Consider the following 104,348-nt stretch of genomic DNA (forward strand, 5'->3'; position numbering starts at 1 on the left):
GCCCCCTCCTGTCAGGGACTTGTGCAGAGCCACAAAGTCCCCCCTGAGCTCCTTTGCTCCAGCCTGAGCCCCTTTCCAGCTCCCTCAGGAATTCTCCAGCCCCTACCCAGCTCCCTCAGCTGCTCCTGGGGCTCCAGCTCTTTCCCCAGGACACAGACAAGTTAAGCAGCTTAAGAAATTTTAACCCCTAGGATCATATGAAAGCAGACAAAAAGCATTTTTTTGTTCTATTTATTTGGAAACGCTTCTGCTTTTCATTAACAGCTTAGATGCAAACTCACATGCTGAGATCTGATTTTGAACAAACAGCCAAGAAAGTTCAATTAAACAGAATTTTAAAAGCATCAGATCTGCCTGAGGTGTGTAAATGCAACGTGCAGCTCACCTGGCCAATGTGCTCCTGTCCCTCCAAGGCAGGGCTTGGGTGGTCACAGCATCTCCGTCAGGTTGCTGGTTCCTGTTACTCATTTTTGGGAAGAGGAGGCCGGAACTCTCTGCTAGAGGCAGCATCTTCCAGTGCTTTCAGTTTTCCAAGATACCATAAATGGCTGGAGGTGGCACTCGGGGCTCTGGGATCGGTCACAGGTTGGACTCGATGGCCTCGGAGGTCTTTTCCAACCTTAACCATTCTGTGATAAACTTAATTAGCTTCTAATTATCCAGTCCTTAATACCTCCCATCATTGTGCCCCCTTGTTCCTGCCTAGGAACCAATTCTAACCGAGTGGGAGATCCCACAAAGGACCAGCTCCAAACCTCTGAACATTCCCGAGAATCCTTCAAAGGAGCAGTTGGCTGCAAGTATCTCATTCCCTGCTGGATCAGCAGGAATTATCTGTATTTTTGTACTTCTGGGTCGCAGCTATTTAAGAGCAGATCGTTATAAAAATAAACATCATTTATTTCGCAGACCAGATGCAACTCCTTCTTCAGAACCTCATTAAATTTTCCTAGAAATGTAACACGTGAGGCTGCTGCCAAAAACTGTTGGCAAACAACAAAAATGCCACAGGGCTCTGGGTTTCTCCTGACTCTCCCAAGCATTTTCCCAATCTTAGTGCAGGACACAAAGAGACTGGACAGACTTTTAAACGTTTTGTAGTTTTGTTCATTTATTGTAGAAAAGTTATTGTAATGCAGTTCATCTTTGTACATCTAAATTCCATAAAACAAATCCATAGAAATGAGGATAACTATGGGCATGCAGTCTGCATGATCCTGGTCACAAAAATAACACCACTTTATTTTTTTTTCCTTTTTTTTTTTTTTTTTTTTTTTTTTTTTTTTTTTAGTTTTTGTAGTTTTCTTTGAAAGCCACTAAAAGCAGAGGGAGAGCAGAGCATGCACCACTGTACACATTGCATAGTATATGGTACCCACATGCCTGGTCGGGTGCTACACACACAGGGCCTATAGGGCAAAACAAAGGGAAAATCAGCAGAAAACACAATTTTGGGGTGGCTCTGTCCCAGTAAAGGCAGTAATGTCTTCACCAGTGTGGCTCTGAACTGGCTCCCAGTGAGGCAGCACTGCCAGGCTCTCACTGGGAACCAGTTTGGCTGAGAAACAGAGATTTTCCAGGATGTGAGAAGCCCAAGGTCCGGAGTTTGCAGTTGGAATGGCTGATCCCAACATTCTCCCCGCTCTGGTTCCACACAATCTGCATTATTCTTGCCTGACTCTCCCTGTCTGCACCAGAAGGGAATCGATCAGGTGTGTCCCAATCCTAAACACACCTGGGCCCACGCACACATTCCTTAACCTCACCTCCCATCAGGTTTGCAATTCTCGGGAATTTTGGGTGCTGTGATGCTCTGCCCTCCCCCACCTCCAAGCTCCGTGTCCCCACGAACATCTACTGGGAGTGTTTCATTCCCGACCTTGGGCTACTGGTGGGTTCACCAGTCACATCCCAAATCCACACATTGGCCAAAATTAAAGTTATTCACATGATTTCAGCTTCCAGGAGGAAATGAGCAGAAATGAATGCAGTGGGCTTTGCGATTTTAAAAGGCTCTTTTTGTTTGTCATTAATTAATTAATATGGAAGGGAAACAAGTTATTGAGAAATCAATCCCATGTGCAAAATGCCAAAATCAACTGCTGAAGTATCAGGCAGTGAGTAAACAGATCAAAAATGCAATAAATCCACTGATGCTGGATCAGAAATCTCCCCCTTGGTTCCAAAAACACAATGCCAGATGCAGGAGTGGAATTGCTGTAAATTTGTGCTATTACAGATGTGCTTCTTTTCCCTTGCTCTGTTTTTACACCGTTGGCAAAAGAGAGAACTTTGAGCTCTGTGGATTCTCTGCTGCGCCTGCAGAGCAGCTCCAACACGGGGATCTTACAGGTAATTACAGTTTGTTTTCCAGGCAATATTGATAAGGCAGGGGATCACCATTCCTGGGCACACCTTGCTCTTGGACAAGACAGGAGTTGGTGTCCGTAGGATGTCCGGACAGGAACTCACTGCCAAGGAATTTGGTTTCCCAAATTCCCGAGGCAGGTCCATAAAGCATCCTGAGGCCAAGCCAAGGCTGCTCCCAGTTTCAAAGGAATAAAGGAGTGACACTCACATCTGAAATGATTTCTACCTCCTCCCCAAATTCTCTGGATGGATTTAATCACAATATTTCTCCTGACTTCTTGAGTGGATTCCACACACAGTGAAAGAAATCTGAAATTTCACTCCTAAGTAGCATTTTCACCTTTTTCTTTGAGTTAATGCCGTACATACGTTTTACAACTTTATTAAGATTTCCCTTTCTTTTTAAAGACACGCCTTTATTTTTCTATATAAAATAAACTGGGTGTGGTAACAACCTCACCAAGGTTATTCAAACGACACCACATTCTCTTTTAGGATCATTTTAACTCCATTTCCCCAGAGTTAAGCTTGGCTGCATTACAGGGTCCTGCAGCCTTTGTGGGACTCATGTTTGAGGGAATGAGAGGCAACTCCAACAAAATACATGGCAGCAGAATCCCAGGGACCCAAACCTGGACTGGCACCAACAGGGGTAATAGAACTGGATTTTAAAATGTACATTTTTAGGAGTAAACCCAGGTTTGGATAAATGGCATTTTATAAAATATGCATCTGATTTTTTCATTTGTAGTCTCCAATTATTTTGCCTTAAAAAAAATCAGGAGTGTGGGATCAAGGACAAGTTTCAGAAGTACTGAATTTGTGAAAGAAAATACTACAGAGGACATATTTAATGTATTATTAAAGAAAAAAGAGCATCAGAACCTCTGACTTACCCAAATCAGTGTGCTGTGAACAACAGGAATAAAAATATTATTTTGGAATGGTGAAGTCAGTAAAGACAGGAGATTCTGGATGCTCCAGGGAATTCTGTGGTGCTGAGACCAAACTGAATTCAGAAGATCTGGCATCAAACTGAAGTTACAAATATCAGCAGCTGTGAGTTGCACGTCCCATGGGAGAAGTGTTTGGCATCAGGAAAAGAATCTGTACATGTTAAATACAACTCCAGGGAGAAAGTATTTGAAATTCTAAGGTTAACAATTAAATAATTGATTCGCAAACATAAGAACGTGCTGAATTTTCTCTTTAAAGATTGTTATCACCTTGATTGGTTAAATCCTTGTTAATCCCAAAGTGTCTGAATGAGAAACTCAGACAGCAACAAAACTTTAAAAAAAAAATCCCTGTTTTATAAACATTTCTAAACCCTCTGTCTGTGCCAGAGCTTAGAATAGAGCTCTGGTTTTTAGCATTATTTTAATAACAAGAAATGATGTGAGGACTGGAGAATGAGGCTGGATCGATTCAGTCAGGAGCACATGAACTCCACAATTTCAACTGAATCACAACAGAGCAGCTCAGCAGTGCTGGAATCCCACCAGGAACACGGAGTTACCAATGCTGATCCCCAGCACAGCTTGCACTCCTTACTGCGTCCTAAACAGAAATTCCTTTTTCAAACCAAGACTGCCCATAGTACCTGCAATAAATGCTGAGTCTCCCAGCATGGTTGGTGTATTTGTACTTAAAGAAATCTCTTTTCAAAGAATTAAACACCCCGGCAAGGAATGAGACCTGCAGGGCCCCTGGTTCCTTGTGTTAAAATGGAATGGGCTCTGGGAGAAACTCAGGACACCCAGGAGTCAAGGCAGCTTAACCCCATGGAATAAATTATCTCAGGCCCACCCCTGACTTCCCTCACAAGTTTGTTTTTGTCAAACCCGAGTCATTTTGGCACTTGAGATGTTCAGGTGATGGGATTGTGCAGGTGTGTGGTGGGTGGGGATCCTTCCCTCACCTGGTGTGACATGGAAGACTTAAAACAAGGCTCCGAAAGGCTCTAGGAAATCTATGTCGGTGCTTTGCAGCAAATATGCAAATATGCAAATCTCCTCAAGCAGCTAATGAGCTGATCCCTAATCTACTGCAGAATAAAGAGGAGCAGCTGCTGCCCAGGGTTCTACAGCTCCCCTGCAATCAGGACTTCAATGCACGAACAAGGGACTGGGGAAAGCTCAGAGAAGAATGGGTCACCTAACGCCTCCTTTCTCATGCAGGTCTGGGTGCTGTACATGGAAAATGGTCTGGAAAACTTCCTGGACGATGCTCCACTGTGCTGCAGCACAAAATCCTGGCGGAGGCAGCTGCAGCTGCCAGTCCCAGGCCGGGTCCTGCTGTGTTCCCTCAGCCTCAAGAGCTCCTCTGGCATCTGCAGCCGGAGGGAATCGGCTAGGATCAGGTCTGGCAGATCCATCCAGAACTCTGGGACTCCAGTGGATGCAGAGATTTCCATATTTTCCTTGGTAACTGGTCCATTGGGATCACCCAGTGGTACTGGAGCTGCCTGTTAGGCAGTGGGGTCATTAAAATGATTGATTAATTAATCAGGTGTCTGCCACCTTTTAATGCTGCTGGAGATGGGCGTGGGTGTCCCACAAAGGACATGGATTACTTTTCCCAGTAACTTCAAGAGAATAATCAGACTCCAGGATGCTGGAAGCACCAGCCAGCTGGTCCAGGAAGTGGAAGGAACCGGAATATTCCAGAAATTCCTTTAGTGCTACATGCTGTCAAAGCCTGGTGTCAGCAGGCTTTGGGAGGAAAACAAGCAAATAAAAAGGTTAATGATCCTTATTTTTGGGAAAAAAAAAAAAATAGTTGTGACATGAACCTGCATAAACAAATGCATGTTCAGCATAACTGTGTCAATGCCAGGGAATGTGTGCGCTGGGGAATTTCGGGAGGCTCTGCCTGAAGATGTCAGTGGTTGTACAAAACGGGCAACGGGGGTCAGTTTTCAATCCCGTGGGATCTAAGGCTTCACTGATGGTGTAAAACACAAGGTCCAACCACAGGAATTCATCTCTTGGAAGGAACTCAAGACTCAGGAGGTGAAAGAAATGATTGTTAGGAAGTAAGGCAGCAATATCTCCAAGGATTTATCATAGCTCTTGGAATCCAAAGCTTGGAATCAGCTCCACAACTTCCCTGTGAGCAGATTTTTGTCTGATATTCCCTTTTTATTGCAATTCTGACCAAGATGTTGTTTGAAATGTTCATCACTGATGACTGCTTAACCCCAGTCCCTCCCCTCGGATTTCATGGCTGCAATGGATCTTCTGGAGAGTTCTTGTGCGCCACTGGAATTGTCGGACATTCAGAGGTGGATTTGGGAAGATGGAACATGTAGGCAGGTACTCGGGGTACTGGAATGTAGGTACTCTACACACTGGGTCACAGGAAGGGATTGATTCCATTTAAAAAGCAGGATAAAAATGGGAGAAAAATCTGATGTCTCTATACTCCTGTTCCATTTTGGGACTTCTAGCTGTATTCAGGTAAAAAGAGTGGGAAAAAAAGACTATTCCCAACCTCCAAGCACACAAACGATGGAGTTTGTTCCTTTTCCTGTCCCTGTTTCCCGTCTCCTGTCGCAGTTCCTCCCTGCTGGTCCCGACTGTCAGGACTGGCTGAACTCAAGAACCATTTGGCTGCAACATTCATGCCAGGTCTAAAAATAATTTCAAACTGGAAAGTGTTTTGTAACTGCTGCAATAATTTGGGATATTTGGCACTCTCGAGAGTTTACATTTGGTTTGTCTGAAAAAGTCATTCTGGAAAGAAATCGTTAGAATAAATCCTTTTATTCTAACCTGAAATGGAAATTGAGCTCCCAGCAAACAAATACTGGAGCTGACTTTCTGACTTCCAGTGGTTTGTAATTTTCAGATTTTTCTTTGTATTTGGTTTTTTTTTTTTCCCCCAACATGCTCACGTCGACTTTCCAGTCAATTCACCCAAATTCCAACAGGAATTGGTTTATAAATTGGTTCCAACTGGAACTGGTCATTTGGAATTTCCAGCACAGGAAATTATTTTATAAGTGCCTCGATAAGTACCCGAAATTACAAACGGATGTGTCTAATACCGAACGACAAGAAAAAAAAAAGGCTATAAATGCAAATGCTGTATTAAACCCAAAAATAATCCCAAAAACAAACCTCTATGATCGGGCAGAAACGGAAGGGCCGGGCTGGGTTTTGCTGCCCCCTAATTAAACATCAATGACAGCAGAGTGCAACTGCAGTGTCGCTGTCACACCTGCCAAATTAACTTGATCTAATTGTTATTCCTAGCTACGTTATGGCAAGGTGTGAACGGATGAATCCTGTTTTTCCCCAGGTCCCCGCACTCAGAGCCGGTGCCGTGAGTCGTGGCTGTATCCGCCGGGGGAGCCGCGGTTCCGGTGGGGTTTATACGAGTCCTGGTAGGGGTCAGAGTATTCCTCTTCCACGAGGGGATAGTGGTCTCGGCTGTGCTGGGAACTGGAAGACAAGCGGTTCCTGCTCTTCCGAGCCCTCTCGTTGTGGTAATTCTCGTCGGAGGTCATGAGGCTGCGCCGCTCGATGGGCGAGTTCTCCGTGGAGTGGCTGCCGTGCCTCCCGCGCTGGCTCTGCGGGGGCCAAACAACGCCAGCGTTAATTCCCGCACCCTCAGCTCCTGCCGAGCCCCATCCGAGGCCTCCTGGCAGCAGCCACGGCCCGTGGGGCCCGTGGGGCTCGTGGGGCTCGTGTCCCAGCACAGCCTGGCTGCTGCTGCGGGGCCGGGAGCGGCCGGCGCCGGCTCCTGCCGCGGGCAGCGGGAGCGCGGGCTCGCCCTGCTGAGTATCGTCACAGAGAGCATGAAAAGTGAGCTGATGTAGTCAGCATTTATCACTTTTCTCTGATCAGGAACAGAACATTCACGCTGCTACTCTGCTTAGGGAATGTCTAAGCGTCCATTTCTGTAGTTTTGGAACACATCTGAAGATGCTCGTTGGGGTTGTTTTTAGAGGTGCAGCTCTGAGCCTTATTTAAACCCTTCCTATGACCAAACCAAGATGGGCTACTCAGCAGGCAGCCAAGGGGAGACTAAAATGATTAGATAGTAACAAATTCCTTCAACTAAAACATAGTATTTAAAATATGTTGACAGAAAATCCCTTCCTAAGGTCATTTGTTAATTAGAAGCCCTTGCTCTCCTCACATTCCCATAATGACAATGCCCATCATTTGTCACATGAACAAAATGAGTTCAAATTTTTTTGCCAGTTAATGGCACAATGAAGAAGTAGCCTAAAGTAAACCCTTTGTTTGTTTTCAACATACATTAAACCTCTCAGGACTATCAGCACCCATCTCTCAGGACAAACTCCGTGCTGAAACTCCAGCCCCTGCTCCCAGGGATATAAAACCTTCCTCCTGCTGCTACAGCCCCTGCCTGGCGACTGTTTTCCTGAATAATTTATATCCAAGGCGGGTGTGGCGGGGCAGGGATGGAGCAGGGGGTGTGTGGTTACAGCTCCAGGGCGGTGCCGCCAGGGAGGCTCCTGGAGAGGGGCCCTGAACAAGGGGTTCCCTCTGCAACCTCACCCCCACTACTGGGGAGAACTCCGGCCACGGGATCCCCAAGCTCTCCTCAGAGCACCAAGCTCTAGTGGGGATTATGGCAAAGTGCTTCAGGAATTAAAGACAGGCTGGGAGAGCTGGGGGTGTTCACCTGGAGAAGGCTCCAGGGAGAGCTCAGAGCCCCTTGCACGGCCTAAAGGGGCTCCAGGAGAGCTGCAGAGGGACTGGGGCCAAGGCATGGAGGGACAGGAGCCAGGGAATGGCTTCCCACTGCCAGAGGGCAGGGATGGATGGGAGATTGGGAATTGGGAATTGTTCCCTGGGAGGGTGGGCAGGGCCTGGCACAGGGTGCCCAGAGCAGCTGGGGCTGCCCCTGGATCCCTGGCAGTGCCCAAGGCCAGGCTGGACATTGGGGCTGGAGCAGCCTGGGACAGTGGGAGGTGTCCCTGCCCATGGAAGGGGGGGATAGGATGGGCTTTGAGGTCCCTTCCAACCCAAACCAGTCTGGGATTCCATGATGAATTACCCTTGTGTTTGTCTGACACAAATGCAGTTTGGGTGTATAATCCCCTCATCAATTGCAGCTTTATGTCTGTGCTCACCTCTGTGCCTTCCCTGTGGTGATTCACCTCAGGCTGCATCCTGCTGCTTTCCTGAAACCTTCCTGCTTCCCTGGGCTGTGTGCTCATCCCAGTGCTGCTGCTGAGCTCCTGGGGTGTCATCATGGGACACACCTGGGGTGGTTACACATTGATGTCCCAAACAACTTTTGATCCTGCTGTGTCATTGGAATGACAACCTGCAGGAATGGACTTGAAACCCCAATCCCCTGGAGCCTAGGGAACACATCTCCCCAAAACTTGAGCTACAGGATTTGAGTCCATGCACTGAAATTAGGCTAGACTGCATTTAGAGCAAACCAGTCACAGAGGGAAATGACTGGTTAGAGAGTTAGAGAATCCCAGGATGGTTCGGGTTGGAAGTGAAATTAAGGATCACCCAGTCCCACCCCTGCCATGGGTAGGAACACCTTCTACTATCCCAGGTTGCTCCAAGCCCCGTCCAGCCTGGCCTGGGACACTTCAGGGATCCAGGCACAGCCACAACTTCTCAGAGCAATAAATATTTTTTCTAGGAAATGTTGGCAAAGATCAAATTTACTCTTCCCCCTCAGCTCAGCATCGAGCTCTTCCTGTAAGGAAGGCGATTCCAAGGATCAGGTATGACAGACCCAGCAGTGCCACCTGTGCCCTCTCTGACTGCTCTGGATCTGTGCCACACGACGTCACCCTCATGACCTCCCTGAGTCAGGAGTTCAGTTCTCAATAAACCAAAGTCCAGGCCACAGCCAGGTAAAAAACGGAGCTTCCCAAATCTGGCTTTGGCAAAGCAGGGACAGCCTGTCCCAGCACACCTGTATCAGGCTCACTGCTATGTGAGACTTTGGGCTTTTCCTTTTCAGTCCCCCACGTACCAAGGGCATAAGGAATATAAAATCTTCCTGTATCACAAGCACCTTTGCTAGCTTAATTAGCCTGAGTGCTTTCTAATTACCACACACATCATCACAGTGAAAGCTGATGCAAATCCTTCCACAGGTTTGGATGAGTATAAAACCTCCAACATGGGTAACAGGGATGGTGGAAGTCCTTACTGTGAGATAACCATGGCAAACACCAGGGCCTGAACCCTCCTGGCACGGAAAACCTGCAGCCTCTGGTTGGGCATCGATCACTCCAGGAGAAATTTACCCCTCTGCAGAGCACCAGCACCATTGATCCCACCGAAACCCTTTGGAATTCGGGTGAAGTGGGGATTAAGTGATGCATACCTTCAGCCAGCCCACTGCACAGGGGTGATTTTCATCTTCAGTGTGAGTTTTCCCTAAGTAAATGGAGCAACATTTCACAGTTATTGCTGGTGTCCATTGATCAGAGAGAAATAAATGCCTGAAAAAAATTCTGTGGATACACCCAGTTCTCAAAATGAAACTGAAGAGGTGAAAAGTTCTGCAGATGGTATTTTATTGGCATGAAGGGATGGAAAACTGAAATTTTAAGGCAAGTGGGAAATGGAAACAACAGTTTACATGTGCATGTTATTAGTAACAGAACAGTGCTTGTGCATTCAGCCACTCAGGAGACAGTGACTTGCTGGTCCCAATAAAACCAAGCACGGCTTTAGAAAGGTGAGTGCAGGAATTAAGCACCTTCAGGGAAGTGCAGCTCACTCACAGCAAAACCAGCTGGATGTTAACTGAAAACACCAAACAACAGTCATTTCCTCCAAAACTGTTACCTGCTTCCAGACACTCCACAAGCAGAGCAGACGTTACATTTGTCAGGTGAATTATTCATTAAATGTCATTTGTTCAGTTCTATTTCTGACGTACATTAGCAAGTGACACTCCTGGAGTCCCCCACACACTGAAACTTGCAGGATTTAAAGCTCCCTGCAATCCTGAGCCCCTCAAGCATCCCCAGTTATTAACCCCACACATTTCTGGTTTCAAACTTAATAAAGCACGTACTTCTCATTAAGGACTATTTACATGCCACGATTGAAGTGTCAAAGTTCAGCCGAGTCTGAGCTATCCCTGTGGAAAAAAAGGGTCACAATTTTTTTCAATGGGTAAAGAAATAATGTCTTTTATTCACACTCAAAGAACAAGCTTTTCCACCCAAAAGTGAATGTTTGGTGAAGTTATGAGGGTAGAATAAAAGGGATCATTACAGAGCCGATTCCTGGCTAGGAAACTGATGGCTGTTTAACTTCCCACTAAAGGCAGAGCATTCCCAGTCTTCAGCACTGGGCTGAGGAGCTGCTTCCTCCCTGCTTACACCCCTGAGCTGGTCTTGGCAGAGGCCAAACGGGGAGTGGTGCCTCCCAGAGCAGCGTCAGCGATGCTGCACAGACCGTGTCACACTACAGCCCCTGGCAGACTGAACGAACCCACCTGCTCTGCACTGCCTGGCGCTCCGAGGGCTGTTCCTACCTGCAGGCCGGAGATTGCGGCGGGATACGGGGACAGGGCGGTGGATCCCAGGTTCCTGCCCAGCAGGGGGGTCATGGGCGTGGCACTGGACGTGTGGGTGGCTCTCCAGTAGGCCTCCAGGTACTCGGCCAGGTGCTCGCAGGCGTCCTCCAGCTGGTTCTCATCCAGGATCACATCGAACATGTCCTGGGCACAGGGACACAGGGCGGTCACGGCCGTGTGACACGGGGGACACAGAGCTGGCAAACGCTTCTTGTCACACTGGGCCTTGGAATTGTTCAATGAACAGGAATCCGAGCATGGGAGAGCGGGAGGGAGCTGGAAACATGGAGAGGGGCTTACAACAGCATGGAGTGACAAGGGGGATGGATTCACACTGAAACACGGCAGGGAGAGATGGGATATTGGGAAGGAATTCCTGGCTGGGAGGGTGGGCAGGCCCTGGCACAGGGTGTCCAGAGCAGCTGTGGCTGCCCCTGGATCCCTGGCAGTGTCCAAGGCCAGGTTGGACGGGGCTTGGAGCAGCCTGGGACTGTGGGAGGTGTCCCTGCCCATGGCAGGGGTGGGATGGGATGGCCTTTAAGGTCCCTTCCAACCCGAACCATTCTGGGATTCTGTGGCTGGAGAAGAAAACGGTACAGGTGGGTTTAGAAGGTGACCAAGAGCCAAAGGCCTCAGGAGTCGCTGGACACTGTCCCCAGGTGTTGTGTGAGCCCTGCCACGCTGCAAGGCACAAAACCCCTTAATGAATTCATTTCTTTCCAGCGCTGATGCCCCTAAAACCATTCCCACAGCAGTGAAGGCATGAGGCAGTCCTGACAGCAGCAGCATTCCTGCTTCAGGAATTCTTTAGACACCACCTCCATCCCTGCCTGCCCTCCAACTTGCCAAAACCAGCAGAGCCCCTTGAGAGAAACACAACCCTGTTTTCGGCAGTTCCACTTCCTATCTCATCTCTAGTCTTAACTTTGCAAAATGCTGTGAAAATAGCACAGGAAATGGAAAGTAACTGCAGGTGCTGTGGGTGTAAAGGGCAACCAACACCAACCACAGGCTGTTCTCTTCCACTTGTTTTTACAGCTCTTAGAATAAGATTTAAAATAATAAAGCCATTTTATATATTTTTTTTATATTTATTCTCTCTTCTCAGCATGGTAGAGAAAGGTTTCCTCCTCTGCCAGCAAGGAGGAGTTTTCTTCTAATCAGAATATTCCTAACACTGCATCCCTTGGTCCAGTTCAGCGTTTATTGCTCTTCTTTTGCTCCTCTCTTTATTTACTGCTTTTACTCCTTTGCTATTCACCCACATGTTGATGCACCACACATTCCAGCCTACCACTCACTTGTGGAAGAAGTCAGTAATTAAAACACAGTTAAATTAGAAAATAAAAGAGCGTGGTTTGCTTACATATACTTTGCTTTGGAAGAGACTGAAACGAAACACTTGGAGTGTAACATGTTTTCTTAAGCAAGGAATTAAGTTGGATTTAGGACTCTTAACAACTGTCACCCTTTTAATATTTCACTGCACAGCAACACCGGCCTGGGAGCCTCTCAGGCTGTCCCTGGAGGTCACACGGAGGAGCTGCAGCCCTGGCAGGATCCCGACTCCAGTGTCTGACAGGGAGAACAAATGACAGGGGAAACACTCAGGTTTTCTCTTGCATTTAACAGTTCTGCTCATCCCTCAGCTGGGTTTGTTCTGTTTCCATGTATTTGGCAGGAAATCATCTTGTGGGGCAGTCCCTGTTCATGAGGGTCATGGAGTAAAGCAATTCCTCTGCAAAATTTTCTTCCAGCATGCATAAAACAGTTACCACAGGAGCATTCCCAGCTCCTGGTGACTCTCTAGTGATACACAGTGGCCTTTCCTGAAGAGAAAATCAGTGGCCGCTGTCCCCTCCTGTTTCGCTGTAGAATCACTGTGTACCTGAGAGGAGGAGGAATCTCAACTTGTAGATCTATCCCAATTATATTTTAATTAACCAATGCAATTTAATTCTGCTGCAGTATAATTTCAGGTATTTTTTAGGTAGTGTCAAATAGACCAGAGGGGTTTGTACCCTCTCTTAACATGGGCATGAATTCAGAAGTTTTAAAAAATAACAACCATAATGAACTGTTTATGAGCAGTGTATTTAGAGATGTACAGTTTGTGTTTCCTTGAGCCCTGTAATGTTCCTGCAGTGGAGTTCCTGGAGTCCTGCAATATTCCTGGTGCCCTGCAGTGCCCAACGCCGGCTCGAGCAGCGTCAGGGGGAGATTAGCAAGGAATTAATAATGAAAGCAGTTCCTGAGCTCAAATATGCCCAAAGAGACAGCTATTTTTAACATGTCTAGACATGCAGCACCAGCTCATTCCTTATGGCTGGCTCTCAGCAAAGGAACAAAGTGAGGACTGCATCCTTTGCAAGGACCTTCCCTTTAAACAAACTCCAAATCCTCCTCTTGCAGGAACTGGAGCTGCAAAAGGGGTGAAGCAGAAGAGAGGGAGCAGTGCCTTTGCTCTTAGCAATGTACTTTTACTTAATTAAATCATGGACCAACTTTAATTTCGAGCCAAGCCAGACTGTCATCTCCCTGAGAGAGCTCTCAGTCAGCAACCACTTCCTTCCCATCACCAGTGCAAAGTGCTGAGCTGGTTTGTGAGCAGCTCCTGGGCACGGCAGGGCGGAAGCAGCCTCGGAGCAGGGCTGGGGTCATGGCTGAAACCTGGTACTCTGACACTGGGAAAGGCTCTTCTGATCCAGGTGGGGCCTCCCTTGGTTGCCTTCAGCACTGGAATGCAATTCCAGGACTGGGTGTTGAGGCAGAGTTTAGCAGATGCAGGGATGGACAATCCAAGTGCCACCATGCACCCAACAAGCTGCAGCAGAACAAGGATCATTTTATGGAATCTGGGAATTGTACAAGTTTGGGTTGGAAGGGACCTAAAAAACCATCTCATCACACCTTCCACTATCCCAGGCTGCTCCAAGCCCTGTCCAGTCTGGCCTGGGACACTTTCAGAGATCCAGGGGCAGCCACAGCTTCTCTGGTAACTTCTCTCATTTCCGCTGATGTGAGCAAAGTGAAGCTGAGTAAGAGGAAACCACTGCATAAAGAACAAAAAAAAAGGCTGTGAAACTGCCCAGGGTTGTGTGTGCAGGTGCCAGAGGAACCACCTTTCACACAGGACAGTGTGCAGAGAGGTGTTCTGTGTGTAAGCTCAGGGTAAACACCACAAACCATTCAAACAGGGGCAGGTGCAGCTGCAGTTCCTCAGCTCACATCCATCAGGGAATGGATGTGTTTTAGAGGGATCAGTTTGTTCTCCAGGACAGTTACAATTCTGGTTGGGTTAGTGGGACCTGGATGGCTCACAGGAATAACCCATCAGCATTTTAAGTTGTGACAACACAACTCAGTAAAAAATTCCATGTGGGAAATGTAACATAGCTGAGCTCAGCTGAGCTGAAATGTAACAGGCTGCCCAGAGAAGCTGTGGCTGCCCCACATCACTGCCCTGGTACCCAGAGGGGTCTCTGCACTCCCATCCCAATATCTCACATGGATCCTACACAAAGCCACATCCAAGTCCATTTCCACTGCCTCTGTCCCAGAAACCAGGTGTGGTTTTCAGGACCAACAGCAAGTTTGAGCTGCCCTGTCCAAACCCCTGCGGAGCCTCGCCCACAGCCCTGCCCAGGAGCCCTGGCAGGCCTCTGCTCCACCAGCAGCAGGGAATGCCAGGAGAGGGGCAGGATCTTTGATCAGGAGGTGGGAGAGCAGTGCCTGTGCTCTGGTGAGGTGACTGGGATGGCCTTTGGGATCAGGATCAGGGCTCACATGCCTGCACACATCCCTTTCCCTCCTGTGCACCCAGTGGGCCTGGACTCCCTCTGCAGTGAGGGAAGGCCTCTGCAGCCTCCTCTCCCAACTCAGACTTTGTCCCTCTGCGACCTGGTGCTCCCCCAGTGATGTAATTTGCTAATGAACTGATCTGTTGTCCCCTCCACGTCATTCCTGCCCTGTCACCCTGCAAAAGACCAAAACAAACCCGGGGCAGGAGATAACCAGGATGAAAGTCTGCAGTGCTTGGTGTCTCACGAGTGCAGGGCTGTGTGAGCACGAGGGAGTGATAATGGATGGACCCAGCTCAGCACAGGGATCAGCACAGCAGGGATCATCAGAATTCCACAAAGCAGGAGTTCTTCAGCCTCTCCTCTGTACTTACTGGTGGGCATTGTGCAAGTTTATCAGCTGCCACCAACTGGACATTCAAGTGTTTGCTTTGTGACTTCCCTCTGGACTTGATCAATCGCTGCAAAACCTGAAAGGAGGAAAGGGCAAAAGGTGAATTTAAGGATCATTTATCTTCCTAAAGCTCAGCCTGACATCCCCCTGAGGGATTACCGAGGGCAGAAGCTCTCCATAAAATACTGTCCTTGAATATCCCAAACCTTTCTGATAACCCCTCTGAGAGCTGGGCATGTTTCTCTCTGGATCACGTTTGATCCCTTGAAAAATTTCAAATGCGTTTTTGCTTTATCCTACTTTAACTACTAAGTTATTTTTGACAATAGAGGAGCATGAAAATTATACAGCATTATCTGGGTTGCTCGATGGACTGTGGCAGCAGCAGCAGCACATTATGTCACTTTTTCCCCTTTTCAGGTGCAGATTCCACACTGCCCATTCCCACCCTGCCCTCCAGGTCCCTCCTGGACTGTAAGGTGAGAGGCATTACCTTCGGAGAGGACACCTTCACATGGACAATAATTGGTGCTAGAGATGTCTTGATAAGCTGTGCAGGGTGATTTATAGTGTCTGCATCCAGGACAACCAGCTGTAAGGACCTGGCCAGCTCAAAGATTCTTTCAATCTCACTCTGCACTTCAGCTGCAAAGGAAAACAAAGCAGGTGAAAGCACTGAACCCCCCCAGAGCACTGGGATGAAAATATCATCACCCACTTACTGTCACAGACTCCACATGTGAGTTTATGGCATTTCCATAAAATAACCTGTTCCCTGTACCTCCAGTGCCAGCAGTCACTCGGGATGTCAGAGATTTGGAATTTGGGCTCTTTTTTTTACCAAACCCAACTCCTCCTACCTCCTGGGATGGTGTCCCAGAGAGCAGGATATTGGGATGCACGTGCTACACACAGATTTCCACCCTTTTGCAAGACAGAACCACACAATCACAGAATCATGAAGGCTGGAAAAGACCTCCAAGATAATGGAATCCAAATAAAAATTCCTCAGGCCACTGCTACCCACCAGTCATGACACTGAGGAGAGGGGCAGGACCCCAAGTCTCACAGCTGGACAGCAAAATTCAGCTGGAGCTGTTCAACATTAAACTCAAAACTGGTCCCAGGGTCAGGAATGACATTTCCTTGGCTGGACAAGTGAAAACTCTTTGGCCCCTTGTGAAGTGGAATTAAAAGCACAGGGCTGGGAAGAAGGAGGAGCTGTGAGGCCAACTCAGGATTATGCAGTAAAATGCTGTAGACACATTTGAATCTGCAGAACTGCTGTTACCTTAGGAATGGCTGGAGCTGAGCCAGGGGAGGGTTAGGCTGGAGAGCAGGTTCTTCCCCCAGAGGGTGCTGGGCACTGCCCAGGCTCCCCAGGGAATGGGCACGGCCCCGAGGCTGCCAGAGCTCCAGGAGCGTTGGGCAGCGCAGCCAGGGATGCCCAGGGTGGGAATTTGGGGTGTCTGTGCAGGGATGGGAGCTGGATCAGTGATCCTGTGGGTCCCTCTCTGCTCAGATTCTGTGGTCTAGAAGGCTGGAATCGCGTCCCTTCCCTCCTGTGTGTAACCACACCCTGAATTGCACCTGTGGAGTGCCTTACCTAGGCTGGACCTGGTGTTGGAGCGCTCGATTATCGCCCTCTTGCTGGGGTTATTGAGCACAGACCTCTTGGCAAGGGAGATGTCAGCTGTCACTCTGGTTATGGATATCCTGGGAGGAGAGCACAGCACACACAAACACAGGAGTGGGATTTCCAGGCACAGCCCATTCCAAAGGGCAAACACAATAAAACACACTCAGACACGTTTCCAGCTGAGTTATGGCATCATTAAAGAACAACTGAAGAGAAGTGCTGGGTAACTGGGAGGTATTTCCTACTCCCTGAGCTCTGGGATGGAGTTCCTGCTATTCTCCTCAGTGCATTAATCAACTTTTCTCCTCCCAACTCACTCATCTCCTGCGTGAATTTACACAGTGCCATAAATGCTGTGAGTTATGTGAGGCTTGGGGCGCTCAGAACAAGGGAGCTGCAGTGGGACAGCACTTCCTCCTCCCTCAGAGTTACACCAGGAGTAAACCTGGCCCAGCTGACAGTGAGCTCTGCCAGGGGCTGGGAGGAGCAGGAGAAAAGGAACTGGAGCTCTCTGGGCTGCTTTAACCCAAGTTTAACTTCATTGCACCTCTTCAACTTAAGGCAGGTGATTTATTTACTTCATCTGTCAGTGAGCTGACAAGAGGCAAAATGTTATAGAGCAGAGAGCACACAATCCCTTCATGTAAAATCCATTTAGGAGGCCTGGGATGATCCAAGGAGCCAGGAAAAATGGAAAGCAAGCAAGCTGGGAATGACCAGCAACTTTTCCACAGAACCTAGGATTTCTGCAGCTCTAAGTGAAATTATCAGCTGGAGGGTTAAAAACAAGTGCAGGTATTTTTCTGTATAATACATAAATAAATGCATTGCCAGAAAATACAGTAGAGGCCAAAAGTAAAAGTGAGTTTAAAATAGAAATTCATGGACTGTGGGTCTTTGGCTCACTGGCCAGCAGAGGAGGTTGCAGTTGCAGAGGAAGGAGCTGGCAAAGCCAAGGGAATTCAGAGGCAGGCAAGGAGTCAGGTCTCACTGATGCCTTTGGAAAGGCTCTTCCTTGGACACTCAGCTCCTTTCTCAGTAACGTGGACCTCTCACAAAACTGCAGAAGAGATGGAAAGGAAGGAAAAGGGAGAGAGGAGAAAGACCATGAAGCCGTAAAAGTTGGCAGGAGGACCAAGAAGCAGCTTTTTCCTGAGTTACTCAGAGCTAAAATCAATGGTCTCAGGCTGCTGGTGGCACTGAGCTCTCCACTGCTGAAATTTCATACTCCCACCTGATCCAGCTGCCAATACTGCTGATGGAATTAGGATTTCCAGAAAATCACTTGAGCTGAGCAACTCAGAACAGGGCAGAGAGGAGATACTTTGCACAGAAGCTGATCATTAAATGTTCCCTCTGAGCTGTTTATGGATCACTTCAGCACTGCCACCTCCTCACTCCTAAAATCCCTAAATCCTGCTCCAGCTCTTCTACACAACATCATTGTCCTTGCCCCAGTGCCCATGGTTCGGGTGTTTCAAACCTGACTTAGTGTTACGCACTACCAGAACAGCTCCTTCTCCCAGCTGGAATATCCTGAATATCCTGAACTGACTGGGAAGGGCAGAACATCCCAAAGATGCAGCAGACACCTACAAGGACTGAGGAGCTCCAAGGAAAGGAGGTGATGCCATGGACCAAGCCAGTGCTCCTAGCAAGGAAATCCAAATTATCCTCCCACAGCTCACCAAGAAATGCTCCAGCTGAAGGAGGAACCCTCCTTACAGTTCTTTTCCTGTATTTTATTTCAGCATTTCCTCAGCATTTCCTTCTTCAAACCACCTTTTTTTCAGTATTTTTGCCTGCAGTCAAAATATAATCTTATATAGAGAATATTTAAGAGCTGATTGTTCTTAGGTGTTGGGAAGACACGGAGACAGAATTCTTATGTTGAGCTAAGAAATCCTAGCCCAGCCATGGCAGAAATGCAGATGTGTGCACCCCTAGTAACACAGGAGCTGTGTCCCACTCTTCACAAAGCCAGAAGATCAGCTTTGATCATGCAGCAAACCCTCTGGCATTAAAAAAATGGAATAATTCACTGAAATGTTAGTAACACATGGGCAAAGCAGCATGAGAAGGACAGAGTTTCTCACCTCCCATCAAACCTGTGCTTCAGGAAGTCAAAGAGAGCTTTCTGCATCATGTCTGTCACCTTGGCAGAGGGGAGAAGATTGAGCAGGGGGACGGACAGGGAGAGAAAGAAGCCAAAAGGAAGGAAAGAGGTGAGTAGAAGGCAGGGATACAGCCAACAATCAACACCCTTGATGGGCAGCAACCATTCCAGTGCCATGCTCCTGGCACAGCACTCGGCAGTAAGTCCATGGAAGTCTCCTGCCTCACTGCTCCAGTGCAGAGCTGTCACTCTGTGTGCTCCTACTCTGACCTGCACTGAGCATTCCTCACCCCCTTCCACATCCAGCACCATCCCAAAGCCTCAGAGCATGGCACAACCACGTGGGATGTTTGCTGGACACACCACTTGGGCCTTTCCTACAGCAACGTTGTTCCAGTGGGCTTCAGACTTGAGGCGTGAGATTTGTCATGCTGGGGGACTGTTCTCAGAGAGGGATACCAGCAAAAAAATGGGATGTTCCCACTCCTGGACATAGGAACACATCTGAGATGCTCAGCCCCAAGAGCTGTCATCTCTGCCATCTGATTTACTGAGCAGCTCCTTGTCCTTTCCAGGACAACTCAGGCTGACAATTATTATCTGCCAGGCCAGGCAGGAGCTTGATCAAAGCCCCCAAGCCTCTCTGCCAGTTTACTTCTCTCTTCCAAACTGGTTCCTTCAGCATTTAGACAGAAAAGAACAGTCAAAACAATTTCCCCCAAGCAAGATCAAGCATTTTTGTTATGGAAATTAGTATTCTGTGTTACCATTTACACACATTTGTATGTTCAAGGTGTTGTGTTTAGTGTTGTTTTCTTTAAAAAAGAGACAGGGTGGCAGATTTGAAGAGGTTTTTGTTAACAAACAGCCTCTCTCCCCTCCAACCTCGAGAGGTAAATTGATCTGTGGTGCAGCACAGAGGGAATTTACTCCTGTCAAAAAACTTCCCCATCAAATTAAAAGGCAGAGAGCAGAACATGAAGTACCTGCTCTGCTGAGCTGCACCTTCAGTCACTCTTACATAAAAACAATGCCAGAACACTGCATTATGCCAAGGCTGTAACCTCCCAAAAAGAACCACTCCAATATGTTTAATAATATCCTATAAATTACTGACAACATTAATTAAGCTTAATGAAGTGTATGTTTGATTTTATGTTCATTTAGTTCCTGGTTCAGCACTTCCCAGATGGTTGAGCTCCCTAAACTGCCCTGCTACAAGTCTCTGCTCATTTAGCACGTGGTAAATGCTCACTTGAATCTGCAGCAGCCTAAAAAAAGGCTGTCCTGGTTATCTGGGCACGTTATCCTGCCCACTTCCACCTGGGGAACCTTTTAGGAGGGTTAAAGGTTTCTGTACAAATGTATTGGAATTTATTAATACAGTGAAAAAAGGGGAACAACAAGGAAGCTCCTTCAAATGTTTTGCTAATTAAGTTCAAAGCATGGGCTGGTTTGATGAACATTTTTCATGTGTACAGTCCAGCTCATTAATTTGGCTGCTTGTAGCAGACACAAATTCTTTTTCACTTGATTTAATTAGGAATGAGTGCACTGGAAAGAATGGATTTGCACTGTGCTTTAAAACAGTACAAGGTAGAAGTAACTCTTAGCTCTTATAGAACATTTTTGGTAATTATTTAAGCTAAATCACCTGAAATTATCATGAACCAGTTGCACTGAGCCACACACTGAATTACTGAGGATGACTGCAGATAATAAAAGTTGAATTAATTGCAAACAGCTGAGTTCATACCTCGTAGCCTTTGAGTGATGGGCCCACCAACACCACAGGTCTCATGGATGGCACTACATCATAGGGGGGAATGTGTTCTGTCTAGAGGGAAAAAACAACCCTTCAGATCATCAGCCACACAACATCCGTAGGGAAATCCTGGGAATTATGAATTAGAATGAAATAAAATGGAAACAAAAGCATTACTTACCACTTTTTGCTTCTGTTTTGCTAGAAGAACAAATGAGAACTTGGTTAAAACACATCCATGCAACCAGAAATCCCTTTGCCAAAGCACTTTGATTTCTCTCTGCACCTCCCTCTGCTCAGCCCTGACTAAACTGGGCAATCTGTGCATTAAACTGGGCAACCTGTGCATTAAACTGGGCATTCCGGGGCAGCTGCCACTGTTCCCAAGGCTTTTCCCAGCCCTTAGCAACTCCTGCATGGCTAGAAATAGATGTCCTCCTCCCCTGTGCATGCAAGCATTTTGCTGTAAAACATCTCAATAACTCAGCAAAGGGGGAAACCTGCATTTTTCATGTGTGGGTTTTTAAATAGAATTATTACAACACGAGGGTTTCCTTAAATAAATCCTGTTGTACCTGTGGCTGTAGGTGTGGCTCGAAATGTGCCAGAAACCATCTCTCCAAGGCTTGAAGAAGAATTCCCACTAGATTTCCTACAGCAGCAAAAAGAGCCCCGTTAACACCAGGTACCCCAAAATGTGGGAGGTTTTGGGAAGGAATTGCCCCATAAGGAATCTCAAGGTTATACAGATATAAATGACTCTAACTAACAAAGCTGCTCAAAAATGAACTTTTTATCATTATAATTTGGAATTTTATCATGTAAATCCAGGAGCATCTCACTGAGCTCAGTAATTTCTCTGTATATTGAGACCTGTATATCGGCTTCCTCTGAAGTTGTGTCAAAAATTATAAAATAAATTTGGATGCTGTTCAGCCATTCTGAAAGCATTTCCCCAGGTTTATCTCTCAGACCTTTTTCCAGGGATTTGCAATCTCCAGGTCTGGCAGGGTGGAGACTCAGAAACCTCAGGCTGGAAGATGAAGAATAAAGGATGGCAAAGCTGATCTTACAAAGTTTGACAAGTCTGGTTTGGGCCAAAATGGAGAGAAAAGAAAAAAAAAAGGGAAGAAAAAAGCCACAACTATAAGAAAAGCTGGGAAAAAATCTGGGAGACTTTGAGCATCAAGTTGACTTAAGGCCACGGGGACACAAAACCCGCAGAAATTCCTGTCATTATCCCTCACTGCTCTTTCCTAAAGTCAAACACGTTTTTTGTTTCTCATCACCAGCATCCCCCACGCCCGCTCTCCGCAAATCCGTATTTCCACTGGGAATCCCAAATCCAACACTGCAAATGCCCTGCAATAAACCAGCAGCGGGTGACCTTTGGAAATATTGCCCGGTGTGAGGAGGGATTTGAAATGATTTGCAAAGGTCAGGGCACTCTCACCCTCCGTGGAAGCGGCCCCTCTTCTGCTCCTGCTGGATGCGGATGTTCTCCAGGCGCAGCGGGCTCGGGATGAAGCCGATCTCGCAGCCCTCCTTCACCAGCCTCCCTATCCACCAGTCATTGTTGTATTTCTGCAACACAGGCAGCACTGGCATCACCTCTCCAGCTCCCAGATTCTCTCCCTTTGTTATCCACACTCCTGAACTCCACACTGGATAACAAACCTGATGCTGTGATGATTTTTGTCTTTTCTTTTATACCCCTGTTACACTTTTTTACACCTTCTGTATTCTCAGTGCTTTTTGCCTCCATTCTTGGCCTTGTTTGTTCAGCTGGGAGACTCAACATCTCAGAAGCTTTGTAGTTAGGGGTGCTTTCAGGTGCATTCAACCTGGACGTGTGCACCTAAGGATCCTTAGAATAAATACCAAGGTAAAATCCCTTTTCCCCTTCTAACCTTCTAACTCTTGATTTTAAGACCAGGAAAAGGCATCAAACCAGGCTCACACCGATGTGGGAGACCAGAGCACTGAGGCTGTTTCCCCTCGTCCTGTCCCTTGCTGATTTAATTTCAAGGTTGATTTAATGAGCAGAACCATTTCTTTGAGCTGAGGCCACCAAACAACCTCCCAGCAGCCACATGAAGCAGGCAAACATAAAAATAACACCTTCAGCTTCCCATCAAATATTGGTTGTCGTATTTAATGGTCTAGACAAAAGATCACCACTTTCCCTTCCTCCTTTCCAGGTATTTGTATGGACGTTATTAACAGGTTATGACAGATTGAGAAAAATTCACCTTTAGGAAGAAACTTTAATATATAACTAAAGTATAGCATTTTATCACTGACCTTCAGTAACATATATTTTTCTGCTTTATTGAAAGTCTGTCTATCCCTAATGATGGAAAGATGAAAAGCAGTATCCTGGTGGATACTGGAGTGGAAAAGGATTTGTTGTAGCTGCTGCCAGCAGAGCTTTTGAAGGAAAGTATCTGAAAAGCCTCTCCTCTGTTCTGCTTCATTAGGCAGCTCAGTGTTCAAAAGAAACATTGCTTTTCACAACTGACTTTGGAGTCATTAAGAGCAGCACGAGTAAATGGGTTTTGTTTGCCTGCCTCGAGGAAAAAGCTATCACAAAGATCTCATCTCCAAGATCATCACTGCTCCTGGCTCCACATTTGCAAGCACTTCAGCTCTTGCAGGAACACAGAAACACCATGTCCCTGCTGTCAAAGGTACAGCAGTGCCTGGTGATGACTCTGAAACACAGAGCCTCAGCACTGAAAAATAAATGGGTTTTTATCAACCCATACATTTGAACATTAACCCAATCATAAACACAAACATTAACATATAATAAACTAAGGGAATGCAATCCTCATACCCTGAAAAACCTCTTTATCCTCTTTTATATATTTAGGCAAGAGGTTCCATTATTTTATCATTCCAGCTAAGTATTTATTCCTCCTGCTGTTCTGACCTTGGTTCAGACAGTGGCAGTGAGCAAAGCTTAACCTGAAGCATGTTAAATTACAGAACTGCTTCCAGTCTGTGAACCAGACAAATCCTTCAGGATCCTGCATTCTGCTGTTGGAAATCAGTGAACTGAGAGGTTGTGGAGTCCCCATCCCTGGCAGTGCCCAAGGCCAGGTTGGACAGGGCTGGGAGCAGCCTGGGACAGTGGGAGGTGTCCCTGCCATGGCAGGGGTGGCACTGGATGGGCTTTGAGGTCACTCTGACTCTACAAAATGAACCCCCATAGAACCTGAGTTCCATGGGCACTGCCTGCTCCAGTTTGGCTCTAAAGGTACAGCTTGACCATGGGAATTTTTCTTCATCGACCTCTGAGTGATGCATCTAGCCATGGGATCAGAATCAGCCCCTCTGGAGAGGGATTCTGGATAAGGGCTGGAGGGACAGGACACAGGGAATGGCTTCCCAATGCCAGAGGGCAGGGATGGATGGGAGATTGGGGAGGAACTGTTCCCTGGGAGGGGGGTGAGGCCCTGGCACAGGGTGCCCAGAGCAGCTGTGGCTGCCCCTGGATCCCTGGCAGTGTCCACTTCCCAGGTTGGGCTTGGAGCAACCTGGGATAATGGAAGTGTCCCTGCCCATTTTAAGGTCCTTTCCATCCCAAAGCAGTCCAGGGTTATGCTGAGAGCATCTGAACACACAAATGCCAAGGATGCAGTGAGGAACACAGGATTTATCTGCATTAGGTCATTCCCTCCCCTCTGTTCCTCAGTGTGTGGGAGGAGCACGTTCCCTCCCCGTGGTTGCCATGCCCATGATTCCTTCTGCTCTGTCAGGAATTGTTGCCATTTCATCCTTTAAGCAAGCACAGAATGTATAGTTTGGAGGAGACAGATGAGACATACAAGACACGTCCTCAAAATAGCAACTCCTTGCTCACTGCCTCTGTTCCATCCTGCCTGAGGGTGCCTCGACTTTGTACCCAGCTTAGCATCATTCCCAAATCTGGAACCATTGTTCTGGTCCGAGCAGGCCCTGCCAGATCACTGAAAAACAAATCCTGCAAAGCCTTTTTGCAGCATGGGGAACCATTCCCCAAATCCTACTGAGATAGAGCTCCGGGCGGGCCGAGCTGACAAATACCAGTAAGCAGATGGTTTACAGCTTAGTGGCAGTGTGATCCCGGGTTTTCAGACCTTGGAAGACAACTCACGAAATGCCAAGACATGGATTTGGGACACTTGTCTGGAAAAAAGTACAGGGCAGCATGACAAGAGCTTAGAGTGTGCAACTCAATCAGTGCCCTGACAATAAAGGTGGCCACATTTAAGAAAAACCAAGATTAACTGGAAAAAGGGAATTTACAGGCTCTCCCTCTCAGAGAGAGGGGATGTAAAGCAATTCCCTGTTCCAGCACCAGAGGAGGGGCAGAAGCAGGTGTTTTCCTCCTGAATGTGCTCTGTCTAAGGGAGATCAGTGCTCTGGAGTGATGATGAACACGTGTTCAAAGAAAGACACAGATGAATACTGAACACCCCAAAATAAACCCAAAATGCAGAGACGAAAAAGTGCTTTTGCAAGCTGCAAGCCTCTGTACCAATCTACAGCACAACGGGGGGTTATGCAAATGTGGAGGACTCACTTCAGATAAAAAATTGCAGAAAATATGCTCAGCATGCAATAAAATGCAATTTTCTCTACCAAAGCCATACTCAGGGCTCATTTATTCCCATTTTTCCCCTTATTTTTGCATCTGTCCTCTTCAGGATTTTCTTTTCTTGCTGTATTATTCTAAGTGTTACTTCCTCCCTGGAAGGGAGCCTATCTGGTGCTTTCTGAAGATGTGCTGTGACCTGGTGTGACCTGGTGCTGCTCCACTTCCTGCTCAGTGGAATCCCTTTTCACTACACCATCTCTGATCCATCACAAACTTGCTCTGATGAAAAGAATCTCAATGCACCAGGCTGAAGGGTATTATTTCCTTCCTGTGTGATCAAATTCCAACAAGTTGGTAACACCAAGTGTTCCAAAAGGGCAGGATAACCAGCCCAGGGTGCAGGAGCTCCACAAGGGCTGAAGAACCACCTCACCATGCCCTCCTGCCTCCTCCCAGCTCTCGTGGATATGGCTCAGCTGTTCAAATCAAAGCCCTTGGCCTGTAAGAAGATTCCCTTTCCCATCCCCTTTTCCTTGGTTTTACCTCTTTAATGTGGAGGAAGTCCTTGGCATCGAAGGAGATGGCAGTGCTTGGGACAGGAACATCTTCATCCAGAGCTCCACAGTAACTCACGTTGGTCTTGACAGCAAATGCTACTGGTTTGGACTACAAACAGAAAAACACATCACAAGCACTGGAAACTCTTCATCCATAAAAATTCAGCCCTAATAATTTCACCCAGGCCAGCAGAGCTCAGCTCCCTGGAGAATATGCCCATTTAGAGGACAATATTTGCACTGTTATTGCCCAGACATCTCTGTGGTTTATCTGACTCAACTGCCAAACTATTTCAAAAGAGAGTGTGAGTTTTAACAGCAGGCAGAAGGTGAATGGCACATGATGGAGTGAAAAAGAACACACCTTGGCCCTCTCAAGCTGGATGGCTGCTTGCTGCTCCCTTTCCTGGCGGATTGCTTCCCTGTCCTCTTCCAAAGAGACATCAGAGTCTGAGGGTCTGCTCGTGTATGAATCTGCTGAGCCCTGAAAGGCAATTCAGGTCACTAAGAAAACACAGGTAAGGGAACAGAAACACCCACCCCAGTCAAATTTTAAAAGTACTTTTAAAATAATTTGTTTCTTCATTTTTTGAGTGGGTTTTACAAAGACAAAAATCCTGAGAAAACCTCTCTCCTTCACTTTCTTACTGACACAGGGAAATCCAGCTCAGCTGTGGGCACTGTCCAAAAGTCCTTATAATACTCCTATCCTGTTTGACAACCTCAGACTCAGGATTGTCAAGGGTTAGGTCACATCAAATATAATTAAGGAATTAAAAAGCTTGGTTTGAATCATCCCTCCCCATGAATACGCTCCATTGTGTAAGGGCTTTGTTCCCACTCACACAGAGCTTTGTTCTGGGCTTCCAGGGGGAAAAAGTGGCAAAAATTACATTATTAAAGCTGCTCAACAGGCCAACACCACAGCTCTGTATCAATACAACATGAAACCAGCACATCCAGACAGCAGCAGAGAGCATCAGCCTGTGAGGGTGGAAAGAAGGTGCTGCCACAGCTGGATTTTTTTGCCATTTTTTGGACATTTTTCAGGATACCTGGCACCCCCTGAAGTGTGGAGTGGCTCCTCTCTTTGTAGAGACCAGCCTGACTCCAGCATCCCACACCCCTGATCTTTATGCGTGTGTGGAGCCACTGGAGACAGGGCTTTAACCCTGCAAAACAGGGAATGTTTATTCCTGATGAATCTGTGGCTCTGTGTGTTCCAACAGAGCCACTCTACAGCATTATATCCTTAATTTTTTTTTCCTTCCATTGATTTATATCCTGCAGCACAGGGACACATTTGCTGCAGAAGTCAATATTCTTACTGCCCATGTAAACTCACATATCGTTAAACAGTGCTGTGAATACACGGCCATTGCTGTGGATCCCTGTCCATCCCTGTGGATCCCTGTGGATCCCTGTCCATCCCTGTGGATCCACATCCATCAGAAGACTTCTGGCTACGAAGGAGGAGCCTGTGCTCTCTCCTTGTTCCATACCCATAACTTGGCCTGTCACTGGGAAAGGCAGATTTCCTCCTGGGCAAGAACAGGATTTGCCAACAGGAGCTTTACCCACAGCTGTGATTTTAAACACACCAGAAAATTCCTTCCAGGACATCCCACACCCAGGGAGAGCTGGGAAGACACATGAGTTCAGGGTCCTGAGCTGGAACAAGTTGAGCATCCCCAGGCTGAACACTGGCATTAGGAGCTGGCAGCAGCTCAGCTTTTCCCAGCTGGGAAGCCACACATCCTGCTCTTCCTTCTGCTTCCTTCGGGATGTAGCAGAGACCAGGGAACTCAGATGCCACAGCACTTGGCCAGGCCCCACCACAGGCACATCTCAATGCCTGAGCACCCTTTCTATGGGGAAATTCCTGTTGATGTCCACCCTGAGCCTCCCCTGGCCCAGCCTGAGGCCGTTCCCTCTCCTCCTGTCCCTGTTCCCTGGCAGCAGAGCCCGACCCCCCCGGCTGCCTCCTCCTGTCAGGGACTTGTGCAGAGCCACAAGGGCCCCCCTGAGCCTCCTTTGCTCCAGCCTGAGCCCCTTTCCAGCTCCCTCAGGAATTCTCCAGCCCCTTCCCAGCTCCGTTCCCTTCCCTGGACTCCTCCAGCCCCTCAGGATCCCCCTTGTCCCAGAGCTGTCTCCAGCACTGGAGGTGCCCCAGCAGCGCCAGCACAGGGACGGGCACTGCCCTGGGGCTGTGTCACACCAGGGCTGGCACAGCCCAGGGGCCACTGGCCTCTTGCCCACCTGGGCACCCCTGGGGCACTGCTGGCTCTTTATTCATTCAGGTCTGATGTGATCCAGCATAGCTCAGTGAGGGAATTTAACAGGACCAGACCACAGTGCCCATACTGGTTTTTACTGGTGTGTGTTTGAACAGTGACTTATTTACTGCTGTCAGAACAAAACAGCCTCAACCAGAGCAGCTGATGCTGCCAGGCCACCCCCGGCTGCTCTGCCAGGCTGAGCAGTGCCTGTGTGCCAAGTGATAGGGATTGGTACAATCACATCCGCATGATCCCGGCTCTCCCAAGTTGTTCCAAACAGCAAGTGGCTTATCTGGAAGATGCAGCCCCAGGACTGTGACTCACATGATGCTGAGCTGCAGCCTCACACTGAAAATAAGGCACCATTCTGCAAATAGCAGCAAGAGGGGCAGAAAAGGAGCCAAACTTGTACTGAATTTTTGGTTCTGTTTGAAATGTTTGATTGAAGATCAGAATTATTGCCAGAAATATTGTGGAATATTGACAGAATATTGTCCAACAATCCAACACAAACACTGCTGTCTGCTCAGCACCAAGTGCAGTGAGTTCTGCTCTGACAGCTCCTACTTGCTGAAACTGCAACAGGGAAGTGAGAGGAAAAGGAGGAGGAAAGCCATTTCCCATCTTTTTTTTTGTACACCAAAATGTTCCCAAAGGAAGAATTTCTTCATGGAAAGGGTGGTCAGACACTGGAAGGGGCTGCCCAGGGAATGGTGGAGTCTCCATCCCTGGAGGTGTCCAAGAAAGGACTGGATGTGGCACTCAGTGCTCTGGGCTGGTGACAAGGTGGGGGTTTGGGCACAGCTTGATCTTGGAGGGCTTTTCCAAACTTGGTGATTCTGGGATTCTGTAAAAAGATGCTTTGACTTCTTTATTTTCACATTGCTTAGAGCAGCAGGCCAATCATCTGGGGATAACACCCGTGTCCACAGTTTCACACATAGTATTCAAGGACCAATTATCAATCCTACCCCTATCTCACAGCCCTCTGGGAAACAGAGGAACTTTGTCAAGTGGGGCTTCAGTGAGTTCAAGTGACACCAGATTTGGCAATTTGAAAGAAAAAGGCTTTTCTAGATAATTACATTATCCAAGGCAATGAAAGACTTGTTCTTACTTTATACTTTGGGCTCCTGTGAATTCATTTTTTGTGCAATTTATTACTTATTTTCTCCCTCTCTCATCAATTAGTGTAATTCAGCTTTGCTAAAAATGCGGAGGTCTGAAGCAACCCCAAAAATGCCAGGGAGAAGGGTAAAGCAGAAAGAACAGGGGGTCTGTTTGTTTGCATTCTCCTCACTGACTGGTCTTACACTTGAGGCTGCCGTGGTGGAAAGGGTGACACAATATTCCTGGTGAATGGGAATGCCCCAGCATTTCAGGGAGGAAGAGGTGACATGAATCCTTCTCCTGGACACTACAACATCCAGCCAGGTCCAGCCTTTGTGTTCACTGAAGGAAGAGTCAACCTTTAGCTGTTATAGCTAAAAAATAAAGACTTACTGAGCTTGCAAATAATTTTCCCCAAGTGCCATAAATCCACAGCTCCGGACTGCTCTCCCTCCATCCATAAGCAATGCTCTGTCACACTGCTCGTGCAATTAAAGCAGCGATCCATTAGCAGCTCCAATCAGCCAGATGACAGGCAGCCTCTCCTGAAAAGATTGAAGGTGCTGCGGGGTCCATCCCAACGCGGAGAGCCTCTGGGAAAACATCCCTGCTCACCAAGAGCTCCTGCCTTCGGCATTAGGCCAGACAGTGCCTTCTTGCAGCATCCCTCTCCCCAGACAGCCCAGCCACGGGCACTGGGATGCACCCCTGCCTCCTGGATCGGGCACACAGGGAAGCAGCCGTGCCAGGGGGAGGACAAGCCCCGGGCTCTGTGCTCAGACACACGCGTTGTGTTCGGCTGAGAACACGAGGGATGTCAGAGCAGGAGCGCAGGGTTCACTCTGAACCCACAGCGCTGGCAGATCACAAAGGAGCAGAAGTGGCAGCGCTCCTCCAGGCAGCCAATTATTGGGAATGGTTTGCTGGAGTTGGAATGGTATCTGAGCTGGGGACAGCATGGAATGCTTCACGGGAAAAATGAGCCCTCCTGTCCCATCCTCTCCTCCTGTGCTCCTCTTCCTTCCCCCCCAACACCAATCCCACCTGGTGCCTCCCAGCTTCCTGGAAGGTTTTTGGATGCTCAAAGCAGTCTCATCCTGCAAGACACAGGAAGCCAAATTCCCAAAGATCCCAAAGGTCCTGTCCTGATGCCGAACTCAGAGATTATCCAGCAGACCAAAGAGCTGAACCAGAGGTTGCTCCAATGCTTTTAAACTGGTCAGGAGCTCAACTAAACATTTTTCAGCAGACATGGAATGCCAGACTGGTTTGGGTTGGGAGGGACCTCAAAGCTCATCTCATTCCAGGGCAGGGACATCTTTCACTATTCCAGGCTGCTCCAAGCCCCAGCCAGCTTCGCCTTGGGCACTGCCAGGGATCCAGGGGCAGCCCCAGCTGCTCTGGGCACCCCGTGCCAGGGCCTGCCCACCCTCCCAGGGAACAATTCCCAATTCCCAATCTCCCATCCATCCCTGCCCTCTGGCAGTGGGAAGCCATTCCCTGTGTCCTGTCCCTCCAGGCCTTGTCCCCAGTCCCTCTCCAGCTCTCCCGGAGCCCCTTTAGGCCCTGCAAGGGGCTCTAAGCTCTCCCTGTGTCCTTCCCTTCTCCAGGTGAATATTCCCAGCTCTCCATGCCCTTGCACTGGCAGGAAGCTTCCATCAGCCCATCCTCCCTTTCACCCAAAACAAATTCATCAGAAACTGGAGCCTCAACTTGAAAAAAGCCCAAGTGTCCTCAGTCCTCTGCAAGTTCCCGGGAGAATCAAGGCCACATCCCTCCCTCACGAGTTCCCAGAGACCTGACAAAGCTCCTGATGCAGCACAAGGAGAACAAACAGGCACAGGGATGGCTGCAGGGCCATATGCTGCCATATGCCACTGGTGTTCCAGAAATGATCTAAAAAACCTCACAAAACTCACAGGAGAGTTATTCCTTGGGGATGGCAGCTCACTCCAAGCCCCAACATGAAGATCTCCCTGGTCGAAGTGCACAACAGCAGGTTTAACTCATGGGTTACTACTAGAAGTATGTCATGGAGATGAGGGTTACAGAAAATGAGTATTAACTCATTTTTACATGAAAACAAGAACCAGAAGTTGAGGATTTAAGAAAACACCATGTTTTCAATACCAGTGGCCACCGCAGTTGGTGCTCATCTCATCCCAGCACTCAGGGTGGGCAGCTAAATTTAATTACTGGGCGGGTGATGTAATTAATTAAAAGGCAAATCGAAAACAGTGGGGATCTCTTCCTTTGGCGTGAAAACCTTGCTGTGCTGCAACGGAAACCGGGGCCAGGAAAATCTGCGTGTGCCCAGTAAAATACTGCAGAGCCCTATCCCAGACTGGAGGGAGCATTCCATGGGAGCTGCAGGCAGGAGCAGCAACCCTGTGCAGCAGGGAAACCAAAGGAGTTATTCCCATGTGGAAAGGGGTGTAGGGATTACACTGGCAGCACAGCCCCTATTTTGCTTTTAATATCCTTTAGAATTATTAATATCCCCCTCGAATTACAAAATCCTTTCCAGCTACTGCAATGTTAAATAGGGAGGTCCAGCAGCAGAGAGGTTCAGTGGGACTTTTCCACAAATTCCCATGTGAATGTGGCACTGAAGTCCAACCAGGACAAGGTTCAGTTCCCAAGCAAATGATTCTCTTGCTGAATCCCCAACACACCCAAGGCAGCTGCACAACCGCCTGGCATTGAGTTGTGATTTCAGAATCAAATGCTCAGCAATTATTTCCTTCTATATGTTTGGTAAATTTATTTAAGACAACTCATTAGGTGTCTCAGCAATTTGGAAATTACTAGGTAGTCAGAACATGTTTTTTTTCTTTGGGAATACTAATTATTAGAAAATAGGGCAATTCTTCCAACATCTCCTGATCTCTTTTTTTACCCTGGATTTCAAATCTTGCAGTCTATCTCCTTTCTCCAGCTGCCTTCAGTTCAGCACAGATTGTGTTGCTACATTTAAGAAACAGAGTTTAAAAAAAATACTAGTAATATATATCTATATTTACTGCCAAAATACTCCCATCTTTTTTGGTAATGTTCAAATGAACATGCAAGGCACAAGATTTTGCTTAGCAGGCACTGCAGGTACACACGAAGCCTGAGCTAGTGGTTAGAGAATAGATGAGCTGCTCTGAACTTTTCACAGCTTAAAAATTCAGCTCTTCCTACTCAAAGGAGCACCCAAAGCACTTTTCCCGCAGTCTCGGGGCAAAGGGAAAGGTGAGGATCACAGCCAGAGGGATGGCTACAGGCTCAGGTGGTTTTCACCCAACAAAGTGTTCAAAATTTGAACACACAAACCTTTCAAATTCCATGTTTTTGTTCAGCCATAAAGCAGCAAAGATCTGCCTGGGAATGCTCAGATCTGTGCTTTATTCCAAATGCTCCATGTGAGACCTGGGATTGAATCAACACCTGAGCACCTCCAGTCTGAATTCTGCTTCAACCTCTGCAGCTGGTCCCTCTTTTTTAGGAAAGCTATTCAGCAGTCCCAGGAGAGAAAAAAGGTGTTATCTTTCCCTCATAAAAGGCACCAAACTAAAGCTGCAACGGCACAGAGACACTGCTTTATTTTTTCTAATTACTTCAGCTCTTGAAAGCATTGAATGATCTTCCAAGGCTCTGGGGAAGCTGCTGCTGTTGGGTTTGATGAAACCTGGTAATAAAAGTGCACCTGGTATCCTAAATGAGCTCTCCTGTAAGGAGGCTGCTCTGTGTCTGTCCCACATAACACACTGGGAAGTCAAGAATGTTCCATAAGTCTTGGGGAATAAAAACAACTACAAATACTGCCCCCAAACTAAACTTAATCATCCTCCCAACTACACAGGCATCTGTGGCTGCCATATGTGGTCTGCCACAGCATTCCCTCAGACATGCAGTGGCAAGGCTTCAGCCAGGAAGTGCTGGAATAACGTGGTGTATTCCTAAATCACCCTCCCATCACCCTGCTATGCTGGCTGGGATGGAGAGCTCCTGCTGACAGGGGTGGATCACTTTTTTTAAAAAAAAATATCACACCTCCATCTAGTTACTGCAACAGGGACATTTAACTTGGGATCTGCAAGAGGATGAGCTCCCATTTCTCCTCTTACTTAACTCTGTTCCAGTTTGTCTCTACTTCCCTTTTGTTTTCACGTAGCTTAGCTTGGTTTGCTCTCCCTGGGGCACTCCTGTCACCAGGGCACCTTTGGGAAATCCAGGCTGACCTGTGCCAAGCTGGGCCTGCTCATATCCTGTCCTGGGACTGCTCTCAGACATCACAGAATCCCAGAATCCCAGACTGGTCTGGGTTGGAAGGGAGCTTAAACCTCATCCAGTGCCACCCCTGCCATGGGCAGGGACACCTCCCACTGTCCCAGGCTGCTCCAAGCCCCAATGTCCAGCCTGGCCTTGGGCACTGCCAGGGATCCAGGGGCAGCCCCAGCTGCTCTGGGCACCCTGTGCCAGGGCCTGCCCGCCCTCCCAGGGAACAATTCCTTCCCAATATCCCATCCATCCCTGCCCGCTGGCAGTGGGAAGCCATTCCCCAAAGTCCCTCTCCCTCATTTTTATAATCCCCCTTGGGGTTCTGGAAGGCCACAGTGAGGTGTCCCCAAAGCCTTTTCTTCTCCAGGCTGAACAAAGGAAAAATTTTCAGTTTATTTTCCTGGAGAAATAGTCAGCAGCACCCATTCATTGGCTAAAATGATTTTTCAACTTCCCAACAAATAAAACCAATCCATGTGTCCTTGGGTTTCAAACACACATGGAATATTTCAGTCCCCAAAGTGGGGATGTGAAGTACAATAATCTTTGGGGTATTCTACATGTGAGGAATGAAGTGGAATTTTCCTCAGTGTTGAGAAGATCCTTCCCACCTGTCTGCTTTCACTGCATGCTCCTCCTAATTCCAACAGCTAATTTAAAGAATATACATCTTTTTTAAGGATTCTGATGATTACAGTGTCCTGATTTCCTTCTAGCGTGGTGTCACCACTTCCCACACCATCAGGCTTTACACAACCAAAATAACCATGAATATTTATTTTACTTTTTTCAACAGAAGTGGTTGAGAACGTCACCGAATCACAGAACCAGACTGCCATCTTCAACAGAATTATAGGAAAATTACTTTGTTTAAAATGTTCATGCTGGGTAGTGAATGGGAAGGAATTGTGGCATGCTGGGAGGGCATTGTTGAAATGAATTTCACGCTGCTTAATTTAAGCCAAGCAACTGATGGAGTTTGGGCTTAGGCTGGCTATGTTGTGTTATGTTATGGTTTTAATTAGCTCCTTCCTTCCAAAAGCTTCCAAACCAGGAGGTTTAGAAGCTGCTTTAAACACTGATGAATGAGGCTTACAAACAGAGTATTTTTATTTTTTGGTTTTTTTCACATTTTCTACTTTTTTTTTTCTTTTTTTCCAAGGAGCTGCCATGATCTCTGATTACTTTTCTTGCAGCAAATCGTGAAATCACCCAACTGCTGAACCTACAACAAGCTCTTATGGACTGCTAGGAACATCTTAGGAGGAAAAAGCCCTAATTTTCCAAGTGCTGTGCAGGCTGCAAATAGCAACTCCTTCCCCTGAGCCCTTGCAATTGAAAAACTTGACGTGCTGAGAGCAAAATACAAGAGAAAGGACATTTTGCTGTCACCTGCTGAGGTAATATTTGAGCGACACTTTATGGGCCTTAATTGCTGTAATCAACCAGGGAGCCCAAGGACTTTCTAGGACTTTGCTGCCCACTGGGAATTCACATGGACAGGGCTGGGAATTCAGTGGGCCCAATTACAGCAGCTCTGCCCCAAGCCTGCAGCTCTGAGGGCACTCAGAGCTCACCTACTCCCCCAAAACTGGTTGGTTTTTATCATTACTACATAAAATGGGAGAAAATATCCCCCACTGACAATTTTGTTGCTTCCACGTCTTTTCCTACTTGGATATTGATCCACACACTGAAAACACAGTGGTGTTTTGAGAGGGACTTGTTGTTATCAGGTATTCCCCGGTGGTTTGTGAGGACCAACAAAACACAGGACAAACAACCAACCAACAGTTATTTTGGGAAATGAGAAGCAGGAACAAATAAATACCCAAGAGTTTTTAAAAATCTGGGGATGCCACTGGCTAAATAGTCTCTCCATGTATTTCCTACTGGGATAAATGGGAAGGCATTAAGTTATCATAGGCAGATATGCAAACCCAGGAGGAGGGAACAGCCAGAACTCTGTGCTGCATCTCAACTGCAGACATAATAAATCTTTTTTTTTCTAATACACAGGTTGGTGTGAACGTATTTTCCCAAATTCTTATAACTACCTGGTCATAAGAGCCCTCAAATCCAACCCATTCTGGGATTTGATGATTGGCAGTAATTTAGAGAGTTAAAGATTAAAAATTCAAAGACAAAATTTTTCCTTTTTTAATAACTGCCTCCAGTATTATCTCAAAATGGATTCTTAATTAAATATCTTAGGAGAAACAACAGTTTAATATTCCTTCTTGCTAGCAACCAACAAGCATTCCAATCAAGAAAAAATCCTTTAGGAATCACTATCTTACTCAGAACCCTTTTGATTTGGCACAAGCAATAACTGAGAAAGACCCTGATGGTCTCATTCTGTGCAAAAAGCTCCTTCTCCATCAAAATTCTTATATGCACCAGTAAGCAGAAGCAAGCAGGACAACTTTAAACACCTGGATATTGCTTTTTGCTGAAAGAAGGAAAAAGAAAAGCCTTGTCAGGAGTGGAATCTGTCAAGATCTTGACAAGATTTAAAACTTTTATTTTGGTCTAAAAGCTTCGCCTTTATTTTGGGATATTGTAGCAGAGGTACATCTGCTCCAAAAGAAAATGTCAAAGGTTCTGCTGGTGCCCTATAAATCTGCACTGAAATGCAATCAAAAAAGCAGGGAATGGGGATGATGAGTGAAGTCAGAGTCAGGTCAAAGGTACAGAAAAACATCCAGCAGGAGGAAGGAAAACATTCCAAGATGAGCAGCCAGAATAAAAAAGTCACAAGTAAGGAACTCATCCCAAAGTTGGAAGGTGGTGGCTGACATTACCCCAAGTGAGTTCCCCCTGGATATGGAAGTGTCTCACTGACATCGGAGGCAGAGCCATTCCTTCCACTTCCAAAGAAAGAGAAGGATGAAGGGAAGGACGTAAATCAAAAAACCAGGCTGAACTTCAGGAAGTTCCTAAATTCCCTTTCTGCCCCGGGCTGAACACAGCAAAGCCCCCAGTACCAAACTGCTGGTGCTGGCCAGAGAGCCCTCCCCTAGCACTGCAGCTGCTGGAGCAGAGAATTCCATGTGACAAAGGGACATCGATCCAAGCACACGAACACCCCCCACATTCACCCCATCACAGCAGGGATTTGGGATGAACACGGGCACAGGTTATGTGAGTGTCAGTGCATCCCTGGCACTCCTTGCAGGAGACCAGATCGCCAGCAGAGCTCTGTGCTCCAGAACAATTCCCTGCAAGCGCCGGTGCCCTGAGCCGCCGGCAGGAAGGAAAGGCTTCTGTTAAACTCCCGTTTCTCTAGTGCATCTTAGCATTAACTGTTTGTTATTTCCTGCTTGCCGTGAGTTTCCCGTGCCAGGAGCTCTCTCCCAGGAAGCTGTAGCGTTGATGGCTCCTGTCAGGGCTGTGTTCAGCCGCAGTGGCTGCCGTGCATATCCCACTTCCCACAGCACAGACCCGCAGGATGATCCAATTCCTACAGCGCTGCCCCTGCTCCTGCTCTGGAACTCCTCCAGCGTGAGGAGGGCACAGCTCCGTGTGCTCCACTGCCAATCCAGCTCCCTCCTGTGCCCAGCATCGCTCTCCCCGTGCACAGCAGGTGGGAATGCTGCGGACACCGCAGGCAGCAGGGGGAGGAGCGCAGGGGAGGAGGAGGTGCCACACCAGCTCCAGCAGCACCTTCCAGCCCGCAGGGATGATGATCCCCCGGGAGCACGGCCAGCGCTGCCACCAATAGATGAGCCACAGCTTCTCCCGTGCCCCAGTTCTCCCTTGGGCAGAGCCAAACCTTCCTGAGAGAGGGCAAGGGAGGGGACAGTGCACCTGCTCTGTTCCCAGCATGGGCTGTACTTCCATGGATGTACAGACAGTGAGAGGTATGGGCACCCACACTCACCTTCCATCCCCAAAGGAGGATTTTTCCCCAGCTCTACCAATGACACACAGCAGACTGAAAGTACAAAATCCCAGTCTCCCCTCTCCTTGGAGGCACAGCTCATCTACCTCCTCTCCAGGAAGACTGCCCAGAGAAGCTGTGGCTGCCCCATCTCTGGAAGTGTGGCAAGGCCAGGTTTGATAGAGCTTGGAGTGGAAGGTGTCCCTGCCCACGGCAGGGGGTGGACAGAGAAAAGCTTTGAGGTCCCTTCCAACCCAGGCCATTCTATGATTCCTGCATTCCTAGTAAGTTCTTGCCCTCTGTACATCTCCTCCAGCAGGGAAGTGCAGAGTGAGCACAGAGGATCACAGGCACAGCCAGGATTCGAGCTGGCTCCTGTTGACATTTGTGTCTGTATCTCTCCTGAGCTGCCACGGTGCTGCCCTGACACAGCCCCTTCCCCACCTCCATCCTGCAGCTCACCCCAAAACGTGCAAAGAGCTGTGCAAGGCACACTGCTGACATCCCCAAATTAGTTAAGGGACACGAATAAATGAGAGGAAAAACGTGCTGAGCCTGAGGGAGGAAGGGCTGCTCCTCCTCCCCACGTGCAGTGCTGCCCATGCAGCCTGGCCAGCTCCCTTGGATTTGCCGGGAGGAAAGCTGGAGAGGAGCAGGATGTGGCTCATTCCTCCCCTCTGACAGCACCTCTCAGCCAGGCTCTGAGGCAGCAGCACCATTACAATTCTGGGCACAGGCAGAGAGGGACTTGCTCTAAGAGACAGGAGCGAAATAAAATGAACACACAACCCCCCCAGTCCCCCAGCTCTCCAGAGACTGCAGCACACACCCAGGCAGGCAGCAGCCACTTGGGGAAACCACTTTGCTGACTGCCTTCCTGAAATGCTGTGATGGGAGAAAGCTGCTTAAGCTTCCAGCTGCTGGGAAGTGGCTTTTTTCCCTTTTTTTATTTTTGCAAGTAATGCAGCAACTGCACTTGGGTGAAAAGGCAAAGGGAGGAATTATTTAACAGCTGAAAGAAACGTGCAGCAATCAGGATTTTTGGGCTGCCCTCCATTGAAATACATCAGTGTAGCTCCTCTGAAACCTACGTTTGGTTTCATCGCTCTGTTCAGTTCTGGCTCCAAATTTCAGATTCAAAGGCACATGTATTTCTGTTTTAGATTGGTTTGAAAATGTTCAGCAAAACCAGCCTGAAAAGCTGTGATGCCTTTGGAGAGATCTCTTCACTGATCAGTTCTCAGCAAAACAACACTGCAGTGTTTGTATTTATTTACACTGTTGTGGCTGTTACTCTGAGGATACAACTGGGATTTCTTTACCTGTAAGAGATGAGACCATCCAAAAGAAAGGCAGACAAGCTTTATGAATAATTACATGTTGTTGAGGAATGTAAAACATTCAGTTCTGATACCAAACAGATCTCATACATCTTTTATAAATTAAATTCTTGCTTGTGAAGGAAGACACAAAATATCTGTGCAAAGTTACATCCCTTTGAAGGCATCTTCCCCCTCAGCAGGTACCACTTGCACACAGAGAACCTGAGTAAGAAATCACACGACAAAAGCTTCCTCCTGCAGACAACACGGAGTCTATGGAAACCTGATGGGTTTGTGTGTTATATCCAACCATCAGAGGCTGCTGAGAGAGAAACAGTGGCTGTCCTATCTCTGGAAGCGTCCAAGGCCAGGCTGGACGGGGCTTGGAGCAACCTGGGATAGTGGAAGGTGTCCCTGCCCATGGAACTGGATGGGCTTTAAGGTCCCTTCCAACCCAAACCAATCCGGGATTCTAAGAAAGCCAACAAAAAGGGAAGATTCCTGTGTGATATAATCAGAACAGAGTAGTGAAGCTAAACATTTAACAAGGTTCTTAAATTTCTAACAGGCAAAACATCTTCAGCATCAGCACTAAAAGGACATCCAATGGCAAGTCTGAAGGCCTAAGCCAACTTCTCAATTCCACTCAGCAAAGCAAGTTCTATGTATCCACCATCCGTGTATGAATTTTGAATGTGTAATGGGAAATATTCCAGTGTGTGACTCCTTTCCTCCCAGACTCCCACTCACGCTGTATGTTTACATTGATCTATTAAAGGGAAATATCGCTTAATGCACTCCTGAAATGAATCCACTCCAGGCAGAACACAGGAGCTACTCAGCAATGTACTCCTGCACTTACTACCACTCTACTCCTTGGGGCAGCAAGTAAAAATCAACAGACAGCTGTAATTAGCATGGAAAAATGGAGGGAGGCAAAGTACAACTCGTTTGTCTGTTTTTCCATCTGTCAATACCCCATTCATTTTCCAGTAAGAGATCGATAACAAGTGCAGAGCTCCAACATTCCTGGGGTATGGTGTGCAAAAACATCTTGAGAACATTTTATCCAGAACAAGCACCACAGTGGGGATAAAGCTACTTCTCTTACTTGTCAGAAACTTTGGAAAGTATACTTTGGAGTAGTTCTGCCCACTCTTCTTGTTCCAACAGACACTTCAGTGGTACACTTTAGTTCAAGTAATGTTGCTTCAAGAACATGAGCTGGCAGCTTGGCTGTGTCCCACACTGGACACACCTTCCCTGAATCCAGCTGGAGCTCTGTGGGCAGGTGAGTACAGCCACAGCCTGCAGAACCCCAGCCACCTCTTTTCCTACCATGGTATCCCTTGGATACTGATTTCTGTGGGATCTGTCACCCCTGGAGTGTGGCAGGTTTGTTCCTGAGCTTTATCACACAGTTCAGGATGGAGCCCTCGGAGCCAGGAGCTGCTGTGAGGTCTCTCACAGCTGCCAGAGGCAGGGCCAGCTGCCACAGGCTTTTTTTCCTTGGTGAGATTTCTCAGTTATTGGTCATAATTGAAACATCCCTGCCCAAATGCGATGCTGGGGCTTGTTTTGTCAGAACCTGATGAGCTCACCACTAATTGTTCTGGAACATAAAATTTTATCATGGTATCTCATGACCTATATATCACAGATTAACTGATGATTTGTCAGAACACATCCTTTTCCCAGGCAAGAGAGAGGCTTTTTTCAGGGACTATACCAACCACAGTGGGAATGGGGGTTAAAAATATTGCCGAGAAATTGTGCACGGAAAGGAGAAGTTTATAAAGCAGCAGCACAGGGGAGTAACCATTAGAAACATGATTTTATTCTCATTCTAAGATGTTAAAGGCTGTGATAAAGCTGAACTGGTAGGCCAGAGGTATTCAGGTTGTACCTGGCTCTGTGAACAGGAAAAGGGACAGGGAGGATGCCCTGGCCACCTCACCCTAGAGCTTGTCCCATGGGGGCAGAGGGCTTGTTTCTGGCCATAATGGACATTGCTACTAAAAGCTAAATCCTCCAGCCTCCTCCACACCGAGAGCACCCAGCACAGCACCTAGAGCCATGCATTTCCCAAGGAAACAGGACATTTATGCCAATGCCATCACTGACTGTGATGCCACTCTGCCAAGGACACACAGCCCCCGGGAGGAAGCAGAAAGCCCAAATGAGCTGAGCAGAGTCCATTTGCAGGGAAATGTCCCAGCACGGGGAAAAACCAAGGGAGCACTCACAGGGAAAATAGATTTGGTATAAGCAGAATTCTCTCAAAATAGAAAGGCTTGTGAAGTTTTATATGAAGCATTAGCAGCTCGTTCGAACACACACTTCACCACTCCAGTACTCAGCACGATGATAGGGAGTGTTTTTTCCTCATGATTTCTCCCCTGTTGCTGTAATAAATCAAATCCCTGCCAGGCTGCATTCCCCATGCTGGTGAAGCAGCACAACCAAACAGCTCAATTTCTGTAACTTATGGAGCCTTTGTCCTATGTGACTTTTTAGGGAAAAAAACCCAAACAAACCAAATCAGAAGAACAGTCCCTTGTCCTCCTCTCCAGGGGTTTTCTTGGTTTTCTCTGCCCTTGTGAAAATTAAAACCCTCCTGAGGAGCAGAGCAGAGCCTGTAGCCACCACTGCCCTTTCTGAGTCCTTTCCTCAAGACACTTCAAGCCCCTTCTGACAAGGCTTTAGACAGAAACCGAAAAAGCAGATTTACATCTTGTGTTGTACATTCACAAATTCAGGCACTGCTGGATTCCTCCAGCTTTCCACGCTGGTGGAAAAGCTTGGCTGACTCTGGACATTGGAATATCCTCCGAATCAAAAATCCAGTTTACTTGGTCAGCACCGTGGGGCAGACAAAGCTGCTCACTGTGCTCCACATATTGCACCTGAGTGGATATTTATGTTGAGATATGAAAAGAAGGAAGGGACACGGCAAAATAAGACACTCCAGAACTGAAACCAGTTCACAGTTGGCATGAAAACCAGTGACAAAGCACTGTGGAAAAATACAAACCAGGAGCTGAGGGGAGGCTGCAAGCAAATCCTGACACCACCTGCGATCCCCACGGAACTCAGCACTCCGCCAGCTAAATGACATTTTGGAATTAATTACTGGATTCCAAATGACCAGGAACAGTTGTCCTGTTGGTAAAGCAATATGCATTTGGGTGAAGTGCTGATTTGGAAAATCAGGCTCTCCTATCTCTACAAATGCATGCTCCAAGGGAAAACATCCAACAGCTCAGGGTCTCCCAAGCAGAGCATGTTTTTGGGAGATAGGGAAGCAAGCCATGGCATCAACAAATCCTAGGTTAAGCTTCTCCCCTTGTTATTTATTATTTCTATGATGTGCTCCTTCAGCACCAAGAGCCACACTCCCTCTGATGCCCTTGAGCCCAGGGAGAGCTGCTTACACTTCCCAGCAGCAGCATTTCCTTAAGCGCTGGGCAATTTGGAGAGCAATCTGCAATCCAGGAGCAGCACAGTGGTGAGGAGGCCCTGTGGTTTTGGCTGCACTCCACAGTCAGTCAGGAGTTCAGCAGAAGGAATCCAAAAGCAGGATAAAGCCACAGTTAATCACACACCTTAGTGCTCCATATGAGCTCACAGTTTTACCAACCACACCCTGTCCCATCAGCTGAGCTCTGACCTGCCGCTGGAACTGAAAACATAGAATTGCCTATTTCTGTTTTCTATTCCTCATTATGTCTCTTGTTTAGATGACTTGAAGCTTTTTTCTTTTTTTTTTTCCCATTTCAATGTAGTGCTGGTATAAAAAAAGCACCTCTATGGAAACAGCAAGCAGCAATTTATAAAAATGACTTATGATTCCTACTGAGTGTTTTATTTGACCACTATACTATCAAATCACAATGTGGCATTTAACGAACAGAAGCTCTGAGTCAGACAGAAAACCATCTTCACCAGAGCACAAAACAAGGCAAGCACAGCTAATGCTGTAGTAGTAGAACTTTAGATATTTCTGTAGGCAAATCTAAGCAAAAACACCCCAGCAAACCCCCAAACAAACCCCCTTCCAGCCCTCTCAGGCAGCTCTTTCTACACAAGATAAACATCAGGCAGCTGATGATTCATTAGTCAAGGCAGTCTATTAAGGGCTAATAGAAATGAAAACAGATTTGAAACTGTCAAAAACACACAAAAGCTTTGACCATGTAAAAGCCAAATTTCAATGAGAATTCAGGAGACATAATGGGCAGAGGATAATCTCTTTTTGTCAGAAAATATTGATTATTGTCCCAATCAAGGCAGAGTTTAGCATACATTTGAAACTAAAAATCCTACATAAACAAGCAGCAAGTAGATAAGTAGTTAGGCAAAAGATCCTGCATGCCTAGGTCCTGACATCACTCATCTTTTTTGGATTAAACATTAGAAACTGGACTAATTGAAATCGGGAAATTAAGAACAATTATACTCAAAGAGAAGCTGGGTGTCTCCAGCAAACCAATGGCACTGCAAACACTTCTCCCAGTTCGCATTCCCATCCATGGTAAAAATCCTTCCCTGTGAGGGTGGGGAGGCCCTGGCACAGTTTGCTCAGAGAAGCTGTGGCTGCCGCATCCCTAGAAATGTTCAAAGCCAGGCTGGATGGGGCTTGGAGCAGCCTGGGGTAGAGGAAGGTGTCCCTGCCTGCAAAATCCATCAAGACATGTAAAATGACCATCAGATCTCAACGACCAACCTTCAACCTTCAGCCTGACAATCTCAGAAGTGCCCTGTGGACATGATGTACCCAGTAACCACTGAAACCTTTCTAACCCCACTGGAAGTCCCAGATTTTATTTGGCAGCTGGATAAAGCTTCTGCTTGGTCTTGGCTGCCCATTGCACGAAGATTTCTACAGAAGGAACTGGGTGTTGCAAAACCCAGTACATGATCACTGAAGAGACAGGATGAAAAACACTTCTAAATATACATTTTGATTGTTACTCAACCCACAACAACTGAGACTACAGAGCAAGCAAAGCCCACCTTTCCTCCTCTTTAGCTATCAGAGAGGCACCAGACACAAATCCAATGAATATTTGGATACGAACTTCCCTACCAAAGCTTTTTTTCCTGTAATCACGTTTTCTACTTGGGCAGCACATGGAGATCTTCTCATCTCAGGTGCCATGAGAAAAGTGTATACTGGCAGCAGAAGGAATGACAGGTTTAAGGAGTAATGTCACTGAAAAGGCAGTGGAGTATATAGCGTCCTCAAAACACTGGTGCTACCATTCACGTGGTGAATAGAATGTGTTTTCCCACTATTCCCATCACGTTTTTCCTAAAAATTCTCAGCAATGCCCTCTCGAGAATTGTATGGAGTAACTGGAGACAAACCCTAGAATGCAGCATCACACACAGTCCTGCTCATGGCCCTTTTTATGGCAAACTGGGACCATTAGTTACCAGGGTCAGTCTCACTGGTGTTTAGTCCCTATAAACATCAAAGGACTTTCAGAATCTAAAATACTTTTGTGGGCATGAATCCCACCACAAGTGTTTGTCTAACTATTGGTGACAGAGTCTGAACTTGCACAGAAGGGCATCACCCTGGCTTACACAGCAAGTACAGGAAAGTCCTGCTTCCCTGATGAACAGAGAGCCTGCTCTGGCAGTGGCAGCAGGAAGGAGGCTGGGGATGTGGGGATGGGAATTGCCAAAGGAAGACAGGCAGGGTTAGATGCAGGTCAAACAGCTAAAAGAAGTCTAGGAAAGAAGGTGCATCTATGGCTCAGGAGAGGAGGATATGCTGGGGAAAGAGCAAATAGGCAAAAGCAGTTACTAAAAAAATCTGCAACAGGGCAAGCAAAGCCACCTTTCCCTCTCCTTTATGGGTCAGATGCACATGGAAATCGACTCAATATCTAAATACGAGCTAGGTACCGCAGCTGGAAGACGAAAGCGTAAGTGAAATGCCTTTTTAAATGGCTGCGACAGGAGGAGGCAGAGCAGCTCCGCCTGGGAAGCACGGGATGACCGAGGGGAAAGGCACGCGGAGCGCGCCGGGGCTGGCACCGCCTCCTGGGGCTGGGGCTGGGGCTGGGGCTGGCACCGGCACCGGGACCGGCTCCGCGCCGCGCCGACCCAACGCCGGCCCCTCGCTGCCCCCGTGCCAGCCCCTCGCTGACCCCACACTGCCCCTCGCTGCCCCCTCGCTGACCCCGTGCCAGCCCCTTGCTGACCCCACACTGCCCCTCGCTGACCCCACACTGCCCCTCGCTGACCCCACACTGCCCCTCGCTGACCCCGTGCCAGCCCCTCGCTGCCCCCGTGCCAGCCCCTCGCTGACCCCACACTGCCCCTCGCTGCCCCCGTGCCAGCCCCTTGCTGACCCCACACTGCCCCTCGCTGACCCCACACTGCCCCTCGCTGACCCCGTGCCAGCCCCTCGCTGACCCCACACTGCCCCTCGCTGACCCCGTGCCAGCCCCTCGCTGCCCCCGTGCCAGCCACCCCTTGCTTGCTCCCTGCCTGATGCAGATCCGAGCTCTTCCCAGCCGCCCCGATAAGCCACTGAAGTACCCCAGATAAAGCCTCTCCCGTGCTGACAAGCCTAAAACTGACACCCCGAGAGGTGCGGAAAGGCGTTTCACTGGCTCAGGTGTTGCTCTGAAGGGAAAAATAGAAGCAGACAATCTAAAAGGGGCTGTTCTGACAGCTCTGCAGGTGCAAACCACTGATCTGAGTCAGGTTTTATTCATGGGGCTGGGATGGACTCTGCATCGCAGGGTACTTGTTGCTAACTCCTGTAGATAATTTTTTAATAAAATGCGGCCTTAATGGAAATGTAATTTTACAGAAGAGCAAAGTGATTTCTTATGGGAAGGGTTAACTGAAGTTTGCTTCTGAAAAAGGTGGAGTCTTGCCCAAAATCAAAGAGAAACTCTGGATTGGCCCATGGAGTAGCATTCCAATCTCTCCCCACCACAGACACACAACAATGAGGTCACAACTTCGAAGGTAAAACAAGATTCATTTATTATTTGCTTACCCAGTAGATCGCACTGTCTTAAGCCCCTGAGCTAATGGGCTTTTATAATCGTCTTGTGATCAAGAATGTGAAATAGTTCCCTACAAGGCAAACAAGCTTTGATTCCCAAAAGGGTGACCCTGTTTAGAACTACCCAAAGAATTTTAAAAGAGGCCTAAAAATCAAAAAATCACAGGGCAGGACAACAAACAAGGAAAATTCTTCACTGGGAACATGTTTCTCCCTCTGGTGATGCACTCTCCATCTTCCTGTGCTCCCAACAAGGACACTTGTCCCTGCAGAACTCGTTCACTTCCATATCCCTGCACCTCTTTTCCAAAAGTGGAAACGACTTTTTGCCTACAATCACTGGGAGTTTTCCTCAGCTTCAGCAATGTAATTTTCCTCCTCCAAAAAGCCTCACACCAGCTACTGCATCATCTAGTTCACATTAATCATCACAGCTGGTAATGGACTGTAATACCATGCACACACTCATTTCTTTATATATCCAGCCATAAAAATGGTATTTTTGCAAGTTTTATCTGTATGTAGACACACAAACACATTACAAGAAGACTTGCTGTTACAAAAATCATGGAAATATCTGTTCACTGTTAAAAAGTATGTTTGTTCCTGGTTTTAACAGGAAAATTTCACCTGCACGCTTCTCCTGGTGCTCTCTGAGCAGTTAATCTGTCTATTATCTACCAGGAGAAACCAGGCAGAAATGTTATGGTACCATTCCAAAACTGAGCGTGTTTACTGGGTGTAAGTGCCATGCCACTGCCCTATCACTTCTGCCTTTAATGCAAATTCAAGCTGCGTTATGCACTCGCCTGCAGGGGTTTTATGAGGGCAAATGCCCACTTCAGGCAGACATTCCTGTGCTAATGACTCATGTGGCTGTGGTTTATTCCATGCTGGAAGCACTGCAATTAGCACGAGCCCTCCCTCACAGCTCCTGCTGCTTCAGGGGAGGAAGGAGGATCCAAGCCCGTGGCTGCTCCAGCTCTCCAGCTGCAGGATAAGCCTTCCAGGTCCTAAACCAGAACAATGGAGAAGCCCTGCTTTCATCTCTGCACGCTCACAGTTATTTGCTCTTCACCGCAGGGAACCAGAATTCCACCACAATTTGTTCTCCACTGTTTTAATTCTCTCACTTGCTTCTCCCTGGCCAGAAAGTGGCACTCATGTGACCCATCCCCACTACCTGTTTGCCAGGATATTGTCTCAGCAGGCATTCCCAGTCCCTGAGTCAGGAGCTAAAATAATAAGTTTTAATGTTTAAAGCAAGTGGTTCAGGAGCATGAAGCAAACAGACACTCGGGCAATTTTAACTGCTTTGTGCCTGAGCCTTTGGGGTTTATGGCCTCCAGTTTTCCCATACAACTGCGAGATCCAGATTGTTTTTAGGGTTTGGGGTGTTTTTTTATTAAGGAGAGGGAGGTTCTCACATATTCCTATGATGCTGGAGATTAGGTCTATCAAAAGCATTCTCAATTACAGAGAGGCTGTAAAATTTAAAAAGCTGTACAAACAGTGTTATCATAAACTGCTTAAGAGAGTATTAAGGAATCTGGAAATGACTCTTCATCCCAATTCTTCCAAGCGGACAGCTAAAGCCAAAGCTCCTCTGTTCCATTAACACAATTCTTCCAGCACAAATCCTAACCCAGATTTTTGTGTAACAGGTCTCTGCTGCCATTAAAGCTGCCTTTCCCAAATAATTTTTCTGGAAGAGATCACCGGGGTTTACTGAAATATGAACTAAACCACAAGAAATTCCACCTCAACACGAGAAAGAACTTCTTTCCATGGAGGGTGGCCAAGCACTGGAACTCTGTCCAGGGAGGGTGTGGAGTCTCCCTTTCCAGAGACGTTCCAAACCCACCTGGATGCACTCCTCTGTCACCAGCTCCAGGTGACCCTGCCTTGGCAGGGGGTTGGACTGGGTGATCTCCAGAGGTCCCTTCCAATCCCCTGGGATTCTGGGAATACGTGGAGTTGAGCATCTCAGAAGCACCTTTAAATACACCACACATTTACCTGCATTCTCTGATGAACTTTTAGAAGTAATACATTTCTTCTACACCAACCATTATCCAACAATCCCATTTTCTCAGCCCTAATACTGTACTTTTAAGTTGTCTTCTTAAGACCATAATTATACTTTGCTGAAAGACATTAAACCAGCACAAGACAGACTCAGGATGGAGAACAGCTCTCAAGAATTCACGCTTTGTCTGGTTTACAGAAACATCCAGCTGGATCCCTAAACACATTTCTAAAGGAACCAACACACTCATCTGCACTTGGCCTGGCAGCTTGTGAGCAGCAGTAGCAGCAGCAGCAGCAAGAGAAAACCCAAAGGAAAAGTTAACACACACACATACCAAAAGGGCAGGAATTTCTAAACTGACCCAAAGCGTTTCTTCATCCCTGGAAGTGTCCAAACCCAGGCTGGATGGGGCTTGCAGTAACCTGGTCTAGTGGAAGGTGTCCCTGCCCATGAGATGAGCTTTAAACCCTTCCAACTCCAAGCATTCCAGGCTTCTAAGCAATAATTCAAATACCCAGTTCAGAAAGATTCCAATACACAGTATTTCATCTCAACATGGTGCACTGCATTAACGTCAATTTTGCACAGTTGTTGTTCCTCTCTCCCTGAAATAAAGGGATGCTAAAACAAGTTGTGAGGCAACACGTAAGAGGGATTGCACTTCCAGACCGACTCCGACACAGGCAGGAAAAAAATTCCTCATCCGAAGCCCTACAGGACCCATCCATTCTCCTGAGGACACCACATCATACCATACATACGTCTGCATTGACGTACACTCTATATTATGTTGTTATCTGTGTATTTTACGAGCTGTCCACAACGCCTTATGTAACGGATCCCTGTTTAATATGGAACAGCGTGTCCATCGCCGCGGCAATCCCGGCCGTTCTCCTGGATGGCGAAAAACACCCCCTCGGACACCGCTGGGGAACGCTCCTAATTCGAGGCGTCTGACCACGGCACCGGGGGCTCTGTGCTGCCAGAGAACCATTTTGATAGGGATGCTGGGGAGGGATCATCCCCTAGGGAACCACAGCAGCCTGTCCCAGCATCTTTGGGGCAGCACAGGGTCACCCCCCGGTGCCTCACCCGCAGCACAGACACCCAGCCCGCCCGTGCGTGTCTGCGCGCCCCCCGCCCCGCTCCCGCAGCACTCACCGCCTCCGAGTCTTCAAACCCATGCAGGTACAAGTTGTCGTACATGGAGAGCCGGTGCGGGGGCCGGTGCGGGGCCGGAGGGCCGGGGAGCGCGGCGGCGGAGCGCGGTGAGGCGGCGGGGCCGAGCTCCCTTAGCGCTGCGGCGGCGCCGCCTCCCGCCGGAGCCCCCCCCGCCCGCCCCGCTCCTTCCCGCCCGCCGCACCGCCGCCCCCCATTGGCTGAGCCGCGCGGTCGCCGCCCTGCCATTGGCCGGGACGCGCCGCCGCCGCCGCGCCATTGGCTGGGACGCGCCGCCCGCGAGCAGCGCTGCGCGCTGGCGCCGCCTCACGGGCTGATGGCGGCGGCCCCCTGTGCCCCCGGCGGCGGCGGTCCCGTGCTTATTTATAATAAAACATATCTGCTTTACAATAATACTGCACAGTCTAGAGGAGACTGAGGTGAGATCTCATTCATGCATAAAAATACCTCCAAGGCGGGTCAGAGGATGGTGTCAGGCTCCGTTCAGCGGTGCCAGTGACAGGTTGAGGAGCAATGGCCATAAAATAAAACACAAGTTCCAGCTCAACATAAAGAAAAACATCTTTCCATGAGGGTGGCAGAGCACTGGAACTGCTGCCCAGGGAGGTGTGGAGTCTCCCTCTCCAGAGTCATTCCAAGCACCCGGACACATTCCTGTGTCACCTGCTCCAGGTGACCCTGCTTGGACTGGATGGTCTCCAGAGGTCCCTTCCAGCCCAATTCTGTGGTTTATTTACAATAAAATACAGCCTTTCTTCTTCAAGATTCCAGAGATCAGCGGGTGGTTTCCAAGGAAAACTATCCGTCCACCCCCCAACAATATCTGGAAACAATTAAGAGTTAAACCCGAAAGACACTAGGACTAAACACTAAGAATTTACAGAACACACACGCACCCGATGTCTGGAAACAAGAAAACCAAACCCTAAACACCAAGAATTAGAAGAACAGAAGTTTGAACCTGATTTACAACTAAATTAAGAAACAAAATCTTTAAACTGGTTCCTCCTGGAGCTCTACAAATGAAACTTCTGGTGTAACATTACGAGATTAAAAAGTCAATAAATAATTAAACACTAATGACAGAACTAATTTACAATTTACTTCCTATTCTTATTAAAACAATTATTTAAAATCTCATCGTCAGTGCAATCTGATCCAACACCGCTGTTTCACAAACGCTTCCTATTTGTGTTTGCCATTTGCTTCATCTACTTTTCCTTCCAAAAGCTTCCTTTACTTCTGCAAAGTTACCTCTAATCCCGTGGGAAGTGTCCAACAGACACCTGAAGCAAAGCCAAAAGTGTTATTCTTGCCATATTCACAACTTCTTACAAATTCCATTGAAGGTTTCCCAAAATTATGCTAAATCTTATTCCCAATTTACTAATTCTGACGGAGGAGGATCTCAGCTTCTAAGATGGTGTTTAAAATGTTCATTAAACTCCCTATCCAGGAGTTAATTTTTACAGCCTGTTCTACAGGGTTCTGGAAGATCTGTGATGTTACAGATTGAAAGAATCAGCTATGAGAATCACTGGTCAGCTCAAAATTAGCAAAAAAAAAACCGGCTGTGAAATCTCAAGATGAAGGGAAAAAAGTGAACTTCACATGGATTTGTAATAAAACAACTTAATCCAGAAGTCAGGGGAATCACTATTTGATTTCCAGTCCTTACATTTCACACTGTCCTTTTAAGACGAAGAGGTTATTAAAAATATATATTTAATGACTCAACTCAAAAGGCTCCTAAAAGATGCTATAAAAACACAAATCCCTGTAATACAGAGGAATTCTAAATCAAAGGCTGTTTTGAATATTATGAGGTAATTTATCCAAGAAACACACACCGAGGTGAGGGAGGAAGACACCCAGCTCTTCTAAGCTGACTGGAAAGTAATATAAATATAATAAATATGCTGAGGGACCGGGGGGCTGGATGGAACTCGGAAATAGGGAGCAAGGGGAGGGTGGAGAAATAGGCTCAGGAAAATAGCTCCAAATTTCTATCAGTGACAAATCATCGCTGTTCCAGTGATATTTGTTGTGACACTGGATGTAGGGGTGGTCATCTCTGTTGGCTTCCAGGAAGTGAAATCCCTTTGATTCCAACTCCCAGGAGAGCTCAGCGCAGGCAAAATGGGAAGAGCACAATAGGCTGACACTTCAATGCTCCGTGTTTCTGAGGTGAGCTCCCCGGGGAGTGGCTCAAAGGAACAAATAAAAAGCCCACAGTTGTAAAAGATGAGGGTCTGAGAGATCAAAATCATCCCTGGCCTGTTTCCAAAAGAGAATTCAGATGTCTGGTATTTTCAGGCAGGGAATTCCACTGCCTCAGCCACAGTGAGCCTCTGTTACGTGTCCTCCTTGCTCTGCTTTTGGCCAACACTAAAGGAACGACCTGCTGAAAACATGGAATGGGTAAAGAGCTGAAAGGAGCTTTGTTAAAGTCTAACCTTTAAAAAATGTCATTTTTCTAATGGCTTCAGTTGCTGCATTATTCAATTCTTTAATAGCATTCACTGATGATGTTAATCAGAGCCCACAACTCCACATTTCCAAGGGCACAGGAGATTTTGAAAGAGGTGTAAACAGAGACCACAAGTCATTCAAAACTTTTAATACCCAACAAGTCACTGAGGATATAACCCAGACTAAAATGTTTTCAGGTTGGAGGTGGGGGAAAGAGAAAGACTCGGAAGTCAGAATACTTTGAGCATCCACAGTCCTCCAAAATGCTTGGCTTCCTCCAAATACTCTGCTGCCATTAGAGATTATTCATATCCTCTTTATTTTTAATTAGAGTACAAAGGAAATCTCTCTGAGACGTGTATCCATCTATCCCAAAATATCAATTATTTAGTCAGTCCTGAGCTACCCAAATGTGGGAACACTGAGGGTTTTTTTCCGAGGGCGTGAATACCGAACCAGAGAAAATTTTATTTCCAGCCCGATCTAATGATTCCTCAATCAAATGACAGCACTTGTGTGGTTCTTTCAGGAGCTGGAGCAATGAACTATTTGCATAAACACACTGAAGTGCTGCTGGAATAAATAAATGCGCAGGATCCAGATTGCCAAGTCAAGGGAACGCCTCGGCACCGCACTGCGCCAAGCCGGGATGGGAGTCAGCAACTTCTCCCTTCTCCCTACTTCAACAAATTCCACTTCCACCTGGGATTTCGCTGGGAGCCGAGTGGAGGAGCAGCACTGCCTCTTTTCCTGCTGCTGTGGGGGAGAGAAGGAGCTACAGCAATGTTAACCCTGAAGCAGCAAAACCCCAACACCAACACAGAGAAGTTCTTTACGGCCTCTCCCCGCTCTCACATCAGGTCATGGTCCTGGATTCCGAACATTACTTAGGGACAACGAGGCAGAACCCCCCCCAGAAGGCAAGGGCACATTAACAAAGAGCATTAGTGGTTACATTAAGAGCAGGCTTGGATATGGATCCACTCCTTCCAGCACACAGAGGACTCTAAAACCTAGAGTCTCCATCAGCATCCTCCCCATGAGACACAAACTTTGGGTTTCATCTTCCCCTGCCTGGATTCCTGGGCCTGTTGAAGAAAACTGCTCTCTCCCATGGAAAGCTGCTCTTGTCGACATCAGCAGAAGAGCTGGGATGGATTTCATTATTGGAAAGGGAAAGGACCGTCAGCATTCTCCAGCAATCCTCCTAAGGCACAGATTGCTTCCATCAGTGGGAAGGAGGCCAGTTCCTCACTCTCCTAAGTGATTTGGCATAGCCCCACTCCTTGCCCCTTCTCCCTCTAAAGCAATTTCTCTGCCTCTCTCCCTCCCCTTCTGTTTTATAATAGAGATTAGATAAGAATCTGGTGCAGCTTCTGCCTTGGGTGGAGGCACGGCCAGGAGAACCTCCTGAGATCCCCTCTAACCCTGTTTTCCAGCAGAATGGGATGGCATTTGTGGGACTTGGAGTCCTCGAAGCCACCAGAGGAATAGGGATGTGTTTCTGTTTCAAAAGAAAGGAGGATTGTGCTGTTTGGGATATATCCTGGCACAGAGGATTCGGTGAATTCTAAGGTTTTATTCAAACAGACTGGTGGATGGCGTGCTTTAATCCTTGGAATTTCAAGTAATAAATTAGTCTGGTCTAATTTGACAGATCTTCTGGAGGAAGCAAGATGCCACCTATTCTAAAACACATTTATCTGACACTGTTATGTAAAGGCTGCTATAATTAAAGAGTGTGAAGACTTGGTTGTCACTTCCTCTTGGTTGGAAGCACCTACAGTGAGAGGTAACTGGGCTACATTTGTAGGTACCCTCTATATTTAACGAGTTGTGAAATGCCTCTTTCCCACAGGCACTGTGGAGACCTGCAGGAAGCCGAGCTGCAGGGAGCAGAGGCCCTTCCAGAGGGTTTTAGGGTTTAACAACTCCAGCCAACTCCAACTGTGGCTTCCACAGGATTGAGCAGAGCAAACCCCAAATTACCTGTGCAAGACACAGCCCCGTGTGAGCACAGGGATCCCTCTGGAAGGTGCGGAGCTTGGAATGAAGGATCCACACGGATCCTTGGGCAGCGGGGCAGTCACGGAGATATCCATGGACACTGACCACGGAGATCTCCTTCCAGCAGCTCCCAGTGTCCACCAGGCTGCTGAGAAGGTCCCAAGGACCCAGTCACACCCCAGGCATCCCCCTGAAAAGCCAGAGTGGACTTGTGGCTGGAATTGTGTCACATTTCCTTGCTGGAAGGGAGATGAGGGGTTCTGTTCTTAGGGAAGATCCACATTTTTATCTGCCGTGCCAAAAACCATCTGGGCCAAAGGATTAAGCACTTGTTTTATCCCTTATTTTAAGCTCTTCTGCTTTCCTTATGAATATTAATCCATCTCCTTAGCTGCCGTAAGTGCTGATGCTGAGTTTCTGCACAACACTTTCGGCTGCAACTGTTGGAATGATGGGAAAGGATCGCTAAAAGCCAATTACAAACTTTATGGGAAGCTGCTGCTATTTTATCCAAGCAGGGAAAGGCACCACTGCATTCTGGAAATCCCATCCATATCGGAACACACCCACCAGGGCTGCAATCATCCTCCTGGGGCTGGGAACAGCAAAGCTGCACGGAGAAAGAGCACTGGATTTGTACTGGGAATCCAGGTACATCCTATTACTAAAGATCCAACCACTACAGAGCAATGAACAGAAAGATTTTCCAGTCTCAGAAAAGACAAACAGCCCAGAAAGCTCCTGGTCAGTGTTAATTTCCCAGATGCATTTAAGTATTTGCAGTTTTATCAGTGAACACTCATAAAAAAGTTGCTTGAAATGTATTTTTGATAAATTACAATTATCATGTAATAGTTCTTTAGAGAAAACAAAGCCTTGAGTTTGCAAAAAGACAGCCCTGCAAGCTAAAATGAAATTCCAGCTTCTGTAAAATACATGATCTCATGGAGATTTTTCTTTTTCTTTAGCTAAACTAGTAAAACTACATATTTTATTTTGTATGTAGGTTCAAGGAGTAGGGTAAAGGGTGTCTTAGAAAGAGTCAGACACAGAGCTTTGAAGTCCCAGTGCTAAGAAGAATTTGCTGTTCTTGTTAAAAGGTTAATGGAATCAATCAATCAATCAATCAATCAAACTAGGCAAACACAGCTCAACTTCATCTCCAGTTTGCTGCTTCTCCTTGGGATTTTACAGGGATGCCTTGATTTGGCTGCTGATCTTACTGCATTTCCCTTTGCTTTATAATCCAATTACCACAGGCTGCAACACAGCACTTGGAATTTCATGGCAGGGGACAACAAGAAACTCCTCAGTTCCCTGCAGTAGATTTCCATGACTCTCATCCAAGTGGAGAAACTGATCCAGAAACAACAGATCAATAAAGGAGGAACCATTTGTCCAACCTGATTTCTTTAAATATTTAGCCAGAGTACTTGGGAGCTGAGTTGAGAAGAACAAATATTCATGGCTTTAGCTCTGCATATTTAAGTGCGTTGTGTTCCTTCCTGTAAAGTCTCCGGGAGACCTCTCCTTATGTACCTGATGAAATGATGACTCTGTGATGTTCTCACCATCCAGGAGCAGAGCACACAATCTGTGGGAAAAATCCTGACAATGATGACTCCTCATCTTCCTTATGGGACAGCCCTGGAACATGTAAAAACCCCATTTCTGTATTTCTCATGTTTCTCCATCAGAGAGGTCCATTCCCTTCCATTGGCTATTCTGGAAGGCAGCAAATGGGAGCACTCCCCGGAGAAGGACTAAGGGTCTTGCCAGCGAGGTGGGATGCCTCAAAGCAGACACCCAAATGCCAAAACATCCCCCCTGTTGTTCCCTCTGCTCTCCCTGCAGGGACACCTCGAGCCAGGTCTGCTGCAGCAGCTCCAGGGACAGCAGCGCCTCTGGATGGGACAGGAGTTCAGGGATCCCCGGCCCTGCCATCCTCCCACCGAGCCAGGTGGGAATCTGGGATGAACGGAGTCATCTGTGCTCTGCCTAGGGTGAGAAACACCTGCAATTCTCACTTAATTCATTCAGCACCTCCAAACACTCCACGTGCCAGCAGCACCGTGTGAGACCGTTTACAAATCCCAGACAGTTAGAAAGGACTAAAAATACCTTCTGCCTTTTCCTTAAAAAGAAAAATCATCATTCCAAAACTCCCTGCAGCAGCTGAGCCCATCCTGTGCTACAGGTCTGCAAAGCCCCACGTGGAGTTCATAAAAATCCCAGAATCCCAGGATGGTTTGGGTTGGAAGGGACCTTAAAGCTCATCTCATTCCACTCCTGCCACGGGTAGGGACATCTTCCGCAGACCAGGCTGCTCCCAGCCCCAGAAATTTGATTAAATCAGGTAATTTCTGATTCTCTGAACACTTAGAAAATGCTAATGTTTTTCCCTCGGACTCTTCCATGCAGGTTCAAACCTGGATTTTCCCTTTCAAACCCTGCATTAAAAAAAGAACAGAATCATTAGTTTATTCCAGTCTTTTACAAGATCCCTACAGAGACTACTTAAAAACCCACAAACTCTAAATAAACTGCTGAAAGTTCTGTCCTAGATCTGAAACTGCCTACGAGACAGGAAGCAAAACTTAGGAATATATAGGGGAGGATCAATAATCAGTGTCTGATATTTTCTGTGCTCCCCAAAAAAGTTGGGGGAATTTTATTTCTGTTATATTTCAAGTGAGAATTGGAGTCCCTTGAGAGCAAAAAAAATGGAAAAATTCAGCTTGAGCAGCTCAGCCTGACAGGGTTACAAGCAGAAAACAGAATATTCTAATTGGGAGTGTGGAGAATAATAACTAATGGCAGCTCTGCCATCCCTGCCTATAATCATGATGAGCAATAGAGGAGCAGATCAGAACCTCATGTTCTCAGCATTTAATTCAGTGTCCAGATGAGGGAGCACGGACTTAAAAGGTAATAAAACTCAAAATTCATAAAAGGATGTATTTATCCCAAATGGAGAAAAAGCCCAGGCTCTGTTAAAATGATGAACTTGTAGCTTATCCTTTAAAAAAAGGTTGGATGTGAATTGGAATACTATACCTGCTGTAGCTCTACACGTTGTGCTCAGCAAAATTTAGGGATAAAGTCAAAGCTTTGACTTCAGCCTTGATCCCTTGGCAGGAACAGCTTGAGGAAGGGACCTAAAGTGGGCACTTTTTTCTATATGTGTTTTCCACTGCATTTTATTCTCCAAAAATATCTGCTATGATGGGCAGAACATACTAAACACGTAATACTTCACTGAATTCTGGTAGTTACTAGTTTGTCCAGCTCCCAAAGAAAACCCAAACTTTTTGGGCTAGACCAGAAATTTAGAAGCAGAATTTTCAGATACATTGATGTAGTGATGAAAAATTTGGTTTGTTCCAGTTCAGGCTAGGAATAAAATGGCTTCAGCCCTCATTACTGCGATTAAACATTATATCACTGTAAAATGCCTTAGGAGGGAAAATTGCTGCCACCTCTTGGTTCAGCAGGATGAAAATAGCAGGGTGAGACGAAGCAGAGAGCTGCAGGTGGAGCTTTCCCAGATGTCTTCTCCGGCCAGAAATTTGGCTCTTGGAAACCTGTGGCTTTAGGATGGCTTTCCAAACCCAGCTGGGAATGGGATACTCTGAAATCACTTCTGTTGATCCTGACTGAAGGAAAATTGGCTGAACGTGGAGGGAAGTTGGAGGGAAAAAAGCCATAATTTGACTTTACTGTTCAAATTCTCCTTGGAGCTGCATCAGTGGACACAACAAAGGTTCCTGAAGGTCAAATTGCCAACAAATGGAAATGTGCCCAAGCACCAGCAGTGTCCCTTTCTCCCCATCCGTGTCCCACTGGGACTGTTTTTAACCTGGCTGTCAGGGGACCAGGATGCGAACAGGCTCCAAGGCTCCACGTGGCCTGGCAGAGTCAGATCCCTGCCTCGGGAATACCCCACCCAAAAGCTTCCCTGACTTGCACCCAGCAAAACCCACTGGCCTTTCTCACTCATTTCAGACTGAGTTTCTTGGAAAACTGTTCCAGTGGAAGATTCGGAGCCTTTGGTTCTGACTCCTCTCCACCAGCTGCTTTCAGATTTTGTGCATCACATGTGACAGGGGACAGGACCCCACTCCCACCCCACTGCTTCACCCCCTTCCCAAAGATCCAGCCCCTCTCCCCAACAGCAGCTGAGCTCCTTTTGCTTCCTGCTCAGCCTGGATCACATCCCAGCCAAGGGATCCAGCCTGGATCCGGGTGGGATGGAAGGAGGGCACCGCAGGAGTAACGGGGCAGAGGGGAGACACAGGGAAGGCTGCAGCTCTTATCCCAACCCCAAACACACAGGAATCACGAAAAACTTGCAGAGTAATTAAACTTCAACAGCCACACGTGGAATGTGCTACACAGAAGGAAGTGGGGAAAGTCCATCGTGACAAATCCATAAATAGCCCTGATCCTGCCTAACGGGAAGATGTGGAAGGGCCCAGTGGTCTTAATCAGAGGTGAAGTGATCCCCATAAAGGCTGGATGGTCCTTCAAGCTGGACTCACACACTCCTAGAGCCAGGGGATTTAACCCAAGTTCAGCACAGCAGCTTTACAGACTTAGTCATGGAGAAAAAATAAAAATAAAAGGCTTTTTATTAACCGTCTTCAATACTTTTCATAGTAGCAGGAAGCAGGCATTAAGGATTTAATAGGTTCTTTTGTCCCTGGACTCATTCCTGCCCACACACTTGCGTGCCCGCTCTCCCCACGGAGCTGGAAAGCCCTGAATTCCTCCTCATGCAGATAATTTGGTTTTATTCATCTTCTGCAGAGCCCACCTTCATCTTGGGGGTGGTGAGTGGGTGGGAAGGGCAGAGGTGACAAAGGAATTGAGCTGAATTATGCACAGAACTGGGAATATCCAGCTCTAAAGGTGAAGCTTGACAGGGCTGATATATCCAGGAAAACATTTTCTTAAAATACCAAATGTCTCTAATTTAAACCAGACTCTTAAATGCCTTTATCTTAAACGAGCAGGTATGAAGGGGTAATGAGAATATTCCTTCTACTGCAGACAATTCCTCCTCTCCCTGCTGAGTACTGACAGACAATAGCTCCAAAATTCCTTTCCAACATCCATAATGCAGATTAAACTTCAGCTTTAGGAATTTGAGGAGCCATTTCCAGACAAAGCTGTTGTGTTGCAAGACTCACAGGCGTAGTTTGCCCACCCCAAAAAACCAGCAAACAACCCAAAAGCGATGCCTGATGCCAGGATGATCCTCACAGGTAATTTACAGTAATTTGCAGCGCAGCCAATCAATTCATAAATCCCCAAACCACATTTAATGAATGGAATAAGCACACTATGGCCGTTTGTGGCACAGGAACGCTTCACACAGAGTGTCATTTTCTTATTTCAAGTGAGCTGGTTTAAGTCCAACACCTGAAAGAAGTGCCAATTAATGGAGGTGCATTAATTAGCAGCTCGGGAGACCTGGACTCTGATTTCCAGCACTCCTGAATAGACACGTGGGCAAGGCAAACAGGCTGGTGAGCCCAGGCTGGATTTGGGCCAGTAACCCGAAAAATGAACCCAAAAAATGACAAGCTGTGGTCTGGGCGAGAACACGAAATTGCCAACTTGCTTCTGCTCTAACAAAGCACCACAAATCACACAAAATAACCTCCCAGAAGGAGGAATGGCACCACACAAAGGGTGTCATGGGAAAACCAGCCCTGTGCTCCCCCCTGTCCTGCACTGAGCCGGTCCAAGCGAGGAAAGGATTCCAAGAATCTCTTCAAACAGCAGCACCACGTGGTTTGGGGAAAGCTGGGAAGTAAAGGCAGAGCAGCTTCCACACCAGTGTTTTGGGCAGAGGGAAAACTCCCTCGAACTCGAGTTCCAGTTCTGCATGTTCCAGAGTTCCCAGAGAACTTGGGGTCTCCCCATCCCTGCCAGTGTCCAAGGCCAGGCTGGATGGGGCTTGGAGCAGCCTGGGATAATGGAAGGTGTCAGGGGTGGAACCTGAAGCCCAGGGATAGGCTTTAAGGTCCCTTCCAACCCAAACCATTCTGGGATTCTTTGGCACTGGGATTGTTGGGGTGTCTGTGCAGGGCCAGCAGTTGGACTGGATGATCCCATGGGTCCCTTCCCACTCCAGATATTCTGTGATTCCCTGCCTGTCTCTCCACCAGCAGCTCTCCTGCATCGCTCCCTGCTGGCTCTGCACAGGTCAAGGCTCGTGATCTCCATCAGAAATGGCTGGACAGCTGGACTGGACAATCCTGGAGGCCTTTTCCAAACTGAACTTCTGTGATTCCATGGAACAGCCAGCGAGGCATTATCAGGACTCCCCGGTCCCTTCCTCTGCAGCTCCCCCCGGGGATGACTCAGAGCACAAAGCTCATATTTATACACCAGTGATGTGCAAAATCTGCACAGGATGAGAAAGTCTTTCAGCTTTAGCACGAGGGTAACACTGAATGCTTTCCTTAACACTTCCATTTCTGGAGACAGAGGAACATCAGAAATCAATCAGTACCAGCTTTAATTCGGAAGCTTCTCCAGCACAATTGGGGAAAACAAAATTCTCTTTGATTTCAATAAAATCACAGCTACAAACCACTTAAAAATGAATATACACAGGGAGAGAGTGGCTCTAAACCAGCTGGTTTGGGAACAACTGAGGTCAGCTTTTATTTCTGAGAGTTGGAGCATGTCCAGGGAAGGGAACGGAGCTGGGAAGGGGCTGGAGAATTCCTGAGGGAGCTGGGAAAGGGGCTCAGGCTGGAGCAAAGGAGCTCCGGGGGGACCTTGTGGCTCTGCACAAGTCCCTGACAGGAGGGGGCAGCCGGGGGCTGCTCCCAGGGAACAGGGACAGGAGAGAGGGAACGGCCTCAGGGGAGGGGCAGGGTGGATATTGGGGAATTCCTTCATGGAAAGGGTGCTCAGGTGGAGTCCCCAGCCCTGGAGGGATTTCCAAGCCCTGTGGATGTGGAACTTGGGGACATGGGGCAGTGCTGCCTTGGCAGTGCTGAGGGAATGGTTGGACTCGATGATCTCGGAGAACTCTTTTCCAACCCTAATGATTCCATGATAATATTAAATTCCTGAATTCCTGGAGTCATTGCACCCTCCCAGATCACACCTGCACGAGATCCTTTCATCCCAGTGGATCCCACAGCCCGAGTGTCCCGAGTCCAGAGCCCCAAACTGGAGCTCCAGCACAGCACTGAGGGTGGTGCCTTCAACAAGCACCTAAAATTAGGCTGCCATTCCCACTTGGGAATTCTGCCTGGCACAGGCACTTGTCCTCCCTCACTAATTGCTGTTAGAAAGTCAGAATTAAGCAGCACAGTTCTGCAAAGCAGAAGGTTGGATATCCCAGGAGAGCCGCTCCGAGCCAGAGCATCTTCGCCCTTTCCCAGGAGGATTCCCACTGTTCCACCAGAGCTGCAATTAACAAGGGAAGCGCCTCCATTTCAAGGATTTCTTCCCCAAAATCTATAGGATGAATCAGTTAATAAGGGCTGAACCCCTGGATTTCTCATGCTAAGTGGCCTTGGACTGCTATTTTCCATGTGGGTTTCCATGGCAATCGGCAGAACCAGGAATAAATTCGTTTTGTCATAATTGCTGCACAATTCTGGGCAAAGGGAATAAATAAATATTCTCCTACTATTTCTCCCAGCTCGACCCAGGAGCTGGAGCTTTCCTGAAGCTCCTGATTTAGTGAACAAACCGAAAATCGCCAAATATGACGAACTGCAGCAATGATGATTATTTAGGATAACCAAACCTGAGCACTGCCAGCATGTGGGAGTGTTTATTAGTGTCTCCATGACTCAGAACTATTCCATCTTTAGAGCTTTTCCCAGATTTTCCCCGTGCTCCACGACGTGGGGAGGAGAGAGCAGAGATTTGACATCAGCAGGATGTTTTTAGGGCTCTTAGAAGGCAAACCAAAGGCTGAGCCAGCTCTGAGATCACCCCCAGCATTCCCAGTTCTACCAGTCCAGGATAAGGAGAGAAGACAGCCTTGACACATGTTCCCAGGGGGTTTAGGCTGCTTAGAAATCATAAATTCATTTTTTTGGTATCTAATTATAAATCTATAAAGTCATCCTAGAGAAGACCTTGGGAGACCTTTTCCTCTGCTGGTTTCCATGTCCAAGTTTCTGAGCAAACTTGAATTTAAAAAAAGTTGAATATATAAAGAAAAATAATAAAATATAATATCAAAATAGAAGTATAAAAGATAATATTATGGAGCAGATATCTAGACCTGGAAGATTTTTTTGGGGGGGAAAAGCTGTGATTCAGACACAGCCACATGCTCTTACCTCAGCTGCCAAGGTGACAATAAAGCAGTGGCCTCTCCCCAGAGAAATCCCAAGGGCAGGGTGGGGGAATAACCTCCTTTTCCCTATTAAAGACCCTTCCCTACAGCACATCACAGGATGGACCAGTCAGCTGGGAAAACAACACCTCTTGAGTGCTGTTTTATCAGATTTCTCACAGTTTCATGGTGTCAAAGCAGCACAAATGGGGTCATTTGCATTGGCAAATCTGGCTAACTTGGCCAATTCTTTTTTTTTACAATTTTATCTGGAAGAAAATCCAAGATTTTTTAGTTAAAACCCCCTAATTTTTAATTTACATCACCCCAAATCTCAGCAGTGCCACCTAGCCAGCTCCCCCCCACAGTGCCCACTGGGGATTTCTATTTACTTGTGGGCTGACAATATGGAATTTTCTTCTTTGGAAAAAAAAGTGCTGGAATTCCCATCCTCTACTCTCAGAACAAATATTTTTATGAAACTTTATCATAAACCAACAGCTCTGTGAGGAGATCAAAGAAATCAATGAGCACTTTTGTGTCAAACCCATCACAGTAAAACAACGGCGGATTGTGGGGTAAATAGAAAAACATAAAAGAGAATCATGGGATCAGAAAATCACGGAATATTTTGGGTCGGAAGGGATTTAAATCCCATCCAGTCCCACTCCTGCCATGCCCAGGGACACCTTCCACTGTCCCAGGCTGCTCCAAGCCCCGTCCAACCCAGCCTTGGGCACTGCCAGGGATCCAGGGGCAGCCACAGCTGCTCTGGGAATTCCATCCCAGCTCCTCCCCACCCTCACAGGGTAGGAATTCCTTCCCAGTATCCTGCCTAACTGAAACTGTTGATGAGAGAAGTGAAAAATCCCACCCACCCAACCAAAAAAAAACCAACAAGAAGTCCAAGCTGTCTCTGGTATTGATCAATGATAAGTTATTGATAAGTTCTGAGGAGCTCTGTGTGGCGGGAGCCAGAGCCTGGCTCGGCAAAGGCCGAAGTGTTTCCCACATGGAAGTGAGCCCACGGCTCTCAAGGAGCAGTTCTGGAGGCTGGCACCGGGTTTTTATTTATTTTGTGGTGTTTGCAGCTCAGCTCACGCAGCCACAAAGTGCTGCCAATGCCGCCGGAACCAGGAGTGGCATCCCCCTGCGAGGGGCGATGGCACGGCACGGATTTCACCTGAGCAGGTCATAAATGCCCTGTCACTGGATGGTCACTCGGCCTCGCGCCTCCTGCGAGCTCAATGCCTGCCCTGGAAGTGGCTCCAGCAGCAGAGGGACCTGGAGCTGCTGGAGAGAGCCCAGAGGAGCCCCAGAGCTGCTCCAGGGCTGGAGCCCCTCTCGAGCCAGGCTGGGAGAGCTGGGAATGTTCCCCTGGAGAAGGGAAGGACACAGGGAGAGCTCAGAGCCCCTGGCAGGGCCTGAAGGGGCTCCAGGAGAGCTGGAGAGGGACTGGGGACAAGGGATGGAGGGACAGGACACAGGGAATGGCTTCCCACTGCCAGAGGGCAGGGATGGATGGGAGATTGGGAAGGAATTGTTCCCTGGGAGGGTGGGCAGGCCCTGGCACAGGGTGCCCAGAGCAGCTGGGGCTGCCCCTGGGTCCCTGGCAGTGCCCAAGGCCAGGCTGGACATTGGGGCTGGGAGCAGCCTGGGACAGTGGGAGGTGTCCCTGTCCATGGCAGGGGTGGATTGGGATGAGCTTTAAGCTCCCTTCCAACCCAAACCATCCCGGGATTCTGGGATTCTACAAATGTACACTTAAAGCAAGAACGAGCATTGTGTTTTTCTTACCTAGGCTACAAAAATCAGGAATTCCTGGAAGCAGCATTCCTTGTACCTGCAACTCATCTCTCCTGGGATAACCCAGGCCTCTTGCAGACATCCAGCACTGCAAATTATTCCCTGAAAATTAGCAGGAACAACACTGGGAATGAATCCCATTGTGTTTGTGGTATTTGTCCCTGAGCCGAGCTCTGTGCTCAGCACTTTGAAAAATATAAAAACCACATTTTAATGATGAAAAGGACTTAAAGTCGCGAGGACTCGATGCTGAAGGACTGGATGTTCCAGCGAGCCTTAATCCAACATCCCCATCCTGTGGCTTGGACCAGAACTGCAGAGTTCCATCCCAGAAACTCAGCTCCTGCTGCCACATAACCGTGTATGCACACCGGGCATGGAATTTTTCCTTTTAATTACTTTCCTGCCTGTAATTCTCTTGGAAAAGCATTTTATCTATGGATCTGAGATTGTAAAGAAATGGGAATTGTGTGTTTGACAGCCATGAAATGCTGTAAATCAAGGAGATCTTCATCCTAACACTGCACAAGAACCTGAGAGCTCTGACTCCCACAAATACCTCTCACAAAATGGGCTCACCACATGAGCCAGGATGTGCCAGGTTCATCCTCCCCGAGGGAAAAATAAGGAATAAGGAAGAATTTTGTGGAAAGGGGCTTTTAGAAGGTAATTAGTGGCTTTCTATGTAAGTGAATACATGTCCCAGTGGTCTGAAACTCTTATAAACACTGTTCCTGTTTTTTCTAGGATCAGCTATTTCATTCCCACGGAATTCAGTGTTGTCTGTTCTGACAAAATGCCTCAATTGATGCTATGAGGGTGGAGGGACTCACAAAAAAGAGCGAGATAACACCAATCCAAACAAGCTGCAGCTGAGACCGTCAGCAATCCGCTGTTCCTAGGACTCAGCCCAACCTCTGGGGCCACACCAGAGAAAAAGCACCAACAACAACCACCAAACCCAGCATTCTTGGAGCCCAAACCACAATGTCACAGTTCAGACAACAGCTCAAGTGTTTGTACTTGACTCCTGCATCAGATCTGAGTGGCTGAGGGAGGGAATGCGACCACGGAAGAGCCGGGGACATGATCCAAACCAGGGGCAGGATCCCAACCAGGGGCAGGATCCCAACCAGGGGCAGGATCCAAACCAGGAGCTGATCTAAACCAGGAGCTGATCCAAACTAGAGACAAGATCCAAACCAGGAGCTGATCCAAACTAGACACAGGATCCAAACCAGGAGCTGATCCAAACCAGGGGCAGGATCCAAGCCAGGAGCTGATCCAAACTAGACACAGGATCCAAACCAGGAGCTGATCCAAACCAGGGGCAGGATCCAAACCAGAAGCTGATCTAAACCAGGAGCTGATCCAAACTAGGGGCAGGATCCAAACTAGGGGCAGGATCAAACCAGGAGCTGATCCAAACCAGGAGCTGATCCAAACCAGGGGCAGGATCTAAACCAGGGGCAGGATCTAAACCAGAAGCTGATCCAAACCAGAAGCTGATCCAAACTAGAGACAGGATCCAAACCAGGGACAGGATCAAACCAGGAGCTGATCCAAACCAGGAGCTGATCCAAAATAGGAGCGTTCCCCCCATGGTTGTGCCCCCACAACCCAAACAGTCCCAGCCCCCATTCCAGGGAACACACAGGTTTTATTTCTGTCAAAACTTTGTATTTTGGAAGATTATTATTCCTGCTGGATACCTGCTGGAAATGCAAGGACATTTGTATCTGCTCTCCTAGACATGGGGAGGAGAGCTGGAGAGGTGCTTTGGATACGGACTTGGAGGGACAGGACACAGGGAATGGCTTCCCACTGCCAGAGGACAGGGATGGATGGGATACTGGGAAGGAATTGTTCCCTGGGAGGGTGGGCAGGCCCTGGCACAGGGTGCCCAGAGCAGCTGGGGCTGCCCCTGGATTCCTGGCAGTGCCCAAGGCCAGGCTGGACATTGGGGCTTGGAGCAGCCTGGGATAGGGGGAGGTGTCCCTGGAAGGGGTGGGATAGACTGGGATGGGCTTTAAGGTCCCTTTCAACCCAAACCATTCTGGGATGACCACGGCAAACTGGAGATGTGCCAGACGCTCAAGGCACCCTCTAAGCCTGGCTTAATCCCCTCAAGCACAAACTGAATCACAGCTGCCACGGGCACCGTGGAAGTCAGGGAGGCAGATCCCTGGGGATCTGCTGTGTCAGGAGTGGTGGATCTGCGATCCACATGGACACCTCCCTGCAGGCTTCTCCCTCCAGATGGTCATGGATTTCCAATAATGCTCTGCAATTTGGGGGTTTTCTCTCTGCACAGCATTTTGTTTCCATAGGAATAGTGCGAGCTCATCCAACCCTGAATTGTTGCCTTCTAGGTCCAACCCGAAAAGGGCTTTCTAGGAACAAAGGATTTTACCCCCTGCAAACCAGTAACATGTGGGTGGACACAGCAGAACCAGTTCACAGGCCTGACAGGGGATACTGGGGAGGAAGAAACCATCAGCACAGTGCATTTTGGTCTGGGCTTGTACTAAAATATACTCTACCAAGAAAGTGTTCTAATAATAGAACTGAATAGGAAAAAAAAACAGGGATTTTATTAAAATACATTGTACCAAGGAAGGTCTATTCTAATAATAGACCTGAAGGGGAGAACAGCAGGGCTTGGAACTGCTGTGTCGAGCAAAGTTACCCCTCTCCAAGCCAGACTTAGCTGAAATTCCCCAAAACCCCAGGGAACTGATGCCGTAAATTCAGGCAGAGCATCCTCCCCGCTCGTTAGCTGCTCATTAGCATATGTTACATTAGCATATGGCCAGGGCCTGAACTGGAGTCCTTTGGTATTTGACAAACGCTGTGCTGCATGTGGCACTGAGTCACAATCCCAGACTGGAAAGGACCTTGAAGCTCATCCTGTTCCACCCCCTGCCATGGGCAGCGGCACCTTCCACTAGAACACAAATAATTGTGCTTCAGAAATGACATAAAACGGGGCAAACTGCACAGATTCCTCATGAAAGCACACATGAGATCAGTTAAATATAGCCCAGGCAGGCTCCTCGCACAAGACAATAAAATATTCCGAGTGTCTCTCTTTAGCATCTTGAAATGCTGCTTGCTGCATCCATGGCAAAATCCAAATGGTTTTCCATGCCTGCCACCCCCTCCCTCAGCACCGAGCCCCCTCTCCCCCCTGCATCTCCTCATTCCACCCCTCTCCCGTCGTGCCTACGCCGCTCCACCCACTCCTTTATTATCATGAAAATCACACTTCCACTCGTTCTTTCCATAACGTTCTGTATCCTTGGAGCTGATTTTAGGTCCAAAGCTGTTCCATCTTCTCCTGTTCCAAACAACCGCTCTTCACCTTCCACACCCTGCTCAAAGCCCTTCTCTTCCCGCAGCCCTTCCCAAGCGGCTCCTTGCTGGTGGATGCTCTCTCTGCTGCAGTGGAGGAGTTCAGATCCCAGCCCAGCTGCTACCCAGGTATTCCTCATGGATGATTCCTAGGGCTGCACACGGCATTCCTCTAAATACCCTCTTAGCTTGCAGAAATACCAATATTTTATCTGTATGTTACACCCACAAATACGTGGTGGGCAGCAGCATCCTTCACTTCCTTCAGGAATACCTTCCAATTCCTTTATCTCCCCACCCAGCTCCAAAGGTTTTGTGTTGCCCAGAGCCTTGGCTTGAAGGCCACAGCTCCAAAGCTTCTAAATCCATGGATATGCACACAGGAGCAGGCTGCACCTTCCTAAATACACATTTTATTCCCATAGATCCTTCAAAAACAGCCAAGGGATCTCTCCAGAGATCTCCAAAGCATAAGATGGAAACTCTCACATGGGAAGGCTCTGGGAAAAAATTTAAGAGCCCCTATTCCAAAGAGGGTCTTCAAGGAATGGTTCTGTTGTGAGGAAAATCAAGGAACATCCGGAGCTGCAAGTTCAGGCAAAGTTTAGAGATGATGTAAAAAGAAAGGTGGGGCCAAAAGGAGACAAATTTGAGTCAATGTAGGTACTGTAGAAATTCAGGGCATGATTCATTAGCCAAAAAAACCCTGAACCCACTCCATAGCTATTTCCAAGGAGGTACATCCATAATTTATGTGGAACAGGAGTGGGCTGCAATTTCCCCCACACTGCTCCTGCATAAATTACACCGGCTTGTAATTCCCCAGCTCCTGGTTTTGCTGCCTCTAAGTGGTAACCTCTCATTTAACCATCACAGCAATCAGAGGCACCTGTGAAAAAGGGGAGGGGAAGGGTTTGCAGGTGAAAGAGCTGCGAGTTGGACTTGGGGAGCCATGAGCTGGGAACTGTGAGGGGTTGGTGGTGCAGGGGATTCTCAGTTATCTGTGAGTTATGGAAACCTATGAAAGCTTCCTAAATCACTCAACACAGAGAGGAGCCAGAGCACAAGAGCGTGAAGAAGTTTAAAATGTCCAGAAGTTTGTCATGGAGGGATGTGAGCTGCTCCCCCACTTGTGGATGGTTCGGAGCAGAAGAACTTTTGAGTGCATTAAATGAATCCATAAAACATTTCCCAGCCCTGGGAGAGTCCAAGGCCAGGCTGGATGGGCTGGATGGTGAGGCTCTGGGGCCAAGGAAATTTCCTTTGTGAAGGTTTGGCCCCTCAGTTAACTGAGAGAACAGGGACCACGTGCTGAAGTCTCAGTGCCTTACAGAAACCCTGCAAACGACATCCCTGGAAAAATACCTTGGAAAAAGGAGAGGGGCAGAGGCTGGACATGAAGGGTGCCCATCGAGAGCCCATCCCGTGGCAGGAGGCAGCAGATGACTCCTGGTGGTCTTGCTGCTGTCCCCTTGCTGCCACTTTTTGTACCAATCCTCTCCCCAGATGTGCAAGGAGAAGGAAAAGGAAAGGAACCAAACCAGAAAGAAAAGAGAAAGGCAAAAAAAGGGATGCTGCTCCAGGACCAGTGAGCGTGGCTAGGACACATTTAACTGCTCCCTAAAGGAACAGGGAAAATTTTCCTTCCAGAACACCTAAGAATGGGGGGAACAAAGACAGAAGATGAGTTACGAAAGTCACCCACTCTTTAGGGCCACTGCCCACATTCTGTGCTCACAGACTCTCTGCACACAAACCAGAGACAGATCCCACCTTTCCTTTCTTGGTCTTTTTCCCCCGCTCCTTTTCTCCTTCTTCCTCTCACGTTTTTCCCTGCCCCTGGTTTTCTGTCAGGTTTTGGGGAGATCTTTGGTTTTTTTACCCCTCAATCTGTTCCCATCACTTGGCTGATGTGACACCCTGTCCACTGGGCAGCTCTCATGAGCTGGGGAGGGAGTGTCACAACACTGCCCCTTTTAAGGGACAGACACGAGCTGTGACACGCAGAATGGGAAATTAAAGAGAGTAACAACATTCCCAGGAAAACCAGAAACAAACAAAACAAATCCCACGTGCCGTCCTTACCCAAATTTAACTAGTTACTATAGTAAAAATTTGGGATTTCCCCTCTTCCCACTCTTTTTGTCTGGTACAAAGTGGGTAATGAGGCAGCTGCTGAAATTCAGTGCAGCGGAATGAGAGGCAGTGGTGAGGAGGAGACAGCCAAGGCCAGAGTCCAGAGGGAGCTTTTGGAGGAGAAGGAAGATGGAAGTGGAAATGGAAGAGGAAAGGGAAGAGGAGTGAGGCCAAGAGCTGCAGGAGAGGAAACAGCCTCAGGTTGTGCTGGGGGAGGTTTAGGTTGGATATTAGGAACAGTTCTTTCATGGAAAGGGTTGTAGAGCACTGGACTGGGCTGCCCGGGGCAGTGTGGGGTCCCCACCCCTGGCGCTGTTCAGAACACACGTGGAGGTGGCACCTGGGGACTCGGGTCACTGGTGAGCACGCTGGTGGTGCTGGTTGATGTTGGACTTGAGGATCTTGAAGGTCTTTTCCAACCTTACCGAATCCACGATTCATTGCACAAGGATCCTTCCCACCCAGCACTCACTCCACGCTCTCACCGTGGCTCTGGCTCTCACATCTGCTCTCCCCCACCTTCCTGATGCCCTTTTAACCCCAGCTCATTCTTCACTTCTGTGCATCTCCACATGACCTTCCCCTCCAAGGAAGTGGGTTCCACTTGGAATTCCTGGATTCCCTCTCCTCCCATCACAGCCCCCAGAAATGTGAAGATGATGTCCCACCCAGCCCAGCACCACCAGCTCTCCCCTCTGCCACCCCCAGGTCACACATCTCCTTCATCCACAGCGGAGCAGAGTTATTGTCCCATGGGATGGAGCTTTTCTCCCCCAGTCCCGACGTGTGGGGAGCAGGGAGAGGGAGGAGAAGATGCTCCTGCTGGCCCAAGATGCTCAGAGCCAAAGCAGGGGGAGAATATTTCAGCCCTAATTGCCAGCAGGCACTTGAAGATGAATGCCTGGCTGGAGGTTTCATCATCTCGGGCCATTAACCTCGGCTGGTCATTAAGGCCTAAGAAATGCCAAGTGCTGAGGGCATTTTTATCACTCTGTGATGAATAAAAGAGAGCAGGAAAAAAACCCCACCAGGTTATGAAATGGCTCCTAATGGGAAAATCAGTTCCCATTGCTCAGAAGAGATCACCCAAGGAACAAACGCCCCAACTAATTCCCAGTACAAAAATTCCACTCCTGAACTTTGAAGTCCGGAGGGAATTTGGCACAAAAGGCTCCAAAAACACTTCACAAAAACAGGGGTGAACGTTTACATGTCATGTGTTGTCCCCAAGAAGGTCTTGTCCAGGAGAAGGTCCCCTGAGCCCTGGAGGTAGAAGTGGAGAACATAAGTCACCACAAGAACCTGGGCAAGCAAAATCCAAATCCAAATCAACGATGGAATTTGGCTGGAAAATCCTCACATAATCCACCTTTCTCTTTGGAAAGGGACATGTAATTCTGGAGTTGTCAAAGCTTACTGGAGTCACAAGTGAGGAGCATAACTGGGATTTTCTTCCAAGACATGGCTGGGATTCTCCTACTTAAACCCAGGTGTCACCCAGCAAATCCCAATAATTATCCCAATGGAAGGGTTGTCTTGACTTCCAAAGGAGTGTTTTCAAAGGGATTTTGCAAAATTCCAGCCTGGAATTATTTCACTGCCTTGCCTGGCTCGGGATGTCCGATTTTTCCAGGGATATCAAAGTGCATTACGTGCAGTAACGTGTGGAGATGTGGAGACGCGGCGGCAGCTCCCGCTGTCCGGACGGATAAATGGGAAAAGGTGCCTTATGTAGGCTGGGAAAAGAGTGCCTGGGTAAGCACTAAACCCAGCAGCCCAGAGAACAACCACCATAAAGCACAAACAACCAGAGAAACGGGATCCAAGGAAAACTAGGCGGAGGTTACAGCTTATTCCTTGCAGGAAAAGATGGCACAGCCCAGACCTGAGCACTGCAGACTGTCAGGATTTAAGAGCCTTTTACTTAAAGACGTTCAATCTCTAATTTGGGACAAAAAAAGGTTTTCCCTAAAGCGTGATGCTCATCATGGAAGTGTCGAGGAAAGGGAATGCCAAGGGTTTATGATTCAGTGGGAATGTGCTGGGTGTAACCAGCAGGACGTGCTTCCCCCAGAACCTTTCGGTGTTCAACACCCTCCAGCCCAGCTCTCAGCAGACCCCACCCCCAGGTCCCTCTGCAAACAGCACAACCCACAGGGCTTGGAGTGGGGACACTCAGGGATGAGGAGGCTCCGAAATTCCCAACAGCCCAGCGGGAGCAGCACCTCCCACAGCAGGGGTGAGGTGGGAAAGGGCACAAAACCCCACGGGGTTTGTACCGGGGCAGAGAATGGGGCTGGGAGCCATCTCCAACCTCCCTCCCTGTGCTTGAGGAAAGCTTCCCAATCTTATTGGAGGGAAAGGGGAAGGCAGGCAAGGCCTTGCTATTCCCAATCCCATTTCATCTGGAGACCTCACTACCAGCAGCCAACAATTGAAACAGCAGAGGAGAGACACGTTGTTACTCCAACTCTCTCACTTGTCTCAGCTGTCAAATTATGCATCAGTCATTACCAAAAGGTTTAGCTGGGAGATTGGGAAGGAATTCTTCCCTGGGAGGGAGGTGAGGCCCTGGCACAGGGTGCCCAGAGCAGCTGGGGCTGCCCCTGGATCCCTGGCAGTGTCCAAGTCCAGGTTGGATGGAGCTTGGAGCAACCTGGGATAGTGGGAGGTGTCCCTGATGGAACTGGATGAGCTTCAAAATCCATTCCACCCCAAACCAGTCTGGGATTCTGGGATTCTTTTTATTCCATTTCACTATCAGCCAGAAACTCTTTTAAGAGCAGCTCTTTTTAACATGGCAAGTGGCTCCAGAATTTTAGATTTTATTTTCTTAGAGCTCTGCTTGATTACTTTTCAAAGCCAATTTTGAAGATTATTCACATCAGGCTTCCCCCCCTAACCCTGAAACCAACAGAAAGGAATCCAAGAGCTCTTTTTTCCAACTCTGTGGGTCCCCCAAAACCTAAGGGGTTTAGGATAAAAAGCTATTTCTGTCTCTGCCATGCTCTTTTCAGAGCAACAGAACATATTTGAGCATGGAGTCCCATGTAATCATCATCTCTGCTTCCCCCACATTCCGCACAATCCACGGGATGTGTGCTGGTGTCCATAGAAACGTCGGCACAGCCCCGGATCTGCTCCCAGGGCTCCCCTGGGATCACACCAGGCACCACCCAGCAGAAATCCTGGCCCTGAAAACCAAACTGGTGGCACTGGAAGGAGGAGGTGGGCGGTGGGAGGTGGGGATGGAGCTGCCCAGGGAGTTTCAATCCTGGATTGAACTCAGGGTGGATCAGGTCACGTAGGATTCCTGAATTCCAGGCTCCTCATTGCAGGAATGGGGGCAGCAAGAGCACTGGGCATTCATACCCTATATATTTATATTTATATTTATATTTATATTTATATTTATATTTACTTTTATTTTTATTTTTATTTTATTTATATATTTATACCTTTTAAAAATATATATACCTTTAAAAAATATATATATTTACACATTTGTAAAGGTATTTTTTCATTCTTACCTATTAAATATTGAAGGGGGACAGCAAGAGCATTGTGCATTCATACCATGTGTGTATATATATATATATATTTATACTCTTCTAATCTATATATTTACATGTTTGTGAAGGTGTTTTTTTCATTCTCACCTCTCAAACATCCCCCATTCACATCCTGCTCCTATTCTGCTGCTCCAACCACGGAAATGCCTCGTTGGAATAACACTGCTTGACTAAAGAGAATTAATTTTATAGGTCACGCTCCACAAAGACACGTAAACAAACACCCACAGCCAGCACGGAGACACAGATGACTCCCAAATCCCCCAAATTTGGGGTGAGGAGTAGCCAAATCCTATTTTTTCTCCGTCCCTACGCTGCTCTCTATTAATATCTGACTTTTCTTGGGTGACTTTCGGCTATTTTCAAACCCAAACCTTGTTGCCATGGAGACAATAAGCCGGTCAGCACATCTGCTGGAGAACAGGACACGGGCTTTGGAAAAGGCAGCATTCCAAAGGCTCCGACTTTTCTGAATCCACGGCACAGATCCCGTCCGCTCGGCGCTGCCTCCCGGGTTTGTGACAATTCCAGGAGCTGCGGTTGCGCTCCGATCCCCACGGCGCTGGGGACATGGATCGTGTCCCAGTTCCGTGTGCTGCACCAGCACGGACACCTCGGCATGGACATCACCCCTGGAACTGCCCTGAGCTTGTGGAGGCTCTGAACACAGCCAGAAATAAACAGCTGGGGCATTTTTCCTTGGAAAAACACAGCCGTGACCGGGATTTGCTTGCAAACACAGCGCACACAAAATCGCTTTCTAACGGAGCACCAAGTGAGAACCTAATTGGGGCCTCAATTAGAACATTAAGAAACATTCAATTAAGCCTCCCGGTGCCACAGAGATTCCCAGCCACACAGCTTTCCAGAGGAAAAACGGGAATGTGCAGAAGGCTGCTGGCTTCGGCACGGCCGTGGTGATGACAGAATTAAGGAGAGGAGCCAATTTTCCTACTCCTTCTTTTATAATTAAAAGGAAAAAATCCATTTCACTTCCTTTTACTGTTATTTCAACCTTGTGAAGGTCCATGGAGTCAAAGAGTGTCCTGAGCAGGAAGGACCCACAGGATCACAGATCCAGCTCCTGGCCCTGCACACCAATCCCACCCCGGGCATCCCTGGCAGCGCTGTCCAAATGCTCCTGGAGCTCTCGGGGCCGTGCCCATTCCCTGGGGAGCCTGGGCAGTGCCCAGCAGCCTCTGGGGGAGAACCTTTCCTGATCTCCAGCCTGAGCCTGCCCTGGCCCAGCTCCATAAAGACACGCTCCAAGTCCATCAGTCCCTCCAGCCACATCGGGAAACTCTGGGAAAGGCACCAGCTGTGCATCCCCTCACTCTGACCTTATCCACACGGGCAGCATCCTGCAGGAACTTATGCAGAGATGCCCTCTGGATGCCCTGGAACCCTTGGGCCCACCTGGAGCCCACACTGGAAGCTGTAGGGAAGCAGGGCTTGACTCCATTCCTCATTCTCCCAGGATTTCCTCACCACAGTTGTCAGTGACCCTCACCAAGGTCACTGCAGACACTCCAAAAACCCAGCTCTGCCTGTCGGTGGAATGGTTTCTCTCCAGCTGCCAAGGGACAACTCCATGGAAGCTCCCCAGTCCAGCACAGGGAAATCCTGCCATGGATCATCCCAGTGCAGCCCTGACTCCGGAGATGGCCCCACCTCTGCCCTGCCGACAGCAAACCACCCTCAAAAATCACCTGGAATTAAACTTAGGCCATGAGGACTGACAAACCAGCAGCATCAAGTGTCCCAGGCCAGGCTGGACAGGGCTTGGAGCACCCTGGGATGGTGGGAGGTGTCCCTGCCCAGGGCAGGGGGTGGAACAGGATGAGCTTTAAGGTCCCTTCCAACCCAAACCATTCCAGGATTCTGTGACATCTGCAGAAAACACTGCTTTCCCCAAAGCTCCAAAGTCCTTTTGTAAACCTTTTGTAAACCTTTTGTAAACTCTGTGGTGCTGAATGCAGGAGAAAACTTCAAACCTGAGGCAAACTCAAGCAAGACATTCCAGGTACACTTATTTCCCTTCAAGCCTTAATTCCCCTCGTTGATTCAACCTCAATATTTAGATTTACACCGTCAAATCTTGCCTTTTACAAACTAAATCCACTGTCTGTTACTTCATCAAATGGCTTAACCTGAGAGCTGCTGAGCTGAGCAGCCTGACTGCAGCAGGGACGAGGCAGAGCCGTGCCAGGGCTGCTGCTCTGGGGAGAGAGGGCTCAGCCTTTGATTCACCTGTCAAGTGCTTCAAGAGCTCCTGAACGCTGCACAGAGGGAAACAAGAGCCCAGCCCTGTGCCTGAGGAATAATCACATTCCATGACAGTAAGCTGTATTTTAGAAATTAATGACTCATGGCAGGATTGAGCTCATCCTGCTAAATTACCGAACCTCTGCTCTGCTCCTCTGCAGACACGTATTTTATCCGTTTAATCAGCGCTGGATTTTGAGGAATGCCTGGATCACTGCAGGCTCCCACTGGAATGGACCCTGCTCCCAGCAGCATCTGCCTCCAGTAGAGACCAGAGTCCCCAGGTGATGCTCTGAGTCCTCATCTCACGCTGAGGAAAAGGATTCTGAGACAAAAAATGCTGAATTCTGGGAAGAATTCAGATGCACGTTGAAAAGTCCATCAAGAAATGGTCACTGATGAGCAGAGCCCGATGGAAACAAGGCCACAAAACTCTTCTGAAAGATTCCAAATTCTTTTGTCGCAATGTCCCCAACTTTTAAAGTGTTGTTACAGCCTGAGAGCTGCTCTGATAACAGAAAATGCTGCTCTTCTCTTCCTCTCAATATTACACAGGAAAAATCATATTTACAAAGGTACAAGTGCTGCCAGAGATGCAGCACCAGGTGTAACTAAGTCTCAAAAGAAAATTGGCTTTAACCTCAACTATCTCTAAAGAAGCAGCAAAAAACTTCCAGAAATAAACTGCACATCTAAATATAGTTTTGTGTGAAGTTAAATGTCCTTGGGCTGCTCGGGGACACTCAGTGGCTTCACTTGGACTCTCTGCCACAAGCTGGGAAGGATTTCCACTGATTCCTGTGAATGTTTCAAGGAGATTTTATTACAAGGCCCTGCTGGTACCAAAAAATCCCCTGAAATCATCGAGTCCAACTGTCCCCAGCCCTGCCAAGGCCACCACTGACCCCTGCCCCACATGCCACATCCACAGGGCTTGAAATCCCTCCAGGGATGGGCACTCCAGTGCCCTGGGCAGCTCTGCCAGGGCTGGGTGACTCTTTCCATGAAGGAATTTCCCCAATATCCACCCTGAGCCTCCCCTGGCCCAGCCTGAGGCCGTTCCCTCTCCTCCTGTCCCTGTTCCCTGCGAGCAGAGCCCGACCCCCCCGGCTGCCCCCTCCTGTCAGGGAATTCCAGAGAGGAAAAAGATCCCTCTGGATCCTCCTTTGCTCCAGGCTGAGCCCCTTTCCCAGCTCCCTCAGCTGCTCCTGGGGCTCCAGACCCTGAGGTGTGAGGGAGAACATTCCAAAGGGAGACCCTGCCTGAGGGGATGTTTCAATTTCACCTGCACAAGGGCTGCAGTTGGGTCAACAAAAAGCAAAATGTGTAAATATTCCTCTGGGAGACACCTGGAGAGGAGGAGAAGGAGAAAAAGGAGGAGGAGGAGGAGGAGGAAGGGAAGCTGAACTTCCACCCCCAGCATCCCAAGAAGTGATGGATGCTCCGACACAACCTCTGGGTGCTTGTTGTTCTGCACAGGTCCCAGCTTTTGTCAGTGAAATAAATCCCATTAGAAATCACAGGGAATAAAACTGCTACTGCCAGAATCCAAAGGGAGAACAGCAAATCCTGAGGTCGCCAGGGCTGGGAACACAAAAGCTCCCAGGAAGCACAACCAGGAGCTGCGATGCTAGCACTGTGTGCAATCACAAGCACATGTTTCCAGCTGCCCTACTTAGTGTCCTATAATTGACTCCTGTCCCTTAAGGGGTTCTTGGCTCTAATTGAGCAGCACCTGCCACGTCAGAGGAACAGTTTTGTGCACCCATTCCTTGCTCAAAGGCCACACTTGACCCCCTCAGTGCCAGCCTTGCTCCCAGGCTTGGCTGTGCCACCGATTTGGGGCCCATCCCACCAGCTGGGAATCTCCTGCATCAGGAGTCACTCCGGGACACCAACGATCCCACTCACTTTGGGCGTTTTTAAGCATCATCCCACTGATTTCCAGCACACACCTGTGTGCTCCTGGGAGTACAGGACTCCATCTGTGCCCTCCAATGAGGCATTTCCCACAGAAAAGAGGGGCAGTGGCAGGTTCCCACACGGAGAGGCTGGAGCTGGGAGCTCCGTCCTTGTGGACACACACCCAGGACTCAGCACCACAGACCCTCTTGCTTCCCACCACACGGCATGGGCAAAAAAATGCAAAGCCAAAAGCTCCTCCAAACACTATTTCCTTACTAAATTAGACTGAGCAATGGATCGAAACCAAAAATGAAATGCAACATAATGAAAAGTCAAGTTATGAGTTCAAATCCCAGGCACAGAACGAAACCAAGGATAGAACTTCCATAGGTATTGTGGACTTGGGCAAGAAGCTGGTGCTCGGTTTTTAATGTATACAACATCTAAAAAAGATTTAAACTCCTTTGGGACACTGATTGCAAATCCCACTGGCAGAATTCCTATTTGTTTTTAAATTAGACCTACAAGCACCACAGTGTTACCTGAAGCTAATCCAAGCTGGTGGGACTTTCTGTTCCACTTCTGCTGGTAGAGCCTGATTGTTATTAGGCAAAACTTCCCAGTGGGAAGTTAGAGGACAGGAAAAACATCCCAGCACCTGATTTTCCTATTATTAATTGGCAGTGCCCATCTGATGTGTAAAGCAACACCTCAGGGGGGTCAGGAGTGAAGCGGGTGCCCCCTTTCCTCCCAAAACCAGACAGACAGGCAGAGGCCAGGCTTCCAAAATCCCAGGTCACATCCTGCTCCCTCGGACACCAGGTGTTCCAGGTGATGCCAGTGACCCTCTGCCTAAACCACAAACCCTGAGTTTCCATGTGGCACAAATCCACCTCCGGAAGCAACACCCCTGCCAAGCTGAGAGCTCCTCCAGGACATCTCCCAGGAGCACCCACGGCCGCCGGCAGCGTCTCCTCGGCTGCCACAACCCTCCAGCATAACCCAAAACTGCCTTTCTGTTCATCTATCCTTGTTTCAACTCCAATCTCCACGGCTCAGATCACACAGAACGTCAGGTTCTTCCTGAGACTCTCACATGTCACCCTGGAAATGGGGACTGCCAGCCCCACGCGGCTGCTCCGGCTCTGCTCCGGGCTGGAGCGGTGACAAGGAGATGCCACCAAGCAAAATAAAACTTCCCTGGGTTACTTAAATCCCTTTCCCTGACACACCAACCTCCATGTCCTGAGCACAACACGCTTCCACGCATGACAAGTGTCCCTGAAGCCGTCAAGGGCCCAGTTCCGCTTTCCCTGAGCTTCCTTAAATTCCTGCCCAAGTCACTGAGGAATCTGGGATATGGGTTCCACATCCTGTACTTTGAAATCAAATTGATAACATTTACTGCAAGCAGCGTTTTCTAGGTGAGGGTGATGCTTCAGGGGGACTCGGGATGTCAGTCTGTGTTCGAGTGAGGGACAGCTGGCAGGCAGGAGTGGGAGACTGGAAGAGAGATGGAAAAGGGGCACAGGGAAGGAAAAGGGTGACAGAGAAGGAAAAGAGGAATGGTATCAGGAGGATCCATGCCGATGGCTACCAGTGCTCCTGCAGTGCACGGGGCTGCTGTGGAATCAGCTCTGAGGAGCCCCAACCTGAGATGCCGATGCTCTTAACACATTTAAAACCATTTTTTTCCCAGAAATCCTAAACTCAGGAGATCACTAAAACCTCCGCTTCCATTCCCTGAGCCAAGTGCAGCTCCCGGTGTTACAGGGAATAACCAGGAAATGCCCACCGGGTCAATGGCAGCTGGGAGCCCAAGGCGAGGACAATCCACGGTTTATCCGGCTGGAGCACGGCCGAGCCGGGATGCGGGGCCGCTCCCGGGGGTCACGGCTCCAAGCGCAGCGCCGAGCCCAGCCCGAACTCCCGCGGCGTTCGCAACTCGTGCGGCGCCCGGAGCCGGGGCTGGGGCATCGCCCGGCAGCGGCCCCGCCGCGCTCGGCACGGGGGTCCCGGCCCCGCTGGCACCGGCGGGACGGAGCCGCGCCGAGCCCCCCCAGCCCCGTCCCTGAGCCCAGCCCGTGCCCGGCCGCTGACCTGCCGCAGGATGAAGCTGGTGGAGGTGGTGCTGCCGTCCGAGCGCTTCAGGCGGCTGCGGCGCGTCGCGGTGCCCCTCGTCACCTGCCCGGGGGACAAAGCATCAAGGTCGTGCCACCGCCCCGGCCCCGGCCCCGCCGCCGCCCCCGGCCCCCTCACGCACCGCGGCCATGGCGCCCCGCTCCCGCTGCCGCTCCCCGGCTCTCCCGGGCCGCTCTCCGCGCGCAGCGGAGCCGCCGCCGGGGCGGAGCGCGCTGGGGAGGGGGCGGCGGGCGGGGGGCGGCCCCGGGGCGGGGCTGGCACCGCAAAACCCCTGAGCCCGGCCCGGCCCCGGCTCCGGCTCCGGGCGGGATGGGAGCGATGGAGTCCCGCTGCTCTGGAGCCAGGCTGGGAGAGAGCGCTGGGGGCTTCACCTGGACAGGAGAAGGATCCAGGGAGAGCTCCGAGCCCCTTGCAGGGCCTAAAGGGGCTCCAGGAGAGCTGCAGAGGGACTGGGGACAAGGCATGGAGGGACAGGACACAGGGAATGGCTTCCCACTGCCAGAGGGCAGGGCTGGATGGGAGATTGGGAATTGGGAATTCCTGGCTGGCCCTGGCACAGGGTGCCCAGAGCAGCTGGGGCTGCCCCTGGATCCCTGGCAGTGCCCAAGGCCAGGCTGGACATTGGGGCTGGGAGCAGCCTGGGACAGTGGAAGGTGTCCCTGCCCACGGCAGGGCTGGATTGAGCAGCTCTTTAAGCTCCCTTCCCACCCAGGCCAGTCTGGGACGATGGGGACAAGCTGGGCTGAGCTGGGGATGCCCTGGGCAAGCAGCACCCTCTGAGCCCACCTCGACCCCCTCCAGCTGAGCCCTGGCTGGCACGAACCCAAACCCCAGGGCCCTGCCCAACCCTTCCCACATCCATCAGCACCGACTGGCATCACCTTCCAGCCATGGAGAGAGCTTCCATTTCCAGGGCATGGAGGAAAACCAGCTACATCAGGAGACGATGTGCTGGAAGCTAAAATGTGATGAAGATTTGGAAGTGGGACCTGGATCTCCTGCTTCCCACTCCTGAGCTTCACCTACAGGCACATTACACCTCCCACTGGGATGAGCAAGAGGAGGAATGTGCACATCTTCGGAGTGATCTCACACCTGCACGCTCTGAGCGCACACCGCAATCTCTGGTGAGGGTCCAGCCCAGCAAACGTCCTCCTCCCTCGCTCCAGACACCAAATCCTTTAATTCCTTGGCTGAAAGGAGCAGCCTGGTTTCTCTGTCCAAGATGAATGTGGGTCATGAAGGCTGTAGTCTAAATTAGATTATTTTTACGTTCAGTTTCATCATTAAATCGGTCCCAGGAAGGTACTTCTGTTTCAACATTAATCGTGGGGTGGCTGACTTCCCAAGGAAAGATTCTCTCCGGAGACCCGATGGATCAGGGTCTCACTCCACAGCTGAGATTCAGAAGGAAAAACAAGGCAGCATTTCCTGATAATTCAGGATATGATTTGGCTTTATAAGGTTGACTTTCAGCCCAAAGTGACCCCAAATCAACCCACTGGGGTCAGCTGCTCCAAAGGGCTGTAAAGAAATGATGAAAAGCAGTGATTTATGTGTAAATGGCAATTTTTGGGGCTGTTCTCGGGGACATGAGGCTCCTTGATTGCATTTTTGGTGTCCATGCCCAGCTTCAGCAGCAGGATTAAAGCACAGGGATTCATCCTGCTTTGGGATGAGCCAGAATTCTCAGCCACGATCACACGACTCCGCTCTTGCCTCTTGCACCAGGGAATTCTCCTGGGTGTGTTTGTTAACAAGCGTTACTCATTCCACAGACACCTCTCAGTGCAAGCAGGGGCAGCGCCTGGGAGTTCTTAGGAAAGATGCACAGATAAAAATAAGGGAAGAAAATCATCTTCATCTCAGGAAATAAACCCTGAGAGAGGCCACAGCATCGAGGGACAGAGTCCCACAGGCCCAGGGCCGTTCCCCACCGAACCCTCCAGCACAAAGAACACACAACAACATCACTTGGAAGGTTTCAACAATCTGATTTTTAACATTATTTCTGGAGCCAACTGGAGGGACAAAGCGTGGGTGACGCCAGGTGACAGAGCACAACCCCTCAGACCACTCCGTGTGGGGTGACAAATTGAACAGACACAACAGGTCCCCAGCTCCCACCAAAGGAAATGGATCTAACAGTGATATTTAACACCCATGAAACAAATCTATCACAACAAAAGTGTCATTAGAAAGACGCCCAGGTTCCTATGTTAAGGGTTTATATGAAAAAGCAGGAGTTCTCCACCCTGAATTCCTGATAGAAAACAGCAGGTAGAAACCTAAGGTAGAAATCTGGAGTTAGAGAAATCCTTTGGCAGCATGTTCAGTTACAATCAGGCCTTAAAAATAAATACGATCATGTCTAGAAGTATGAAGAGAAACACCAACCCCCTCTAAATACACCGGTTTAATAATAATTAAATTATTTTACACTATCTACAAGTTGCATATCACGGAGTTAGGAATAGAAGAGGTGACAGAAGGACAAATCCTGCTTTTATAAAAGTTCAGGCATGTGTGGAGCTGTGTAGAAAATCTCAGACAAATGAGTATATACATTATTTATACTTAACAATTAACATCAGCAAATCACATCTGGCTGGCTCAATTTGAAGATTCCTCTTGGCCCAAAGCTCAGAATCCGAAAAAACACCAATCTCAATTTCCTGACAAACACGGAGAATTTATAGCAACAAGAACAAGGTTTAGTTTGACCACAAAGCAATGGGGAACAAAGGAAACTCCGACAAATAAAAGCTCCAAACAATAAGAATTTGGAACAGCAGCATTGAAATCAATTCATTTCCTCAAAAGACACAAGGAACAAGTTATCAAAATGCTTCAGTATTGCCACGTGTGTTATTTGTACTGAGCTACATCCAGGGGAAGGATCGAGACAAATTAAAGTCATGTCCAAAGGAAAGACAAAATCCTCCTTCCAATTGCACACATTTTAATTAAAAGTGATTTAAAGAGCAGGTGCTGAACACTTCTTGCATGAGCATGAGGCTGCAAGTGAATATAAGGTCAAGATAGGAAATAATTAAATAAAACGAGGAGGTGCTGAGTGAAGGGTGGGTTTTGTCACTCAGCAGCCTGGGAGTTCCAATCTGGGATGAAATTCACACATCAAAAATGCTTATTTAGACATCTGGGAGCTTCCTGCTTTTAATGGAGATGGTTTTATCAGTGATTTGCTTCCATTATTTCCCCAAACCAAGATTATCACTCACCAGAGGTTGTTAAAAGCAGGATAAATGTGACCATGCTCCAGTGAGGAGGTAAATAGGAGGATGAAGTGATTTTTTTTTTTTTTCCTCCCAGCAGTTAAAACAAGAAAGAAATCCCACATTCCCAAAGGATAATCCAGCTCATGTGCTCCCTAGGACAAACCCCACCCTTTAAAAAGTGCATCAGGGAAGAAATTCTTGGGTTTCTTTTCTCAGCCACCAACTGCCACACGTCCCCAGCTCCGAGGCAATCCCTTCTCCAGGGACATGGCTCTCATTTTCCATGTGCTCAGGAGCCCAATCCCACCCACCAGCACATGGCATGTGCCTCCTTAAATCCCCCTTTCCCAAGTGGTGTAAGAGCTCCTCTGGGTCAGTGCTTGTTTAGACACGGACACAGCGGCAGAGGAAGGAAATCCAAGAGAGGCAGAACCCCCTGGTCCCATCAAGACGATTCCTGTTCCACTCAGCTCCCCCTTGGAAAGGGAACAGATCCTCACAGTCTTCAGCAGCTTCAAACATTCTCCAGCCCCCTCCTTTCCCACAAGGAATTATAACACTCCTTCACTTCTACATCCATCCAAAAAGGAAAACTGGGAAGAGGTTTTGTGCAAGTTCCTGGCTCAGCACCTTGGATCCACGGAGTGCCCACACAGGCAGCTGGGAGCATCCCCTGCCTGCTCTTCCCAAGGAGCCTCGTACTGGCAGTGCCACCTCTGCCGAGACACCAGGGAATTCTAGAAAAACTTGTTTTCCTCAAGGAAAACACAGCAGTTCTCTGCGTTTTCCAAAATATAGAGGCAGCACTGTCAAACCCCTCTTTTTCATATTTCCACAGGGATGTGGCCCTCAGCAGCACCGCTTCCTCTTCCAGCTGGACCCAGGGATCGCTCGGATTCCGCAGCGCGTCCTTCGGCTGAGGGAAGGGGACTCCGAACTGCAGAGATTCCCTAGAGCCACTGGGATAGAGGGATTACAGAAGACACCAGAGCAAAGCAACAGTGTCTCAGCATCCTCAAGCTTCCAGAAACACATTGAAAAGAGAATTATTTTGGGACAATCTTTCAAGATTCACAAGTGGCATTTCTTGAAAGCGCAGGAGAGAAAAAAAAAGGGACTCGGAGGAATCTGGAATTATTTTAAACCATCCCCTAATCTAGTTCAGGATGCAAATATGCAAATAACCATCAGAGCTGGTGCCTATTTTTACTCTGCATCACCCTAACGCAGCGAGTTGGGTTATTTGAAAGGAAAATGCACTTGGATATCCATGGCAGGGCTTCACGAAGATCGTTGGGTCAGGCGGCCGCTCCTCAACGCTGCCTGTTTAAAGCAGAGGCTGCTGATGGTAATTTGTTTGTTGCTGGAGCAGGGAATGAGCAGGAAGTGCCACGGGATAACCTGGTCCTTGGTTGCTCTGGAATGCTGCCATGTCCACGGCCATGCCCATCTGGTGCTGGGGGAAGGCAGCTGTGCCGGCAGCTGGGAGGGCGGTGCCGGCGCTGGGGACGCTCGGGAAGGGCTGCGGCAGCGCGGGATCGGGGCCGGGGCTGCGGGGACACAACACCAACCACGCTCACACTGACAGCTCAGGGCCAGCTCTGCCAAGCACATTTACCCCCAGCAGCGATCTCCAGCCCCACAGCAAGCTGGGAGCTCCCAGAATACACAAATTTGAAAAGAACGTGACCAAAACGGTCGTTGTGGAAGGTATTTTGTGTTTTTCTAGCTAGGAAAATACAGTTTTTTACATGCACACTCTCCACTTAAATCAGCTCTGGCCTTGCAGTTTCCCTCCTGTTACTCTCCCGTGTTAATAAACAGAGTTTCCCAAGAATTCCATACTTTTCATGCCTGTAACATAGCAGGTTTTTATGGGTTTTGCAGGAAAAATGTCTTCACCCTCAAAATTCTTCCAGCAGCTCAATAATTCTACATGAGTTAATAATTCTGTATGAGTTTTACTTTTTAATTTACTCTTACTTTTTAGCTTACTCTCACTTTTTAACTCACTCCTACTATTTAACTTTCAATCTTTGGTGCTGGGTGGTTAAAGCTGAGATCAGAGGTTCCTCTTCAACCTTCCTCTCCTAAAAGCTTCCTGGAAAACCTCCTCAAGCAGGATCCATTTTATGCAGAATAATGCTCTCATTGCTCCCTAGTTCAGTAAAATTGGTACTTTCCTCTCAAAATGACGTGTCACTAAATGTAAATACCACGAGAGCATGCAAAGTGGCAGAACTCCCCCCAGGAAGAAGAATGTGCTGGATCCATACCTTAAATAAGCAGCTGGAGGTGGCTGAGTGGCTGCAGAGTTGATGCTCTGAGGCAGAGACCTGACCTGGCCCACCTGCTCCGGGGCCAGGCTGTATCCTGGGGACATGGAGACTCCCTGGATCATGTAATTCCCACTGGGAGGCTGCACAGGATACGACTGCAAATCAAATCCAGGAGGTTTGGTGTTTAGCACGCTTTGGAATTAACCCACCACAATATCCTAAGGCTGGGACACAAAAGGGAAGCAAAACCTGCAGTTTTTCCCGTTTCTGGTTTAAATAATCCAAGATTCCCTCAAAATTCAGGTGGCACAGGCTGGAGCTGCTCATGGGGTTTGGATTTGGGATAAAGGGCACTCAAGGAACAGGTTTGTCCCAAATAAAGCCAGCATTATCCTGCATTTCTAGGCACCAATCTTGGGAGGAAACAGCAAACTCCAGTTGCCTTTTGGCTTAATTTACTTTGTAACCTCCAATATAATGAATTTTCCATCGTTACCGGGAGTTAAGGACACGGAATTACTTTTAACTGACATATTTTCACATCTAGCAGTTGCTATGGCAACTATTCTTTTCCCACTGAACAATTAACATCAAAGTAAAATTCACTTCAAGTAAAAACCTTCATTCTGTGCTTTTTAGAAAATCTCTCCTTCTCCTCCATTTTTATTCCTTAAGCCATCATTAGGGACAGTGTACAACAGTTTGGAGCACAAATCCAACATGTTTAGAACTGATACAAAATGTTCATTTTTCTAAGGGGAAAAGGAGCTAAAAGCAGAGGGTTTCTATATTTAGCAAAAATACACTTGGGATTAATACACTGATATTCCAGTTCCCTCCCATCCCCACTATTAGATAAGAAGGGAACATTTGACTTGGAGATTGACATGACTCACAGCAAGAATATCCACCAAGCTGCTGTAACACACAATTCCAACTGCAAGAAATGAATTATGGAAGGGATCTTTTGGAAATTTTCACTAGTGGCCAAGCAAAACCTTCTGTTCTGCTGCAGAAATCCAAATTTCTTGCAAAGGCTATAAAAATCCCCCCAGGCAGTGTGAGATTGCTCGTGGGCTCACTTCAGTTTTTTGCTGTGATTTTTTTTAAAATAGGGCTAAGTAGCAGCAGGGAATTTCCAGGTTCCAGGGATACTGACCGGCACGGAGACCCCAGAGGAGGAGGGTGGGAACTGTGCAGGGTGCTGGAGTTTGGAGTAGGCTGAGTACATGGGGCTCTCATTCATCAGTTTGTTATAGAGCTCCAGAGCTTCCAGAACCTTCACGTTCAGCTCTGATAACTCGGAATGTTTCCTGTTGCAAAACAAAGGGAGAGGGCACTGAGCTGCTTTAACAGCTGAGATGGGGAGAAAAGGACAGAGGGACAAGAAAAAGAAGCCCTTAAAAGGTGAAAGGTCACTTTTTTTACCCATTTATACTGAAAAATTGCTGCTGTAGCACAGGAAGGAGAGTCCAAGTGCTGCCCAACTGCTGCTGTCACCAGACCAGCAGCTCCCAGGTGGAGTTTCCTGTTCTTTTCACCCTCAAATATTCCCAGGAGTCACAGAATCATGGAATGGTTTGGGTTGGAAGGGACCTTAAAGGATTATCTAATTCCAACCTTCTGCCATGGGCAGGGACACCTCCCACTATCCCAGGCTGCTCCAACTTGGGCACTGCCAGGGATCCAGCTGCTCTGGGAATTCCAGCCCAGCCCCTCCCCACCCTCCCAGCCAGCAATTCCCAATTCCCAATCTCCCATCCATCCCTGCCCTCTGGCACTGGGAAGCCATTCCCTGTGTCCTGTCCCTCCAGGCCTTGGCCCCAGTCCCTCTCCATCTTTCTGATCAGCTCCTTCAGGTACTGGACAGCCAAACCTGAGGAGGGAGAGGTGAGGATAACATGGAACAATCACCCACAGACTGAAAATTCCAACCTCTAGACAGGCTGGAGAAGGCTACAGACACAAAATGCCAAAATAAAAAGCATCCATCCATGACCTGTGCAGTGAATTTTGGGAGAGCAGCAATGAAATCTCAGTGCACACGCTGGGAACTCAGTATTTCAGCATTAAAAAATAGAGTTGTTACATTTTTCTGGCCAGATTTTCTAGCTTGGGAGATGAAAGCACCAAAAAAATGTTATTAAAACTGCCCCATTTGAAGTAAATCAGTGAATAAATTAGGCTCACCTATCTATCTCTTCTAGTTTTTCATCTATCATTGGACCCATCTGCTGGCAGATATCTGTGAAGACAAAGCGTTGAGGCAGTTGATGTCTTGCACAATCAAAAGTTTAAATATAGCCAAAAATATTTTATCCAACTACAGTAAAATTAATTGCTTATTTATTTCAGGGTTGGAATTGGTAGATGGATCTTGCAAAGCTCAGGCATCTTACAGAGCTGGGAGTTATGCAAATGATTCTGCTAAACATGGAGCTGGCTTGGAACTATTAAAAAAATTCAAATTATCCCCAGAGCCCCACACTCCCACGGTGAAATAAGTGTTCTCCAGCACTGTTAGTACAGACCACAGTCCCCCTAAGCTTAAAATAAACACAAAGAACTCCCAGCTCAATCCACAAAAGGTAATTGTGAGAAGAAGTAATACAGAAAGAGCTCATTTAGTGCTCCAACTACCTTCTGAGTCGAGCAGATCTGGAGAATCAAGCTTTAAATCTGTGGGATCTATGCTCTGAAGCACCTGCAGTGTTTTATCCATCTTATCCTGAGAGGGGAAGACAACATGAAGAACTTTCATCTGCAACCATGCCAAGATTGGTTTAATATTCAAATAAAAGTTCTTTATAGACAGAGAATCATCTGCTAACATCCAGTACCAAAAGAATGTAAAAGCCCAGCACTATTTTATCTTAAAGTGGCTCCATACCTCATCAATATAAACTGGCTCAGGTTCTGCTTTCTTAATTTCTTCTGCAGTGTCCTCAGGAACAGAGATTTTATCCACAGCTGCTGAAAGAACAGAGATGAGTTTCTTTTCTCTCTGTGTCTGCCATCACTTCAAACACACATTTGCTCCTTGTTACTCGTCTGGGTGAAAAGACACTGTGATATCTGAAAGGGCAATTCACTGGATGTGTAAATATCAATTATGGTGAATTGAACCGAATTTCTGTCACAGAACATGGTAATAACTTAAAAGAGAAACAGAGGCAGAAATTAAAGTGAGCTATGGAGGGATCTGTGCCTGATTGTTTGAAACAAGGGCAGGATGTCTCTCGGTTCTTTCCTGGGGCTGATACAGGAAATTATTTTGCTGCTGGGCTAATTGGGAGCTGCAGCACAAAGCTGCCTTTCTGAAAGAATCCATCATTCCAGCAGGTAACTCACCTGCCTCGGGCTCCACGGTCAGGTCAGAGGTCACGAAATTGGATGGGAACAGCCCCACTCCTCTGTGGTTCTCCCCTTTCCACCAATTGGCATCACTGGGGAAATAAAGGAGGATTACAGAACTCTGGCATGAACAGAGGCAGGGATATATTCGGGGGTTTTTACTGAAAACCTGGGATTCAGAGACATAGTTGGGGTTTTTTTTACCAAACCCCTGTGATATCTAGAAGAGAACGTTTGCAGGGATTAACACAAAGCCAAACAGGAACTGGGGCAGAGGGCAGGGAAGGGAGGAAGTGGAATCAGGGGATCACTCAAAATTGACCATAATTCATCAATTCTTTACACTGCTTACTTGCCAGCCCTTTAAAGCTGTATACATATCTAGAGGTGTTAACAACAATCATTATTTTAGCTATTTTCACTCAGTTTTCTTCTTAGCAAATGTGACCCCTGATAGCCAGAGGTTTAACAACTGCTGGAAGCAGCTGGAATGTGATACCAATGCATTTTCTTATGTCAATACAACCAATTAAGATTGATCTTCAAAACTACAAACTGGATGAAATACTCGAGGTTCTCCCCGCACCGAAAATGATTTGAGGTCAAAACCCAGGATTATGGAAAGATGAAAGGAAGATAAAGGCATGTGAGGGAGGTCAGAGTGACAATTACATTTCTGTGGGGGAAAAAAGCATCAGAGGAAAAATGTGCTACCCTGAGAAAACAAGAGTGGTGGAACAAAGTCACCTCCACCTGAGTGTATTGTACCTGTCATCCAAAACAAAAATAATTTCTCCACTTTTAAAGGTGAGCTCATTGTCCTCGACAGCTTCAAAGTCATACAGAGCTCGCACCTTCCTCAGGCTCTGAGGGTTTTGTGGGATTTCTGCAGATGGGTACAAGGATTTGGTTTCTATTTGCTGCTGTTTCTGCTCTTGCAAAGACAATTCGATAGCTGCAGTTGGGGGAGAGAGAAAAGAACAAGTCTGTGTGGTTTATGCCTGTAGACAAAGCAGCTTGATTTCTTCATTTAACAAAAATAGGATTTATTGCTTTATTTAAACAAGGTCTGTATCTGCTTCTGTAGTATTTAAAGTTAACATTTAAAATGCTGTGTGATGGGGGAAGGATGTGTTTCATCCCAAATCCTCATGGCTGAGGAAAACACCTGGAATGCCACAATTCCCAGCCTCCTGTGCCCTTGATTTCAATTCTGTGCAGCAGGAAGGAGCTGCTTCCCATTTCCTTGCTTTTTTCTGAAGCCCAAGTCTGACCCAAGGCTAAGACAGCAAACTCACCTTTAGCTATATCCTCATCTTCTTTGGTTTTACTGGATGAGGAGCCATTCTTAGCAGCACTGGTGGAAGCCTGTAAGGTGTGAACAACAGAGGGACTTGAGGTTACAAATGAAAAAGAAATCTCTGCAATTATGTATTTTACAAAGTTAGCACAGAGTTGTTCCTGGTCAGCTGCCTTACAGAATCAAGATGACCTTCTGGAAACCAAAATCACCACTCTTCAGCTTTTATTCTGTTTTCAGCAGGGGAAAAAGGTAAAATAAATAATGAGATTTAGTTGAAATAAATTATTTTATTTAAGTAATTATTTTAGTCACATTTATTACAGTGAGAGTGCTCATTTAAATGACTCTTTCCACCTTTATCCTTCACTCCTCCCTTCAAGAGAGAAGATGCTCCAAGTCTCCCCAGCAGCACAGTGAAGTCATTCCTGGAGTTTTCATTCCCACCAGAAACTGGAATTGGGTGCCAGTGCTCAAGCTCTTCCATGTTTCTGCCATATGTTTTAACACATAGATCAGATTTAGAAGTGAAAACATCTTTGTGGAGGAAGGAGGGATTGTAAAAGTTAAAAAACTCTCAGTGTTTCATACAGAGGAAAGTAAACTTTGTGTAAGGAAATTGTAATAGAAATTGTAATTTTGATTCTCAGGACTGAGTAATATGAAAATAGTTAGAAGCATCAATAATAAAAGTTAGGAACAAACCAGCTGGCATCATATCTGCTGTTAGATTAGGAGCAACAAACCCCCAAAAGCGAAAAATAAACCACTCCAAACCCAGGACAACTCCTGACATGGACAGGTAAAGCAGGAACAGCAAATGGGGCTCTGGGAAAGGAAACCAGAGCATGGGATCCATCACTATCCCAAACCAGCTCTCACCTGGGATCCAGCAGCAGGGAAAGTGACCCCTTCTTCCTTTAGGGATTTGATGGTTGCAGATATTAAGCTACACTGTGGGTCTTTCTGGAACTCTTCTGACCACTCCACCATGAGGGTTTTCAGCTTTTCACACACTTTTGGGTGAGCCTGGAAGACAAAAGTGGATAAAAAGGGATGTTTGAACCTCAAAATGAACAGAAAGAGTTGTTACCAAAATTGTTACCAAACCCATTTTACTAAAAATATCCTTAATCATTAATACTTGTGTTGATTGAGAAGATTTGGGGAGCAGAGTCTAGAATATCTGGCCTTTTATACCCTGATCTGATATTACAGAGAACATGCTGAGCTCCTGGAGCACTAATTCTGGAGAAATTCAGGCTGCCTACCACACTTATCCCAAATTTCTGCCTCTCTGTGTTACTCACCCTCCATTTAACCTCAGTTTTCTCTTCATTCCCTCTCAGGTGTGTCATTTTCCACTTCCCAAACACGTAAGTTGGTCTAATTTAAGCCACTGTCTTGCCCTACAAGAAATCCTACAAGAAATCTTTCCCTGCAGTCCATCTTCCCTACTTTTCCTGGCCTCTTCAGTTTCTCCTCAGATGCTGGAACATGTTTGTCCCAGCTCAGAGAACCTCACAAAAACCTGTTCTGAGCCTCCTTGAAACAGCTTCTCCCACAAGAAGGGATTATCCACAGGGATAATCCATAGGGACAGGTCCTATTCCCAAACTGGGAGCTGAGCTGCAGGGACAGCCTGGTAAGGGAAGGTATTTGCCTGGAGTGGGGGCAAACCAAGATCAGTTCATGCTCTGCCTGGAATTCCTCTGGCTCCCACATTGTTCCCAGGTTCTGGCACTGGGACAAGAAGTGCCTGGCCAAGATTGCCAACCCAAGGAATCAGATCACACTGGGGCCTGTGCCTCACAGGCCAACATGGCCTGACCAGGCAGAACAGTGACAAGTCTGGACTCCAACCTGCATTTAATTTACAGAAAAGAAAGTTTGCTGGGCTCAGGATCAGCCCAAAGACGTTTGTCATGCTTGCCTGAACTCATTTTCTCTCGGAGAAGAGGGAAAAAGCACAATTTTATTCATTATTCCTCCAACTGTGTGTGGGGGTAAAGGGTCAGTATTTCCCAAGAACACATAAATTGTGCTCCAGAGCCCATGCCTGGGTGGGATTCCAGGTTTCCTGCACATCCCTGAGTGCTGCCAGGCCCTGAAGGTCATTGTTGTGCTTCAGGATGGACCCTGGCTAATGAGAACAAAGAGAGACCTATTTTTCCTCAGAAAGCCAGAAACACAAGAGCTGTGAACTCATTTTGCTTCCCAGCAATTTTATTACTTTCCTTAATTGCTTTGCTCAGCCTCTGATGATTCCAGGGCTCCCACAGATCTGAAAACTCCTTTTTAACCCATTAACCAGTTTTGTCTCCAACTGGAGCAGTAATTAGGGAAAAGCTGCTCCTGCTTGTTCAACTCCTCACATCCAGACTTAGATCCCAGCAGCTGCTTCACCCCAACCATTTCAGTCTTCTTTTCCTGGTTATTTTCTCATTCAACGTTCCCAGAATTTCCAAAAACTAAAAAGGATTGTCTGTAACTTTATCCTTTTCCTTGTAAAAATGTCATTTACTTCCTCATAATTTTCCCTTTCACTTCAGCCCATGAATTTCCTTCAAGCTTAATAAAAACTCTCTTCAAGAAAAGCTGCACTTACCATGATCAAATTAATGGAGCTTAGGAAGACAGATTTTAATTAAAATTGCTCATGTAATTTTGTAAAAATTTGAAGGATTATCAGCTGTCAGTTCTTTAATAATTACTTTTTTCATAGTGAAAATCACACAAATTTCAGTGAAAACACAAACAGCACCAAAAACTAGGAAATGTGCATTAACCAAAACAATAGTTTGGAGAAGTTACCAAAATAATCCTTCCCCAGGATTTAAGGTTCTGGAACAATTACCTTGTTTATTATAGCTCGAGCTTCAGTGGCAAAGTCCCGGGAACACACTTCCAAGTGGAATATTTTCCCACAGTTTGAGACACAGGCTCCTAAAAGCTGACAACAGAAACACCATTGGGAAAATGCACAACAAGAGTGCAAATAACCCAAAATGAAAGGTAAGTTCAGCATGGACACTGATTTACTGAGGTTAATCAAGGTATTAATTAATTGATTGACCAGTAAATATTGAATTGCTGCATTCCACGAGGTTTTTGGGAAATCTGGGAGTGTACTCACTGTGAGTGCTTGCAAAGCCACGTGGGGAACTTTGTGATTTACTCTCTTCATGATGGCTTTAAGGCAATCCTTGGCTCTGCAGAGGAACAAAGACATGAAGGATGAACGGGAGTGACAGGAGCCCAGAGCTGCACCAAACCTGAGCCTATTGAACAAAAATGTCACTGAACCTGAACCTCCCAGGGCTGGGCTGACACACACATTTACCCATTGACCAATTTGTTCCTCCTCTGCTGTGTGCTGGATTGGAGGAGATTCCCTGTTTTTCCCCTGGCACTCCATACCCATTCCCAGGAACTGCTGACAGGCCAGCAAGGGAAGCAATTGCATTAAGCTGAGGAAATGGGTTTGAGACAGACAATGAAAGAAATGTCACCATCAAAAGAGATGATTCAATAAATGGTTATTTTAGTGGCCATTGGAAAGGCTCTCCATGGATTTAATTCCCAGCTCTTGGATCCCCTTTTCTAGAGCCTGAGGACACAAAGATTTTCTAATTTGTTTCAGCACAATCTGAGGTGAGTAGAGAATAATAAATAGCATTTTAAATGTTTCTGCTGAGGGGTTTCCACACTTTAAATGAGCATTAATGGCTGGCAGGAGCTCAGGCACATCAAAGGCTTCATTAACACTGATATTTGGAACTCTTAAAAACGTGAAATCCTTCTAAAAAAGCTGATGCAGCATTTAAAAATAATATCACTGGCAGATACTTGAGCTGCTGGATTTAGCAAAGCACAGACAAGCCTCTGCGCCAGAAAAAAGACACTTTTAGTCCTAATATTTCCATTTTATTTCATATACAAACCATCCAACAAAGTCAACTCAGTTATTTTCAGCTATATTTTTATTTAGGGTAGGCAACAATCTTCATTATTTTCAATGGCAGGAGGGAAGAAAACAACACAAAATTTAATTAAAATATGCCAGCAGCAGTGGCATTTAAAATTCAGAATTTAGCATTTTATTTTCTACACAAATATATATATTTAGATTTGATTATGCATTTTATATACTTCTATTTCTGCATTTATAATTTTTTTAATTGCTGATTTCTTTACAACATTCCCTCCTCCAAAACCAGATTTAAACCAATTCCCACTACAAAAGTCTTGTGGCACTAAAAACTTTGCTTTTTAATAAAGGACTCAAAGGACAGTTTTTTCCTTCAGGACTAAAGATTCCCAGATTGAATAGATTTGCTGTTATTCCTTGTGGCAGGTAATTAATGAAAACCAAAACAACAGAACAAAAAAAAACCACCCCAATTTTAATGTTAAATAGAGCTGCTAAAAATCTGAACTGCTTAAGAATTCTGCCTATACACTAATTGAGGGATAATTCGAAATTTCAAAGATGTTACCACTCAAAAATTCAGCAAATACTTTTGGCTGCTGCAAGATCACTGAAATTCCACTTATGTTCCACTCAGGCTAAACTGACTCCAAGTGATTTGTGCTTTGATCCCTATTTTTCCCCTTTTCTCTCCCATTCTCCCTAACAACCAAACACAGACAAACATCATAAGAAGCCCCTGGTCCTTGCCAGGTATTTTTCTGCACAGAAATTATTTCACTTTCTCCTACTGGCACAGTCACTTCCCCAAAGTTATGCCAGATCATTAAATATGAATAACTCGGGTCTGCTGTGCAAAACTCCAGGAAAAAACTGGAATGCACTCAGCACATACAAATTGCTCTGCTCCAAATCCTGTTGGAACATTTCTTTCCAAGAATTTCAAAGCCAACTCCATGTATTTGTGAGGTTGAGCATTTTGAGATGTGTTCTCTGTGACATTTTCTTCTTCACACCAGCCCAGAATTCCATGGAATGCTGAGGCCCAGCTTACCCATTGGGAGTGCTTCCAACTTTGTCACATATATCCATGATAAGCCCCCAATCCTCACTGGTGTTGTATTCATTTGTAGCTTTCTCTGGAAAGAAAAATAAGATTTATTAAGTGATTGATTTATTTATTTATTTATTCAATTCAGAGTCTATCAATTCAACAGAATGTATCCCTAATTAATATTTCATGGTTTCATGGAATTATTTGGGTTGGAAAGGACCTAACAGCTCATCTTGTTCCAGTTCCTGCAGGGACACTCATTGTATAGATTAATTAATAAGGCTTAACGGTATTTATTTGTGCTTTTAAGTTTTTATTAGCCAGGTTATTTAATTCCCATGTAAATATTGCAGTTCAAGTTTATAAACAGCAAATTAAATATTTTATTGCATTTGCTGCCTCAAGATTAAATTGTAACCAACTAAATTCAATTTTATTTTGGCTGGTCAGCGGAAAGGTTTCCACAAAGGGAACACAAACACAGCACCCACCAATGTCCCAAATCCCTTTTGTTACAGATGTAAAAACAATGGAAATTTGGAATTTTGGCCATAATTTATCTCCACAAGCTGGAATATTTACTCAGAGGAAGCAAGTATTATCTTGAAACCATGTTCCTACAGCACAAATCATCTTCAAAACTTACCCCAAAATGATATCATTGCTAAATTTTCTTTTAAGTGCATCAGTATTTTAGGACATTAATAAAAAAATTCATGGATGTTGTGGAAAATAAATCAGTGCCTGCAATTTTAAACACTTTATTAAAAAAAAATCAAACCAAGTCAGCCTCTGGAAGTTGCAGATTCCCTGGATATACAATCCCTAAGCACTGAACAACCATGGAAGGTTTTAATGAAGTGTTTGGTGCACACAGCCTGAGCCTGGGGTTTCCTGGGAAGTTCTGCCAGGAAAAGCTGCTGTCTGAGAGCACGTCTCTGTTCCCGGCGGTGGGAATGCTCCCACCCAATCCATGGATCCATCTCCTCAAACTCCAGCAGCTGTGCTGGGACAGCCAAGGACAGAGAGCACCAATGCCTGGAGAACAGCCTGCCGGGGGTGTCCCCTCTGAAATTCCTGGCATGCTTGGGATGCCCCTTTTGCCAAGGGCCAACAAGAAACAGGAGGAGCTGGTGGCAGGACAACCACAAAACACGAGCAGTGCTGCAGCTCCAGGGCTCCTTCAGCCTCCAGGAGCAGCTCCCCATCTCAGGGTGCTCATCAGGAAGGCACAAGTGTCACTTCTGGCCTCCACAAAAGTCTTGGAAGAGATTCCCAGGGATATACTGAAGTACTTCCCAAGGATACACTGAAGTTTTCCTGAACCCTGAGTGGAAATCACAACCAGCTTTCCCTGCCATGACAGAAATAACCCCAACTCTTCCACTGGCAACAGGAAGGTTTGGTGTTTATAGGCTTCACCAGGAAGTTTTCACCCCAGAATTATTGATTTAGGTTGGAAAAGCCCTCCCAGCCCATGGAGTCCCAGCTGTGCCCGATGCCCACCTTGTCCCCAGCCCAGAGCACTGAGTGCCGCCTCCAGGAATTCCTTGGACACCTCCAGGGATGGGCACTCCAAGCCTCTCTGGGCACTTCCAAGGCCTGAGCACCCTTTCCATGGGGAAATTCCTGCTGCTGTCCACCCTGAGCCTGCCCTGGCCCAGCCTGAGGCCGTTCCCTCTCCTCCTGTCCCTGTTCCCTGGCAGCAGAGCCCGACCCCCCCGGCTGCCCCCTCCTGTCAGGGACTTGTGCAGAGCCACAAGGTCCCCCCTGAGCCTCCTTTGCTCCAGGTGATCCCTCACTCCCTCACGCCTTCCCCATCCCAAAGCAAGCACAGCTCCCACACCAGGCTCAGTGCTGCTCACTCCCAGCTCCCAGGCCTTTCCCCTGAGCCAGCACATTCCTACATGGAGCAGTGTCAAAGGCAAGTCCCTCCTCCTGGATCCACACAGTCCTGGGAGCAGCCGTGGCCATCCAAACTGCATCCTTGTCCAAACTCTCATGGATCTGGAAGCTTCCTTCCCTGCCAGAGTGCCAAACTGAACAGCAGCTGCTTTTCCCCTTCACAGGAACCATTCTGAAGGAGAACTCCCTCACAGATGCTGAGACACGGACAGATCAGAAGAAACAGATGTGGGAGGACGCATTTTCCATGATTTTTTCAGCACTAAGGGAACATAACCTTTAAAAACATGGAATGACTTGTCCTCTGCAGCTCTCCAATTAATGAAGGAACATCAGACTTGAGCTGGCTTTTATAGAGATAACGATAAAAGCAAAATGTGCTGCTTGGGGTGTTTTTCTGAAGAACCCAAAGTGCCGTGAATCACTTTTCCCTGGGTGAGCTCCCTGAGCTGATTTGCTGCGTGGCTGCACGAGAACGGTGCCAATCCCAGAGAGGGGAGAGCACTCAAAGGAGCAGCTGGGAAGGGGCTGGGAATTGTTTGCTGCTCCCACTGCCAAAAGGAGAAATGCTTGAAGAGCTCCTGCCTCAGAACACTGCAAACAGCTCTTCCAGGAAAGGAGGGAATGCTTTGCCACTGCCTGAAGTTTTTCAGGATCATCCCTCTACCACGCAACAGCCAAAACCAAGTGGAATGTCATGGAATCACTCACTGGGAGGGACCTTAAAGCTCATCCCAATCCAGCCCTGCCATGGGTGGGCAGGGACACCTCCCACTGTCCCAGGTTGCTCCCAGCCCCAGCCAGCCTGGCCTGGGACATTTCAGGGATCCAGGGGCAGCCACAGCTGCTCTGGGAATTCCAGCCCAGCCCCTCCCCATCCTCCCAGCCAGCAACTCCCAATTCCCAATATCCCATCCATCCCTGCCCTCTGGCACTGGGAAGCCATTCTCTGTGTCCTGGCCCTCCATGCCTTGTCCCCAGTCCCTCTCCAGCTCTCCTGGAGCCCCTTCAGGCCCTGCAAGGGGCTCGGAGCTCTCCCTGGAGCCTTCTCCTCTCCAGGCTGCACAAACCCAGCCCTCTCAGCCTCTCCAGCCCTCCATCCAGGTTAATTGCGTTCTTTTCCCTTTTTTCACAAGAAGGGATGGGCAATACACAGAAATAAGACCCAAAAAATGAGGGAAGAGCCCCCTTTGAGGACTGAAGCAGGCAAGGTGTGGGGATGCTCAAAGCCCCCCTGCTCGCACCTCTCCCAAGCCCAGCTCCTCAGCCTGGGCTGGTGGCAGCTCCACCCGTGCACTGCACACACAACCTTCACACTTGCAAAACATTTTATTTCAGCCCTGAATTCCCTTGGGATAGGCTTGCCAAGTAAGATCTGGGTTAAAAAACCAGAAATGTACTAAAATACAACATTTTTTCTTCATCTGTGTCACTCTCTATGCAAGAAACAGAAAAAATAAGCACTGGAGCACTGATTTAGCACAAAAAAAAAAATCACTACTCAGGCACTTCTAGCACAGAAGGTTTTTGGGCTAAACCAGTGCTTCTTTATTTTTTAGTGATTCTGATCACTAAAATCAAAATTTGCTTGATCACTTTGCCCCCGAAGTGAAGGAAACCCTTGCCTGCACAGAAATATTTCAAATTTTACACAAAGCACGTACGAACTTTTCAAGTGAAAAGTAAACATAAAACAAGTGGAGGGCTACTCCAGCGCTGTTTTCCAGGAGATAAAGCAGAAAGACATGGATGAAAGGCAGAGATTTAATCCCACACACCTTCATTTGTATGTCTGGCCTTTGTAGAGCCTAATTAAAGAATTCCAGCTTGGATTTAATTAGAGATCATAGCCAGGATGACCCTGTAGTCACAAGGCAGCCCTACCTGTAAGGATTCCTACTCATGCCACTATTATATCCTAAAAAACCAGATTAAAATAGATTATTAAAGGAACTTTTTGCAGTATAAATCCAGTTCACTGAAAAGGCCTTTTAAGATGCAGGTTTTGCTTGGAAAGTGAGTGTTTTGTTTCACTGAGGCCAATAATCTGAAAAGGAAATAATTTCATTTGCCTGTCCAAAAAAACCTAAAAACATTGAAAATACTTGAGGAGGATTAACAAAGATTATATTCCAGAGCCTGGAAACACCAAGATGGAAGTTAACAACTCATAGTTTATGTATAATATATAAATTATATTAAATTACAAAGTTATGTATATTATATAAAATATATAAAATAGCTTTCATAATATAAAAAAAGCAAAACAGTGAGGCTACATTAAAAATAATCAAGGCAGGATGGGGGAGCAGTGCAAAAATAATCTCAAAAAATGAGAAAGAAATGTCATTAAAATGCAGGCTCAGAATTGAGGAATTTGAAGCAGTCAAATCACAGACTGGGAAATATTGTCCCTGCAGTTCAAGAAGAAAAGAAACACCCAAGTAACACCAAGGAAAAAAAAAAAAAGTCTAATTAGCTTTTCCTCAAATATTTCCAAGATTTAAGCCCAAATGTTTAAGACAAGAATTATTATGGACTGAGAAATGAGGGGGAAATGTGGTGGATTTGAACAAAAGGCAACAACATCTCATCAAGGACTAATCTAAAATTATCTGTTCAGATCCCATAAAAACATTCCATAGGATGCCACAGGCAATGGTTATTAGCTACAGCTCGTGGATCACTCCACAATTAATACAAAGTACTCTAATGAGGCTGAATTCGTGTCCTGAATGCCTTAAAAATCAGGCTTGAAATCAGTATTAATATATCCTGGCTGACAGGCACTGCAGGGGGGAGGGTGTTACAGGCAGGTATCAGCAATAAAAGGAACATAAAATAAATAATAATAATACTGATAATAAAATAATAAAAATAAATACTAGAAAAATAAAAAAGGAAATAAAACATGAGGGAAATGTAAGCCCTTGAGGGCTGGATTAGGTAGGGAAAGGACCAAAATGGGAAAGATTCTCTGGGAAAGCAAGTGCTCAGCAGCTGGAAACAAGAGCAGAATGAGGAGGACAAAGTTAAGGAGCCCCAAAAGGCAAATCCAATCCCGGAATGAAACAGGGAAACTTCCCAGCAACACCTGAGGAAACAGGGAATGTCCTCATCCACCTTCTCAGCAAGCCCTGAACCCCTGCACAGTGCTGGATGCCACTCCAGCCACACAGCAAACACCTCCTGCTGCCCTGAGCCTGTCAACAACGTGAGGAAAGAAGGGCAGGTAAACAAAGGATCAAAGGGAACGGGGCTGTTCCCTGCTGCTCCACAGACGAAGGTTATGGAAGAGGAAGGGCAAAGCTGGGAAAACAGCGAGTACACGTGGACTGTGAAGGGATCCACACAGGAAATTCTAAGCTTCTAAAAGTTTTGAGGGTTCCTCTCAATAAAAGAAGCCACACTCCTCCAGAGCACTGTTCCAGAGGGTTATCCCGTGATTTGCAGCTGCGTCCAGAGCACATTCCAAGGCTCTGCACAGCTCTGTGGACTTGGAACCATGGGAGCAAATCCAGCTGTGGCACAGGAAAAGCACATTCCCCACAGGTGTCCCAAGGAAAGAGCAGCTCTGGATGAAGAGGCAGCTGGATCTGCCTACAGGAAGCACCGAACTTCCAAACTCAGCACCTCCCCAGACCATCCACATGTGATAATCTGGTATTTGGGATGGTCTAATTTACAACAGAATAATGACAAATTTTTTCCTGGCAAGGGACTCTTATGATTTAGCCCCAATAATTCAAGTTCCTTTTCTGTTGCACTTACTACATTATAATAAGTGATAATTATAAATTATAAATAATCAATATTAAAATGATAACTAAAAAAATATTACACTGAGTAAAATTTAAACAACTGGAAGTGAACAGAGTCCCATTTTTGAAGTTTTGCAGCCTGGGAACCCTTGAAGTTTTTAGGTTTGTTAAAGAATCCTGCAGAGCTCAAAAAAAAGCCCACTTGTACAAATACATCAGTTTGAGCCATGTGAAATGTGAGTGTGGTCAAACAGCAAACTGCAGCAAGGATTTGAAATTAGAAACAAAATAATAAATAAGAATAAACAAAATAAGAAACCAGCTGAACTTATACTACAAACAAAACAGAGAAAGTGTGGCAACAAGAAAACTCAGTCTCTTCTGCTTTGGCTGTGACAAAAATCCCAGGAATGTTGAGTTTTTCTCTTTCCTTCAATCCCAGCTAACAAGAAAGCTGAGCCTGGTGCCTCACTTACTGCATTGCTTTTTTCAGTGCTGCCATTCAGAACAGGCGTTGTGTAAAGAAAAACTGACACAGAGCACGAGTTTAAGAAAGCACGAGTCAGGGCAGAACGCAAAACAAAACAACTGAGTCATCATCTTCACCCCAGCTCCAGCCAGGTTTTGTAATTACTGAGTCACAGAATGTCCTGAGCTGGAAGCAATCCACAGGGATCATCCACCAGTCCAACTCCTGGCGCTGCACAGACACCCCAGCACTCCCATCACGTGCCTGGTGTGGGTATAGGGAAGCTACTGGGAAGCTGGAAGGAATCATCAATAAAAGTGACCTTACAGCAGCCACAATTCCCTGAATCCCTGCAGATTCAGCAACACCATGGGAAGGGCAGGAGGCACAGAGCACCTCAGACACACAGGAAAAGCTGTGAACCTTCAGGAGTCAGAGCAAAACGGGACACAAAACACTCCCTGATGCTGCTGAGGGCAAGGGAGAGAGGGACGCACTGATCTGTTTCCCTGACAGAGCCCCCAAGCCCGGCCAGGATGTGTCAGGAGCTCACACCGGGATGTCCTGGAGCTGCAGCACCCTGGGGCCCAGGGCCCTCCACACTGACAGGAGGAATCCCAGGATCCCTGAGGCTGGAAAAGCCCTCCCAGCCCATGGAGTCCAAGCTGTGCCCGATGCCCACCTTGTCCCCAGCCCAGAGCACTCAGTGCCACCTCCAGGAATTCCCTGGACACTTCCAGGGATGGGCACTCCAAGCCTCTCTGGGCACTTCCAAGGCCTGACCACCCTTTCCACGGGGAAATTCCTGCTGCTGTCCACCCTGAGCCTCCCCTGGCCCAGCCTGAGGCCGTTCCCTCTCCTCCTGTCCCTGTTCCCTGCGAGCAGAGCCCGACCCCCCCGGCTGCCCCCTCCTGTCAGGGACTTGTGCAGAGCCACAAGGGCCCCCGTGAGCCTCCTTTGCTCCAGGCTGAGCCCCTTTCCCAGCTCCCTCAGGAATTCTCCAGCCCCTTCCCAGCTCCGTTCCCTTCCCTGGACTCCTCCAGCCCCTCAGGATCCCCCTTGTCCCAGAGCTGTCCCCAGCACTGGAGGTGCCCCAGCAGCGCCAGCACAGGGACGGGCACTGCCCTGGGGCTGTGTCACACCAGGGCTGGCACAGCCCAGGGGCCACTGGCCTCTTGGGCACCCCTGGGCTCTCGTTGGGCTGCTGTCACCAGCACCTCCCAGCGCCTTTTCCAGCTCTCCAGACACTCTTCTCCCAGCTCGGAGCATTCCCGGGGCTTGGTGTCACCCAAGTGCAGGGCCCAGCACTCGGCCTTGCTGGCTGCTGTCACACCACCGGCCTCACCCCGTGGATCCAGCCTGTCCAGATCCCCCTGCGAGCCTTCCTGCCTCCAGCACACCCACATCCCACCCAGCCCGGGGTGCTCTGCCCACGGAGCACTCGATCCCCTCCTCCAGACCCTCACTCAGGATACCCAACAGGACTGGGCCCAACACTGATCCCTGGGGGACGCCAGCGGCAGGAGGAAGGAGAGCGGAGAGGGGAACAAGGAGAGGAAAAGAGGAGGAAAAGCAGAAGGAAAAACATGAGGAGAAAAAGGAAGAGGAGAAAGAGGAGGAAAAAAAGAAGGAAGAAGAGAAGGAAAGGGACGAACAGGCCGCCGCTGGGCCGGGCCCAGCCGCCGCTCGCCACCCCGTCGCTCACCCACGTCCTGCTCGAAGGGGTTGGGGGCGAAGAGCGGCATCTCGGCCGCGCGGTGCCGCCGCTGCTCCCGCTCGCCCCGACAGACCCGGCCGGAGCCGCCGCCGCGCCCGCCCCGCCTCAGCCCGCTCAGCGCACGGGGCTGCCCCGCCGCGCCGGACTACCCTCCGGAGCGAGCGCCGCGGCCGCGCCGCCGCCGATCGCCGGGATAAGGGGCCGGGCGGGGAAACAGCGGAGCCGCCCGCCGGGACGGAGGGGAAGGCGGCGGGCGGCGGCCCCGGGAGCGCGACGGCGGCGGCAGGCGCTGTCCGGGGCAGCCCCGCGGCACGGGGGCCTCGCGGGGGCGGAGCTGGCGGGGACGTGGGAACGGGGCGGGGGCGCTGCGGGCGCCCGTGACGTCACGGTGGCGGCGTGACGTCACGTACCGCCATGTCGAGGCGGCGGCTGAGGGGGCGGGCCCGTGTCCCCGCGCAGGCGCCGTCGCTCCGCGTTGTCCCCGGAGGAACCGAAAATAAAGTTGTCTGAGGGCACAAATTGCGTCGTCTCCGTGGGTGTGAGGGGGGAAGAGGGCGGGAAGTGCGGCTGAGGGCACGGTGGGGCAATTCGTCCTGACATGTCAAGAGCAATAGTTAAAAAATTCAATAAAAATGGTTAACAATTAGAAATAGTGAACAATTTGCCCAGAGAGCTACAGGGAGAAAGGGGTTATGAAACAGCGTCCTGCCTCATTGTTGTCAAACGTGGAATATGTAAAACTTTCCTTCAGGAAGGATGTTCTTGGGTGGTTGATCTTTGTGGCTTCCAAGCCAAATCAACAAGAAGGGCGATGGAATCGGCGAAACAGAGCAGCCAACAAGCTGTAAGTGATGCTCAGGTGTCGGAAAAACAAATGACTCGTGGGTGGAATTGCCCTGTTAAGTTCAGGGCTTGGCATGGTCGGTGGTGCCAGCTGTAGGGGAGGCTGACAGAGCTCCGGAGGAAGGATTTCCACGGGCGGTGGCTACAGGGAACGCAGAGTTTACGGGCCACAAAGACAGCTGGCAGAACCCCCAATAAAGGAAGAAACCAATAAACTCAGTTCAGCAACCGTGGTTAAATCAGCTCCGACTGGCTGAAAGGGAATTCTGGCTGGGGGGGTGCAAGCACTGACCCAAGGAACTGCCTGGCCCAGAAGAGGAGAAGGGCTGGGATCGTTAACCAACAGAGGAGAGAGCTCTCATTAATAACTGGCCAAGGAGATGAGCGGTGAGGGAGCGTGGCCGAGGAGATGGTGGGATAACGGGTGGCAGTGGGATGGTGGCATTGGTGGGGGCTGTCCCAGTGTGGCCAAATTTAGAAATAGATCCTCTGAGAGAAGGCACAACCACCCCTCCCCCACCAGGTTCGGGGAAAAGATAGATTTTCCTCGAAGGAAAGTGAAAGAGATAAAAACTATTTATTTAAGAAACACACGGGAAAAGGAAAATAATGCTAAATAATAAAATCTTTCGCTGCAGAAAAAAACCTGGGAAAGTGTCAGAGTCCTCCCTTTGGTCTCCTGGGAGCTGGGGCTTGGGCCAGGGCCAGGCCCTCTGCGCTCGGTGGAAAGTCCTCCCAATGTGCTCTGATATTGAAGCAGTCCAGTAGAAAAGGGAGAAAATCCAAAATTCCAGGGAAGAAAAAGCAAAGTTCAACTCTCAGTCTCTCTCCAGAGAAAAGGAAACTGAAACAACTGGCCAAAAAACTGACCCGGGAAACAGCAAGCCGGGTGCTTCCTCGCTTCCCTGCCGCAGCTGGAAAGAAAAGTCGCTATCTCTGTGTGACCTTGAACAAGCTGCAAACTGCTTTGAAAAAGTTTTGCTCAGTTTTTCCTTCCCCCTCTCAGGCTCAGTTTAGAGGCACAGAAAGGCACAAAGTTAATTTCTGGGCATAGGGCAGCGACATGGGATACACATCACAAAGTCACCCCAAGACAGGGGCATTCCATAGGGAACGCGGCTCTGGCAGGGGGGATGGCTCAGCAACGGGGCGGATTTTGGGGATGCGTGACCGACAGGGTGTGGCTCGTCTCGAGGAGGGGAAGCCCCCCAAAATCCCCTTTACGGACACACCTGAGCACCATCTGTCCCTGACCCCGCTGCAGCATCAGCAGGGCCTGGCAGGAGCTCCAAGTCCTTCTTCCTCTGAGCAATAATGTGCCTGCAGATGAGCTGGGGTGAGTCAGGGATTGGTACCCAGCACCACGTGCCTTTGGAATATGCAGTGTCACCCGTCTCGGAGCGGCTGGGAGCCTTAGTCACCGTCCTGATGGAGTCACCACATTACTCACTGCCTATTTTGGAGTTATTCCCAAAGAACTCGTGTAGAAGTGAGGCACGGCAGCAGCAGAGTGCCTGCTTCTGTGAGAAGGGCAGGAATTTGGAAGTCCAACACAAACCATTCTGAAAGCTTCCTGTATGATTCAGTGATATTCCCCTGCCCACTCACCTCGAATTTCAGGGGCCACATTCCTTTCCTCA

The 104,348-nt window shown here is 47.9% G+C and overlaps 2 protein-coding genes across 10 annotated transcripts; both read right to left on the reverse strand.

The window, feature by feature from the left end:
• Window positions 1-1,084: 1,084 nt before the first annotated feature.
• On the reverse strand, window positions 1,085-79,046 carry CACNB4 (calcium voltage-gated channel auxiliary subunit beta 4). 8 transcript variants are annotated; one of them, XR_004241195.1, is made up of 16 exons: window positions 78,978-79,046; window positions 78,815-78,898; window positions 26,138-26,257; window positions 25,760-25,882; window positions 22,085-22,215; window positions 21,207-21,283; window positions 20,813-20,832; window positions 20,623-20,703; window positions 18,847-18,905; window positions 16,718-16,827; window positions 15,605-15,756; window positions 15,092-15,187; window positions 10,876-11,061; window positions 10,411-10,476; window positions 9,712-9,764; window positions 6,906-6,946 (listed from the first exon to the last, which is right to left on the reverse strand). XR_004241195.1 is itself a non-coding variant. In XM_032114129.1 (15 exons), the coding sequence occupies exons 1-14, from the start codon at window positions 78,984-78,986 to the stop codon at window positions 9,714-9,716; spliced, it is 1,299 nt and encodes a 432-aa protein (XP_031970020.1). In that variant the 5' UTR covers window positions 78,987-79,046; the 3' UTR covers window positions 6,860-6,946; window positions 9,712-9,713. The 8 variants fall into 8 exon arrangements, 5 of the variants coding, with proteins under 5 accessions (XP_031970019.1, XP_031970023.1, XP_031970020.1 ...); XM_032114129.1 differs by lacking the exon at window positions 10,411-10,476 and having other exon boundaries at window positions 6,860-6,946; XR_004241196.1 differs by lacking the exon at window positions 9,712-9,764 and having other exon boundaries at window positions 6,867-6,946.
• A 1,784-nt stretch (window positions 79,047-80,830) lies between these two features.
• STAM2 (signal transducing adaptor molecule 2) lies at window positions 80,831-101,969 on the reverse strand. 2 transcript variants are annotated; one of them, XM_032114621.1, is made up of 14 exons: window positions 101,854-101,969; window positions 94,014-94,098; window positions 92,165-92,240; window positions 91,886-91,981; window positions 89,911-90,057; window positions 89,027-89,096; window positions 88,497-88,683; window positions 87,726-87,820; window positions 87,265-87,344; window positions 87,015-87,102; window positions 86,565-86,619; window positions 85,534-85,687; window positions 84,372-84,529; window positions 80,831-83,645 (listed from the first exon to the last, which is right to left on the reverse strand). In XM_032114621.1, exons 1-14 carry the CDS (start codon window positions 101,891-101,893, stop codon window positions 83,423-83,425), a joined length of 1,554 nt encoding a protein of 517 aa, XP_031970512.1. In that variant the 5' UTR covers window positions 101,894-101,969; the 3' UTR covers window positions 80,831-83,422. The 2 variants fall into 2 exon arrangements, with proteins under 2 accessions (XP_031970512.1, XP_031970511.1); XM_032114620.1 differs by having other exon boundaries at window positions 87,265-87,347.
• Window positions 101,970-104,348: the final 2,379 nt, after the last annotated feature.

Source organism: Corvus moneduloides, chromosome 7, assembly GCF_009650955.1.
Source record: "Corvus moneduloides isolate bCorMon1 chromosome 7, bCorMon1.pri, whole genome shotgun sequence".
NCBI classification, from domain to species: Eukaryota; Metazoa; Chordata; class Aves; order Passeriformes; family Corvidae; genus Corvus; species Corvus moneduloides.

Coding starts and splice junctions, on each gene's coding strand:
- CACNB4 (XM_032114128.1), bottom strand. Junction 26,258..78,814: donor CCAGCTTCATCCTGCGGCAG/GTCAGCGGCCGG, acceptor ATTGCCTTTCAG/GGCTCAGCAGATTCATACAC. Junction 16,828..18,846: donor AAGCACAGGTTTGATGGGAG/GTGAGAAACTCT, acceptor CTCTCCTCCCAG/GATATCCATAACCAGAGTGA.
- STAM2 (XM_032114620.1), bottom strand. CDS start 101,893: ATGCCGCTCTTCGCCCCCAACCCCTTCGAGCAGGACGTGG. Junction 94,099..101,853: donor CCCCTTCGAGCAGGACGTGG/GTGAGCGACGGG, acceptor TTTTCTTTCCAG/AGAAAGCTACAAATGAATAC. Junction 90,058..91,885: donor CTCGAGCTATAATAAACAAG/GTAATTGTTCCA, acceptor TTTGTCTTCCAG/GCTCACCCAAAAGTGTGTGA.